Genomic DNA, 144179 nt, shown 5'->3' with positions numbered 1-144179 from the left:
CTATCCAGCAGATAGAGCAGGCTTTTATGACAAACTTGAAAAAAACCCAACCAAACAAAAAACAACAACAACAACAACAAAAACCAACCAAAACCAACCCAAAACAAAACAAAACAAAACAAAAACAAAAAACCCCCAACATATTATGCTGAGGGTGAATCAATAAAAATCTTCCCAGAAGGAATTAAAAAACACTATCAAAATCACTCACTCTTAAAGCCAAAATCAGGGAACTGGACTGTATTTCTGATAAATCCTGTCATGGTCATATTAGGGGAGATATCAATGCTTCATGGGCACTGGAGTTCATCTGGAATGAGGAAGCAAGATATTTGGACTGCAGTTCCCATGACCTATCACAGCTGTGTAGAAGCTGGAAAATGTTGAAATTATTTTGAATTATTTTAGACTTTTAAAAATTTTTCCCATGATGTCCCTCCAGAGAATGAGCCTGAATTTTTGCATGGTGATTGTCTCACACAAATGTGAGTTCTGGCTGCAATTACAAATGCATTTCACAGAAGATATTTTAATGTTGGCCTTGTGCACCTAGTATGCCCTGTTTTGCACATTGATATTTAGCCCAGCTGAAGGCAAATGCAGCCTCACAATGTCCTCTGCCCAGTTTTGGGTCAGAACCTTGCAAAACCAGAATTGCACACAGTTTTTACCCTAGGCGGTTTTTGATCTGATTTTCTTGTACCACCACTCTACTGCATTAGTGATATTCAAGATACTGCACTGAGTGAAATAATGAAGTTAAAATGTTCTTAAGTCCATGGGACAACCTCACAGTGAATAAACATGGTCATAATTCAATAGAGTTACACAGACTTTCATACCACAGTGTAGTAGAGGGCTCCATTTTATGATTTAATAAACTGTGTAAGAGGGAGCTGCAGAATATACACAGAATCCCTGGCATTTGTTTCCCTGTCTCCCTCCTTACCCTTTTGACTAATTTCTTGCAGCATAACTAAACATATTTTTTCTTTGTCTTTCCTTTGCAGATATATCCAGACCTTCCACAGCCAGACAGAACAGATATTACACTTTTAGGCTGGCTCCAGAAGACACAGACTGTGTTTGACTACCATCCTTTTGGATAAATATTTTGGGATTCAGGATGAATAAGACAAGGGCTGTTAATGATGTTTTTCATTTCCTGATCAGCAGGAACTGGAGCTCAAGCCGAAGCTTTCCTATGAACATTTCTAATCAGTGCATGAACATCACTGACCTTACTGTCTTTCTGGCCACCTCATACAGCTTGGAGACTGTTCTGGGCATTGTGGGAAACATCTGTCTGATTGCTGTCATTGCCAGGCAGAAGGAAAAGGCCAATGTCACCAATATCCTAATTTCCAACTTAATAATTTCAGACTTGTTTATGTGTCTTGTCTGCCTGCCTTTCACTGTTGTTTACACCATGATGGACTACTGGATATTTGGAGAAGTCATGTGCAAAATGACCTCTTTCACTCAGTGCACAACTGTGACAGTGTCAATCCTTTCCCTTGTCCTTATTGCTCTGGAAAGACACCAGCTCATCATAAACCCGACTGGCTGGAGGCCAAATACCTCCCAAGCCTACCTAGGAATTGGAGTGATTTGGACTTTAGCATGTCTCATGTCCCTACCCTTTTTGACCACATCCATCTTGTCTAACGAGTTGTATGAGCAGCTCTCACACTTCATGAATTTTTCCACTGATAAGGCAATATGTATCAACTCGTGGCCTTCTGAGCAGCACAAACTTATCTACACCACCACTTTACTGCTCCTGCAATATTGCATCCCTCTGTTCTTCATTATCCTTTGCTACCTGCGTATCTACCTGCGCCTGCAGAAGAGAAAGGACATGTTTGAGAAGAGTGAGTACAGCAACCGAGCAGTCCAGCTGAGAAGGATAAACATTTTGTTAGCATCCATGGTTGCTGCTTTTGCTGTTTGCTGGCTACCACTGCATGTTTTCAACACCATCGTGGACTGGAATTACAAAATCATTTCACCTTGCCACCACAACCTGATCTTCTCATTATGCCACCTGGTTGCTATGGCGTCCACCTGTGTCAACCCTGTTATCTATGGTTTCCTAAACAGCAACTTCAAAAAAGAAGTGAAGTCACTGATTCTGAGCTGCCAGCATAATTCAGTAACTGCCTCGATGGAAGAATATGATCATTTGCCTTTATCCACCATGCAGACTGAAATTTCCAAGGGGTCACTGATGTTGAACTGCAGGCACAATTCTATCTAACGAGCAGAAAACATTTCAGAAGGGTGCACTGACACCACACACCAGTTATTACCTGTGGGTATATAAAGCAACTGGTGATGCCACAGCTGGGATGTGAACAGGAACCCATCACTACCTGATTTTTGGAAGAACAAGCAAAGTAATGTCACAAATGTTCACAGTTGCTGCTGTGGTGTGCAAGTTTTTCATGTCAATGAGGTGGTACGGACACTGAGGAGATTGGGCTGATGTGTAAGCAGCTGTTATAAGATTAGTTTCTAAGCTGTGGCTGCACAGAGGCTGACGTGGGGTTCATCAGTGAAACTCATATCTCTACCATGGCTGCAGTAGAAAACCAGATTTCCAGTTTCAGCACTGCAGGCTGCCAAAAGTTGTGTTGGAGAAGACTCAGTTTTTCAGTATTAGTAAGATTTTTATGCACAGCTGAAATACCAATGGAACAGAGATATGTAAATATCAATTTTTTTTTCTTTACCACCTCTCACAGCCCATTAAGTAACAGTAATCTTTCAGATCTTCACATAAAACAACTGCCGGTTTTTATGAAACTTTACTCTCTGCCATAGGCTTGAAAACAGTCATTGCCTCTGCAAGTAGGGACAAGGAATAATGACCCTGGTACATAATGAGGGATGGCAGCAAGCGAAAATGTTATTTGAAGGATTAAACTCAAAATGCATTGAGGTGATACTGAGAACTATTTTTAAGCATGTGAAAAACAGTTGTAGATCTACGTGGAAATGAGTCAGCTCCCACTGCTGTCAATCACAAAGCTCTGCAATACTGAAACTTCATGCCATGATGGTACCTGATGGCCAGATTACAGGAGTTGTTCCAGGACTTGGTAGCAACATGGCATTCTGCTTCAGCATCTTCTTGGTACTTTAATTGTAAAGTATCTAATTCAGAAGGTCAGAATAAACATGAAAACCTGTTTGTGGAAATAATGTGCTTCCAGAGTGGATACACTTCCAAAGAATTAAGCACATGGAGAATTTCAGTTTTCTTAAAAAATAAAACCCGATGTCAGATATCAGTCCCACTCACTTGCGTCAGCAACACAGGTGAAGCTAAAATTCCAGCAAATCAATAGAAGGTCAATGAAAATACACAGGTGGAATCCAAGTCAGGCTGAAGCCAAGCCACCTGTCACAGGTAGTACTGTCAATTGCTCTAGCAAAATGGAGGTAACTTTTTTCCACAACTGTGTTATTTTTAGCCTTTGTTCATGAAACCTACAAAGTATAAACTCATTTTAACCTCTGAAGCCAGAGAAATTGTTCAGTGACTACTGAGAAACCAAGGCATGCCTAAGGAGGCCATACTGAGGTACAGATTTTTAAAAAAAGCAACAGGTTTTTTGCAAGTGCAAGAGGGAGACCAACAAGTTCAATGCTAATGAAATACTGAAGCATATTCTGTCCTGATTTACTAAGCTAACCTTAGCAGAAGACCGGACTAGGTGGTCAGCTGAGGTAATTTCCAACATGAATTGTGCTATGATAAACAGTGGTTACTTGTTGCAGTCAGTAGGTTTGCATGGACCTGAAGATACCCAGTGTGAGTTATGCACACAGCTAGAAATTCCTTAGCTGATTAGACAAATTGCTATAAAGATAGGTAAGGAAAAGACTTCTTCCCATGCTGTGAACTGACAGGAATACAGATGCTGAGCAGAGTATCTGGGGACAAGAGCCAAACCCTATGTTATAAGGCAGCAAGAACTGTCAGTAAATATGGGATCATATCCCCAGCTGGCAGAAATAAGAGTTAACCCCTTGCCATGAGATGGGTGCACAGATTTCAGTGGTAAAACTTGAAGTTTGGCCTTGAATTCTTGCGTGCAGAATCTTCTGGCAAAAGCTTTTTTGATGCAGCCACCCCTGTAATTTGGGCCAGAACCTGTACATCTTAGTAATAGACTTTGTATGTGATTACCTTTTGCATCTTCCTCAACTATGTGGCAAGACATTTTTTCTTTTTTCAAATGGATTCCAGTTTTCCTTTTTTCCCTTTGTTACTTGCTATGCTATGCTGAGTTGTTTCTCTTGATTAGTTTGCATGCAATGTGATTTCTGACTGGACATTGAATCTACTAGAAAGACAGAACAAGAGGACTATTTTATCTTAGATGCATCTTGAAATGTGCTGCTGTAGCCAAAACCACCATGGGATGCTGAGTAGCTCAAAGTACAGTAGCTCCTCCTAATCAATGTGAGTTTTATTAAAACTGTGCTATATTACTTCAAGGCTTAAATACTGTTTCGGCTTTGTCATTGTTCTGCATTTGGAATCAATTTAAGAAATTCTGCCTGTTTTTTGCACTTGTTACAATTCCAGCATTTAGCTAGCTGTCTGTAAAGCTATTGTAAGAATACTCTGCTAAACCTGAACACAGAAAATTACCTGATACATGGTCTTAAGTATATAATTTTTTAAGCACCAGTGTCTTAAATGGAAACACAATTTCCTTTAGCATTTGCACTTACATGAACCTATATTTTTCGCTAATTCTAACTGAAGACACTTAGTAAAGCACTTACAGTATATCAGAGACCTGCCACTACAGCTATGCACTGGCATTGTGCATCAGATCTGAGTTCTTCCTGCAAAGGGTAGAAATATGAGCGAGATCTGACACTCTGTTTAACAGTAATTCACGTGGCCATTTGTTTCCATGAGCACAAGTGATACATAAATCAAGCAGATCCAACTTTACACTAACACTGACAAACACAAACAGATGTTATCTTCCTCTCATGATTAAGCAGAGTGTCAAGTTTGGAGTCAACTACTGTTTATTGCTAACTGACTTTGGACTGGATAAACTGCAGGAATTAAACACTAAAAGCCACCAAACTGCGCCCATACATCTAACTGCAAGAATGCAGATCTTCAGAACTCCCAATCAGCTGCTTACCATCCTGAGATACATGTTTTTCAACCTCTAAAATTTCCTAAGTAACTAAATAAACTTTGAAGAAAACCCACAAAAAATAAATATATCTAGGTACAAAAGGACTAAACATGCAAGAGGCAAGGTGCCCATACCAATTCTTCATTCTCTGCATATACCAAGGCTTATGCTGCTGTGCACAAATGCAGTAGAGGATACTACCATGTTAATTTTTAGAACTGCTGTAGCAACTGTTCCCTGTTCCCTTTGAAGGCAAAGTCACAAGGCTGGGCGCAATTATTCCTGCACAGTTGAAAGAGCCATTTTATTTGTCACTTTATGCAGCCAATGGAAGCTAGTTTTCTTTGATCCCAGCAGAAGGTAACAGAACAGAAACAGCTTACATACCTCTTATCCCTCTGTAAATAACAGATAGTGTTCATGTGTCAAAAGCATTGAGCATTTTTGTGTACATTGTATGCAGTGATGGTTTTGGGTATACTCTTTTAAAGTTTTGCTACTGAGTCACAAAAGCAACTTTGGAGAAATAGGCAGGAGTTGTGCAAATCATGAGTTCCTACAATTTTAAGACCTTATGCTGCCTTTAAAAAAAAAATCATAATTTTGCCTCTTGTGACATATTATAAAAAGACAGTAACGCTTTCAGAGCAAGAGAACAATTTATTTTGGTGATATAAGTAGCACACTACAGGGAATCTTATAATAACAAATAAAGTAATATTGTCTGTGTCACTTCTCTATGCTTGCTTCTGTAAAATGATGTAATACTCTTCATAGTATAAAAATACATAAGATTTTGCCCTCAACTAGTGTTTATAAAGAAAAAACAGTATATGGTGTGATAGGAGCCACTGATATGTGAAAGATTCATAATTTGACACATTATTTGACACATTATTCCAAAGGACAGTGGTACAGCATGGCCAATAATGGAGGACTGGCAAGTACCAAAAATTCAACATGGAACATTGGAATATTCTGATGCCAGAGCTCAAATCATCTTCACAGATTTTCAGATTGCACAGATGGGTCCTACACGGCACAGTGTCCTGAACCCTGACCAGAACCACAGCCAGAAAGGAACAGACCCTGCTGGGATGAAAACCAATGTGGGACATTTAACAAAATTTTACTGAACTTCATACAATGCTTTGTCTGGGTTAAAAGTATTAGTAAATTTCTTTGGGTTGCCTGGCTTGACAGAAAGTAATCCAAAGAACTAGAAATTACTAGAAATGACTGCAGATTGTGCTATAAACAGGTTTGGTTTATGACACTTGCACACACAAGAAAAGAGTGCAATAGCAATGCCTGGACTGGTGAGGTGTGGCATAAACTGCTACAGGGGTTGGCAAAAATACTGTGCTAGTATCAGTCATGTCTGCAGTGTTGGTTTGCTGTGTGCAAACACAGTGAGAGATTATTGTGAAATAAGATGTCGTACCCTGAGGACCACTTCAGAGATCCTTTTGGTTTGACTCTTCTCACAAGATCACCTGGCATTTCATTTTACAGGCCATTCTCTTCAAGTTTCTTAGCGATCAAACATTGGCCTGATTTTTCATACCAGTATTGATTACAATGTAAATTGCTGATGGTTAGCATGATGTGTAATCTGGGTTTGCATTGTATGAACATCAAAATCCACAGAGCTTTTATGATCTTCCCTCCCTTTCTGAGTTTGCTCTATAAAGTCACTTCTTTTAACTCAGGAAGTCATAAGTAGCATAAGCCTGAGATTTATACTTCTGTACTATGCCTTTCCTGCCAGAAAATGCTCATTAGGCCTTAGTCAGAATGATTTTGTTGTCCTTCCAATAAATGCTTACATGAAGCCCAGTAGCAGCACAGAGATTTTATGATGGAAACCTGTGTTTTAAATTTAATTCCAGAGATGTCTACCTTTTGTTTTTTCTTTATAGAGCTTTAGTTGATGAGACCCACCACCCTTTTTTAAAAACAATACTCATTTAAATAGCGCTATAGTATAAGTCACATGTGATAGAAAGTATTTTGTTCAATAGAAATTGCATCACAGATTACCAGATATAATACTGCAAAGAGGGCCATGATACACAAAAAATGATGGCACAATAAAAATAATATTATTAAGTACTTTTAGTGGACTATCACAAGTTGCAAACTGACAGCAGAAAGATGGATTTCAGTCAAAAAGTATGCTAACAGAGAACATGGAACTTGCACTGTAACTCTTTAAAATAGGACTAGGATTTGTTCCTAAATTACCCAATAAACAATTATGTCCTTTGAATATAGTAACTTCAGTTCATGACTTACTGTGTCCCTTATCCTGTCTATGGAATATGAATCCTCCCTGTTTGGAGCTAGTGGGCAAATACTACTTCATCATTCCTAAATGTTTGTCTTGATTCCATTTCTACAGGGTGATTGCTTGTAAAATACACTCCTCCAATGCTATGCCTTTGGTAAGCTAATGAACATTGATTCATCTGGTTGATAGGCTGACTTAATGACTAAAAATAATAACATACACCATATTAAAGATAGATTGTAGAAAAATTCCTGATGTCCTAAAGACCAGTGCAACTACTTTCTGAAAGACCCTGCATTCACAACAGAGAGCTGAAAAACACAGGAAAGTTACGGTCTTCTCAGCATGTATGTTGAACTCAGAGGAATTTACACAGTCAAGCAGAGACTTTTGTTTAAACTTATAAATACACAGACTGCTCCAGGAGCAAAACGCACACGTACCCCCAGGGCTATGTTTTGGGAAGGCTCCCAGGCTATAAAAATAGCAGAATCTGGCTAGCACTGTGGTAAAGGTTTTTAAAGCTGGTGAAATGAACTCATACCACCAGTTCCATTTAGAATTCAGCATGTGCTGAAATCCATCAGGGACATCCAGCCACACGGCCCCAAATTGCACAATGTCCTTTCATAATAACCCACATTTCCACAAGCCACTGCAGGAGACCCACACAGCACATGACACAACACACAGGCATGCACAGCCTCACCCCAAGCAAGCTCATCTCCTTGAGCAGACAAAAAGGTCTTCTGTTAAACCTAAAAACTGCTAAGACAGTTCCCCTGCCTCAGAAATAGTCTATGCAAGGTGGCTCTTGATAAGATCAATATGTTTTCCATGCACAGCAAGGAAAACATTCATGGTATTGTAGTTGCATTCAGTATCTGGGTGAGTTGCTTGCAGACACTCCTAAATAAGGAGTATCTTTTTGTGTTTGGGAAGAAAGCAAGGAATTACTTGGCTGGAACAAAAGAAAGTGTTCTACCTGTATTCAGAGCAACAGACAAAGTATTTGCAAACAAACCCCTGATCCAGCACATGCTCAACTCTTTGCAGTGCAAAATTAATATATTACATTACAGACTTGCAAAGGGTAAGGTTTAAGTGAGGACAGTTTGAGGTTTTGTGCATCATAACATTTTCACTGATCAGTTGTCCACAAACCACAACTGGTTAGAACTACAATATGCAAAGCATTCCAGGATTGAAACATACATAAGATCTATCATAAACACACAGTTTCTCAGGATCTGGGCCTTGGAACAAATGTAAACAGTGCATTTTAAAAATAAGTCCTTAAAAATATTGGTTTTTTTATTTTGAAAAATTTTCAAACAACAACTAACAAGGAGAAAAATAGTCCCTCATTCTGCAAACAGGTTGAATGCAGTAAAAAATTTGTTTACTTCAAATTATGTGAGGAATGAGTGGTTTGGTGTTGAATTTCCTACTGTGCAGTACTTCCTAGGTCAACACATTAGTTTCACTAGAAAGAAAAAAAAGGAACAATAATGATAAACACTGCAAAGCACCCATGAGTGCACTGTTGTGACTGGTAAATGGTATGGCTTGTGGCAGTTCTGAGCTGGTGATAGCTTCTCTTTAGTTTAATAAGAAGGAGCATGACTTTGTTTCAACCAGCTTAACTCAGTATCAATTTTTACAAATAGAATTCACCTGAAAGAGAGAGTAGGCAGCATCTGAGCACACAGAGAGAGTGTTTGAGGTTAAATGACAGGTTTAAGACATTAACTATAATCCTCTTGTATCTAGGAGATCATGCAAAGTCTTTATTAGGTTGTTTTTTTTTTTTTAGACTTAGAAACAAATCAATTGATGCTGTTGCTATGATTCAGCCATCAGCTTGACTGGCTGCATTCACTTTTGTCTGTATAGTCCGTTATTAAAGGTAGGGAATGAAAATAACCACTCTGGTGCTTATTTTAAGCATACTTATCAGCAGCAATCTCCTATTTTATACTAAGAGTAAACACTGTTTAATATATCCTTTTATAACTAAATACAAATTACTAAGAGGTATGGGGTCAGTAATCAGTACCAGCTTCCAGGAACATCCATTCTTTATCAATTTTTTTTTTTAATAGCATTTATAATATCTATTCAGGAAAACACTGTCAACTGTTTTAATAGAGGTTTACAAATCACTGCTTTGTTAGGAAAGAATGTCTGTGTTGCATCCTCTGTTAATATGCTGCAATTGTAAATAACTGCCAGCAGCATCTCCTACAATAAACTCCAGGCCTCCCAGTGCTATGATGATACACAGAAATTAAGTGTAGGCAGCTACTCTTAATTTCCACCTGCTGGGACATGAGCTTGGACACCATTGGGTGTTTTCCTACATGGCACAAGGACATGCATGGATATTCACACACACTCACAGTGCAGACACAGCTACAGACCTGCTCTTTACCACACAAGACAGTAACTTTTTAGAACAGAATACCCTAACAAATTAACTAGGCATCCACCTTACCTTTCTCTTTTCAATGCCTGAACAGGCAGACAATTTTGCTCACATATTTGTGCTACAAGTACAGGTTTCTGCTGCTGCAGAAGCTGTGCAGGGAAATGAGGAGGGGTCTTAAACGCTCTACAAATACATCAGCTGCTCTGCAGTCCCACGAGAGTGTCAGGGAAGGGCATGGCCCTTCCCAGGCTGCTGAGGCACACCTGGTGGAGCAGGGTTTTGGGAGGTACAGGCTGAGCAGCTCCTGCTCTGCAGGCAGCAGCAGGGACTGGGGAAGGTGAATAGCTCATCAGTGGTGACAAAACCAAGAGTATTCCCACATGGTCAGAGCAGGATTTCAGAGGCACCAGGGAAGGGACATAAAGCAGAGGTCTAAGGTTAGGCAGCAATATAAGTATACCTTTTTGAAGTATAGATGCCCAAGCTCCATCTAAATCTAATATTAAATTCAGCTCCAGGGTGACACACTGAAGTCACACAAGGAGCTTTTATCTGAGCAGCTGTTGAACCCAGTCCTACACCAGCGCACTAATCAATAATCCTTAACCATACCTAAATCTCTGAAAACTGCAGCTCATGTATGTTCAATCCAGAATAGACTCAGGGGTAAGAGCTCTGGAAAGGAGATGGGGATGTACAAGGTGACCTGAATAAGTATGGGCAGTCACACAGCTGGAACAATTAATATTATTCCCCTTCTTGGGGAGTCACTTGATTTTATAATTAACTCAGGATGAGTTTATTTCTTGCAGGCTGTGTAGTACTAATGAACCACCCAGCCCCTGAGGAACACCTACCTGTGCAGAAATTGATAGACATGCTTTCATGCAATTTTAATTCTTATCTGGTTAACCATTAGACCTCCTCAGCTGTACCTAAAGAAAGCAAAGGTTTTGTATGCTCTGTCTCCATAAGAAGAGCACCCAATATGAACAGTGAGATGAAGATAGAGGTCTGATTTTTTCAGTTAATTAACATCAGATAACATATATGTCTGCTTTCTGCAAGACACAGCATAAGTCAGTGTGTAATTACACATGATGGATCTAGGCGTCATGCTGGCCTCTTCTCAGCTTTCCCCCCCACTCACTTGTTAATCATCCTGTGGTCTGTGACAGTACATCCCAGCAGAGCTGGGAATTGCATAGCTGAACTGACGTGCATTTAAAAATTAGATTTAAAAAAAAATATTTAAAACCCCTGATTTGTTATTTTTAATTTTGTCTTATCATTGATTCAATTAATGCAATGACCCTATAAAGAATTTTATCATCACAAAGAGACAGTGAGTTTACACACAGAAAAAAAAAAGCAGAGGGGAAAGCTGGGGACTCAGATTTCTTGGATGAGCTTTACCACCAAAGTCAACATTCTAACTAACCCACAGTGTCTGAATTTGTGCTTTACCTGTACTGAGGGGACTTTGATCAGAAACTTCACAAAAACACAGAGCAGCTGAGGATGGAAGGGCCTTCTTAATGCTATCTTCTCCAACCCCTGAGCTCAAGCAAGGTTGTCACAAGTAAGATACTTAAGACTATTTTTGGATGGGGTTTTAATATCTGCATGGATGGAAATTCCACCACTGCCCTGCCAACTTTGTTCCAGAGCTGCCATTGCACACAGGCAAATTGTATTGCTGCTTCATCTCACTGTCTTAAATTTTTCAGCACACGAAAAGCAGCAGCAATCGCAATGTCTGCAGAAATTGCAGTGGAATATGACTAGTTTACACCTACTGGAAGTCTGTACGCTACTTTGTTTTCTTTCAGTCCAAGTTTCTCACTAGTATTTGATATTGAAAATTCAGCCCTAGTTCAGCTGCTGGCTCATACTACCCATTTAGGATCACACCAGCTTGCTGACAACTGTGGGGTTTTAAACTTTATTACCAAATATAGTGCCTTTGAACTTACTGAAATTTAGATCTAACTTGCATGATTCTGTTTCCTTAAAACAGTAAATTTTGTTTGGTGGAGATATCTCCTTGGACAGTGCTGAATGTATAATCACAATGATACTAACTTTAAAACCTAAGATAGAACAAATAAATTTTTTTTAACTAAAATAAGAATAAAACACCTCAATGACCAACAGCTTTATTAGGGATCTCTGTTTGAGCAACTCTCCTTTCAAAGCCTGTTGCTTGTTGCTTTATTTCATATCCTTGCAAACACCTTCAAGATGAACATAAGGCAGCGTTTTCCATTTTGCCATTTATATCTGGCAGATTTTTTTCCTGTTGGGCACAATATGAAGTTCATGGGTCCACTTGCCAGGATATCCTGGTATAAGGAGATGGCAGCCAACAGCAGGAGTGAAGGTCATGTCTGATACTCTCACAACAAAAGGATTGTGCTTGTCTTGTGCTCCTTTGAGGAGATCATCCCTGAAGTTCCTTGAGAAATGGACTGGATGCATTAGACCAGCAAAACACCAGGTTATCTTTCCTTTTGCTGGGGTCCTATTTTTAAAAAGCAAATTTTTTCCTAAGCTGCTCTGATTAGATAGTACTAATAACATTAAGTTCAATTGGTTCCTTGGGAGATGTCCCAATTAAATGGCTATCCTAATTAAGCCCATCCTGATTAAGCAAAAGATCCTATAATTATAATAATAGCATGTAATAAAAACTGGCCCATAGTTCTGTTCAGACAGAAAGCATTTTGCAAGCCTTATTTACAAGAACTACTTTATCCAGTATTGAAACACAACCAGCTCTTGGGTGAAATACAACATCTGTTTAAAATGTGCAGTAGAAACAGACAGGCTTTCAGAGCAGGAAAACATAAAATTCTCCCCATATTGACAATTCAGACAATGTTATGATAATGCAGAGGGTACTTAGCATGTAATTTGGATGAAGTATTTTGACTGATCTTAGCAGAATTGCTGCACTATTTACAATTGCTTCCCATTATCTCAAGTTAACCAAAGAGGGTGTTTTATAGAAGCTTCTAACAACTATTTAAGTTCCATGCTAAATGGAGGAAAAGTACCCCACATGGAACTTTTGCCTCCTAAGTTCTGGAAAAAAAAAATCTCATTCTTATATTGCCACAATGGAATTTTTATCAAGTTAAAATACCGAGGACAGTGCAGAACAAGAAGCTGAATAGAGTCTGGTAGAAGTACGAGTGTGAAAAGTCAGTTTTCTCCAATGATCTGAACAGCTGAGCTCCTGACCCACTGTAGTTATTGCAAATGTATGGCATGTTTTCTGAGCACTACTGTGCCAGAGGGAATTCCCACTGTGTGTTTTGGATGCTGTTCCTGCTCCAGCTTGCCTAATTATATTCGTCTGGCTTAGTTCCTCTCTTGATCACAGTGGAGTAGGACAACCTCATTCTTTTTAGTTTGTTCTACACAGCTCTGTAGAGATGTTGTTGAGTAATTCTCAGTAAGTAATAAGACTTGAATAAATAAATATAAGCAAATATATTTACTTATAAATATTACCCTTTTTTGGCCTCCTAGGAACAAAAGAGCCAGAACAAGGAGTTAACATGAAGCTCATAGCCCTAAGTGTCAGCTGACAGTAACTGAATGAATATAAATGTAAGCAGTCATCAGCATAAGGTAAATTACCACTGAATAAGAAAATTGGTGAAGTCCACTACAAACCATTATTCCAGAGAGTACACATAAAACAGCTCGCTACATCTTTCTTTATTGTCCTGCCATTGTTATGTCTGAGCATTTGAGGGCTATAGAGATATTATGTAATTAATTATTCAATATTAGTTCAATATTGTGTGGATGTAGAGTTTTTAAGCTATACACCATAACACCGAGGAGCAGAATCTAGTCCTTGCATAAACTCAGGAGTGCATATAGTGCAAGTGCACAAGCTGCAATGAGGTACTGCTCTCCTCAATATCAAGAGAGATGCCCATCTGTGATTCTCCTGAGGTACCATTGTAAAATACAGTAGTGCCCTTTGAAGAAAACAAGGGTTGCTGGTGCTGCTGGAGGATGATGACTATGTTGTCCCCTCAGTACGACAGTGAGCTCCCAACACAGGTCAGTTCTCAGAAGTGCAAATGCAACCTGAGGATGTGTTATAGAGCAACATAATTGCAATTACTGCCAAGAGTGACTCCAGACAAGGACATAAGGCAGAACACAGAGATCCACATTGAGGAAATATCTACAGAAACCAGATCAGGCTGCAAAGTAAGATTATTAGGAAGAGAGAAACAGCCAATCTATATACCAAAAATGATTAAAAGAGCTCCACTGTTCAGGGTGCAATTGACATTTGTAACTGCATTGGGCAAATTAAATTAGAAAGAAAAAACAGTTGAGGTAAAAGGGCAATGTTAAGACAAAAACAAGCTAAATCTGGACTTGAAACAAAAAGACTCTCATTGAGGTACCTTCTAACCATGTTAACCTTTCAGAATAAAAACCTGGTTAGCCAGTAAACAAACTTACCTGGTGCTGTAGCAGATGATAGATGTAGACCAGTTTTTAAAGTCTTGTGCTCTGCTGCTGGGTAGTTGTGATATCTGACTGACTGCTGTAATCTCAATTCCAGCCTTGCTTGAAATCTCTTTCCTCTATCCCAGCCTCCAAACCACTAAATCTATGCCTTAATATATCCTGCAATGACATATTACAGAGAAAAAAATGAACACATTTGCAGAAGCTACCTTCAGGCAAGATTCCCCAAGATATCATCAGCCTAGGCTAAGGCACTAGCATAAGGCCTTTTTAAGGAACTAACGTAAGTGTTCAAGCAGTTCACAAAAGCACAACAGTCACCTCCTGTTCCCTTCAAGTAAAAGCAGGGTTTTTTTTTATTTTTTAAATAGAAATACACCTTGATGTTTCCAGATCACAAGACAAATAATTCTACAAGTAACAAACGTCCCAGTATAGGGTACTAAAAAACCCCCAAAACAACCTAAAAAACCCCAAACAAACAAACAACAAAAATCCAACAAAACAAACCCAAATCTAAAGAACATTAACAACACATTAAAGAACTTCTAGTTAGATCTCCAGCAATAACAACACCATAAGGAAAAGCACTTCAGTAGCAAAGGCTAAACTAGTTTCTATGTAGCAGCTATCCCTGCTTCTTTTCAAACCAATCTTCCCAAAAAACTAACCTGTCAGCCTCATGTCCAGTTCCTTAAATAGGAAAAAAAAAAAAAAAAACCAAGGACAAGTGTTCTGGGACCCTCCCTACCATCCCTAAATCGATTATTACACACAGTTACATTATTCCATGACTTGATGCCTCAGGTGGTGATTTCATAACCAGGTGTCCACAATAAACTGCAATTAATGTTCTTGAAAAGCTACTTTCTGTGAAACACAACATGATATTTTACAAGGAGTAATAAAATCTTGTTTTATTGTTTTCTTTCAGTCCAAGTTTTTCACTAGTATTTGATATTGAAAATTCAGCCCTAGTTCAGTGAATGTAGGGCAAAGTTTATGACGCAGATGAAGTGGAGCTACCCCAGCAGAGGAGGCTTGAAGAGTGTTTCATGTAAAAAAGCCCATTTTCAGGCAGCAAGGACTTGCCCAGCCTAAGAGAGTTAACATCTGGTTAAATTAAAAGCAGATGTTTAGCTGCTCTAAAGCAGCAGAGCACCATCAGAATAAATGAAATAAGGGCAGAGGTTCCCTTATGCAAACTCTGCCAATTCATTATCATGGGGGAAGCTGAGCCAAAGCTCCATCCCCATTCAGGTCTCAGCAGTTTTGAACCATCCTTAAGTATGTTTAGTTAGCAGGTTATTTCATTCTTCATTTCACTCAGGCATTCTGAACTGTGAGCTCAGGCATGAACAAACAGGTTGTTTTTTCTACAAACAGCAAATGCATCTGGGTTACAAATTACCCCAGTTTTGTCAAAATTGTGGTCCTTTTCCACTTACTGTTCTGCTTAGATTTTAATTGCTAGGTGATTTCATGACTGCTGAGAATTTTGTCCTTACCTCAGGATCTCATTTTAAAAGGAAGCTCATAATTTGGAATTAACCTTAAGAATACTGTCCACTAATCAGGTGAATCTGCTGTTTTTTTCTCCAGTGTTTTGTCTCACAGTATAAAGGTTGAAGTTTGTTTGGTCCTGTCAATAGTCCTCTTGTAGGATAGACAAAAGCTAACATTTTCATTGTTACACCAGGAAAGGTAATATCTGTTTTCTTTAAGAGGCTTTCTGTTAAATCATAAGAGCTTCATAATATGAGGCAAATTTTCCTGCCTGCTTCGTATACCTTTGTAAAATCGGGCCCTGTTCCCCCTGCTGCTGTGACAGAAATGTTATTATTACAGTGGTTGTCTTGGAATGGGGCATGAAAGACTGGAAGAAACATTACCTCTGAACTGGGACCAATTGGGCTGTCTAATTTTTTTTTGTGAGCTGGGTTCAGATTTTGGGAAGCCTGGTGCTAAGCTAGGTGGCAGAACTTTGTTTGTGGCTGTGTGCTGCTTATTTTAACTGCCTTCAACCTGTTTCACCTCTTGGGTCACCTCTGTGGATCATCTCTGTTGGGGGGAGTAACAGATCCCATAGATCACAAACATACAGAGTTTGTGATCTAGTCACAGTTTGTATGTCACCAGTATCACCAATCTCACAATTGCAACTCTAAGACACCCTTAATTCATACATCAGTGTTGAAAAACCCTTCTGGTGTCCCCAGATAACAGCAACATCTTTGATCACGTAGCCTATGTCAGAACAGTGTCAGGGCAGGAGAAGCACACTTCATAGTGCATAACCATCCTAAACAATAAAAGAGGCTCAGTTCCCCAAACAAGACAGGCTGAGCTCTCAGAGCATGGTCAAGACTGCAAAGTGGGAAAATACTTCTAGGACTGTGTCCTCATATTCCCATGAAAATCCTTTAGGCTCTTCAAAGTACAGATCTTATGTTGCATATGTTTACAGGGCAGGCAAAACACAGACTATAGGAAAAGATCACCCAGGTAGTGATCTGACAGAGTTTGCGATGAGAGATCCAATTATGTCCCTTCAAAATGCTGTGATTCAGCATCTACTTCTGTCTATTTACTATGACAAGCACTTGATACACATACATCTATTAGAAGTGCTTAGCTTCTACACCTCTTACTAAAGTTTTGTGCAGCTCTCTGCTCCAACCATAGGTTGTGATCTTAAGAACGTGTTAACTGGACCCCAGAAATTGAAGAGAACTTTGACAAAATCCAATGTAAGTGCTCAGTCCTAGCATTGAATCTGTCCAGAAAAATCGACTACCAGGACTGGAGCTCAGACTGTTATGTTAATAAATGCTTCCAAAGTGAATTGTTTCTGGGGAAAGGTTTCTATTCCTTTCACACATGACATCAAGGTCTCACTGATAGCTGCATGCTAAAATTATCAAGAAACAGAAGTGTGTGTTTTTCAACCAGTTTATTCTAGAAGCAAATGGGTAATATTTTAAGAATTGCATTGCAAGTTCAGTCTTGACCCCTGGGATTATTTAGCCTTAAACCTGGATGTAATAACTTCACCCCATCTTCAAAACAGATACATTATGCTTGGTAAGATATTGGTCTCAGCACAAATTTTTAAGACTTCACGGTATAATGTCAACACTGATCATCAGGTGAGGGAAATGTCATAACAAGTGTTATAACAAAGATTAGTGGGTCAGAGTCGGTCATCAAAATGACTCACAAGCAAGTATTTTTTAAAATAATTTCGGCTGCTCTTTAAAAGGCTGCTGGCTCTTGCAAAGTAGGACCTGTGCTGGTGTCAAATGCCAAGTTCCTTGGCTGGTAACTCTCAAAATCTGAAGTCTCTATGCAGATATATAACTATTTAACAGGTAAGTGGAAGGGAGAGCTTGCAGGTTATTTGTTACATTCCCACCTCATCAGGTAGCTTCATATGTTAGGTCCTTACAAGTCACCTTTGCACAGGAGGAAAAAGGTAAGCACAACTAAATTTATGTATACACCACATGCAAATCCCTGAAAAGCATTGGTTACAAACACAGATGGTTTAAAGTTATGTGGGAAAGTCAAAACATCAAAACTCAGTTCCCATGGAGCAATAAGCATCAAGAGTTGGTTCCAGGTAGACTGAAAGGTAAATTGTCTATCCAATGAGGTGGCAGGGTCCTTTAGAGCTCAAACATCATTGCTTGTTTCAGGGAGCATCAAAACCCAAACTAAACTGTACCACATAGTGAATCTTGCCCTGTATATTTTATAAAAAAATATTTACCTTCCAGCAGAGCAGATTTGGTGCTTGTCATAATATCCAGATGTAGGAATGGAGAATTTCAATTCACACAGAATACGGAGAGCAAAAGGACAACTCAAACTTCCATGACATTGCTGCTGCCCTTACTCAGAATGGGACATAGACACACACCCTTTCTTGGTCTCTTTGACATTTATATCACCTCAGGACTGAGTCTGATGAAAGTGGTTTGAGCCTGTAAATATTTACCTGGATCCACAATAGGAGGGAAATACATTTGTCAGACTAACAGCCTTGGACCCAGATAGATGTCATCTTGTTCCTTGCAGTATCACAGTTTAACTGTGTGACAGCAGGCACAGTCGAGTCCTGCTGTAGGGATTAGCAATAGTCTCCAGATTCACTCAGTTCTGTGCTCAAAAACAGAGGTGAAATGTAGCAGGATTTTACACACACAAGGAGTCATTCAAATACCACAATAAAAGTGGTGTGTAAGTACCTCCACGTAAATACCTCCCAAGCAAGGTATGTTTCTTCTGCGTGATTATCATAACATCCAAAACTCACTGCACCAGATTTATGTATCAGCAAGACACAACCATAAATACAAGATGCCTTTCAAGCACTGTGACATTCTCTTCCTGCAGATGGCTGGAAATGTTCTTAGATACAATATTTGCAATTAGCTTGCTGATGAAATTAGTGCTCTGAAATGGTTAGTTTTATAGATGACCCTGTTACTCCCTCTCTGGATATTACTGCTTTAACCTCTTTGAGACCTTGGCTGAGAGCACTTTCTTAGGACTGCAATATTGAGAGAGCAGGTCAGAAAATAAAAAATACAGCCCAGCACAAGCAGTGAGAAGATGTGGAGTTGTCAGGTGGGTGATTTGTCTGGGGCTCTGATGAACTGCATCCTAATCCCTGCTGTCCCACTGCTGACCCTGAACTGGTCCCTTCCCTGTGTTTCTGCTTCAGTAAAATGAGGTACTACTTACTGCCTTCCAGCTCTCTGCCCATGGCAAAGGATATGCTGTGGCAGAGCTCAGAGTCATCACTATTCCCAGTGGCCAGTTCTGGTACCTCCTTTTTTAAGCATGAGTAATCACCATTCCTGACATGTGCTGCCCTGCTGCTCTTGTTTTACCAGCAAGAGTGTTTGGGGCATGTGATCAGAACATTTAGGAAAAATTCCTCCAATGACTGCTCCTGAATTTCCCAGAACTGTCCAGATGCACACACTGCTGAGGACACCTGCCTGCTGACTGGAATCACATCAGTGATGAAAAAGATCCATCAGTAATATGAGGACTTCATAGGTCATATCAGGGGTCGTGGGGGAGCCCATACATCCAGGGCACTGTTGCTTCAACCTAGTTTACCAGTGTTCACTTCTGTGTGCCACTGACATGTGAGAGCAAAGTTTCTTCCATAAGAAGAAAGCAGGAATTTGAGATTTTGATGAAGTTTCTACTCTCTTTGCACCAAAGCTCATCAGTGTCTCAGGCTGGTTTTCACCTTTCATGGACAATAAAGTAATATGCTCATAACAAACAGCTGCTCATCTGAAAGAGGACTGGCATGAATCATAGCGGAGGCATGAATCAAAAAGGACTAGCATGAAAAGCTCATGCTCATTTTTGAACACTGCATTAGGCCCTGGTTAATTGGCAGTGGCTTATGGCTCTATCAATAGGACACGCTCCCTGGAAGAATGACACATCTCTGAGAAACCCTCAACAGACCCAAGCATGTATTATTGATGAGCTAGGAGAAAATCATCTGGGTATTTTTACAAACCCAAGCTGTAAATCAGTTTTGCTGAAAAGCCTGTCAGTCTTTTTGATTATGTTTCCCTCTGAAATAAATTTCCCCTGAGTCCAAATCTTTAGTTCTGGCAGAAGCCTGCACCTTAGGAGACCTGTACTCCCTCCTTGGTTCTGTGGCAGATACGTGGTGCCCATAGCACCATGGAGATCGATTTTCACTGCATGCCCAAGACTGTAAATACTCTTTAAGTAGTCTCACAAAAAAATGAAAAGCATTCAACTGCTGCCAACTACCTTGGCTGTCCAGTAGTGCTTCCTCATCCCTGCAGTATTTGCAGACCTACTTTGGAGAACTTTTCCATCTTCTCCTGTTTCCTGCAGGGGTATTATCTGTGCTTGCGGGGATTCAATTAATGCCATTGATGTGGAATGTTGTTCCATTCATCACTGGACACAGCATCTAATGAATAGGATAATCTAATTCTCCTCAAATAAATATGACACCAAATTAAAAGGGCTCATAAACAGCCTCCAAAACAAGTGAGTTTGTTTCAATTTATTGCCTTTTAAATTTCACTGGATCCCTCAAGTACCAACCTAGCTATAAACAAACCAGTGTCTGAGTTTGAGAGTTTATTATCACTAATGTTTGCCTTTATTTATACTAGATTTGAGTGTTAATATTAGCTGGAGAACAGAAAAGGGAAGGTCAGCCAAATGCCACAGTTTTTAGCCACGATTTTCCTAAACTAGTGAGAGAGCCTTAAGGAACAATGTATTCTAGACAATTATTTTTTTCTGTGTTTACTGTCACTGAAACATTCAACAAAGTAGTTATGACCTATCATTAGAACCATGCAAAAAGTTCACCAGGATACCAGAAAAAAGTTGCAATGCCTAGTGGCTGGTGTAAAAAGACACTCCTCACCCTATATTCCACCAAAACCCAAAGCTACAGCTCTTCTAAGTTTTTGTCTGATATAATTTTATTTGGGAGCCAGTCATTAGAAAATTGATTATGTGTGTAAAGACAGATGATCTTGTCAAGCTCTTCTCTGAAGGTAGCCTGGTTTTCAGTATCCTGCCTTCTCTGAACAGTCTTTCCAGAATGCCTGGCAGGAAAGGAGACAATTAGTGGGGTTGTGGATTTCTTACAGGATGATATAGATGAAGGAGAAAGAGAGAGAATCTATAGACTTAGTGTGGTGCTTAAAAAGTACATCATATTGGCTCACCAACTTAACTGTAGACAATACCTGGTGCTTCAGAAGAGCCCCATCTTGTGCTTTACTGCTTGAAAATCCTTTTTATTTAGCAGCCTCTCTAATGGATTTTAAACCCTTTCCTGAAATTAATCAACTTAGCCTAATTACAGACAGTCTCATGAAGTAAAGATTTATCTCCACATGGCTTTTACAGTTAGTACATTGCTCAGGGTAACACAGCTGTGGCTTAGAAATTCAGAGCTATCATGTCTGCAAAGCAGAAAACTGCCTCATACAGGGGTTTCTTTCAGTCCCAGAAGCAGGACAAGCACTGAGGAACAAGGGAACTTCCCACAGAACCACAGAAAGGTTTGGAAGGGACCTTTAAAGGTCATCCAGTCCAGCCCTCTTGCAAAGAGCAGGGATACCTTCTACCAGATCTGGCTGCTCAGAGCCCCATCCAACCTGAATGTTCCCAGGGATGGGACATCCAACACCTCTCAGGGCAATCTGTGCCACTGTTTAGGTTCTGGCAAGGCTAGAAATGGACATCAGCTGTAGCTGTACTTTTCCTATTTCTTGTTTGAACCTTCAGGGATCCATTTAAACCCAGAAATTAAACCCCCAACACTGATCTCTTCTGTTAGAGAAGATTGCTAGTGACATTTAAAGCAGCAACTCTCTCCTCCCTTTTGCAAAACATCAGCCTTTATTTTGGCTAAAATAACAAAGGACCTTTCAGCTCAGTGGCTAAACTGAGGAACTGAGGGAGAAACTGGTTCTCTGGCTTAAACTAAAATGGAAATATAGGAGATATTTCAGAAAGTAAAATTTATGTTCTCAGGAAAACTGAATGTTGAAATTTTCCCTTCCAAAATGTCATGTTTAAGCTTCAGATTAGGGAAAACTTTCAATAATTGTTTTTCAGCTTGAATCAGCTTTAAAAATAAAGTTGCCATTTAAAAATCAATAGATGTAAATATTGACTTTCATTCCCCCCTATTTTTGTGGCTGACATCAATTTATAAGCTCAGTTAAATTTCATTTATGCCCACCAAATGCCTTTTTTTAACTTCTGAATATAGCACTGCAAATAATATTTTGACCAGTGCTTACTGTGATTCTGTGCTTCCCTAGACCATTGCTACACATGACTCAGTTCCTGTTTGGACTGTAATTCAATTTCAGAGCTCACTGCCATCTATAATTCCAAAGAGCAATTTCAGCTGAAAACCTAAATTGAATTACAGATTCATATTGCATTGCTCGCTATTTATTAATAATATTGTGCCCACAACATATCCTGTTCTTCATTACCACAGAGAGAACAGTACTGGTTCCTCTGTGTGATCCAGAGCTATTTATTTCTCCAAATGTTAGGTTGCTGCATGTACAGAACTTACAGACATCTGTGTTTCTTTTGTAATAAGTACTTTTATCTAGCCAGAAATGCATAAAAGGTTTCTCAGGACTGTACTTGGATGTATCATATGACTTCGCTGTCACAGGAAAATATCATGGTAAGTATTTCTTTGCAACTGTAAGAATGCAAAGTATTATGGGATGAAGTCCCTGTGAACTTTGAGTTTCCATACAGTGACACTCTTAAGTGTTGGGCACACAGCTTTCAGTCAGAAATGCCAACTCTAAGCCTCCAACACGTCCAAGTTACAATACCAACGTGCCATGGCTGACTGAGATTTCTAACAGGAAGGAATGTTGGGGAAACAGAGACACAACCTGAACAAGTAATACTTCCTTCCCAGCAGACAGGAGCCCAGGTCCTCAGGATCGGCTCTTTCTGACTTCTCAGAGGATAGTCTGATGCAAACACTAAACTATTAATTCTTTTCTGCAGCCTAACATGAGGTTTTTACCAAACAACAAAAACTACTCACCATTTCTTGGAACCTCAGAGATGAGTTCTTTGGGTTCAAATGTATGACACCAGAAGACACCAAACAACAATTACTTACAAGGTCAATAGTGTTTGCAGTGAGGGGAGAGATAGGGAATTGGAATGACCTTGTTTGCATGTGGTCTGAGAGCTTGCTGCACTATGTCAAACAAAACATCTCTTGCTGCTGCAGCATCCCAGGCATGGGGATGTTCTGCAGTTAGTGACCCCAGACACTAAAGAATAGTCTTCGGAGTCAGCTCAGGCATTGGGTTCAAGGCAGAAGTTGAAGGAAAGCCTGACAGGTCTTTGGCACACTCCCATCTTAGCATCTTACTGTTTGCTGCTATCTTCTCAGCAAAGGAGATTGCACAAAATGATCCCTGAGGAAGGTGTACATTTTATTATTACACATTTATTACGTTTGTTATTAGATGGCCACCTTGCCAGAAAAACAGGCTGCTTCAAGATAGCCAGCCAATAAGTCATGGCACTGGGAGACTCCATTATCCCATCTGGATGTCAGTGGCAGGCAGTATTTAAACACTGCAGCATCGTACATTAATGCATCAACAGTAATTTACTATTAATTTATGAATTTAAGAATCAAAAATAATCAGCAGTTTCCATTCAGGAAGGCTCCCATTTGCCCAGCAGTGAGGATGCTCTGCCCTTGAGCCTCCCTTCAGCTCACCTCAGAACAAATAGTGGAGCCATCCATGATAGCACAACCCACTTTCCCTTCTCCCGGGCCACACACCGTGCTCTTCTGTGTTTTGGAAAGCCCACCCTCAGCTCTGCAGGGAAGTGCTGTCTGGGCAGCCTCCAATCTGCCCCAGTGTCAGCTGTGCCACCTCAGGCAAGGCTCTGCCCAGCCCCAGCCCAGCCCCTGCTCAACAGCCCACAGCAGCCAGGGCTGCCTCTGCACACTGATGAGGAAACCACAGGGGAAAAGGAAGACTGGACATCTTTCTCAGATTATTTCGTGCCCTTGAAACACTTTTCTTAACGTGAGGAGATGGTAAAGGGATTTCCCACTTCGCCTGACTAAGATATCGACTATTCTCTTCTTCCACTTCCCGACAGGAACAACGTTCTTTTAACCTCAGCTTGAACACTTGAACATTTTTTATCCAGAAATTACTCCAAACTGTTGCAAAATAGAAATACAAGTGAGGCCAAACCAATCCAATCTTCTCTTCTTCTCTCTAGAAGTCACAGTCATGACATACCTCTTAAGAAGCAGGGCCTTTGCTTGCCTGTGGCTGGCCTCCTGTGCTTCAGGTCACATCTGCTCTGGGCTTCTGGGAGAATTAAGCAAGACTAAATGAGGTCAGCTTTCTCTGGAACAGAAACTCTCAGGGGTTAAACACGAAGTATTTGAATAGCATCTTATCTGGAACAGATTTCTGTTAGTTTTCCAGATCTCAGGAGCAGAGCTAAGAGCTGGACACAGCTACCCCAGGTACACCTGCGTGTGAGCTGAGCAGAGAGCTGATGTGCCCACACCCCACAGCCCCTGTTGTGTGTGCTGCACCTGAGGACACAGGGCAGCCACCCTGCAAGGTGGCATTAGTGTTGTCCCTGGAGACTCCCAGCACATGGCTCTTTCAGCAGCGCAGGAGAAAGAAAAAGGCTGGCACAGAGGCAGCAGAAGGCCTACACCAGTCCTGGGCATTTTTTACATTGCCCCTGTTACCTTTTCCTTGTCAAGCTTCTATCTTGATTTTTGTGCAATAAAATCATGTTAATAAAACTGTGAATGAATAGAAAGGCCTTAAGTCAATATTTGCACCTAGAAAAGACTGGTTAGAACAGCTTAGGAATTGATCCTGATTTATTAAAGCACCTGTTCACCCAGGGAACATTTTAGCAGCAATCAATATGTAATTAAATCTTCATTGATGTTTTACAATTGTTTTGTTTCCCAGCAATTACAGTGATAGAATCAGCTTCCCCTGGTTGTTCCTCCTTTCCAGCTTTACTACTGATCTCCTGTGAGCATTCTGGCAGCTCACTTAACATCTCCCAAGCTGTTTTTAATAAATTGGGATCACAATCACAGTGAAACAGCTCTATTCCATACCCACTGTGCTAAGCACAGGCCAACAAGAAAAGCCAACCTCTGACCTGAGTAACCTAATAACAACAATGGGAGTTCTGGGGCAATGGAAACACAAATGTTTTAGTGAAATCATCACACAACTCTGAACTAAAATATGCTTGAAGAGCTGAGCTTTCAATGGCTTTTCTAGGCAGACTTTAGGTCCCTCAAATCTGGGGTTGCTGCCTGCCCAGCTCCAGGAAACAGAGATGTTGTGGGCGCAGCCGTGTAAATCACTCCTGTTCCCTGCTCAGACCGACACAAATTCCCATTTGGCCTTCCCGAAGGGCTGTAGGGTGAGAGCCCGCGAGCTGGCTCCCCAAGGGAACAAGGAACTCACCCCTCCGCGTCAGATCTGCGGAGCTTGGGAGAGAGAACGAAGTGGGGAAGGAGGGAAAATCCCACCCACAGTTCTACTTGGGTCCCGAGGAGGCCGTGTCCGGGGTGCGCAGGATACCCGGGATACCCCGGGATGCTCGGGACGCCCCGGGATGCCCGGGACGCTCGGGATGCCCGGGACGCTCGGGATGCCCGGGATGCCCCGGGATGCCCGGGACGCTCGGGATGCCCGGGATGCCCCGGGATGCGCGGTGCCGCCGCCGGGCTGCGAGCAGCGCTCCCCCAGCAGAGGGGAGTGTAGGCACAGCATTCGCCGCTGCTGCAGCCTCCGCACGGAACTCGCAGGCCCGAACCGACTCAAAAACAACAATAATAACAATAACAATAACAATAACAATAACAATAACAATAACAATAATAATAATAATAATATCAGAATGAAACAGCCAAGCCTGATCAGCCTGGTCATCGGTGTCAATTAGAACAAGCGGCTGTGAAAAGCCAAGTGGGCTGCTTTGAGCAGCAGAAGGGACATGCGAGTCCTTATCCTTTGGTGCCTGTAGCCGGCTCATGTCCCTTAAAAACTGAGAGAAGAAACCCCCACCCTGATGCTCAGCCTAGAGACCGGGCAAGGAACTGGGATAATAGTGAAAGGTCAACCACTTAAAGGGGTAGAGACTGAAACTTCCTCTTTGTGTTCACTTGAGATGTGTTGATACCATGACCCCGGGACCTTTGTCTGTGTCCTGGACTCACTGAGACCTTTTGAACTTGCCACTCTCATGGCCCTGATTCCTGCTAATCTCAGCAGTGCAAGGAAGGGAGCGCCCCTCAACCAAAAAGTTCACCCACTTGATCAGAAAATCTCTTTTACTGAACACACTTACTGAAAGGCTTTTTGCAACTACACATTAAAAGAATAGGTTTAAGTGTGGAGAACCAGTGGTCCAGGCAGACCTGAACTTCTCAAACCTCTCTGTATTACTGAACTTCTCTGTTCTCTCTGTATTACTGTCCACATTTGGGACTTAGCACCCTGGTGATGCAGTCATGGGGTTAGAGGCAATTTTGGAGGGAGTCCACTGACTGCTGAGAAGTTATTGTGACACTTACAGCAGATGTAGGTCTGCTCCCATGGGCAGGGTATCCTGTGTTCACCAGAACAAAATCATCCATGCCAGTTCTGATTCACCCATGGTCTAACATTGATGTGGGGACCTGAACTTGCTGGTCTTCCCCAACAGACAAGGAAGAAGGAAATTAGGCACACAGCCTTCCACTTTCACATGCTTGCAGCTAGCTTGGCTCTCTAGCTAGCTCACAGCTCCTTGGGGAGCTCCCTCTGAAGTTTTGTAGATAAGACTGCTAAATTACAGCCTCTGGCATTAAATTCTCTGTTCTGACCCGTGCCCTAAAGACTCATTAATGTCTGGGACTCCTTCCAGACCCATCCTGCAAGTATCAAATGGCCCCCACTCTACCAGGTTATCCTGGGGAATTAGCACGTTTTCAGGGAAGCCCAAGATTTGTAGGGTTGTTCAGACTTGTGCTATAGAGGGTTTAAAAGAACCTTTAATTCCATGTCAAAGTACCATCCTTCACAATGGGTTAAAATAGAAGGAAAATGTAAAGAACAAAATTCGAACAAGAAATTAACATTCCCCCTTGTGTTTGAAAAACTCTTTGGGAAGTGGATAGCATTCAATGTGTAATGAGCATCCACATCCTTCAGAAAGCTTTGGATAGCTCAGCCATTAAATTGATCCTATTTTCCCCTTCACTTGGATCAATGGAAAGATTTTCTACAAGTACATTTTCAGACCCTTGTTCACTGTTGATCTTCTCTCTGTGTCTTTTTCAACATCTTCCTCCTAGAGTCTGTCAGTCACTGCCACAGAGATTCAACAAGGCTGTCTTGTAATCCCCGCTGGTATCCTCCTGACAAGAGAAAATATTAAAAAATAGGTGAGTATGGAAGTTCCTCTGCACGCTCCAAGTGCTGATGTTGTCAATCTGTGGAATATGCCCACACAGGAAAAGGACTTTGGAAAGAGCAAGCCAGACTTCAGCAGAGTTGCTGCCAGCTGACACACCATCAAAAGCAAATGGAGAAATGAGGCTTGTAGCTCCCACCTGAAATAACATTCACCAAGTCAAATTTTTTCCTTTGGAATGCAGGTGAGCAATTGATCAAGGTTCTGTTCCACAGAGCACCACAAAGCACAAATGACAGCAAGCCAACCTGTTGTGTTCAGATTTTTTTGTCCCTGGGTATTTATGTAGCACCTCTTCCATGCAGGAAGGGAAAAGGCTAACTATAGTTATTAGCCCTGACACACAGCATTTTTTAAAAGCCACAAATGTGGTCATTTTGGTCTAGAAGCACTACAGAAAATATTCATAGGTAAAAAAAATGTGCTCCCTTTGAATGTTTTGTGGTGACAGGTATAAAGCTAGTTCCACTTCTCATAAGGAATGAATATTCTGTACAGACCCTTGAAGACTGATCATTAATCAACACGACAGACAGTGACAGTGTCAATTATAAGAAAGTCCCTTCATTGCAGAACCAGACTTCCCATAGGGACTGCTAAGGACAGGGCTTCTGTGCTGTTTGCACAGGGGCAGAGGAATGTCCCAAAGTCTTTAGGATAAATGGTAAAAAACAGCATTGCAGCACTAACAGAGGAGGCACATTCACTTGGAGCTGAGACTCAAATGCTACAATAAACCTTGACAAGGTTCAGTTTCTGAATCTATCTTATCACAGTGCAGACCAGGCTTTCACCTGGGATAAGGCAGCACAAAACCCTCGAACAACAGGAAAAGAAAAGGGAAAAGGGAAAAGGGAAAGGAACAAAATACCCCAGCACTATCTCGACATATATGGATGGCACTGGCTTGAGGTAGTTAAGGATGGCACAGAGAGAGGAGGAAATGGCACAGTAGTGTGGGATAGGTATAACAGGAATCATTAATTTAATTTAGATTTCATCTAGGATGTCATGCAGTACATGGATACAGAGACTGGTCCATGAAAATCCTAGTGCAGTCTCCTTGGGTTTGCTTTGTCCAAGTCACTTACAGAGAGCACAGAGTCTGACTCACCTTTTATGTCTCTCAAGGACATGACTTATCAGGCCTAGTGAAGGGGAGCCATGATCATAGCAGAAATTACATTGCTACTGCAAACAACCATGGAAGCATCCCACAGTGCTGGAAAGATCAGGAATACATGTAATGGCTGAGAACCACCATATCAAGATTCTGCTTACCAAAATCATACTGGAGAGAGACTTTCCTGCAATACGCTTGAATTCAGGCTTTATAAGATTTAGGTCAACTTCACTTCGAGAAACAAGCACCCTTATCAGAGTCCCATCATCAGTGCCAACCCCCTGGAACAACAGTCTTAATTAATTAATAAATAATATTAATTAATATAATAATGCATCAGTCTGTGATGTTACTGGGAGTTCAAGGGATAAGCTGTGCAAACTAGTCCAGGGCAGGAGGAGTCAGCTTTCAAACACCACTTGGCACCTGTTCTATGGAACACCTGAATCTCCTTCTGGAGGGCCCACCCTCACACCACTCCCAGGGGCCACTGCCAACACCACAAGCCCACCAAGGAAGTGTGCACAAGTTTTGCACACGTCAAATGCAAAAAGCAAACATGCTAAGAGGTGGGAGTTGGCACTGTATACAGACTGTCCTTCTGCAGCATCACCTAGGCAGTGTTTGACTTCAACCAATATTGTTTAATCACTCACAGGAAAATAAAGATCACACTGATAACAAAACAAAAGATTTGGATAGATGACATCTTGTACATACCATTAAGTATCATAGGGGCACAACCTGCAAATACCTTATGTATCCCCATTTGAAACTGGCATTTTATACTGCCATTGAGAGAAATGCTTCCTAAAAAGAAAATAATGTGTTCCAGTCTATTAACATGAAAGGCAAGTTGTCACCATAAACAACCTCATAGAAAAGCCTCTTCCAGAAGTTCTGTCTGTGTTCCAGAAAGTGGGAGCTGGGCTCCTTGCAGGCTCTTAAGTCAGAAAAGCCAGACTCCCTTGCTATCTTGAGCTTAAAGGGTGCTTTTCTACTCAAGGTGTTTGAAAAGTTTCTGCTATTACTTGCAACAATTGCACTAATCCTGCTGAATTTCACCAAAACCTTGCCTATTCTAGTCTGAATTGGTGGAAGCCAGGTTGTAAATTAGGTCAGTATGAAAACCAGTGTGTTGCAATGAAGAATCTTACCTTTAAAGCATTGTACAGCCTCTCTGCAAAGTAGCAATGGATGTTCCTGGTGCATTTCACTAGGCATACAAAAAAGCTCAGTAAGAATCAATGGTAATTCCAGCCCAGGGCAGGAGGTGACTGAGATCCTACATGCTTCCCATTAATTCAGTGTGCTCCTGGAATCTGAGTTTATCTTACCCAAGAGGTACCCCTTACTTCCTACCATATACCTTTATGAAGTAGATCCATCTAATATAAGTCAACTACTGCAGAAGAAAAGGCAGCAGACTCACGCAAAGCAGAAGGAAAGGTTCACCACTTACCAATCGCCAGCATGGCATCCTCAAGTGAACCACGAGTTTCACTCTTGATAGAATCTTCTATGCTCTTTCCAGCCAGTTTCTGGTATTCTTCAAACACTGTTTGAAACACAGGGAACTTTAATTTTTTACCAAGTAATCCTCAAGGCATTTTGTCCCCAATATTTACAGGCATTACTTGTGTGGCAATATGAATACACAGATCCTGCAAAAGCAATGGCCACATTTGCACCAGCTTCATGAGGCTTTAGCCAACATCAGAAATCAGCTGTAAGATGGACACTAGCATTAAAAAAAAAAAAAAAAAAAAAAAAGCCAAACCATTCATAGTTTTCAATTCCCTGACTTCTGGAAATTTCAGTCACCTCAAGTTTATGTGGAAACCTGACCCTTCATTGCTGTCTTTAACCACAGAAATAAAGCAGATAACAAAGTTAGGAGCACCTTTGGTCTTGTGGTTGTTGATGTCATTAGCTTCAGGAGCCAAAATAAAATCATCTTAAGTCTAGAACTGTGTAGCTTACACCCCATGGACTTTAAAATGATGACAACACCATTTGGGGAAACTTATTATTTTAGCCACAATTTAAAATAAAAACAACTGAGTAAAGATGAGCAAAACACAGGTGCAGATTCTAAGATATTTTAGTTCCCACAGTAACAAAAGCTCAGCAACGGGGTCATTGCTTGCCTTAAACACTTTGGATATTCCAAAGCTCAGATACACAGATATCTGTTTTTATTCCTAGCTTTCTAGGACTAACCAAGAAGGAAAACTGCTATGTAATACAATAGACATGTTAAGAAACTTTGCTCAGCATCCAAAATCATCAACACTCAAGACACTCTGAGGAAATGCAATACAGAACATACAGACAGATACAGACTTTGATGCTCAAACCTACTCTTTCTATTAAAAAAAATTAAAAGCTGCAATAATTACACTCATCTTTTAAAGAAAAATAGCTACAGGTGGCTGTAGCACAGAAGAAATTGCTTGGTGCCACAGTAGGTTCCAAAGACTGGTTGCATTATCACAAGACGAGATTAAATTCTTAAAGACAGATATAGACAAATACTATAGAGACTGCCTATTTTTGTTTGTCTTGTTTATTTTTTAAGTGACCTTGGGAGATTGAATTTGAAACACAAGGGGGAGCTGGCTTCCAGGGCATAGAAATAGTCTCAGAGGACATCAGCTTGGAAAAAGCTCAGGCATACCTAATTTATCTCCGGCTAAATTCATCAGTTTAGGTCCTCCTGATTCACACAGTACTTGATATGCCGAGATTCAGCCAACATAACAAAATGTGTTATGCCTCAAAAGCCTTGAGATGACAAGGCTCGGTCTCTGCTGCACCGACAGTGGGGAGCTGAAGCCTCAGCTGGAGCAGGGCTTGTGCCTTCCATCCCAGCAGCCTCTGATGCCCTCAAAAGGACCTGGGGCAGAAATGCAGGCTGCACCTAGTGATTTTCCAGCACTGAATAACCAGCTGTTTTTTTCGGGTTTTTTTGTGATTCATTTTTCCCCAGAAGAACCCACGTCCAAGGGGACGTGTCTGTTCACCACATGCTCATACTTGATTAGGACTAAATCACTCATTTCTTGGATTTATAAAAACATCTATCCAGTTATCACCACTGCACAGGAATTCCAGGATAAGCCACTTCATTTTCAGCAGAACTAAATCTTCATAATCTTTCACAAAATCTGCTGGCAGTTTTTGGTTACTGGGTGACCAGGGATTAGAAAACAGGCTCAGGTACTTATTTCTTATTTCTGACCACCCATGTCTCTCATCTATAGCTCCGCCCCTTTTAGGCTAGGGTGATTTCTGATTTTGGAGGCTTGGCAGTGTAGTGATGGTAGTGTGGGCTCTGCTCTATACCTTTCATTAAGTGTGTGGCACTCCTTTTGCACAAGATGGTGATGAACTGTATCTCATCAGTGCCCCGTATCTTCTCTCCAGCAGCATAGAGAGTCTGTAATTTAACACACAGTTATTAGCAAGCTGCTCTGTGTGTGCAGCTGGTAAAGGAGCAGAGCTTGGCTGAAGGCATGGCTGGCATAAAGGGGTTTGTAGTAACTGAAACCACCATGTGAACCAGAGTCTCCTAGAATGGCTGGTTATGAAAATTTTCTGTCTTCTAGTCAGACGGCAACACCAGCTCTCTCCATCCTTTCTAGCCCTCCTGCAGCAGCTGGAACAGCCAACAATGCCTTTGAGCTTTCCTCCCTTTTCTCTCCTCTTCCACTCCACCATACCCATATATTTCCACATATCAAAAGCAGCTGAGCCAAAGCCCAGGCCTCATCACTCCTCTTGGTGAGAGCTCAGCAGTGCAGACAAACTTGAAAAGCTCCAAGTTACTTAAAGATAACCCCACCCCAAATTATTGTGACTCCAACCCTCTGCTGTCAGTGAAGCACTCTGAAGTTCAAGAAGGGGGGAATGCAGGCATATCAGTGATGACAGATATTTGAGAGTACCTCTGCATCCTGAAGAGCCAGGGCTGTGTCCACATAAAGGGTGGCATTGTCCCTCTCACCCTATGAGCAGAAAAAGAAAGGCAACACTTTTATCTCATGAAGATTCTCCCATAAACAAGGATTAGAGCATTCATTCTGAGCAAAGACCAATTATCCTCTCAGTTATCTATTTCTGCAAAGTACTCAAGCAGTAATATTTCAGACAGCACAAGTGCTAACTCCTTCAATGAAAGGTGCTGAAATCAGTCATCAAGCAGAGTAAAAAATTCCGCTACCAGGCAGAAAAATTCCAAAAATATGGTAGGGTAAAAGCACTCAGCATTGAGGACACAGACCCTGAAAAAGTGGTGAATCCTAGTGGAGGGGCACTGTTTTTTAAGACCCTTGTAGAGTACAGTGGCTTTACACATATGTGAAAGTGAGGAGTGTCTCTGCAGCAGAGCTGGCTGGAAATTCCCAGCTCTCTTCCTGCTGGTAAGGGAGGGAGATTTCCCTGCTTCTGTCAGCTCAAAGCTGAAACAGATCCAGTCCAAGTGACTTGGTTGTCTCTGTATTTTATCTGGTGATCATGACTCTCCTGGCTCTCCTATTGCATATCTTCTCCAAAAAAGAAGAGAAAAATGTAAAGACCTTTATACCATAATTTATTTTCTCTAGCATTACCTGAAGAAGGCAAACCAAAATCTGTTCTAAGTAGCCACTCGTTTCTGATTTTATGTCTTGCTCGAGATCAGAACCGTATTCTACACAAGGAAAAGAGAAGGACAAGGAAGCATTTGTTATTTATTTAGGTGATACAGTCAAGATATTGCCAGTAACCCAAGCACACACAATAGCCTGACACTGGGCAAGAGGGTAATTGAAAAAAACAGGGCTGAAAGCAGCTCACACCCTCTGTGAAACCCAAGTCAGCATTTGCATCTAGCTGAGTCACTAGCTGCCCTGATGTCCAAGAAATAAACCCAGAGCTAATTTTAGAGGTATAGCTCAAGGGATGAAGAAGATAAAATTTTTACAAATACATATTTGATAAATTCCCATCTATTTAATGGGGAGAAAAGCCAAATGCACAGCTATAGTTCTGTTTGTGTTCTGACAATACTCTGTACCCAAACTGAACCAGATCTGTGATTTGCTGACCCTTTCCTGCAGCTGGATGAAGACCTAGAAAGGGATTTTCAAATTCTCTCAGCATAGCCATGCTCTGTTTGCCAGCTGAAAGCAGTTATATTGCTTTTAGAGTTAAATGCTTTTAGAAAAGCCATATTCTTGCTGACAGTGCTAGCTGGTAACACCGTTCCTGGCTCCGACCACAGAAATCCGAGCCCCAGGCACTTACCTTCTTTGTACGCCTTGATTATCTCCTTGATCTGCGCTTTTGTCCGAGACGCCAGGATCTCTATGATAACACTTTCCCTCGTTCCCACACCCTGTAATAGAAAACACAATGGAGAAATAAAGGTGGAGAAAGGCATCTAGTCATGGAGGGTTATTTACTGCTGGAGGTGTGGTGAAGGGAGCAGTTGGATAGCAGCAGTGCCAGGCTGTGCGCTGAGCTGTAAGAAACCTCCCTGATGAAAACTGGAGACACAAAACACGCTTGGGTTGAACACGATTTCATTTACCGAGGTGCCTAATTTGGAAAGGATGATTTTATGTCACCCTAAATTTCTGCAGTGCTTCTCTGGAGTCAGACCTTTGACGATAGACAGCATTGGAGGAATGCAGGGAGAGCAGTGCTTGGCTGGTCAGTCCATTTTTGTACCATTTTAACAGATCACTCTGCATCTCAAACTTGTAAAGATACATTATCATTAGGTAGGATCCCAGCCAACACCAGCCTGGCCCTTACACCACCACTCCTTGATTCCTTAAAGGTTTAATGTCTTAGCTGGGGCATCAGGGCAGTAGGTTTGGGTGTGAATTTAATTTTCCTGTTGCCTTCCCAGGCCTTATGTCATGTATGTACAGAAACTTTTTTATAGTCAGAAATACTTAAGCAGCATTTCCCCCCAGTATATTAATAGTACAATCAAGTGTTTCTCAAAGGCTACTGCTAATAACAAACTTAACCATGCAACAGTCCAGTTATTAACACTTGCACAATCACAGGAAATTAGCACTGTATTTGTGCTACCACTTAAAAATCAGCATGCAATTTGCTTACCTTCATGGCATCGTACAGCTCCTTGGCATCATACTTGAATGGGGAGTACATGAGAGCTACAATGAGCCTCTCAAAGTTGCCACTCAATTCAGACTTCAGGTTTTCAATCAGATCCTGTTAAATGTGCATCATCACATGGTTACATAAACAGCCTCACAGGATCATTTTGCTGCACATACTGCTTCCATCCCCACGGCCCAAGTAATGAAGCTGAATGACAGCATTGCTGATAATTCATTAAAAAAGGTCCAGGGACTGAAAAAGGCACCTAATTACAAAATGGGATATGTCTAGGCACTTACACATTCCCTGTTTTCTTAATATTTGGGCTTTCTCAATCTTCAATCCTGCAGCAAATCTTCCTCCACCCTGCTTAACTCATGAGCAGAACCAGGTAGCTGAAGGCTTGCATTGAGACAGAGCTGATTCCCAAAGCCTGCATATAAACTTGCACCCTGGACATTTGCAGAATCAGGAATGCAGTCTGCTCAATGATACACTTCAAACTTTCACTATAATGCAGGTTTTCCAGGACTCTCTCTGTTTTAGTGGGATGCAAGCACTCTATATTTATTCCTTGTTCCATACCCCCTATCCCCATATTTGCTTCCCTTTCTTAGGCTTTTGCCCTTTTGGAAAGGGCAGTCCTCTTTCCAGCAAGGGTCACTGGAGACTCCACAGTAGGGCTGAGGGTACAGTCTACTGGTGAAAAAATTTCCCAATAAATGCAAGATTTTATCAAGGAAACCAAGAGAGACAAAGGAAAACATAGCTGTCAATAGCCACAGAATTTCCAAACAAATGTGATTAAATAAGTCTTTAAATTGAAGTTTTTTTGACATTTAAAAAGGCCTGAAGCAAACCAATATTTTACTCAACATGTCACTTAGACAGGTATCAATTTTTTTACAGTTTCAAATCAGTAAGAAGCTTTACTTCAAGTTAAAAGTGATTTAAAAATATTTCTGGTCAAAATGCATTTAAAAATTAATTTTTAAGAGAAAAGCATTATTTTTCTGGTCAAAATAAATTTTACACATTCATTGCAGGCCTTATAAATAGATATTACTCTACTTATTTGCAAAAGACCTGCATATAGTTTGCATCATGCTTTCAGGGTGAACTGTACACCCATTTACTACATCCTTCATGCAATAAACCAATGATTGAGTATGACTTTGTTTTGGAAGGACCTTTCCAAACTGTGCTTTGAAGGATTTGGCAATCTCTTGACGCTGCAGATTGCTCCTCTTGGTTAGGACATCAATTATAGCTTGTTCATCAGTCCCTGTGGAAAGCAACAATAAATCATAAATATAGTGCACAGAATAAGATGGGATTGGTCCAAAATCCCAATATGAACATTCAGACCACCTTGTCTGGCTCATTGCCTTTGTGTAGAATTTTAAGTACATACTGAGGAAACTTTAATATTAGTTTTTCACAGTAAAAAAGAAGTGATATCTCTGGATGCAAATTTCCGAAGGAATGGGTTTCAACTTAGCAATTATAAGAAGAACACAGAATTTACACATGTGGTTGGAGTCAACTCACCAAGCCCTTTCATGGCCTTGTACAGAATCTGAGCATCAGGTGCAGCATTAAAATTTAAAGCACCTGCCACGGACCTGCCCTCTGCTTCACTCTGGAAAAAGAAGAAAAATATATGGCTTTCCACCCTGCTTTTCATCAGCTGAAGAAAAAGTATTTGAAAAGTACATTAATACTATTTATTGCCTACACATGGTGAAATCACAGAAAATAGGAGAGACTGGTCTGAAGTTTGTCAGCAAAGCAAAAAGAGAGCACAAGTTTCTCTCCAAAGAGAACACAAGTTCCTGTTCCCACCTGCCTTTGCTGCTGGCAGAAACATGAAGTGCAAAGCATGGCAGACTGTGCTGCAAACACAGGAAAAACACAGACTGCAGTAGACTGGACTTTCCTATTCACCCCTTAATTACAGTCCTTCATAGCATGGATATTATTGTGTCATACTGCATTTCTCAGTAGGTTGGTGCAGGGTAGTTTTTAGATAGCTTTTTTAATTCCTGAAATAGTCTTGCCCTCAGAGATCATTTTTTTCAATAGCCACTGAAAGAACTTCTGCACAGCTGCTGTCAAGAAGGGAGCATCTCCATGGGAAGGATTTGGGCCAAAAGACTACTTTGAAGGAAGAGATCCATCTGGAGGAGTGCAGGTTTGATGTTCTTCTCTGTACCACGAATCAGATTCAACTACACAAGAGGCCTCCTAACAAACCCCTGAAGTGCTGACAGTACCAGTCCCAGGTACTGAGACTTATTTTAGTGACCACAAGTTAGTAGGGCCATCGACCAGAACCCAGGCATAATTTAACAAAGCTGGTAGTCAAGGAACTGGCTTGAATATGTTGTCACATCTATCACAAGTTGGTCCTATACATAGGGGGAGTATGTGGATGGGTAGGCATGAAAAGTCATCATCACTTTATTACAATAATAGACACAATTTTCTCCTCCCTAGAAGCAAGGATATTTAAGTTGGAAGCTGCTATATTGTCATAAATTTACCTTTAGTGGCAGGGCTAATATTAAACTATTGGTATCAGTATGACCTGATACATATTTTAATGGGGATGGCTTCACAGTGAGATAAAAATCAGAGTTTACAGATCAGAAAGAAGCATTAGGGTTGTCCACCTGATTTGCATAGCATGGACCACTAAGCACTACCCACCAGCCTCCTGCTATGATGCAAATTCCTATTCCCATGTGAAAGAGAACCAGTGGATACAGCTGGCAGCTTTGTATGCTGGCCCCTTTGCCAGCCCTGCTCCAGGACCAGTGACAAGCAGCCAAGAGCCAATGAGGAGTATTGAGAGAGGCAGCATGTTCAGCAATCAGCAAGACTTGGAAAAGTTTGCTTTACAGCCAGCACAGAGACACTCCTGCACCACCACACCTTGCTCCCAGCAGAAAGAGCACCTGTGAAGCAAATGGTGTCAACAGGAAACTTCACAAGAGATGCAGCTTTGAATCTAAATGGTCACTGAGCAGCAAGTTTAAGGCTGAGGTGAAGCTGTCACTGCAAAAAAAAACCAGCGACAGAGCAGGTGGCATTGCCACCTCTAACAGTTTGTCATCGGCCTAGAAGAATTTGGCTGAGCTGACAGGACCATTCCAAGTGCTCCTTTTCCAGCCCTCTGCCAAGATGGCCAGCAGCACCTCAGCTTCCCTGGGAAGCAGGTTAGACTCATCCATCTGAGTTTGCTCTGGCAAGGATGGTCAATCCTCTCCAGCTGCATGCAAGGGCCCTGTGAAGAATACCCCAGACATTCTGAACTCATGCCTGGTGACTCAGTGAGGGGGAGTACAAAGCTGAGCTTTCATTTGGAGGCAGTGGAAACAAATTAAACAATGATCTTTTTTGGTACTAATTCCGATAAACAGTTACGGCCCTTCCTGGATCAAGCAGCACATTTGTGACTCACTCATGCACCTCATTCTCTGTGCACATACTTGCTGCAGCACAAGTACAATTGCACCAGCTTTTCAGAGAATCCCTGTTCACTTTGGTCTTGTTTCCCAGCTGAATTGACCCTGCAAACCCTAACTGAAACTACTCAAGGCATCTGTGCTCATGTAAATATAAATAACTGGCATGAAAGCAGCAGAGGCAGTGTACCTTACAGTTGATGCTGTGAAAAGTTGTACCTATAAATGAAGGGAAGAAGGAATAAAAGCTGTACTACCAAAATATTTTCAAACCTAAATAATAGGCTTTTTTAAAAAAATAAAAGCTAGAATCTGGGGACAGTTTGGGTTAATGTTTGGGTTTTTTCAGTCAATATTTTTTGAAAAGTTTAACTTTTTTCATTCCTTTTGCTTTTGAACTGTATTTTTTATGAAGGGTTTAGAAAAGCAAAATCTTTCCCCATCCTTCTCTTGACCTCTCATTTTCTTCTCATACCTCCACTCCCTACAACATCAACTGGTACGAGACCACTGGAGTTTAAGGGCTTTTCTCCTTCTTTTCTCATTCCACGTTTACAAATTATTTCTAGCTTGGGGGTAACAGGGAATAGATCATTCAAAAGGAAAAAAAATAAGCAAGAGCTATGCCAAGCTCAGAAAAAAACATCTATTTTATTATACAAAGCATCCAAAGGAACTAGGGAGGCAGAGAAAACTCAGAAGAAAGATTAAAATTTTGATCTTTCTGGAGAAAAAAATATTTTGAGATCTGGGAGCAAACCTGGCCTCCTACAGAGGCCGATGGGGCAGCTGCCATGGCTGGCACATCACCAGAGATACCTGCTGTCTGGTCTGAACTAGACCCCAGGTGCTGCCTCAGCACACCCCATGAGCTTCTCCCCATCCTGCCACATTCCTCTCAAAGCCACAAGCATTTACAAGAGAACATACACAGCATTTCTGGCTCCTGGCAGAGACAGGCTGTTCAAGACACTTTATTATTGCAATATTAAAAACCCCCAAAGATAGACATTGTGGCTTGACCATATCTTTTTCTGTGACCACAGCATAACAGGGGTCCAAAAATGGGGACAGGCCAGTGCCTGAACTCACTGCCACAGGACAAGGGAGCAGAGAAGGAGCCCACAGCCTCCCCCTGAACACAGAGATAGAAACACCCCCTGCACCTCTCTCAGCTGAGGATCCACATAGGATCTGCTCCTCCCCCTACAGCAAACAATCATATCAACACCCCCCTTCATCAATGTTTGTGAAGTGCTGAATGTTATTTTACAGCTAGAAAAACAGTATAAAGGTCTTGCTGATTTTTAAAGGAAACTCTTCATTCCCACACAGTGCCTGATGCAACTTATAAGTTACTTCATTATAGTGCCAAAAACCTTCAGAGTGTCAGGCTCTATCTATATCCTCTACTTACCCAGGCTTTCCACCATGCCATTGCGGTCTCAGTAGTGATACCTGGGTCTGTTGATGAAGAAAACCACACATATCACACCTCAAAGTTTGGGAAGTTGAGACTTGAAGGGAGGCATAGAGAGGAGAGGAAGAAACAAAAGTTCTTTTCAATAAACTTACCACAGGAAAAATGGAATAACTGTACTCCTCTGGAGGCTTGTTCCCTCTGGAAGCCGCAGAATGTAACTGGACTCTCAGGCACACGCAGGTATAAAGCATCCTTATCTACAGATTCCACAGGGCAACACCCTCAGACATGGCTCAACCTGTTTTTCACATATGATCTCACAGGGACACATCAAGTTGCTTAATAAACGAGGCTTCCCGTGTGAGGAGGCCTAAATTCAACCCTGTTGACTCATTGTAATTTTTCCACTGCTTCTCCCAATACACGCCCTTCCCTGCTAACATTTTGGCCTCTGGCACAGATACAACATGCAAATTACAACCAGGTAATTTCTCAGCATAAAAGAGACTAGATTAATTCTGCTGCAGTTGAATAAACCATTCACTACTTACCACTACTAACTATTTCTATCTCTACTAATCTGGAACACTGCCAAACAGGACTCTAGAAACATAACATACCTTCCTCTACCTCCCTTCAAAAACTTATTAAAAAACCCTCAAAGCCAAACAACCAAAAAATTTCCAAACCAAACAAACCACATATCATATCCAGCCAAACTCCACATCATCCGTGTCCTACACCCTGCAGTGTAGCTCCATATAGCATCAGATTGTGCAGAGACTTAGGAGGTCCCCCCATCCCATACCTAGACTTCCACTGCATGAGTCACAAAGGATCTCTAGGGTAACGTGGGACAAACACATTGAAGGCTGACAAGTTTGAGTAATGACCCAGCTAAGTGTCATAGGGCTTGCAGAAGCTGCTGTGACATGTTAAGGCTTAGGAGTTGAGTGCAAATCTTCTCTTCTTTTTTCAAAAGAAAAAGAACTGAGTTGAACAGCTCCTCACACTTTAATTTGGTGAAATGTTTCTGTGAAATCATCTGAAATACCTCATGGTTGTAGCAATATTTTCCTGTCTAGACTTTTGTCAGAATCTACCCATGCCAGCTTTTATTTATTTATTTGCAATGGAAAGCTGCCCTGATGGAAACATTCCCACCAGCTATATCTTAACACTTGCTATATAGGAGCTTTGTACCCTCCACATTTACAGGCCCATGTGGGATGCTGGGTAAACACCAAACTATGCTGGGCCTCTCTTATTTCCTTCCCACACACAAATATTTCACTTCACTCCTCAAGGCCCCTCATGGCCTGGGAAGTTGCCCTAGCTATTCTCAAGAGAACGAGCTGGGCCAGCTGCCCCTGCCTCCAACTCATCCATCATATGGAGAGGGCAAGTTGGGAAGGAGGAGATGGCATCGCCCTTGGTATGCCAAACACGCTGCTGGGTCTGCACTGGCTTTGTTCCCAGTCCCATATCAGAGGCAGGTTGATCAACAGCACACAGCAAGGAGAGCTCATGAGCGGTCCTTCAGTCCCCCTCCTCCAGGCGTGGCAAAGGCAAGGTCCCTTTGCACGACGGGTGAATCTGCTTTTGCTGGACCCCGGCATTTGCTGCCTACATACACATTTCCCTCTACTGGGATGTAGCTGGTCAGCTTGCCGTGGAAATGAGCTTTCTTGAGGACTCCAAGGACAAAGAAGCCCTTCTAGGCAGAAAATCACAGAGTTACAGCAAACAGCTGTATGTCACAGAGGGCATCAGAGACTGAACCAGATAGCAAATGGGAAAAGGTCTGAGGGGTCATTCTTGCCATCATAAACTAAAAAGGCTGTGAAGGGACAAACCAGGGGATTTAAATGCACAGAAACACTGACCAGGTTTTAATCAATATGGACAGGCTAGGAAAGGTCTGGAGCACCTGAAACGTGCTGCAAGACTCAGAGCAAGGCTGCGCAGACTCAATACAGACCAGAGCAGTTGGCACTCTCAGGCTAGTGGAGCAGAAGGTGGCCCAGTGCTCCTTTTGCTTGTGCAAATATAATTATCCTGAGCAGCTGTAAACAGGAACAGATTTGTCTTCATTGCAGTTCTAGTCCCTCCCTTAGCACTTGTGCTGTGTGAGTGAGCTTATCTGTGGTTCATGGACTTTAATACTGTGTACCAGAGACACACACAGCTGTTATAGCACCAGTAAGCAATGCAAGGCACAACCTCACACATACCTCAGCAATTACCCTCAGGAAAATGCAGTTCTTTAGAAAAGAGGCAGAAGATGATGCATGGACTCTCCCAAGCTCAACTTTCTCACCTTGGCACTACCCCCCAGCCCTGGGGCCATACCTGCATTTCAGGTACTACTCCATTTGGAAAATGAACCCCAAATGCACAAACCAGACTGTCTAGAAACTCTGCTCAACATAATATTAAGGAGGTTAGAATTTGTCTCAGATAGTGATTGTGTGTGCTTGTACTGCAGTGTACTGTGGTACCCCACAAAAGACAGGCAGCTCTGATCTATCTGCAGGAGTACCTGGACAGGGGGTCAGTCATGCCATGGGTGCAGACACCCAGTGTTTTCTGTACAGTGACTCTTTCTCATGCCTCACCCACTGGTCTTCTCCAGACTTTCAGAGAGTCCCTGCACCCGCTGACATCCCAGCACAGCTGTCAGCCAGCAAGAGTGGAGAGCAACCTCCAGCAGAACTACATCTTACACCATAATCAGCTTTGAGTTTGCATTTTCAAGGCATTTAGTTCAAATCAATTTTCAGTTAGACAATGCAGCAGGTACCAGCACACTTAGCTTTTCTTGACTGTGCCCCAGGACTTTCCAATCTTGAATCACTGACACTGGAGTTGCCCGTGATATGTACTCAGCCAGCACAGAGGAAATAGAAATCACAATCAACATTTTTAACAAAAAGGTGCCAATAGCCTTAGAAAGATACATGACTGACATCACTGTAAGAAGCTTTTGCTGCCCATTAATCTCAGGCAGGTTTGTTGTAGGTTGAATGACAGTGGTATAAATGATGTTCTAATTTAGACTGAGGATGACTAAAGTCTTCTAGCGTATAGAGGCAGCCCTCTTTTCCATCTATGAGTTTCTGAAGTCTGGCCCTATGCCTGGAAAGTTTCAGGCCAAGAACTGACTTTGGAACATGAAAGCCTGTGTAAAACAGGCTTCTCAAATGCTCAGCAATTTCCTTTCATGGCTTTCACTTCAAATAAAATATTTTCAATACTAACAAAAGCAGCACAGTCCATTGGGAATTTCATCCTAAAGTATGCATTTGTTTGATTTTTCAGCCAGGAACTTGGAAATCAAGTGGAATCATTGAGGAAACAACAGACCAAACACAGAGATATACTGTTGGGCAAAGCAATAATACTACAACCATATAAAACAAGTACTTAATTTGAAGAAGAGCATACCCTTTAGACCAAACAGGAAAGGGGTATTCTGCTGCAAGGCTACAAAATGGGTACCTTTCTTCAACCCAGTCTGTAAGCAGAACCAGGTAGAACTGGAGCTCTGACAGTTCAGCAAATGTCAGAATTGGCTTTTTTAATGTATAAAAGAAATCACCAAACTGGCAAAGATCAGGTTTTCAGTGCTTTCCAGATCTGAACATTACCCTTCTACAAGTCTTTTAGCTTTACAGCATTACTAAGAGCACCTAGCTCTGCCTTCCAGGGTCACACCCCAGCCCTTGCTGCAGCAGCTGCCATCCTTTGCAGACACTCTTACTGTGAAACCATAGGGGTTTCATCCTGCAGGTTTTGAGCCATTGTGCAAACAATACCAGAGACCAAGCACTACTTTCTGCTGCTCCATTTCCTTACCTCCCCATTTTCTTCCTGTTTATCACTCTTAATCACCTCACCTGAAATCAGATCTCTAAATGGGAGAGCTGTGTAAATTTGCCAGCAAGCCTATCCAAACAAAGTTATTGTCCGTTTATGAATGAGGTGTGAGCTGGGTGGGGAAAAGGGTCAGATGGGGAAGGCAGCAGTTTAGAGCAAGGAGAGCATCTGTAATGCAAAAATAAAGTTGCTAAAGCCCCCCAGAACTGTAATATCTGTCAGCTCACTACTCACCCCGTCCTTTCCTCTGCTGCCTTTGAACCACATTTCACAGTGAAAATGACCCCAAGATAGGTTTGTTTCCATTTGAAAATCATTATCACAATTTAATTTTTGAAGTTGCACTGCAAGCAGCTATGAGCCAAGCATAAGAGAAATTTCATATTGCATGTTGTGGGGCATTACACAACATTCAATTACAGAAGGAACAAAAGGGTAAAAACTCAGGACTTGGTTTCTCCTCAGTACCTCAGTGTAAGTGGTGCCTGTACTGTGGGGTCTGCCCAGAGGTCTGTCGAGGTTAATGAAAGGTGTGGACTTTGCTTTTCCCAGTAGCTTTGCTGCCCAGGGACACTCTACTGCAGGTGGGAGAGTCAGGGCGAGGCACCAACATTTGCCCTGCCTCTGCCCTGGCACTGACTCTGGCTGAGCATTTTTCTGCTCATTCCTTTCTTAGCTAGTGCTGGCTCCAAGGAATTCCTCCCAGTTTCTGTAACAACCATTCCCCACACAAAGCAGAAAATTTCTGTACTTGTTTAACCCCAACGGCCAATATAGAAAGCACCTTCCGAATCAAAACAGTCAGAGGCAGCTCACTGATGAGGACATGACAGATGCCAGGAGCTCACAAGCCAGCTGAGGGTGGTAGGCAGCACTCAGCAAGTCTTTGAATGCTCGGTTGTGAAGCACTTTGTGCATGTACCTATCTGCCACAATGGGAATTGTTTTTCTGTGTGCTCCTTGATGGAAAAAGCACAGGTGTTTATACACAATTAAACACAGTCCTGCTGTTTGAAATGACCCTGTGATGGAGGTAGATTCACACGAATCTACCTAAGAGAAGAAAAAAATGAAAAACATTCTCACATCTGTGGATGTGTCTAAGCCCAGCTGTTTGTAGCAAGGCAGCAACATACCCTCTACTGCTTGCAGTCTCCCAGTTATTTATGTCAGAGCTGAGCAACATCCATGGCCTTTTGGTTGATTTTGGTTCCCTTCCCACTGCTGCAGGATTGCAGTGACTCCACTCAAGCCAGCATGCTCGTGCCAGTCACACAGGTAACCCTGCAATGGATATCCAGATCTCCCTTGGTGGATGTAGAAAAGGCATCTTCGAGTCTTGCCAAGGGAAAACAAAAGCAAAGAGACTTCAAGTACTGCTTCCATGTCCCGGGGCCATGGCTGCTGAGGCCAGCCCTGGCAGAGAGGAATCATGCACTTTACTTGGCTGCAAACACATGACAGGCTAGTTTTACACTTATTTCCTGCTTTTAAGTTAGGGCTGCTCCTGAAATACAAAAAATATTGGAATGCCAAACATGAGTCATGTGCTTGGCCAGGACCAGGAGCTTCTCCAGCCTCTTGCCTCTGCCCCAGGGGTTGCTGCAAAGGTACCTAGAGAGGAAAGCTGGCAGCTGCTGAGAGCAGTCACCACAGCTACAGCTGCTGAAGCTGCCTGGCCAGGAGTGCTGAGCTGTAGAGTTCCAACAACCAGAGCTGGGCTCTGTCCTTGCAGGAAGGGAAACTGAGGCACAAATGGAAGGCAGAGAAACAGCCATAACTTGAGTGGCCTGTACTAACTAGCCTCACAGGAGGGAAGGAAAGGTCACCCCACAAAAACAACCGTGCAGAGTCTGTGAACCCCAAGGTGCTCCATGGGCCCCTCCGGAAAAGGAGAACAGGACTCATGAGGGATGCAAAACCTCACCCTCCAGAACTTCCAGGAGACCAGAGCAGAGACACTTCCTGAGACCACCTGGGAAGCATCCTGCCTTCTCTTCCAGGGGTGGTGCTGGGTCCAGCTGGCCTGGGTTAGAGGCAGAGCTGCTCCTTTGCTCCTGTGTATGGCCAGCAGGGAAATGAGCTATTTCATATTTTCTTTTGCGAGTTACTTCAGCAATACAAATTATTAGTATTGGAAAAAAATAGAGAGAGAGCTGGGAAATTCCAGAGCCTGCACAGTTACAGTTTCTTTCTCCCTGCCCACTTTTTCCCCCAGAGAACAGTAAGCGCTTCAAGGCACAAGTAGTCCCTGGCCATACCTACTAGCTTGGGAAGACACAGACACCCCCAGGGTCTCCCACTGTCCTGGCAGATAGGCTGTCACCCCTGGGGTCTCAGATACAGGCTGTTTGCATTCCTGGAGCTGGAGCTTCCTGGTGAGCTGTAGCAGAGCCAAGTCTACCACTGGGATGATGGCTTTCAAGGGGTTTTAACTACCTTCTGAAGGCACTGTCTGCTGAGGTTATTGAAGCATTTCCCAGCTGGAAACAACAGCCTCACTGATGTGCTGCAATCCTTTTATCACTGAAGATCTCACCACACCTTACACAGGTGCATCAGAAATCCAGAAAAGACAAAGAAACCCAAAAGCTGAACTAGGACCAACCTCTATGCCTAGGCACATTAACTTTTAAATAAGATATTCTTGATGCAAAAGGAAAGAGAGGTACAAAGCAGGGACAGTTGTGTTTTTTAAGAGAATGAGCTGTCACATATGCTTGCCATATTTTTCCTCTGATTTTGATTGGCCAAATATGTCTTTGATGATGAATGGGAATCTCGGGACTCCTGTTTTCACCTCAGAACATCTATGTACTGAAAAAAACCGAGATTAGAAAACATTTCAGAGCACTAAGTATTTTACCAAAACGGTGCATGAAGCATGCAAGAGTAAGTAAGAGCTGCTGTATTTAGTAACCTGTGGCAAACACATAGGTGCTTATTACATGACAGTGGCTTGACAGCTGTGTGCCTGTGTTCACTGGGAAAACTCTTGTTCTCAACCCACATCCCTCTGCCATCAGAGGGAAAAATGCACACTCTAAGTGTGAGGTGTTCTGGGTCACAGGATCTAAGGCGGCTCAAAGGCTCCTATTTCTGCCATGAAGAAGCAGTCTGAGCTCCAGAATCATGGCCCAGAGGCTCAGCAAGGTGCAGGACACCAGCATGGATGAAAGGCAAGGGCACCATGGCAGGGATAAGCTGGTGTGAGGAGAGCTAACTTCAGTGAGTGACCTCTGGGGCTCAGACAGAGATGGGCTTATCTAAGGACCTTCAGTGAAGTATTGACGCATGCAATCATGCATCTCTGAAAGCTTACAAGGAAAACATTCTCAATCTATGTCGCAGGCAAAACCTTTCAGCAGGAAAGCTTTCTTTTAGAGAGTTTTTCATATCATACATAATCTCACAGTTCAAGCTGCAGTCAGAAATCAAATTACCTGCCCAGGAAACTCCAGTGCAGCCTCCCATGCAGTGAAAAGGAAGGTCCTTAGACGTGCAGAAAACAGGGAAATTTGTCACAGAAACAGATAAAACTTGAGATGAGTCCCATCCCAAAGGGCAAAATGCATTCACAGAGTAAAGACCAGACAACTTCCAGCATGGGCAACATGCTCTGCTTGTGGTTTCTTAAGGAATGAGAGGAGAGAGGGAAAGAACATTTTTTCCGTTCCTGGCTCAGGTTGCTGAAGCCAAAAAAATTCTTGTTGCTGACTTCCATGCAGCCAGATAGGGTAGAGGTTGGTGTATGTGAACATATAAATGCCACTCCTGAGACTGTGAAGTACATTTGATGAAAGATTCTAAATAATCACTAGAAGCTATTTCTAGACAATTCCATAACCACAGACCTGGATCTGCACATTCCCAGTCTCTGGGAAAGTTCTGGTCAAATCTGAATTTTGTTGTCTCAGGCATGCATAAACCTAAGCAGCCACAGCTGCAGTCAATGTAGGGTTTCTGTTAATGCAGAATAAAAGTGCCCAGAGCCTTGGCTGCAGGACCACTTTTGTTTATCTGATCTCTTCCAAGCCTGTTTTTTGAGTAAGAAGCAGATGGAAGAACAAAAAAGAGCGAAGGCCACAAAACCATACTGGGTGACTATTGTCTTGCCAGCTTGGGGCGCAGAGTGAAAGAAGCCAGGCTTTTTGTCAGAGCCCCTGCCTGCACGAGGGAACAGCACAGCTCCAGGCTGAGGATTTCAATTCCCATTAGCAGCAGAGAGGGCAGTGCCTGCCTGGCTCAGCCAGCGTGCAGCTCCCACCTGCTTTGCTGCAATGAGTTCACGTGGCTACCAGACCCCCAAAATTTGGTGCCTGCCATTTTTTGTAGATGAGGCTCACTTTTACTCAGGGGATTATGTGTGTGCAAAGACCAGCTTCCTTTCCCCTTGCACGCAGGGCTGTGGCTGCCATGCTGGGCACACCGAGTGCAGAGCACTGCTCGGCAGCTTTGCAGCAACCTTGATTACCCATAATTGCACCCTGCTTGGGTGGGAGATTTTTGTGGTCTTCCCCTGTTGACCTTCTTGCCTGCCTTATGTCCACCAGCCCTCCACCCCAGTCCTCAATGGGCTGGAACAGAAACACAGGAAACATTAGGAGCAGGGAGGGACTGAAAATCTGTAGCTCTGTCTGAAGCCTGGTGACTCCAGTGTTTTCAGAGATGTAGGATTTCCCATGGAATTTCTCTTTGTCTTGAGCTCTGGCATTTTATCTTGCATGGATTTTACTTTATGTCTATATGTTCTATGACTCTTTAAGATAGCAGCAGGCTCTGCCCCATGTGTTAATAAATATCTGAGCCCTGACTCCAGTTGAATTTATTCAGCATTTCTACCTGGTTTCAAAACACAATGGCTAACCTTTGAATTAGACAAAGATCAAAATTCTTGGCCTAGAAACATGAAACTGAGGCACAGAACATACTCTTGTCTGTAATTCAATTAGTAGCAACTCAAGGGTGTTAATTCCACGTTATGCTCCTGACCATCAGGTGGCTGAGCTGATTAGAAAGAAGATACAGAGAAGTTCATCACCTCTTAAAATGACCCTGCAATGAGATTCTTTGTAGTGTTTAACCAGTAAGCACTTTTATTGTTGATTCTGAAGCCATTAAGACTACATTATGTTGGATTACAATATTTTGGCTACATCTCCCACATCTGCATGCAGGCATTACATTTGCAAGGTTTTCTCAGAAAAACGGAGCATGTGACTAAAATGCATAAAGATACACGATTATAATATGGAAGCAGCATGTCAGATACAGAAATTTGTACCACATGTACCAGTAAAAAACCCACACCACCATGTAAAGATTCTTTATCCCTCAAAAAACCTTACTGCTTCCACTGTCCTTCATCTCCATGCCCCAGCTGTGGATCAGCCCACATCCCCACCGTTTCTGAAAACACTAGATCTTTCTAAACAAATGAAAAATTAAAAAAATTGAATACAGTACATTTCCCCCCTAAAAGCTAAAACATTTCCCCTCACTACTCTTCTCCTCATCTCCCATATGAAAACTCTACTGCAATCTACACATTTGTTCAAGCACTGTTACATGTTAGAAATCTCTATTGCATTATTCAAATGTATATCAGTAACAAACCTCTAAAAAAACTAGGATGACCCAAAAATTCCCCTTGCCCCAAAACTACAGAGAACTGAAAATGCTATACTGCATTATCACACTTGAATGCATGTATCCTGAGCCACCTCTATTTATTCACCTTGAGCCCCTTTTAATAAATAACTGTCCAGCAGTAACATCCAGAAGTGTGCTGTCTCCTCCAAATTAAACTCTATATTTACAGAAGTAGGGCTGTTTTCTCAGTGAAATGTTTCTTTATAAAAAAATCCCAAACAAACCACAAAAAACCCAAGTAACAACAACAAAAACAGCAAATGATTAAAGAGAGAAAGCGTATTACTGATCATGTTGTCCAAAGACCAACAGGACTAAAAAAGCATTAGGAGCACCAGGTGCACGTGCATTTGAACTGGTACAGTTCATGAAATAATGTCATTCATTGTTATGCTTGCTCTTTCACATGAGAAGCTGATTATTTTCCTTTCTTTTATTTTTTTTTTCTTTTTCTATTTAGCACCGTCTGCTCTGCAGGCTACTCCCACAGATGGCAACACATGCACTGAGCTTGAAAGATGATGGCCATAAATATGCTTTGATCAATGTGGTACTGCATCAGGTTTAAACACAGAGTTTTCCTCCCTGCTGCTTTGCACCTTGTGTCATTTCACATCTGTACCAAGTGTGAGACCAAGGTGTCCTGAATCCACATTTTCCTCTAGGATTTGGGGAAGCATTAGATATTCTCTTTTTGAAAGTGTCAAATGATGCTATATACTGGAAAATACATGGGGATCATCCCACATGAGAACATTTCTTAGCAGTGTAACTACTGTAATCACAATTGACATACACACGAATGCCAAAACAAACATTGAAACAGCAAGCCAAATAGAGGGATTTTTTTTCCCTTCATTTATTTTCAGATATTTCTCAGCTGATGGATGCCGATATTATTGCCTTGATTTCAGTTGGTCTGTTTTGATTTATTCCAGGTAAGGATCAAGTGCAACAGACAACAAAATAGCAACTAGTTTCTCTTCCTGTGCTGTTACAGTGCCTGAGATCACTGCAAATGGGTGCATTTCTATACAACCAAAAGGCTTTCTCTAGCCAGTGCAGCATATTCACTGCTCCCACTTTTGCAAAGGAAATTCAGTTTAAGGCAAAAAAGTTCATTTTCTCTTCCTGCTTTACCAGCAAACTAAATCTGCAGTGCTCCTGTCACAAAGGCTGCAGCCAAAACTTGAGTTATACACCAAATGCTTAGGTTTTTTTACAGTGAATGCAGGAAACCCCATTAATGCCAAACCTAATTTTCAAATATGGAGAACCATGGTGGTTCCTGCTTTATCATCCATGAATCCATTCACCTGGGATTTGGCAAAGCCTAAGCTGGTTCTGTTCCTATTGCACTTCCAAGTTGTGCACAATTGTTAGCGTGTGTTGTCTTTGCAAGACTGCCTATTCCAGCAAAGAATAGCTTCTCAACTGCAAACAACAGGCATGTTGGATGTGTGACTATGAGAAGCCCTGCCTAAGCCAACACCTCCACTGTGACTGGTAGTGAGTCTAATCTCAACATTAACATGAGGGCAAATCATCAACTCTACTCACTCTGCTCACCCCTCCCAAGATCGGTACAGGTGCAAGACAAGATAAAATCTGGCTGCCAGGCTTTTTCATTAGCTAAAGTTGAGTCTTGACCTACCACATCACTGCTTCAATCTCACTGCTGTCTGCTGATAAGAGACTTGGCATCTACAGAGCAGGGGTCTGTAGCAACCCCACATTAAAGCTCTAATACCCTGTTTTGTCCTGGTATGGGAATCAGTTTTATTGTCCTCTGCCATTTCTAGTTAGCATTTGCTAGCTAATTATTCTTATACAACGAACATAAGAAGCTGTTAGGTTCACTGTACATACACATTACAAATGGTCTTAGACCCAGCAAGGTTATTTCAGGGTTTCCTTATTACCAGCATAATGCCCATCAATGATCTCTGCTTGTGAAGCACCTTCCCCCTGCTCTCTCACTGTAGTCATCCAGTTCCTTTCACTGGGGTTAAAACAGAGTTTCACCAGAACTGCAGTGGAAAATAGGACTTATTTTAGTTTCACCTTTCAACTGAAAGAAACAGAGATAAGTGATGATTCTGTGTCACACTGGCTGAAAAAGGCCTTTCTATACATAGGAGTGCAACTCTCAAGCAATTTCTGTAAAGCAAGAGAAACCAAACAAAACCCTACATAGTTCCCACACACAAGCACAGGCGCACACACACACACACATACAAACTCTTCTTTCCCCTCCAAACAGAAGTCCGTTCTCATAAACCAAATTATGCAGACCCTATTCAAGCATCTAAAAAGAATGAAGATAGGGTTGAATGCATCCCAATTCTCCTTTCTGATCACAATGAAGTCACAGGTCAGCAAAGTACTTGGGCATAAGGAAGTTTCTCTTGACCTGCAGGACATTTTAACACATGCAGAGGTGCTTTGCTGGCTCTGGCCTGAATTTGGAACAACTCCAAGGCCAGCTAGCACTCACAACCATGATTCCACTACCTGCACCAATATACATGAGGTAAGAGCTAAGCTCAAGAGAGCAGAGCAGTGCAAGAGGAGAAAGAGGCTCTGTGGTTCTTCTGAGTTATGTTTTACAGCCTCAGCTGCATACACATGGCATGGCACAGTGATCAGCATAGAGTGATGAGAGCTTAGTGGTGTTCTGCAAGTGGGCCTTCCGCTGGAAACATTGAGCTTGATTTCTGTTTGTACCAGTAAAACTTTTTATGCCTGTAACAATTGCATGAAGAGGTCTTAGATCTGGAGCAACTGCACAATACAGTTAGTGTTTTATCTCAGACTTATGTGCCAATAACTACTATGATGTGTTACACACCCACACACAGATGGAGAAATAGGTATAATGCTGTGTCATAATGCAACATATCATTATTTCTACAGCTATCGTAAAAACACAGCCAGTGCCAAAGAGGACCAGCATAGGTTCCCTCTCCAATACGATATATAGTGCTGGAGAAAAAGCAAGCTCAGGTGTTATTTTGATTCACTAGGGAATGCTCTGGGCACAACCCACTCAGGTATTGCTCAGTGAACACTAACCATGGGCTGAACCACAGTCCCGCGTCATAAATTCCCACCTCTGTGTGGGCACTCACATCACTCTTGATGACACCCAGAACTGAGGTCATGGGAGAGCAGCCAAGCTCTCAGCCACAGGTAAACTGCAGGGTTACATATTAGTGGAATCTGAACCGTCTAAAGAAAGAGCTGTTCAAAGAGGAATTGATGTTTGAATCACAAAAGGATTGAATTCTTCTTGGCAGTAAGGTCAAAAGGAAATTTATCCAGTCAAATAGCAATAGAATCAGTCCCTCAATGCTGCTGATATAAACAACACATTCTGTTTGCTTACTACAGCATCTATGCTCAAATTCTATGTTTGCTTTATTTTGGACTACTCTTTCAGTAAATGAAAACTAAACACCAAGCCAAAATATTTTTTCTCAAAATTCCTCTGAACTTTGGACAAATATGAACCTAAGTCTTGTACAAAGTCTGGATTTCTAGATAGAGTATCTCACCTTCAGTGGTTAGCCTATGTAACCATATCTAAACATATGCAGAGATAGCAGGCTCAAAACTGATTTTTCCAGGGGAAAAGATTATCCCTCTTCTATGATAGATTATTGTGCTAGATCATTGGCACACATTCTCATGTTACCTCATTACTGTTACAGGCTTCTTAAAACTTCCATAGAAATTCCACCTGCAGAACCAAAGGCGGAAAGTTATCTTTGCAATTGTTGATTCATATTAACATCTGGATGCAGTACTGTTGGGGAAAAGAAAGCAAATTCCTCAATGAACTATATTGAACCAACTTGTAGGTGGCAGCGATCAAAGCCACAGATGCACGAGTACTGGCTAAAGTTATTAATGAATGATCTGACATACCAGGTCAGACAACTGTCATGTCTAAATAGATGCTCAAATGTATACACGCAAAAGCTGCTACTGTATCTAGATGATAATTTTGGTTTGTTTCTATACCCCATAGCTCTGAATCTTTCCACTGAATGTTTACTCAGCACGTGTGGTATAAATATATTCATACATTAAAATTGACACCTGGCAATATTTTTTCCTTTTTTTTTTCTTTTTTTCTTCCTTTTTGCTGACCAGCAACAAATTCAATATCTTTAACTGTAAACCAATACTCAATAAATATGCTGTGTTCAGCAAAGAGACGTGTTGTGTCAATCAGGTTTTGCTGCACTCTTAAGCCATGGGCTGTGGCGGTGGGCGTGAAGGAGGAGGTCCAGGAGGGGCTCGGGATGGAGGTGGTCCAGGAGGTGGCTGCCTGGAAGGAGGCTGCAGAGACACAGGAGAGGCAGGATTCCTTGGAGCATTGTTGAGGGGAGCATGGTCACGCACTGGCAGCTTCGGTGGTGGGCTGTAAGGGGCAGAGGTTCCATCTGATTTCACACGGGTGAAGTTTATGCATCTTCCCTAGAGGTGAAGAAAAATTCATTATTATAAAGCAGGTATTTTGACTTAGCAGCTAGTTAGTCAAAGGCACTATAAGCAGAGAGGCCAGGCTACATTTAATCCAATATCAATGACTGGGTCCTAGAATTTATATTCAAACCATGCTGTACTAAAGCTCATACTTCCCTTGATTTTCAGAGCTATTGCCTGTAGAAAATAGACTAGGACTGGCTTAAACCAAAAGGGACCACATTGGCGCTGTGCTCAAATGTACTCTCTGCTCTGCTACTAGAGCAGAACATGCCTAAAGCAACAGCTCCACACAAATTGTGCTTGCCTTGGTGGGATCCCTGACGGCAAAGCTGTGCTTGAAAAAAATTCATACAGGATTATACCAGAGCAACAACATCAGCCACATCAATGCAATCTGTAGCTCTAGTTTTCATAGTGATCCTAGCCTGGCTGATGTCTATGCTTTGAGCATTACACTGGGATAGTACATGTGCCTTCTGTGCTCCAGTGCAGATGTTGCTCCCTTCAGAAACACCTACAAGGTTTGGGACTTGCACAGAGGGCTCTCCAATGAGTGTGCTTTCAGGATGGATTCAGGCAGGCAGCACTGCAGGATGGGAGCACTCTGTGTAGAAATTTTAAAACAGGAGTATCTTGGATTTGATAAAAAAAAACGAGCACAGGGGATGTTCTAGTCAACTAGGGGCTAAATGCAAATATGTGAGGGTTTCCTTTAGCCAAAATAAAGCTTTGCAGAGGTTCCCACTAATCAAGTTGGAGACAGGAAGAGAGAGGGAGAGACAGACCCCAAAGACCACCTAGCCTCTCCTGTGGGAAGCAGCCAGAGGCTCCTAGGTAATGCAAAAGCTACATGGCAACCTCAGGAAGGCACCTCAGATAGATTGGCTGCTGGAATCAATAAAGTAAATTCAGCCTGAGGTTATGACAACATTGTCTGAGTGAATTCAGGAGAAAGATTCCAAATACAGAAAACTTATCTCAAAGCAGCTGTAGATCACTATCCTTCCCAGCTACCAATGGCCGTGGCAGCAGGAATACAAAAACTTGTATCAGCCACAGATTCTCTTGGCTCAGTGCTGCCGGGCATGAGAAAACTCTGAAGGTGTTTAGAGGATGGGCTGACTATCTGTAACAAACTCACAAATCAGTTTCCTCAGAAAACAAGGCAAAAGCCATCACAGCAGAAGCATGACTGTTTTGTTGAGTGACTTCCAATGCCTGCACCTTTGTTCATGGAAACAATTTCTTTAAAAAGAGGGGGATACTTAAGTCTATGGCTTCTGTGAAGAAAGGCAAGCAGCATTTCAAAAGAAGCTTGTGTAAACTCCAGAGGTTGGAAAATGGTTTTACAAATGTACTGAAACCCAAAGGGTACCACCCTACCACTTACTTGGACTGAATAGCTCTGGGCTTCCAGAGCTCAGCTGCAGACAGCAGTTGTTTGAATGGGCATTTTGTTGCCTGCACATGAGACACACTCAGTGGTTCTCTGTCCCAGCTTTCAGCATCACAATTCACCACTACACTTAAACAGCATCAATGAGCAGGATAAAATTCTCTTCCTAAAAATCCAGGCTTGCTACGCCAGACTTTGGTAATGAACCAGGTTCATAGCAATACTATACTGGGGCCAGAGACTCTGCATGGAGGCAAAAGGCAAGGTCTTGGTTACTTCTGCAAAGATAAACCATTGGATCAAAAAAAAAAAATAAAATAAAACCAAGTCAATGCTTTGCTCTACTCCATCACTGAACTCAAGTGCTCACCAGCATTACAGCAAGCAGCCACCCTTTCCAGATACTTGTCTTCTGCTGTGCTCCACTGTATTCAGAGCCTACTTGGAAATTCAGCAGTATTAACTGACATGCAATGAATGTTACAGATACATTTAACAGCTGTTCATCAAATTCATTTAAGAAAGCTCAGCCTTGATTTTTGTAAAGTTATGAATTTAGAGCAGCTAAATAATCACTAAGGGTGAAAGAAAAAAAAAGAAAAAAGGTCAGAGGTGCTCAGATGAGATGCACCATATGGGGAGGGAAAAATTTAGGACAGAACAATCTCCCTCATAGTAAATGCAAAACTGCAAACCCAACAGTAGTCCTTTTGCCTACAAGCCTTCCCTGCCCCTCTGTTGTGTCTCTCTCACAAACATCAATTCTAAATATATTCATAGTCTATAATCAAAGGGGATCCCATAAATCTGTTTGCATTACTTTCACTTCAGTTGAAGTGATAGGCGACGTCAAACTGCTGCCAGTTTCTGCCACACTCACTGATTTGTCAGACAGATGGGTAATTTAAAGGCCATGCGCTGCATTGTGTCATGAAAAATACGGTTGAGTTAGGAGAGTCTGACAGATAGAGGCTTGGATGATCGATGTATGTATTGTGACACTTCCTCACAAAAGATTATCAGTGTTAGCCTACAATCTCATATATCAAAGACTTCTAGTGAATACTGGAGCAAATCCTTCTGAGCTCTTCAAGCAGCCATTGATAAAATGAGGCCGAACTCTAAGCCAGTGTCAGGATTAACAGCTGAAAAGGGAAAGGGAAGAACAAATGATAATAAATCATAAGTGATAGTTTGGACTTACCAAGTTTGTTTTGTCAAAGGATTTCTAGGTTGAAGAGTAAAGCCCTCCACACATCACAGTTTCCTAATAACAGAGTCCCACTGTTATCCTACCTAAAATGCACATCCCTCTGGGGGTTTAGTTTAGTTTATAAAAAAATCCATGATGTTTCTCAAATAAACATGCTAACCACAGGATTTTTAATATTCTCTTTGATAGAATTAAGTCATTTCCTCTCCAAAGGCACGTAAAGGCTTTTAAACCCTGGGAACACAGACAGAGATTAGGTATCCCGCACACTTATCTCTTCTCTTCCTGCACAGCAGATTAACAGGAATTAAGAAACCACCACCACTTCAGTAGTGGTAACGATGTATGTATTTTTCCAGAAGCAGAGTTTCAGGGAAGGTGCAGCAATGCCAGGATGCTCTCAGGCACAGCAGCTGTCGGTGGCTGCTTTGTTGTGCTCTGGAGGCAGATGATGTGCGTGGATGCAGGTCTGTGTGGCTGGGGCCCCGCTCCCCAAGCGGCCGCGCTCAGACGGAGCGACCCGCACGGCGTGCTGTCATTCAGGCACCAACTGAAGGGCAGCACTGGGCCATATGGAGGTACGCCCTTACTTCAGCTCACATCTGCACCCTCTTCCTAATGCACAATTATTTTGCCTCCCCATATGTCCATCCACTTGTTAGGCTCTTGTTATGCTGCTAGCCAAATTGGCTTTTCAAAATGTACAAATCCTGAAGCAGTGGGATCTGCCCTTGTCCCGACTCCAGCTTTTATCCCAGGGTAACAATCACATGTGCAATTCAGGCACTTTGTACGTCTAGGCAAAGTCTCCTCGACCACCTAGGATGTGTTGTTGTGTGTGGTTTCAGGGGGAAGGTGGGAGGGAGGAAGGCAGGAACCTCCTGAAAGCCACTACATCATGTTGCTGGGCTACCTTCATCATAGTGCTCACTACATCATTCCCCAGCACTCACTTCCCCAAAATTTTTAACTACTACTCAGCAAGTTTTCAATTGACAGAAATGATTGTTAAAAGAATCCAGGCAATTCAAAGAGTGCCATGGGCAAGTCTGTTCACCCATGATACTAGCAGCACTTAAGCAAAAAGAATTTTAAAAATCCAGGCTATCTGCCAGTAGCTGTCCCTTTCCTCTCTTCATTTTAATACAAGCACTGGTGTTTAACAAATATCAAATCCAGTTTCATCTCTGTACATGTCAGTATTTGTGTATACAAAAGTATGCCTGTTTCTTATTTTTAGCTGCATTAGTTGACCTAATAAAAGACATCCTTCCTGTTATAAATTTTGCTTGATTTTCCATTCCCTCTTGGTTTGGCTTACAGAGTCCCAGTGCTGCAATTTGGATTTGCAGAGGTAGATATTTGACTGAAAAAGAAATTAGATTCACTTAGTTTACTGAAATTTTCATGTCTTTGACCTTGTAAGAATATGATACTTGCGTTTTAGGATAGATTAAAATAAATCAAGTCTTTTAAAAATTGAGCATAGCTATTCAAAACACTAGACCACCAAATCGAAAATGAAGTTGCTCCCAGTAAGGAAGTATTAAATTATTATTTATTAATTTTAAATGTAAGTATTATTTAGGATGCTGAAATCCAAAATGAGCATGATTTCCTTGGGCTCTCACACCAATTTTGTTTATCTATGTTATTGGGATGAGTCTGCCAGCTTGCTATGGACGTGGCTCATCAGCATTTAGCTTCACTTCCTAAATATCTCTCAATAGTTCAGTATAAAAATGTAGCTCTAAATCTCAAAAGAAGAGATTCAGATTTTAAGCTACTTACAAAATCACAAGAGGGAGCATATACAAAAAAACATTATTACTTTAGCTAAGTGAAGGCTTTGATCCACACACCCAGGAAACAATGAGATGTACACCCTTAAGATCAGTGACTTTTGGAAAAATTGAATCTTGGCAAAATTAGGAATTACCCTGTCTCCTAATAAAGAACAAGAGTGTTCTAGCAGAAATACCTACACAGAATATCCTAAACCAGCCAGTGTGGGAAACTCATCTAGCAAATTTATTTATCAGAGGTAGATTTTGGATACAACACCTGTACAGTGAAAGAGATGAAGCAAGGTGGTACAGAGCTCCCAGTATTTGAGTTCCCTGGGCAAGTGTCAGGATTAGCAGCTGGCTCCTCAGGAGCCAGGATCTATGTGCATCAGCCTTTGCCAAAAGCTTCCTCTCACTGCATTGCCTGATGCTGACTGTGCGCTCAACATGTCATGGCTCATTAAAACCTTCATGGATTTCCTGGGAATTGCACTGATTACCCTGCAGCATACAGGCTAGAAATTAGTGAGCTGCTGAAACAGTTTGTCACATAAAACCCAAGGCTGCCTGGTTTTCAGGCACATACAAGGAACTTTTACTAACTCCTGTTCTTACATTTGGGACTGTGATATCGTTCTTGTGCTGAAAAACAAAAGTATTGGAAGTGCCAAATATTCCCATATCACCAATTTGGTGACTGATCACTTTTTCAGGTTAATAAATATGTAATTTATAATTATTTTCCAATTATATTATTTAATTATTAAATTATAATAATAAAAATTAATTATGTGGTGATTATTTCATTAATCATTAACAATTATTTTATGAAATTGTCATTAATTTTTATATGTAATCATTTAAAGTTATCAGGATTCAAATCAAAACATTAAATATCATCAAGTTAAAATATTTGCTTGCATGATAACCTGACTCTCATACATATAAGTCCCCTCTTGTACACAATTTTCTGGGAAGCTATTTGGCAGCTCAGCATTGGCGCCTATAATGATGGTAATCCAAAACTATGAAGAGATAAGAGAAAATGGGGTTGACTGAAGAGAATAGGGTTTTAAAGTAAAGTCCAGCAAAGTGGCAGTGTCCAGCAATGAGAATGTAACTATTCCCTTTCGCGTTGCTTTAGAAAAGGAAAATAAGTTCAGCCCATTCTTTTCCCAGTATATTATCTGGCCTCTTCCTACATAAACTCCTATCACTTTTGCTTCCTCCTTTCTATGATGGAGTTATTTTGGGGGAAGGAAATCACTGCATTGTGCGTTGTGAATTACTCATTGCAACAGTGAGGACTGTGTAATGCTCTTTGGCACATCAGATAAATTCAAATAGAAGATTACAAAATGATAATGCAAATGCACAAGGATGATCCTAGCAGCAGCAGAAAACTCTGTTTACAGCACAGCATGAGTAAGGTGATGCTACCAAGAGGTGTAGCCTACTGGGCTCACCCAAAGTTCTGCTCATTGCAAAAGGAATTAGACTGAACTTTAAGATGTGGGAGGCAACCCAAGTTTAAACAGGACACATATCCTGACCCAGGAAGAGGCAGTGATATTTAAAAGCAGCAGAGGCACATGTGACTCCTTCACAAAGTCCACAAAAATGCTCTTATAAGTAAATATCTGCTTTTTCTCTTTTCAGCAACCAAATTAAACCACCCACAAACCCTGGCTCACTGGAGCAGCACCATGGAGACACAGCACAGAAGTTAATCCCTGCCTCACAAACTCTGAAGTCCCAAACAATGAGATCCTGCACATGGGCTGGGAGATGAGCACATGGTGACAGTGACACAGAGCAAAGCAATTCCATGGGCTGCTGACACATTCAGGACAAAACCTATTGTCTTGGCCGAGGCATGGCTGACATCGCTGCCCAAAAAGCTCTCATAGAGGCAAAGTGGGACCAGCCTTGTTTGTAAATAAGCTGGGAGAAAAAAATCCTTCAGAAGTCCAATATGCCCTCAGACATCCTGGCTGTGGGGGCCAAACAGTTGAGAAAATAGGATTTATGGGGAGGGGAGAAGATGAGAGAGCACAGGAGCTCTTCTTTTGATATTAAATGTGCGATAATCCCATCCAGGGATCCCCAATGGACCAAGGGAGGTGGGTTGCCAGGGCAAATTCACAAATAGACCCATGGCATGCATTGCATGTAACAACAACAATAAAACTCATCTTTCAGTTCACTTGTTGGCCAAAGGAAAAGTCATCAGCAACCAAAAGTCTTCATTTCTCAGGTAAAACAAGATTGTCAAAATAAGTCTAATTCAGGCTTGAAATATGTATTGTCTATTTCAAATAATCATTCAGTTTCAGGCAAAAAAAACATTTCTAAACAAAAATTGAAAAAATTGAGACTTTTTCAAGGGTATATTTTCAACTTCAGCTAATTCTACTAACATGAAAAAAAAATATACACACATCTAAGGGAACAGTTTTAAATCAAAATAAAGACAGTATTAGGGAAAACAGTGTTCAATTCTACTAGGCAATTAAAACAGGAGCTGTTTTGCGGTAAGATTAATAGCTGCAGTATCCCAGGATACTGTAGTTTCTTTTATCAGAATACTGAGAGTTAAAAACAATCAGGTACTCATAGTTTTCCCGGACACACATCTGCAGACACTATTCCCCAGTCCCAGCTGTGTACAGTGCTGCTTGAAACAAGCCATGGGTCTTCTGGGAGCAGTCTGCTCAGCGAGGGTGAAGACCAGTGCAGGAATACACTGAAGGCAAGGGGGCAACTTCCAATTTAACACTGGAGAAAGTGGCATAATAAGGAATCTGAGGGAGGGATAGCTCAGCCAGGGAAATCAGACTTTTAAGCTAGGAGCAGTACCCTTCAGCAAAATAAACTTCACTGAACACATCCCCACCATCCAGCTCTCTCATGCCTGACACCACTTTTTCAGCTTAGGCACACAAGGAAAGAGAGACATGAAGAACCCACCCCACTACTGAAGGCAGGGCTACTCAAATAATACGCATCACACTCCACTCAGCAGGAAATTGCATGCTGCTTCCAGCCATGCCTCAGCAAGGACATGCAGCAATGGGCTGCAGACATCTCCTGAAGGAATGGCCAGAGTCACAAGATATCTTGCAGGAATGCACAAAACATCACATGTCTTGGACCTTGCTGAGGCTGTGGCTAGAGTAATGCACAGTGCAGATCCATAACACAGCCTGTCGATTCTGAGCCCTAAAAAAGCTGAAGTGACAAAGGGAACAAAAAAGAGTAACACTGGGCATAAGCAAAGTTAAGGTCTATCAGGTCCACTTTACATTCAGTACCAATCTCAAAGTGCCATCGCGCCAGACCAGATCCCACCCAAACCTCAGAAAAAAACCTTAACCTAAACCTGCATTCATGTGTGATTTACCGCCTTCCTCGTTCCTGACAGCTTTTATGGATGAGGGTCCCAGAGTGAAGGAAGAAAGGAGAGCCACCATCAGCTCATGGCATCTACTCAAGGTTATGCAGGAGGGGGTGGGAATGGTATTTACAAGTTGAGGACTTGTGACTCACATCCCTTGTTTTTACCACAGCACCACACATTTCCACATTTGAATGCTGACCAGACTAGAATGTGGTTCAAGAAAAAAAAACAACACCGATTGGTTTGCAAAAGATTTTCCTCTTTCCTTTGGTGTTTTCAGGGAAAAGGACATTGCATTTGTCCATCTCCTAGAATGGGGAGGGCCTTGGAGCACAGCAACAAAAGCAACAAACATTGGCTGGGTGCAACAGTCTCAGCCTTGAGGTATTGGTGGCTGGCTCGGAGCAGCAAATTAGGCCACAAAGGACCATAACTGATCTTGCTCAAACTGCAATTAAGTGTCATCATGCTTTCCTGGGTGAATTATTTGACTGCCTCTCAGGAGCAAGCTGGGATTACTGTGTACACAATGTTATTCACCTGACTAGGGTACAGAACAATGATGGAAACTCAGATTTTTGGTGGAAATGGTTAGTATTTTTCATTGCATCAGCCAAAAATGTAAGATCCTGGCCCACCAGACAGGCTGCCTCTTTGTGTAGAGCCTGGAAACAGATAGAACTATCACTAATGCTTCTCTGGGTAACAGGCCCTTAAATGGCTCTACTGCTACCTAGAGCAAGTAGTTGGTAAATCCACAGTTCTCAGCTTCCCCTGTGCTTATCTCACATGGATTTTCTTCTTCTGGGATGGGACTCACACAGTTCATTATCAGTGCCGGCATGTGGATAAAGCACAGAAAACCTCTTCTCCCTCAAAAGTTCCTATGTTAAATTGAATGGCAGATTGTCTTGGCACACAACCATGCCATTCTAAGAATGAATGCACTAGAAAAGCAACTCAAGTACCAAAGTCCTGACATGGAACTCTCTGTCCCATTTCAGGTATGCTAGAGACACTATGCAAATAGATCCCTGCCATGTTTCCCCTGTGCAGCTATCAAGCACCAGCTGTGCATCTTGAAGTTACTCATTTCCATGAGCACCCCACTGCCAGCTCTGTCCTAGGACCTCTATTATACACCCTGCTCTCACCTCAGCAGAGCCAGTGGCCTGTCCCTCAGCAGTAGAAAAAAAACCCAAATACAGCACCTCTCATTTTAGCAAGGTTTGCTCAACTCAGAGTGCCTGGCCACCAGCATTACAAGAAGGGACACTGCCCTTGTTAGGCCTCACTTCCAAGTTTCTGTGTATCCCATTCCTTAATAAGCCAATGAAGAGTGAGCTGTCTGCTTGGACAATTAAATGCCCTAGAAAAAAACCTGTAAAGGAGAAGGAAAGTAGGGACTTATTTACATGCCAAAAAACTCCCAACCAACCAACTGGAACAGTTTTTAAATGCTGCAGAAACCCCAGTGTTGCTGCAGAAAGCACAAGCCATTTGCAGTCCTGTTGTTCCTATCTCAGACTAAAACTGGCATATAAAGCTGGAGTGTTCAAAGCAAGATTAGGTTGATCTTAAGACCTAACATCTAAGGTCTTCTTGTTGTCTACTGACTTTTTGTTACTTGCATATTGACAGGCTGTGATTTAGGTTTTTTTTCTGGAACAACACGAATCACAATAGTTTCTGCAAGGACAGAGATATCTGGAACAACAGCTCCTCTGAGAAAAGTAATAAGGCAATACATTTTGAATTTTAATTATCATTCTGTACAATGATTTTAGTGTGAATAATAGTATGAATACACCCTCTTACACAGTATTTTTTATTTCTGCAGCTTAAACACATTCAGAAAGTCACAGCATTGCACATTCTGCATAACTACTAGAAGTATGCAATGTAAGCAGAATTAAGGAAGGCTGCGTAGGTTAATTTCTGCAGTGTTACCCAACTCAAAGACAATGAGGGATGCAGAAGCTCCCAACAAATCAACTGAAACAGTCAGGTGATGTTCAGATTGATCCAAGGGTGCTGCTGAGAAACAAGCAAACATACTGGCTGCAATATACCTGTCCACGTGCAAACTGTGGATCTGCACATGCAGTCCTAGCCAGCAAATGCATGTGCATTTGTGCACTTTTCCTCTTGAAAGAGGGTGCCATCAGCACTGTCCTGTGGTAGTACTGCTAAGGCCCAAGTCAGTCTCCAGGCTTCAAGTCAGACCCTTGGACACCCTGTAGGATTGTGGAACATCAGTGAAGTGATGCCTGGAAAACTCTGGTAACAACACAAGAGCCTGTTCCCCCCATGCAGACATGTCAGAGTTCCAGTTAACAAGGGATTAAGACACCAGGCCTTATTCCAAAGCCATGTTCTCTATAAAAACCCCCTGAGAATCAGACCTGATGAAGCTGCTCCTTTATCATAATTATCAGAGAAACAGGAAAGTGGAACATACGCTTTAAGACTAGCAGAAGAGTCCCCGGTCTACCTAACGGAGTCTGTCTACTGAGTGCTCAAAGTACTAGTAGGAACATAGTCTTAACCTCCTACAATTTACTCTTCATCTCACTTATTCACTGTACAATTGCAGTACAATGGAAGTGAAGTAACTTATGTAAGCTACAGCCAGTGCCTCAACCACGAGGCCAATTCTTCATCCTGTTGCGTGCCAAGTAACACCAGCCCTGGGACCTGCACTCATCCTCCTGTCCCTGAGCATGCCTCTGGCTGCCAAGGACATGGACAGACTGCTGGTTTGACCTGGGTGCAGACAGGCAGCATCCATCCCCAAAGTCTGTGAATTCCTCTTCCACAAGAGAAATAACACAATCCTGGCACAAGTGAGAGGTAATGCAGTATGTGGGCTTCTTGTAGGACAGGAAATTCATTAGTCACTGATTACATGTTTCCAGCTGCAGCACTCATGGTATCCTGGGAACTGTGCATTAGGACATTGGTCCCACACCAGAGAGAGGGAGCTTTCCCCCCACCATGCAATGTCTGGTAAAGCAGGAATGAATCTTAGAGATACCTTTAAAAAAAGAAGAGAAGAAAGAAAGTAGCAAAATGGGAGCTCAGTGTGTCACATTTTCATTGAAAGTGACAAAGTGAGATCACCTACTGCAGCGGGCAGCGTCTTCATCTCTTTAATTCAGCAGTTTACCAAGGTGAAAAGCAAAGGTAGAACGGCCCCAGGACCAGGCAGCAGCCACTGATGACTACAGTCTGAAGGAGCTCAGTGCTGCTTTTCCAGCACCCCCTGCAGCCCTGCCAATTGTTACACGGGTGCTTACAACATCTCTAAGCAAGAGGCAGGGAAGCCTATTAAAAGTTATTACTGGGTCTTGAAGAGAAGTAATTAGAATAAGCTCCAAATAGCACCAGTACGTGGGCAGCCACAGTGGCATGACAGGAGGGTGCTGCCACCACCATGGGCTGCAGTCAAGCTGCTGACCACCTGCAAGCAGCAGCTAGAGAGTAATTATTAGTCATTAATAGTCCTTAAGCTTGGTGTCTCATCATTCATCTAAAGAGTCCCAAGTTCCTGGCAGAACACTAAACCTCACAGCTGTAAGGAAGGTAAATACACTGTTCTCATTATTATTTTGTTGTTAGGAGAACTAGGGCACATAGATGTCACGGTCAGCATTACAAGTGATCACTCAAAATCTGAAGGTAATCAGACCTTCTGAGCTTTAACAAACCTATCAGACTAAGAGTGATCATTCTGAAAGGGATGCACAGAATAAGGAACCCACATATTCCTCATTTCAGAGGCTGCTGTTTAAAATTTCAGCTGCTATGCCCTGTTTCAAGTCACACTGTAACTCAAGGGTCAGAATTTGAAAGGATTCAGAAGTTCCAGCTTCATAAATGATCAGCACCTCATAGTTTGTGACATTTTTGTCTGAGCCTTTTAATCTCAGTTTTATGGAACAGAAAAAGGCAAAAAGGTTCTCAGAGTTTTGTACAGCAGCCTGCTTCTAGTCCCCTTCCCCAGGAAAGGGCTTTGCATGTACAAACCACAGGTTTGTACTGCTAAGTTTGTACTGCTAAGGCATTGATTTTTTTCTAAGTCAGGTCCCAGGGGTATACAAGGGGATGGTGACAACAAAATCCAGTCTACATTCCCTGCTGCAGCTACAAATTTTTCAGTGAAAATAATGAGATCAGGTTTTAAGTCTTTAAAGTAAATGACCCATTCTGCCTGTGGGGGGAAAAGAATGTTGGGTTTTTAGTCAAGGACTTTGGTAAACCGAGCCTCTAAGAATTTCCTGCATCAATCAGTACGTGCTGAGAGGCAAAATGGAATGGAATTGCTGAAAGCAGCAGCTAACACCATTGAAAGCACCTCCCCTTCCTCTCTGCATATACAGGGGCATTTTTACCTGCTGCTATTGGTAACAGCCCACTTTTCAACTGTGAGGCCAAGGAAGAGCTTGAAACTTAACCTTTTGCAGAGACTATTGACAACCTGCTCTATCAGCTACTGTGGTTTGTTTGTATGAAATATTTCAAGACAGCTAATATTTCCCAAACTCCAACCTTCACAGCAGCTGCTGCAAGCTCAGAAGGACACCAAAGTGATGGGAAAGTCTCGAAGGAAATCTGAATCTCAAGCAACACAGAGCCCAGTGAGGACATGTGGGCACTCTGACATACTCCTGTGGCTGGATGAGCAGTGTCCCCACCTCAGAGCTGTCAATCCCTTTCTTGGGCCACAAGAGTGACTGCTGGTCCTATGAGACAGATTTCTGAGGAGGGGTGGGAAGAATAACAGCCTAGCTCTAAGGGATCCACCACTGCAGCAGTAGCACAAATGCCTATGAAGGCTTCACCTTCGTACATTCCAGCAAGGCAGAAGGCCCAGCAACCCATCACAGAGCCACAAGTCTTTTTTCATCACTTCACTCCTCTGCTGATGCTGTCTGAGAGCTCAGCAAAACTTCAGGCCACAAATAACAGCCTAGCTGCTAATGATGGGGTAGAGCTAAGCGTGTTTATCCCTTGCTGTCCCATCCTGATGCAACAGAAATTCCTGCTAGAGGTGACCTGAGGAAGTCAAGTGAGCAGGATCCTGTGACCCTTTACTGGGGTACTTGCCAAACTAATAAATTTCAGTGGTGGTGCCATGACATGATCTTGAATGGAGACTGAGAGGAGGAGCTGTCTAGAAGAGCCAAGCAAAACACTGTGGGCACAGAGGAGAAGGAGCACCAGAGCTTGTGCTTGGATGGTTTTCTTTAAATAGGCAGTTCCAAAAAAGCTCCTGTGATTTTCACAAGGATTAATACAGTCTTATTAATACAATCCTGCCTAATACTGATGAATCATCCATCCTGAGATCCATTTCTTGATAAGTTCATGGAAGACATGAGCAAGGGCAGAGGAACTCTCAGAGCTTCAGCCAGTTCTGCAGCAAGGCTATAGCCCAGAACAAGATGTTACCAGGAGCTCAGGTCCTGCAGCATGAGAGGAAGAGGGTAATGAGGCTGGGGACCAACCTATGAAACCACAGAAAGAAATGAAAGACAATGTCTAGGGCAGGAGACCAAGTGGGGCACAGGTAAGGAAAAGAGAATGATGGGGAGTGGCAACAGGACCATGATGAAAGAAGAAAAATGGAGGGACAGCAGACCTGCTCACTCACAGGACAGGACAACAGAACCCCTTGAAGCTGTCAGTCCCATATTACTGCACACATGCAAGGTTCTCACATACACCCTGGAATGGCCTTCCCCACATTAAGACTCAAAAATATACAAGCAGTGCAATATTTAACTTTACTTCATTATAGGAATGGGTAAGAAGTTATGATTTAAAAATCTGGGATAGCAATACTGCTGTTGCTGCATGGTTTGCAGATGCAAAGAGGCCAGTGTTGTGGGGAAACACACTGAACAGTCTCAAAAAGTGTGACAGACCTTTGCTTCTGTGACAAAGTCAGATACATTGGTGAATACACCAAACCAAACAAAACTATCAAAGTTTTTCTACAAGTATTCCTCAGGCTTTTGAGGGGGAGAAAAGCTCCCAATTCATAGTATTCATTTTCAACTGATGAAGAACTTACACTTTTCAAAAGTGTTTCTAAAGATTGCTTTAAATTAAATATATATATATATATATATATATATATATATATATATATATATATATATATATATATAAATCCCTTTTCATCTTCCCCCTGTCCTAAAAGCCTTGTAAAAATATTTCCCTCCCTGTCCTACAAATGTTCTCTTCTGCATAATGAGTATTTTCATTATGCAGAAATAGGTGGTTTCATAATTTCATCCAATGGCTACAAAAAGGAATATATGCCCAGGAACATAAGCAGCAAAAATGGAAAAAGGAAACTTTTTCTTTAAATAGAGGTAAACTGTGAAAGAGAAATTCAGAAAATGTAACTTCAATGAATCTTGTTCCAGTGGGAAACAACCTCTATCTCTGGTAATCCCTGAAAATATAAAGGATATAACTTCTTTGATTCTGGAAATAGGATTTTTCTGTGTTATGAATCCAAATGTCACTCCCAAAACAGGGTTAAATTGTAATCCTTTTACTTCCTAAGCTCTACATCTTCCTGAACAACCAGGACAGCTATGAAATTACCTTAAAATAAATTTTAAAAAAGGTGCACTCGGACTCCACCAAGAACCCCACCTTTCCCCTGCTCCCTCAAAACCACAGAAACCAAAGCAACCTCTTGTTCCAAGATGATCACACAGTCCCTGGGCTCTGTACGGCAGAGTCTGGAAGGACCCCATGCACCAAGGCAGGATGAACATTCATGTGTCCCCAGCCCCAGGCTGAAGGCTCTGACTGCTGCCCTTGTCTGACTCTGTCACTGCCCCAGTGACCTTGTCCTGCCTGGGCTGAGGTGAGCAGAGGTCTGGCTTTGCTCCTGGGGCTGCCAGAGCTCCAAGATGGTCACTGCCAGCACTGGCCTGACCTCCCAGCCCTTCAGCCACAGCGATGGCCTGCACATGTGTGTACACTCACATTTACTTTTATGCACGTACAGGGGGGTTTATTCTCATCCCCCAGCACAAACATAACTTGCAAGGAGTCAATTATCCACTGAGAGACTGCTACTAGAGAAACTACACAAAGAATAAATAATAAACTTGCCCCTTTCTGTTGCTAGTTTTCTCCATGAAATACAGGCCTGTGATATAATTTTACTTTTTTAAACAGCTGAAGGCTGTCTAGTTATTTTTCTTGTTTCACTTTCAATATTCTTCAGCCTTAGTTAATTTCACAGGCCAGGGAACAGAGATGATTCTATGGTTTCACTGGATCTGGCTCAATAGGATTCTTTCCACTCTATTTCTCAGATGTACATTTGATTTTTCTTATGTTATCCCTGATACAATAATCCTTCAGCTTGCTGTTTTACATTGGCTCTTTTCAGCCCCTTGTTCGCCCCACAGCAGAATTGGAAGGCAGGGAACTGAGGATCCCTGTTCTGAGCCAGCCCCCTGCATGTTTCTTGACCATGCTGGCTAACAGAGGTTCTGTTGTGCTCTGCATTGAGAGAAATGTCCCAGCCAAGGGAGTGAAAGGCAGAGGATAGATTCATATTATACAATGTTAGTGCTATCAAAATACAGCTGGACCTAAAGAGCCTATTCAGAAGATCTAGATCGTGCTTAAAAAGCAAATAAGGTGTCTCAAGCACAGCTGCCTTGAAAATGCAATTTTGTGAAAAATTTAAGACCATTTTACAATGTGGTGTAAGAAGCTGGGTTTGTTCTCTTAGTTTCCTTATGTGCCAAAAGAAAAATGGAAGAGATTAAACTTTAAATACTGATGCAGCATGTTTGGTTAATGACTAGACAAATGCCGTAACAATATTTTGCCAAAAGCAAGAGACGTGCAACTTACAGCCCTAGTTGATGCAAATTAGAGCAATTTTAAAGTCTGTCATTAGGTGTGAAAACTACTCAGGCAAACAAGCCTGGGCATTTGCACCAGTCCTATCCCCAAAAAAAGCCCTTTATGGACCCTATTGCTGTAACTCTATAATCCCCTCACCTGAGAGCCAAGGTGATGAAATGTATGGACTCTGCCCACAGGGGAGAGAAAGATGCTGTTGTGTCTGCTTAGCTCTCATGTTACAAAGAACCATTGCAGAAAGAAACACCTTGATGGTAAAACAGCAGCAATCAAGTCTTAGAGTTGTCCCCTCAGAATAACAAAGCAGAGACAATCATAACAGTGCCAGGCTCACATGGGGAAACTGAGAACTCTGAACTCAGCTATTGCCAGTGACCCAGGGACAGTACACAGACATCTTTGTGGCTCTGAAAAGCACAAACTCTCTGCTTCCTCCCAGGAGGAGTCTACTCCTGACCTACTTTTGGCCAATGGACTTCATCAAGGCAGGAGATACTCCTTGCCTATGTATAGGAGATCATGGAGAAATGTGTCTGCACACAATTCAACATCAACTTGTCCTCCATTAACCTTGCTATGATTTGTTTTTCATCTGCTGTACAGTTCATGATTTCTAAGTGATCATTTAACTCCATTATTAAATCCAAGAAACATAAAAAATGTTTAGCTTTTAGCTCTAGGGCAATGTGAAAAAAACAAGTTTAAGGAAAAAAAAGATGGGCCGATTGTGAGGGACGAGCATTGCTGCTGCTAACAGAGGAGTGATACCAGTGCATTTGAGATGCCTTACCTTATCCCCTGGCTGTGGTCTCATAAGAGAGACTTGGTCATAGCCTCGTCGAACCAAAGCCCAGAGCGCATCAAGTTTACCCTGCAATTAAAAAAAAAATTTAAAAAAATTAATAAAAAAAAAGGACGAGATACGACCAAAAAATGTGGTGAAAATAGCATGACATTAAACAAGTGTGTTGGTACAGCTTTTCTGTATTAAGCTGTCTGTGCACACACTGGTCCTGCACCCTGGCCTCCGTACACTTCTTATCTGGACAACCAGAAGAACCCCAATGGGCTAATACCCAGTACACAGTAAGCCAAATACCCACTAGGCAGTGAGGATGCAGTAGATTAATGTGAACAACTCCCTTAAGAGGCACAATTAGATAGGTATTATCTTAAAGTGCTGAGCTTACTTTAGGTGTTACAAAAGGCAGATCAAAAGTACAGTACAGATGGGAAGTGTACCGAAGCATGGATAAACAGCCACGAGACTACCTGCATAGGCAGGCTTTAAAATTCACAGATGATTTCCAGAAACATTCAAGCACTGTTTAACTGATCTGTGAGTAAACAGGGGATGGGGGAACTCATCCCCCAAAGCACTCTTTTGAAACATGGCCATAGATTCCTGGGATGAGCATGGTATGCTGCAGCCTTGACTGTGCTAGCCCTCCAGCTTCCCTCTCTGTAAGCACAGACAACAGCTCTTCCCTGCCTTTAGGGCCATGTGAGGATACATACATTAAAAGACATTATAATGACATGGGAGAACTGAGGAATAAAATACAGAGAGACTGACTGACTTGCCCAAAAATCAAACACTACTGTCTTTTGGTTGAGCTAGGGGGAAACAGAGCTTGATCCCAACCCAAGCCCTTAGCACAATGCAGTCAAAGCAAGGACAGTGCCCTTTATCTGATCTTTTTCTACACTGCTTTGAGGTGGCACAAAACAGCATCTGCCCTCCCCTAAGATTCAAGTGACCTGCTGTTGCAAGAATACCTGAAAAGATAGTGTGAGCCGAGGAAGATCTCTGCTCAAACCCTCTACTCTTCTCAAAAGAGCAAAGAAAGTGGGATATAGTATCTTACATGACATGAGAGACTTGGTAAAATGGAGGGTCGGACACATTACCTTGATTGGAGTGTACCATTTTCGCTGGGAAGGCGGTTTTCTCACATGGGGCTTCTTCGGCTTGGGTTCCCAAGGCTCATACTCCTGTTCTGGCAACTTAATAATAGCATTTTTGGGTTTTTCCAATTTTGCTCCTTCTTCTGTTGACCCCTTGTCTCCCCATCGTACCTGAAGTCAGGAGAGCACACTGTAAGAAGACACTTCAGCAGTCCCCACCAGCAGGTGCTCTCCACAGATATTAATCTAGTTCCCATCAGATGACCAAATGCTACCAGGAATTAAGTCAAATTTATGAAAGCACCAAATTCTCACTGTAATAAGAAATACGCATTTAAGAATAAAATAGTTTCATTCAAAAACTGCCGGAACTACTAGCCTTTGCATATTCCAGTAATCTAAGGTGTTGTGGGAATTCTCAGCATCTGGGGCTGATGAGAATCATTAAGGCTGGTAAGAGCTCTAAGATGATTGAGTTAAGCCAGCAGCACTAAACCAGATCTCAAGTGCCATACCCACAAACCTTTTCAACACTTCCAGGGATGGTGATTCCATCCCTTCTCTGGACAGCCCATTCCAACTCCTAATCACTCTTTCAGTGAAGAAATTTTTCCCAATATCTAATATCTTAATATCTGATTTTTTTCTGACTTAGCTCAAGCAGAAAAGTGCTCTTGATTGTGCATTCAAGAACAATATATGATCCATGGTGTCACAGTCAGCACACATTCTCAGCATCAAGGAAATAATTCTTCCAAAGAAAATGGTTGAGGATATTAAGATGCAATACTTCCTCTGCAGTCCTGCAGGAACTTGCAGAGAAGCCTCCCCTTCCATAGAAACCAGGCACTGCATAGACAGCACCCTCAAACACAAAACCAGTGTAGCTTTGCCTGAATTTCCTCTGACAAGAGAACTGGTTGCAACTGCATCAAAGGGTTTCACCCATGAGATTAAAACTTCTTTTAGTGCTTATCTCATTTTATTTCTCAGGTTCTTAATGCTAGATTCATTTAATTATTCATGCAAATGACAGCAGCTTGATGCCTGTTACTTTGCCATGTAAGTAGACAAGACCTGATTAAACCCCTTTTCAAAAGTCCCATGAAAACATAGTGGTACAATTTTCAGTTAAATGTGCTGGGGTTTACAACACTAAACAATAAACCAAATACCTCCATCCTCTTAATCCCACCAACACCTCGACCTCCATAATAAGAGGCATCCACGGTTGGCCACTTCTTCTTTGGTAATCCATCTTCATCATCTGAGTCCTGTGGGAAAGACAGAGAGACATTAATGCTGTTCTCATATAAAAAGCATAAAGTGTGGAAAATAGCTGAACATCCTATGGCCCAATCCTTGGATATCTGGCTTTGTGTGTTATGCTTATTTTCTGACAAAAAACAAAAAAGTCTCTTGTCTCTGCAGCTGCAATTTTAACTAGGGAAATTAGAGAGGATTTCTGTCCAGGCTGCTTTTATTTAATCAAATATGCATTGAGCTCCTAAATCCCAACCGATTTGTAAGGAAAAGGAAAGTACAGATGAATTGTACATATATTGGCTTGCCATTGTGCTACGCAGAAAATGCAGTGATGAGTTAGACCAAAGAAATTATTTATTAATTGCACTTTTAGAACTTAATGTCACCTAACAGAGGAAAAAAAAAAAGCTACTATTGTTGAGTTTTCCAGCATGTGCATCAAATCCTTTTCTCATGGCAGCTGTAACCAGTTATTCTACACTATTTGATGCTGGAGTCTGTGGAGTCTGTCTCAAGCTGTACAGTTTGGAATAGGGTTCAGACAGGAGCATCTCACAATTGTCAGGGAGATCAGAACCAGAGCAATCATAACGACTGAAGATTATTTTTCTGGAACATGCGAGAGGCTGAATAAAGAATTAACTTCAGGTTCATTTTTCTGTTCTTGTCTAACTTAAAGCTGGCAAATGGTTCTGGTTCGACATGCCCAGGAACACATCTCCAGCTCTATCATGTTGAGCCAAGAGAAGTAACTGGGATTTCTCAGACTCCATTTCATTACACTACATCGAGGCACATGAAAGTCACAGCCTGGCACTCTAAGTACACACACAGCTGAGGAGAGGGCACAACAAACCTCCTACAACATTTCCTTCATTCCTCAAATAACTGTACCTCATACTGATATACAGATGTGCATGCTGCTTTTGGACTGGCCATGCACAATACTCTCTGCTACTGTTCTTCAGTACGTTTCTAGAAACACTACCTGAGCTTACTTTTTAATTAAGCAAACAAGCAAACAATCAACTGAAAGCCAAGTACTATAGAGAGACATAAATTACTGTTACATTACTAGATGGCATTTTCACAAAATTGCCCTACATGTTTCTATTGGAATGGAAAAGGAATTAAGAGCCCAAAAGACAAATAATAACTTATTAAGACCAATTTTTGTTTGTCTGTATTTTCCTCTTCAGTTATGCCTTGGAGGAAAGTATTTGCATCATTTATTCAGTGACATGTGGTCTCTCAGCTACAGTTCAATAGGTCAGTGTCTCCAACAAATTCTTTAGTATGGCCAGGCAAGACTAGAGTTGACATTTGCATTAAGAGGTAAGGGGAGTTTGAGTTTGGTTTTTTTATTGTTGCAGTTTGGCTTTTTGGTGTTTGTGTTACCTTTTTTTTTTTTTTTTGTTCCCATAATTTTGTTTTTATCCTAAACTAGGGAAATAAATATACAATGAAGGTATTGTGGTTTAGTGTTGGCTTTGGTGTTGTTTCAGTAAGCTTCTTTTTGAGAGTACAACAAATACACATTCTATCCCATTTCATGCCACATCTAAACCAGTACCCAGTGAACTGCATCAGCATTTTTAATTAATTTATATTTGATTTCATTGTGAGCATGAGTATTATGTAAGATACTCTGCCTCTTCCATGCAATGTAATACAGATTTCAAGTGTTCATGTCTAACAGCTCTTACTGCTGGCAAGCCTGACTCTAGCAGGACAAATTCAATGGTAACAGCTGATACTTTTCCAGTTGATAAAGGATTTATACCAAATATCCCCTACACTGAACCCACAGCAATCCCAGCACGAATTCTGGTGTGCATTCAGAAGTTAAATGACCACAGTGCTGCTGCTCAGGACAAGTAACAGGATCACATACACACTAGTGGTGGCATCTAACAACCTCAGAACAGTAGCTGTGGTTGCCTCCTTACATTCATGCCAAGTTACAGCAAGTTAACAGTAAACTGTGAGCTTCTCTTGTTGGTTAGCAAGTATTTTTCCACTATTTAACTATCTATGCCTAGGAAAGAAATAAAGGCAAGCATAAGTTTTCTCTGGAGGCACTTTTATTTACTACTATTATTTTCATTAAACTAGTATGGTGAAACTAAACTGAGGTCAGGGTCAGTGAGTTGCTGCCCCCAAAAGAGTGAAATACAATCCTGCCTCAAACAGTTCAAAACCTAAATGGAGATAGGCTAAATGTCCTTCCAAATGTCACTCTGCAGAAGAGCCACAGCAGTCTCCTCTCCTGTAGCAAAGTCACAAGAATGTGGCCTTTGCTGTCCTTTTTTCCAGCTGACAGACTGCTCCTTACTACCAGTCTGGGCTAAACTCCTGCTGAGAACAATAGCAGCATTAATGGAGGAGGGACAGCTGTCAGCACAGCTTGAGAACCAAAGATTTGCTTACACACCTGTTTGATGCACAGCAGAAGGAACAAAATACCACAGGAACTGCTGGCCTGTGCACTTTTGAATTATGCAACTGTTTTTACCCTGGATGGAAGCAGTGTTGCTGCATGTATATAAAGAGGCCAGAAGGCAGAAATAACTACCCTGACCCAGAGGACTTCCTCTCACAGCCCGTAAGGTGTCATTAAGACACCTACAGGGCTGACATTCCTGGGCAGCAGGGCTGACATTCCTGGGTAACACGGTACACACCGCAGTGGCTGCAGACAGTGCCACAGATCAAAAATAGCACTTACAGGCTCTGGAGGCGGTGGTGGAGGTGGCTCCTTGATCACCTGGAATAAACAAATAATGGGAAAATCTGAGACAATGGTAGGGTTCATCCATCTCAATACTACATCCTCCCTGCTTTCTTGCCCATGCCACAAATGAATCACTCTGCTTCATTCCCCCCCACTCAATCCTCCTATTAGCCTCACTGAAGTAAACCCCGAGAGATAAAAAATACTATATAATTACTATATAATATATTATTATAATTAATTAAGTTGGTGCAAAGATATTATTTCAGAATCTGCAGCTCCTCTAAATAAATTAAAGAAATCCCAACCAACAAAATGCAAAAAACCCCTAACTCTTGTCTTTAAAGAGGACTGTAACAGCTTATGCACAATAACTATTATTACTAATATAGTAATATTAATAAATAAATTCCGTATTAGTAAATAAATTCTACTCATTCCACATCAATTCCACAAATTCCATCAATTACACTTCTATGCAGCAAGTTTCAAAGCTGGTCTAAAGGAGGTCTTGATCCCTACAGAAACTTAAGTCGCATCCATGGGTTTATTTAAAATTCTCATCTAATGTAAAAATCACATAGGCCTTGAAACAATAAAAAACCCAGGTGAGAGTAACTTCAACATGCACTTTAAACAAATTGTTGAATCAGGGCTTTACAAATGGGGTGGGTTTTTTAAAGCAAGGTTAACCACCCATTCCAATGTTTTAACTCTGTGCTTTGGCAGAGAACAGATGAAACCAAGTCAACAAAATAAAAAAGCTGTACTTACCACTGTGCAGCAAAGGGGCCAAAACCACCACAGAAGAGCCAGAGCCAGCAGCAGAAAGAGAATCAGAAGAGCAATGAAAAGGATGGTCCCAGTCAGCTGCAAGCAAGATGATTATTTCTGAGTTACCTTTGTATGTCTCAAAGGAGGCAGGAGTCCTGAATTACACATTTAGAGTCAGCTTTCCCTCACTTTGAGGTCTCAGGTAGATTGTGCAGTCATTCACTACTATCACTGGGACCACATCAGTACCTGAAGTCACAGAACACAGGAAGCATCTCCTCTTTGCAGTGTGTGTATGTATAATTTATGTATGAATTTATACACTAGATTCAAGGTTAAACTTGTATACAACCCATTCATTCTGGATGAGTCCCTTACTAGTGTCAGGATGCCACTGAAAACTACATGAGCACAGGTATGCAGAGTAACCTTTCATTCCTAGAGATGAAGAGTATGCAAATGCTGATATTCAAAGAATGGGAATATTGGAGCTCAGACCTTTTGGGTAACTGTTCACATGTCACTATCACAGAGCAAAGCACAACTTGTTCAGTGCATCAGCCCTTAAGCCTGCCTGTGTTGCCTCTTGACTCAAACCATTCACACAACCTTAGCCTAGGTGATTATGCAAACCAGTAATGCTGTTTGGTTTTGGTATGCTTCTTAGGGCTGGTTTGACTATTTTAAATGAGATACTGTAATCTTTATCTTAAGCATTTCTGATTCTTATATCCACTGTTCTCTCTTCAGAGAACAGTGAGACTCTGGGGATGCAGAACTAAGGGTCTATGCCTTCAATATCAAAGTTAAATTTTCTTTAAAATTACTAGAAACAAAAAAAAAAAAAAAAAACAAAAAAAAAAAAACCAAAAAACAAAAAAACCCACAAGTGTTAACACTTGAAACTTGCTTTTCAGAGCAACTGAGAATGAAAGAGAATCACAGGTCTGATTTTTCTGTGTAAATCTTGACGGATCCTTTGCACTTAGAGCATTTAATGTCAATGCATTCAGAAGAGATATTAGGTCTCTGTTGCTCTGGTGACTACAGGAATCAGCTTTTCATATGCTGCTTGCTTCCTGCAGAACATACAGAGCAAGTATTTTGGAAAGTAAGCATTTGTTTCTCATGGGCAGTGTCATGCTGAGACATGCCCTATCCTTAGACTGTACTGAGTTCTGGAATGATATCAACTTTAGCACTGGTGTTTTAGCTAATTTTTAAATATATATTGGGAAAAGAAACATCTTTAATGGTAGATTTTCAAAATTTGAGAAGAGGTTCAATTCATCAGCAACAGAGGTATCAGGGAACAGGAAAAACTTAGCAGGAAACTAGAGGAATGCCTGGAGCTACTAGAATGTGAAAAAGAGCTTGAAGAAAGGTCTCTCACTCAGGCTGAGGAAAGGAGTTGGCTAGAGGGGAAGCTAGAAGAGATTTTCAAAGGATAGGTGGGATAAAGGGAAAGAAGCCAAATTCCAGAATTGATTTCTATATGATAAAGTCCACGAGATTCACCTTATTAAATCTGAAACTACTTGCTGAATTTCCATGACACCAGAAACTGACGCTTACCCCTTCTTACAACAGGGATTCCCTTCACCATTCTAAGCGCATTTGTTTTCCCCTCAGACAATGAAAAGCCTGAGGCTGGAAAATACCAGCTGATAAGAGCTTTGCAAAGTCTGGGTGGGATCCTGAATGACTGACTTAGGTGGTACCTAGTTCTCTCTCAGGCCAATTCCCAGAGCTGTCAGGACTGACATGTTCAATATGGGACTAACACAAGACTGGCTCCTACCCCATGATTTTAGACAGGAAACCCAGTGTCCCACACCTGTGTCACAGCATCACCACCCCTACGCTGCTCTGGGGCTTTTTGTTATAGATGCAACAAACCAACCTGTTTTAGGATGTGCTAAGTGGCTGGATTGCTCAACATGTGCCAGACTCCCTGCTCAAACAAGTCCTGTTAGAGGACACAGTACCCAGCTGCAGCTCAGTGCTAAGCCCCCTCTCTGGCCCTCCCATGGCTCCACATACAACTAATGCATCTGGAAGGCAGATACTTGAAGAGAAATTAATTCCCGGTAAGGTCGGTTTGCTGAGAAAAGGGTAAATAAAAATCAAACATAACTTTAAGAAATATCACTGCCCTCCTTAAAAACAAATCCAAGCACAGTAGCAATGCAGTACCACTGCTACTATTACTCCAAACACACATTACCTCCTTGTTTTGTAGCCTTTGTTCCCAGGCATCACTTTTCCCATGCTAACTGCAGATATAAATTGCTGAGACCTCTGCCAGCAGTAGTGCAGGAGCTGCTGGCAGCAAGAAGCTAGAGTCTTTTTTTAATGATTTTAATGATACAAAGCACCATAGTGAAGCTGGACTTTGAAAAGAAAATAGCAGACTTCATGCAGCTGAAGAGAAATAAGCATGGGGATCACACAGAGGCTTTCGGATTATAGTGAAGATACTTACTGTACAGAAAAGACAGAAGGACCAGCTGGGGAGGAGAGCTGAGCAGGCCAGCTGACTGCCACCCACAGAAAAGGAGACAGGAGAGGAAAGGAAATGGAGGCAGTCTCTAAAACAAGAAGAGTGAAATGCATGAAATTAAGACAAAGTTGAAACTGAACTGCCATCTCCCTGCTTATGGGACATAACAAGAGAGACAGTTTTTTTCTATCAGCTGCAAATCAGGCTTCCTGCCTCCTTCACATTCAATCTGCAAGAGGCTGGTCGAAAACTGTCAGAGATTGACATGACTGGAGATTGGATTCCTCTTTTTATCCTAAGGCTACCAAAAGGAAAAGCTTCCTCCATCCATGCTCAGGCCTTTAGGAACCCTGGTTAGGGTTGAGACTTCAGTCTTCATCAGAAATAGATTACATATGGGTAACTAAATGCACCAGTTAACACTTGTGTTTCACTGCAGACTTGAAAGGTTTTATTGTACCTGAGGTAAAAGTGGAATTAAATGTTAAAATATCAGTCCTCAGTAGGGAAAATCTGGAAGAAAGTTTTAGCAAAATAGAAATAATCCCATACAGAAACATATATATATATATATATATATATATATATGTATATACATATATCTATAACATCTCTGCTATATTGTGCCCCTTCAACCCAGACTGTTCCAGCACTCTCATGTGGTATTTCCCACCTTCATTGCTGCAAACATCAGAAAATGAGATTTACAAGTTCCAGTCACCTCTATCTGCATTCCTGCCCTTCTGTTCTTCAGCTGTCAAAATGGCCAACAATGATTACAAACCAATATGACAGCATTTGACATAGGCTATAAAAGTCCTTTTGACACTAATAACAATGATACAAAGTGCTATTAGGTACTTCAGCCAACTTGGTTTAGACAACAAGCACAAGGTCACATACTTAATTACTGTACTTGCTCACACCAGCTATGGGCACTGCCTTATTTCTACCCCAAGGCAAGGAAGAAAACTCTTATCTATTAACTGGTTTCCTAATTTTGCTTATTTGATTCTAAAATCAGATTTCGATAAAGGATCACTTCTAGCTGTTTATCCATGAGACTCCACCAGGTGTTTTTGACCACATGATGCAGGACAGATATCACTGTCCTTACCTTCTGTGGCCTTTCCAGATACAGGTCCTAACAGTTGTACCTTTACCCCAAATCCCATCAGGGACCCCAAGGATCAGAGTGTTGCTCCCTGATAGATCCATAGATCATTTTCTCAGATCACTTTCTGATAAGATCCTAGTTTTGAGGAGCTCTCTCCTGTGGTAGGAATGGGCAGGGTACCTCTTATTCTGATCTTTTACTCAGAAAATCTATTATGATCTATCCATCATCAATAACAAGTTGATCTTAAGTAGCCCTGGTTATTTTCCCAAGAGCTGCTGGGATCCAGTCCATAGCAGTGACACAAGCTGCAGAGGGGTCACGCTCACTCAAGGAGGCTTTGCCTGAAGAAGAACCATTTCTTCCCAAGGTCTCATGGTTCCTCTGTCAAGCCCCATTGGAATTACTCACACAATGTGTGCTGGTGATGCTGACAGAGCTGGAGATAAACGTTAGCCCGTTGTTCATGCTGACTTGTAGGAAAACCACCCTAGAGCACAAAACAGATATGTTTATTTTCAGTGTTGTCTTTACACCCATTGTTACCTTTACTCTGTCTCTGTTTTAACCATTGGTTTATGAGCATGCATGGAGAGCACATCCTGTTGAGTTGGGGCATTTTTGTGGCCTCAGGCACATTTGTCTCCCTGCTTGCCCAGCAGCCATCCTTTTTATGTTACCTTAGTTGAGCTGGACATACGCTCTTTATTAAAAAAACCCCATCCCACCTGGGGCAAAGGGCATTAGGACACTGAGTCATAACAGAATGCCTCTATAGCAATACAACAGCAATAGCAATACTACTGTAGGTAGTACTTTATTTATTTAAAGAAACCCTTCTGTCAATGAATCAGAATGTGTTCTTTTGTATCCAAGCAAATCCAGAACACCTGCACTGAGATTGAGAAGGGTAAAAAACACTGAAATGCCAGTGGAAGTCAAGAAGAATCTTCCCTTGACATTCTCCAATATCAGAGAAAGGATCCAAGGGAGAAAAAAATAAAGTAATAACAAAAAATGACAAAACACTACAAAACTAATTTTCTTCACCAACAAATACAAAAGGGAAGGGAGGCATTCACCCATAGCCCCAGTAAAGTATTTAAGCATCCATAAGATCACCTATGGAAAAGGTAGGGCATTTCACAATATCTCCCAGAAGTCTACAGGATTAAAAAGGCTGAAAAATATCAATATTAGACACAGCAGAGCAAATTACAGGAAGCAACATACACAACAGCAGCAAAGGAATTCAAACCAAGCCTCTCCTTCCCACCAAATCAAAATGTTTGTCTTGAATTTAATTACCTTTTGGTCTGAAACAATAGGATATAGGAAGAGAGGAGGAATCACCATTCTTTGATTCTATGATATGGGGCCATGTTCCAAGAAGACCTTTGGTTAAATTGTGTTGAAGACTCAACATTAAATAGAGCTATGCTGGCTCATACTAGGAAAAGATTGCAGCCATCTCACAAAGGAGATGGCTGCAATATGACGCACACAGACACATACAAATTTATTAGCTTGACACTTTGGGCAAAATCCTGAGGCTTTGGCTCAGAAATGGCATCTTCATCCACAAGTCCACTCTCTCAGCATATGCTGGAAAGCAATACTCACTGTCCAGCATCTTCTATCACTGGGGCAGGGCAAAGTAAGTACGTATCATGAACAAAAGTCGGCTTTTCATCTGAAAGGAAATTAATATAACTATCAGGGATGAAAAAAATAAGTTGTTTCAAGCAGGCCACCCCCTTGAGAAGTGCTGACACCAATGACAGCCACAGATGTACTCAATATGTTGGCAAGTAACAATATTCCCCGATGGTGTTGATCACAAATCCAAGTACTAGAATAACCATTCTCGATGCTAACATGATGCTATCAGGATAGAGATACCAGAGTTAAGGACTGGAAATTTATCTCTGTTCCTGATAGTAGTGATCAGCCATTTGGAATTCAGCTTAGAGCAGTATTCATCATGACTATCTGAAAATTAAGTGCAACCTCTACTTACACTGACCCCTCATGTTACTCAAGGGCTCAAAATTTTAGGGTTCAATTTTTGTCTACCCATGTTCAAACACAAGAGAATCCAAGGCTGCACTGTCCAAACCCAAGAAAAAGGAAGGAGAGAGATGGGGTGGGGCTGAAATGGAAAAATACTGGGAGGAAAAAAAACAAACCCAAGAGATGGTAGGTCATTTACAGGAAACAGTCAGAGGGGGGCCGTGACTGATGTTATCATGAGGATCTGCTCTGCACTAGCTGCTTCTCCTGGACACAACCTCCCCTCTGTGGCATCATCATCTGTAAACAGCCCATGTTTATAAGGGTTTGGTGCAGATAGAGTTAAAAACAAGGGCACAAATCTTCCCATCTCCTTACACTCCACTGCTCCACAATTCAGCAGTGTTAATCCTGTTGCTTTCGAAAGTCACATCCAGAAAGCCAAGTCCTGTGAACAGACAGGAGGCCCAGCAGTAATCCTGAACTGCCACTCCACCAAAGTGTGGGAGCTGAGGCACAGGAGCCTCAGTGACTATATACTTCACTCCAGTGACTATAGCTCAGCTCTGAATGGCCAGCAAAGCAACTGTGCTGCTAGCTGGAGAAAGAGTGGTCTATAAGAGTCAAACCCAAGGGAATAGAAGGCTGACAAAGGCTGCCATCTTATTTATATTTTTGAGACCCGTTTACTCTTTTTATCTAGGAAAATATTAACTCAAGCAACCACAGATCTCAGAGTTGTTCCTTCATGTTTCACCCACTTCAAGCACACCTGAAGACAGAACTCACTTCCCTTCCTTGGCAGAGGTGAGGGCAGGGAAATCAGTGATACCTTTTAGAGAGGGGAAGAAGAGCCAGCATAGATTATCATCTCATGACAACACCTGTTGCAAACTTAACCCAAGGAAAACACATCATGGAGCTGTAATGGAATCAGAGTAGTTTTCCTCCTGTATTTCCAGGCCCAGGTCAGCAATCACAGTGTGAAGCCCAGTCAAGGTGCTAATGTTTTGGGTCAGGGAAGAAAAAGCAAGAAATCTATCTAACTGATAAACCACAAAAACCAAATCCTGGTTAAAGCATATCTGCAAGTGGAATAAATGCAAGACCACTGGAGCTGACTGACTGCAGCATCAACATAGACAAGCATGATGAAAATGAAGGAGCAATTCATGTGTTCCCTCTTGTAAGTGAATTCCCTGCTTGGGAAGGCACCAGTCTGGCCACAGCAACATATGAAAGCCTCTACTGTGCTCTGGCCACAAGAGCAGCATATGTGAGAAAGGAGCAGAACTCTTCTCTCCACACCATGTTTCATTCTGCCAGACACACATAGCTTCCCAGGAATGAGAGAGGACTGCTGAGAAACTGGATGCTCCATCTTTTTTTGGCCCTTCAGTCCTTTGCCTGGCTGCTGAGACAGCTAAGAAAAGCACAGCACAGCAACGACAGGGAGCTTCCATGTTACACAGTCACTGTGATGGGACCAGCAACTAGTGTCAGAGGAGCAGAGTGTGCCTGGGAGGCCCGGCTTGATGGCAAGTGTCTCCTGAAGTGGTGAATAAGAACTCCGAAAACACCACCAGGGGATCAAGATAACAATATTTCTTTTTATTGGTGATGGATAAAGGAATAGGAAGTTATTTTAAGTTTCCCTCTTAAAACCTGATCCCCAGTCCTCTCTTGCTGCATGCAGCACCCATGTACATCAATCACTACAACAGTGCTGAGGTCACTGTGCAGCAGCATGCCCCATGCAAGCACTCACTACACAATGCCCACAGGTCACTGCATTGAATAAGGATGAATTTCAACCTTATATAAAAGTGCACACCTCTACCCCAGCTCCCTCTCACACCTACTGCAAGGACTCCCCTTAACATGGATGAGAATTGGCCTGTGGCCCACGAGGTGACACGGCCACAAGGGTCACTGCAATCCACCAGCCTGCAAACTTACTGATAGTGAGGCTGTCATTGAGCTTGAAGCTGCAGAGTACCTGGTCGATATTTCTTGCATGATAAAAGCCGTTGCCTCTTACCACAACTTGAAAGGATTCTGTAAGCAAAACCACAGATTTATGATTTATTTATGAGAAATAACTCAAATACAGCACTTCTGTTCAGAGTGACCTGAATTAAAACATGACAGCTGCTGTTGTCTGCCTTATACCTGAAATAAACACCCCCTCTATTCAGCAGCAATGTCCAAGGGTGGTACAGTGGCATTAGTGCTTCAGAGTCTTCTCTTTGTCTCAAGTCAGCTCCCACAAGTATAACACAGAGCTGCAATGCCTTAAAGGTGCCACAGTAAAACTAAATCTGACTTGACTGATGTTATCTCATGGCTCCTCTATGGCTTTTGGGACAGACACCTTTGCTAGCCACCTGTACTAGTCCTTCCCTCTAATCTTCATGGCAGGTGGCACCAGGCTTTCAGCAGAGCTCTGTTCAAGAAGATGCTGAGAGACAGAACTCCCCTCCTAAATCTCCTGTGACTCAGAGAGAAAGCTTTGCCTCTGGTACAAACCCTGGGAAAAAACAGTGCTCCTGCCCATGCCATAACTGAGTCCATGTACAGCCCCACTAAAATCTGCTCTGTCTGGGAATATCTAAGGACCCAGGAACCACCACTTTCTTTGTGTTCTTCCCCCACATTCCTGGCGTAGGAGCTGAAACTACCAGTGGCACAAGGAGAGACCTTTCACAACTTCTGTAGCTTTAGTCCTGATAGGGAAGGCACCTGTGATTTTTGACATTATTGTGATAAGCAACTATAGTTTGTTCATTCAAGAAAGCAGAAGCCACTACAGGTTTGGGTTTTATCACAAACATTCCAATAGCCTTTTTACTGACAAAGCAGTTTTGCATTTGAGTAAAGCCAGTCCAGGAAGGGTTTTATCAGAGTGAGATCCCAACTGCACATGACCTCTACTACTGGCACCGCTGGTTATGTTGCAGTGCACTGAGCCTATGCATGAGCCTAGAAAGTAACTCTGTTTATTGCCAGAGAGATCAGTAACACCTGGCTGAGCATCTACTAGTAGAAATGTGCAGGAGAAGGGAAGGGATAGGGACAAGTAGAGGTAGGATTGCTGAGCTTATGTCTAGCATGAAAGCACCTGGTGTCACCATACCCTGTACAGTTAGAGACAGGAAAGGTCTCTTGAAGAAGAAAAGTATTAAGAACTCTGGGTTTATTTCATTAGCTTCTCCCCAACAAGCTTTTGAAGTTATTCCTTAGTAACCTACATAGTTAGCACTTCTCAGAGCTCTAACAACACATCAGTTTGGTATTCCTCTTTCCCTTTTACTGTGCACAGGTGAAGCTGAGCACAGAGCCACAGTCCCCTTTCTGCTAGGGTGAGCCTGAATTGGCAAACTAGGCACAAGATGCACCAGGAAGGGAAGTGCCAAGGGAAACTTCCCTCTAGGACACAAAACGCCAATGCGGCTGCTACGCTGACCACAGAGAAAACATCTTTAATGCAGGCAGGTAGGGAGACACGTTACAAATTTGTTCTGTCCCCAATACACTTCTGAAACTCCCTTTGATACTGCACACAAGTAGCCAGCTGACAGCTGAGATAGCTGGCACACAGCAGAGGAAAGCACAGAAGCTGCATTTTCCTGCATGAATTTCCTACTTTAACCAAATCCTTCACAGGGCTCTCACACCAGCCTCTGAGCAGTGTTTGAGACCAGCCCAATACATGGATTATAACAGCACAACACAGGACCAATTGGTCTTCAAACTTCACATTGAAAAATATGAATAAATTATATAGTACTCCAATAGTAGCAAGTAAAACCATGAACAAGTCTACATGCATCATCATTTATACTTTGGTGAGCATACTAAAAAGGAGAGCTTTTAAAAATGGTGGTAGAATTGAGGGGAGCAGTGCATGATTTTTAGCAATAAAAGATTTGACTTTTAGCAACATTCCACACAAGGCACTGCCAAGTTATTTGTACACTTTGGAGGAAGGAATCATTGGATAACACTTCACAAGGCCCCCAAGGTAGCTGAAATACATTCAGCCTCATCTGCCTGCACTTCACTATCGAGCCTACTGCAAGGCAAGCTAGCACAAGGATGTGAAATGCTTTACTTTTCTGTACAAACAGCTTGTTTTTGTCAAAAACACTCTCAATCATTGCCATTTTCACTGTATTGAGATCTAAAGCAACTCCAGGTGAATTGGGCTAGGGCATTTACAAATTACAGTCATGCAGTGGAAATCCATACTCTGTTTTTCATCATGGTAACCTGCTCTAGAGCAGGGCTTTGAACTGACAAAAGCCACAAGGTACATGGGAATCAAAGAAGATATTTTGGGAGGAGAAAAAGAAATTATCTACTGGAGTGCATTTTGAAATGCAACATGTGCTTAGGTATCTTGCTGAAGAAAGATGATAAAATTTGAGGTCTCAATGAGCATAGCAAGAGCCAAGTGCACAAATCCAGCACCAGAATTTGGCCTATTTTTAATTGGAAGGGTTATACATCCTGCTTCTCATTGGGGGTAATGAGCATTTCTTTAAACAAATGAAAATGTACTCTAGGGCAGATTCATCTTCTTCTTACTCCAATAAGAACCTTGAGTTACTCTTAGTCAGATCCATGCCTTGAGCCATTCCACATCTGACCCATCTGCTATGCTGACAATTATGAGCATCCCTTTTTTTGCCAGCAGAGCTGAGAGTCATGACCAGCCCTGAGGGCAGCTGGGTCTCTGCCCACCCACCAGAACTACCTGCCTGGGACCACACACTGGCAGACTTGCTTGTAACCAGCCCACTTCACAGCGGCTTGAACACCCAGCCAAGATGATAGTTTTTCCCCATTTCAATTTTATATTTTAAAAGAAGCTGAATAAAGCAAAATTGCACTTAAATCTTTCTTCCCCTTCTCATGAATTAATGGCTTTAAAAGGCAGCAATAGCAATAGCTTAATTGGTGGCTGTTTCAGTGTCTTTAAAAAGATGCCACAAATTAGAAAATTTAGACACAAGACATCGAAGGTAAAAGCTACATGTAGAAGTTTGGCCTTGTCAGGACAATTTACCTCTCCTGCCGTTCTTTTCACTGTGACTGCCACTCTGCACAATCAGTTCTGAACAAGTGATTGGGTAGCAACCTGTCCACCAACACAAGCTGAAAATGCACATTTCAGGGAAATGTAAACAGCTGGAGCTGTGTTTGCTGCTGCTGGTCAGAAGCCTGCCTCCTCATTGCTCTGGAGCATTAACGTGTTCTGGGTGACTCTCTGTTGAAATGGCTAATTCCATTTAATTTTGTGCCCTGGCTCTGGCTGCGTCCTTTTCTTCCTTAGTTACTGTCAGATCATGGATTGCAGCTTTTGACAAGACAGCGAAGGGAAAAAGGTCAGCACTGAAATAACCGGGCGGCGCTGGCAGCGAATGGTAGGTTGAAGCTGGTGTGCGCTGGCCGTGCTGTCGGCTCCGCTTCTCTGACTCTGATGAGAAGCTGACTGCTTGCATCCACACCTGGTAGTTGATGTGGCCAGTAGGATGCCACATCCAACAAAACCTTTCAATCACATCTGTGTACCATAAGCATAATCAAAGCAATGATGCTGTCAAACGGGATATGAGGCACCTCTGGTTCTGCACTGATAGCCTGTTTACAGGCTGCATGTCTTGGTCACTTTAGATCAGAGGGAACAAGAAGGACCCAACTACATTGCTCCCTCCACACTGGGGACAATGAATTTGCAGGGTCAAAAAGCATTAAACATCAGATAGCTGTCACAACATGACCAGATCAATTTGTAACTGGATTTGCCAGACAGCTTTGTCACAGAAAGCCAGAGTTCCCAAACGGAATTGTCAACACAGAAATTGTTCCATTAGCATTTTACTAAACCTCTGGCAAGTCAAAAATGAAGCCAAGATCATCAGCAATCACCACGGCAGTAGTAACTATGAGAACACTTACAAGGAGTAGCTCAGACCCTGCTTTAAGCCCTGATCATAACTTGTTTCCACTGAGCCACACAAAACCCTCGTGATCTCACAGCACATCGTAAAAAATTTTACCAATGTTAAATAAAGGCTAAACCAATTATCACCTCCTCACTCAGATAAGTTTCATACAAAAAGCGTGGACAGACACACATTTCAAAGCTGTAAACAGACAACTATATTTGCTAGAGAATGTGATTATACACTGGACTCACAAAGGTCCATTATTTTTCATAATCATAATTTTGAAATTAAAATTTCCATTATGTATTTAAACAAGCAACACTGCTAACCTAAAAGAGGAGGAATGGTGAAATTCTGGAAAATGTTATGTTCTAATTTTCAGCCAGTGGGTACATCCACCAAGCAAGTGTGTATATATATACATGTTGATGTAGGTTTCAGTGGCTATATATCTTGACAGAATAATACATTAACAGTAAACTATGTCAGTAATTACCTAAATTTAAAATGCATAAAATTCTGACATTAATGCAAAAAATAGTGAAGCCTATGAAGTCCAAACGAAACACATAAAAAAAATTGAACTACATTACATGCAGAAGAACACTATAACTGTCCAGTGAACTGAACTCAAGATCTGGATTCACACTACCATGAAAGAAGTTGTTTAATCCCAGGAGATTCCTTCTAGGAGACAGTGGTGCACACAGCTATAGAGATGAACCTCCAGCTGTGTTGAAAGTGGGATAATAAAGGATAATAAATCTAAGCACAAATGTAAATATTTGTAGCCTCATGCTGTAAAACCTCTTGCAGGAGGTAATTCAGCTGTGGCTTGTGGGATAATAATAAATGCTATTGCATGCCTGATTCTTAGTGCTAAAGACTTTAAATACAATGGTATACAAACAGTGTACATCACATGGAGCTGCAGCTTTGGCTTCCTCCCATTTTTAAGCTCTCTGCTGCTTCTAACAAACTTTTAAGCACGTGGAGGTTGGGCAGCAAAGCTTCATCATGTGCCAGCCCTTGCTTGGTCAACAGGGACAGAGCAAACCTCAGAATTTAAGTCAAAGGAGTGCTAGTATCTTGCTGAATCAGCAGCACCACACAGAAACTGATTCTGCCCAATTTATACTGGTCTTGTTTGAAAGTCACAAAGACAATAAAAAATTCTACAGATTCAAATAAAGTAACAATATTGTTTGTTTTGCTTTTCTTACAATGTATTAATGGAATTTTAATCACATTTGTAATAAACTTTTTACCTAGTGAGCTTAGCAAAAAATGAAGTGGTTTGAACACATTATCCTTTGGAAAAAAAAGAAATTTTACTCTTTTTGCTGAAATACATTAATTTTGTTGAAAGATTTTTTTTTTCTTGAGAATTTATTTTCTCAAATACTCCATAAAAATATTTTCAACATTCCATTCGAAAAGCATTGCTTCAAAATCAACTTTACAATATTCTTAATACTGTCCCAAGCAATTTCAAGAATACTACTGAAATCCCTCCTATTGGAGCATTCACATTTTTATGTAGCTAAAGGCATTTTTGTTGAACAGGATTGCTTGTAATAAGCTTTGCACAAAAAACTGTCAGGTATACAATAACTAAGCAAAAATAGGAAAGTAGAATTATGAAATAAAAAGCTTTAAATGTCAAAACTTTAAAACTATTCTTTTCTAGTCAACTCCACAATATTTTTAAAAGTAAAATCATTGCTTAAAATTTTCTACAGATGAGATTTTACATCTAGTCCACAATAATATACTTAGGAATAATTCAAGAGACACAGTTTTCAAAATTAAATTGAAATATTCAGGGTAAGATCATATTGTCATTCACATGTGGAAATGAAAAATGAATAATTTTTCTTCTGTGATACTAAATTTTTCCCGAGTTTCATATTTTATCTGTTTTCAAGGTCAGCTTTCATGCATCATTGCCATTTTTATGTGCTCCTTTTTGCTTTATACAAGGAAATGAACACAAGACACTTACACTAGAGCTAAATAACCATGCTGAAAAACTGTACCTTCCAGCAAACTTATGGTGTCACTCTTACTCTGCTGCAATAGCCTCTAAATTGGAAAAAAACACAGCAAGAGAATTGCTAACATAAACCAGAACAATCCAAGTTAAATATGCTAGACATGAAAGGCATGAAATTATCAACAACTTCTCTGGGTATCCTCCGTGTTTACCATAAAGAATAATGATTCTTTCAAATAAGTAAAACATTAGCATTTTCGAAAACAGAAGAGTTGTCTTGGGCTACGCAGTAAATTATATTTGGTTCAATTAACCTTAAATTTCTGCAAGTGTTTTGCAAAATCTTGTTTTTACTGCTGACAAGTCCTAGCAGATCCCAGGAATGCAGTCTTTCCAGAAATTTGTGAGATATTGACTTTAGACCCTGAAACACCTCTGTCAATCTGGCTTTACATTACTTTTTTTGTCTCTCTCTCAGATTTTTAAAAAGGTGGTATCCTCAACTTGCTGAGTGTTGCCTCTGTCAGCTCTCCAAACTGGTACTCAGCTACAGCAGCTACATGTTTATTGTCAGAATGTTTTTCTCAAGCTGAGAAGGAGCATGTAAGGCTTTAGCCATGGCCTGAGAGGATGCTCTAACACATCCACAGGCTTCAGCTCCAGTACCACATTGGGTAGTTACTGACATTCCATCAGTGTCATTCATTTAACACACTGTTCTTGTGGAAACTTACCTCCTGCACAAACATTGGATGGTTCAGCCGCTAGGATCTCAATGCAAGACTTCTTCAGAATCTAAAAGATGTAGATAAGGGAATTTTTTGGTAACCATTTTCATCTATGTTTTATTAACGCAGGAAAGGGCACTGTTTACTGTGTTTCAGAATTTCCAACTTACTGAATCAATGGTTCCTCTAAGGGCATAAAAGCCTCCCTTAACTGGAAAAACATGATCGATGCTGTCAGCAATCGTTGACAGCTGCAAAGAAAGACAATCATAAATCATGAGGAAAACAAAATTACAGTGAACAAAAGCAGGCCCTTTCATACTTACTAAAAGACATCGCAGTGACACAAAATGATTTGTGCCTCAAGTAATTAAATAAATGCCTTCATCTGATGCTGTTAATTTTGCAGTAAGTAGTATAACAGAAAAACACAGGAGAAAACAAGCAAGTTACCTGAGTTTCATTGAAATCTTTCACTCCAACACAATAAACAATAGCTCCAAAGCTTCTGGCTCTGTTGGCCTAAAAAACCCAAGAACTGCCATTAAGTGCAAAGCCATATAATCAGTGGAGTCAGCAGTAAATGTGCACAGGTTTAACAAAAAATAGTTTGGATCAAGATAAAAATGACTTACTTCTTGTTCTGCATAATAAAACTGAGCGTCTTGCAACTCTCCATCTGTCAGAGCAATAATCACACTGGCAGCCCGGACTCCTGCATGGAGGACAGTTAACAACAGATTGCACACACATGACACAGGATTCAGCAGTGGAAAAAGTGTCTGGAGTGAGGCAATCCTTTTTACTGACAAATACACAAAAACCCACAAGGCCAGACTCCCAGCCCCATTGGTACGGACTTGGTGATACACCAGCTGAAGGCCAGATGCAAGGTCTGCAAGGAGCCAAAACCTGTGCACCTTCAGGTCACAGGCATCTCTGGAAGGGAAGTGCTGCTCTAACAAGGTCCACACAGCGACTTCTCTGCTCTGAATAAAATACCACAGCTACTGAGATTGCAGAGCTTTCACGTGGAGAACTGACTAAATGGGTTTGCAGAGAAGGACAGCTTCCCTCTCTTCTCTTGACAAGCTTGTCTCTACATAAATATTGTCCAGAGACTGCGGTAAGGTACCTCTGCAAAAGGAGCTTTCCTGCCATCCTACCTTTCCCTCCAGTAGGCTTTGAAGGAGTAACCCCACTGAACACAGCATGAAATGGGCTTCTATGGAGGGGTCAGTCCTACAGTTCTCAAGCAGCAAGAACTTCCACTGAAATTCATAGGAATTCTGAGCCCGTGAAAACCTTAAGATTGGGTTCGTTAGAAAAAAAATCATGTCTTGTGATACAATATCTCATAACCCATCTTAACTTACATGAAAAGTTGCACAGACTGCAGAGATTTATATATGCAGTATAGAATACAATCCTACCTAGAAAAATGCAACCTGTTAACAAAATTAAACCAAATTAACATGCAAACTGTGGTTCAACCAACCATTCTGAGTTCATAGTTCTTAAGGAAAGTAACAAATACACATACACATTTCTATCAGGCAAGTATTTGTTATTTTTTTCAAAATAATCTGTTACAATTTTGAGTGTCTTCCTCCATACTGTCTGAAATTATAGACTGATTAGTTTTGACAGGTTTCTTATGCCACACAGTCCTCCCCATGTCATGTCAGACACAGACATAAATCTTAAAAAAATGACCTGCAACTTGGGGGGAAAAACAGCTTGGATTCCCCCCACCTTTTATTTTTTTTATTGTGCCCAGAACCCTTGAAAAATACAGAAAACACTGAGATCTTATTTTGTTTTCTATTCAATGCTTGTTTCTTCTCTAGTAGTTTAGCTTCTAAATCCAGATCTCTTTTTTTCCTTCCTAATTCAATTTACAGAATACTTGATTAATTCTTAGTTATAAGCTATGAAGTAAAATTGTTTTCACTTCAGGACTCCTGATTTTACTGGCAGAAATTCTGCAACTGTGCAGAGCTGCTGCTCCTACACTCACAGCCTAATATAATACAAAGGCAACAACCTGTTTCTCCGTCTTCCAAAGAAATCATTAGCCCACAAATGAGAGCAACCTCACATCAGGTTATGAACTAGGCAAATCTTGTTAACTAACTAGGTCTTCTTTTGGCACATACAAAAACCACAAATACACTTTCAAAATTTAATTACAATGCACATTTTAGCGACACAGAATCTGAGCAGAAATCATTCACACTGATGGAAAACTCTCATTTGCACCTACACTAATGAGAACATGGATATGGGACCACAAAGCAGAGGGCTGAGTGCATCAGGACAGAAAGGACCAGGAAAATGTGGGTATTCCTGTCTCCTGGTGAAAGACAGGCAGCTCTGGCTGCTATGGTAAGGTCTGCATTCTGCAGTGGTCAGATCTGGGATCATGCTGGTCTTCTCTGATCTCAATAAACCATGAATCACACATTTAGAAGTAGGGTTGTAGTCAAAATGGAATGCAGTATTGCATAACAGGACTCCTTCTCCAATACTTCTTTCAGTGGGTTTACTGTGGATCACAAAAAGAACTAAAATCCCTGTCTTGTCCATGCAGATATACAACATCAATGATACACAGCACATACCTCCATAGGTTTCATGGTAAATTTGCTCATTTGCCTGCAATGAAGTGTAGAACATGGTTAGCTCTTAAGTATACCAGCAGGAAATAAGCAAAGTTTCTATGTGTAAAACAAATAAAGTAGGTACTGTGATGTGTACCCTTTTAAATCCTTCATGCATGAACGTGTCTCCTCCAGGCAATTCTTCCTTAAGAATGTTGAGCCCTCGTCTTATGGCTTCCCTTTGGATTGAAAAACAACAAACACAAATAAACAAAACAAAACAAAAAAAATCCCAGGAGAACATTTTATTAGAAGTTATTTTTTTCTTTTGTTGAGATATTCCTGTACCACAGCTAGATTATGCAGCCTGTCAACCAATTTCACAGACTGCATAGACATCAGCTGGAATACTGGTTGAACCAAGATTTTTTTTCAAATTCCAAAATTTATCAGCCAAACATCCATGGGGCACAAAACCAGACACCAGGTACAGAATTATGGTAACATATTTTAAAGGCAGAATTCCATCCCTGCTCCCTCACCCTCATATATTCTCAGTCAATATAAGATTGAATTAAAGCCAATGCCAGATATTAAACAAACTGCAGAACAAAACAGAGTTTAAAAGCTTATGACCCTGTCACAAAAATAGGACAAATTAAAACTCTGTATTGAATCAGTCATCAGGACAGTCTGGATTAGGATTTTTTCCATTTTAAAGACAGATGCCAAAAGATAAGAGAAAGGATGAGAATGAGGAGAATTTCCCATCCTAGACCAGGGACTCATTAACCTTCTTGGGGTTTACTTCTGGAAACAGAAGCACTTGCATCTCCCGACCCCTGTTGCATAACTTCCTACTCCCCAAATACCTATTAACCAAGAGGATTGTTTAGGGACATTAATAATTTAATTGATCACCAGAAGACCCTGATTCTTGACAAGGGTTTTCATTATATTAATGGAACACAAGGCAAAAGTATTCATCAGATAAGACACAGGCAGTTCAATCATCAGCTCCAGATGCCATGGGGCAGCCTTTCTTTCAGAGAATAGTGAGAACCTTTCTAAACTCCATTTTGTAGCTGGGTATTGTAGGTGACACAACCACAGTCACAGAGAATACAGGAGGCTATATGGGATGAAGGTAAAAATGAAGAGGAATTGAGGAACGTCCTTTGCACAAAAATCACATTCTTACCCTTTGAAGTATAAAATGAGCTGAAAAGACACACAATGATCCACACAGAGAACAGAGTTTTAGGACAGAGAACACTAATACCATGTTCAACATGTTGACAGAGGCATCCTGTCTGCATTCCACTTTGCAAAGAGCAAATTCACCCAGGGGAAAGTAAGCAAATTTTAGTTCTGCCACCAAGATACATGATGAAGACCTGAAATAAAATTCAGGGGAGCCAGAAGAAATGCAAGAGCCCTGCAGGGTAGAGGGCTTAGGATCAGTCTCTGGAGTACAAAGTTGAGGGAGTAGTCATTCTTTCTGCTCCAGAGTCCCCATTATTTATAGGGTGCCCTGTACTATTGAAGCCCTCTCACTCAGACATCAGCAGCAGGAAAAATGAAGGCTTTAAGCTGAAATAATAATAAAAAAAAAATGCTTAGAAACACCCCAGTGACAGGGATTTGTAAGCGTAAGGAAAACTAAATTTAAAAAATGTTTCGGGGGGGGTGGCGATTTCTTTTCTTGTGATTGTTTTCAGTGTTGTTTTTTTTCTTTTTTGTTTGTTTTTTAAGAAACAATTTGGTTGTGCATTTGGCTACCAGAATTTTGCTCCACTTTTTTTTTTTTTTTCTTACAGATTGGCACTTGGCTTTGCAAACCACTCCTGGCACGGGTGCTGTTTGCAGGTAGCCCAGGAGAGGGGTGGACAGCCTGGTGAGGTTCCTGCTCCAGCACTGGGACAACCAGCTGCAGGTGTAAGGGTCAGGGCTTTGAGTCCCTTCCAAGGGCACTGGGGATCTCTCATACACTCCTTTGCTCACCAGTTCAGGGTCTGAGATCTCTTCCACAAAAACTGTCCTTATTGGGGTAGCTGGGGATAGAAAGCATGTACCTGGATCCTCAGCTGGAAATGCAGTTTCTCCCTGAAATACCACCATAAAGAATAGACAGCCCAGTGCTGCCTTCCTCTCACAAAGCTGAAAAGAAAATTGAAATGGGACACTCAAAGGCCTTCTAAGCCCTCCTCCAGCTGGGAATGGAGGAGAGGATTTTGGTTGGTGCCACACCAAGGACCAAGACAGGCCTCCAAACTCTGAGTGTGGGAACACTCACTGTATGAGAGAAGGGATAGAGGGAATTTCTGAAAATGCTGTGGGAGGTACTTGCCTGTTCTCTGTTAGTTTCATGATTGTAGTGCCTCGGGAAGAGAAAACAATGAAAGACATCCGCAGCATTGGACTGAAAGAGAAGAACAAGCCAGGTCCACATCATATTCGTTACTTCAGCAGAAATTCATTTGCTAATAAGCACTGAACAAAAAAATAAACTATGTACAGGAAATTAAAGCGTAATTTTAAAAAGCTTTACCTTATGAACTTCTCAGCTAGGCTTTCCACAAAGGAGTAAATCTCAGTCCAATGGTTTTTGACACTTCCAGATCTGCACGCAAAACATAACTGATTACATTAAGTTTTTTTTGCAGTGAAATTCCTTGTTCCAGTTTGAATTTTAAGCCTGGCCTACTCCAGAGGTGGTTAGGGACACAAATTACATAGATTTGTATTGAAAGCTGCAGTAAGGGCCATGATAACAAAATCCATTGACTGAAAGACAAGCAGTAAGAGGTCTAAAATGGTTTACCATAAAATTTTGAAACAAACTTAGTAACCCTTCCATTTGGTTTTGTTCCTTTTATAGCATAAAATATAAATATTTTCTTCTAGCTTAATTATTTTTATTTGACTTTATTAAATTATTTGCTATCAGATTATTTGCTTTCCTAGAGAAAAGCTCTGCCCTTGCACCACGCAGAAAGTCTTGACTGATCTATTCTTCCAGAATGCGTGGGAGAATGTTTCCATGAATTACTGCTTATTTCAAAAGAGAAAGCTTTTTCAAATAATTCTGAAGGGAAAGGCAGCACTCTTGCCTAATTTGCTGGACTAATGTTCTGGGCAGTCAAGCCCTGACTCCATTATGGATTTCTTGTGAAAACTTGGACAACTTAGTTACATGCAGAAGACACAGATCCCATGCTGCCACTTCCATTATCTAAAACCACATTACTGGCACTCCCTGGCTTTTTTCTGCCAAGTCTTAGCAGGGACCCCCACAGTCTGATGGAATTGAGACCTCAAACAGAGCCTTGCACACAGCAACCCTACAGTAAATTATAGATTTCTACCACATTGATCTATACCATAAACTTTCAAGACATTTAAAAGGTTACAAAGCATGAAAGTCAATGGTATTAAAAGCCCTCCCTGAGACTGTGGTGTTTGTGAAAGAATGACCCATTTGCTTTCCTTGCTTGCTAAACTCATCTATCAGGTGTCTTAGGCAAATAAAAAGAAAGAAAGAAAGATAAATGAAACAATGGCACATGCACAAAATCACAGTGGCTTGGATGCAGAACTAAAAAAAAGTTCTGAAATTCAACTACTAAGAAGCAGTAGGATTCCTCTAACTGCTGCTAGGCATTTTTCTGTGTAAACATGAGAAAACAATTACATATTTCAATTCTCAGCTCTCCTATGGGCTTTCCAAGTGATGTTATGCCAGTCACTCCTGCCCCTGTATGTCAGACACAGAAGCCCATGTGTGCAATGCAGGATGGCACTGCCTGCCCTGCAGCAGTGCTGGTGGAGTGGAGAAGGGCAAAGATAAAGGGACAAGGCCCAAAGGAGTCTCCTGAAATACATAAACTAGAATAAATTGGGTTGTGTAACCCTGTGCTTTCATGCTGCTTCTCTGGAGAACTGGTGATTCATTCACAGAACAAACTGGTTATCTAAGAATGAAGAATTTTCCAGGCAGCAAGGGAAGGCAACAAAACACTGGGGATTTTTCTGACCAAGGCTCTGGATCCTGTGTAATCCCCAGTTTATATGTGCTATGAAACAACATATTTATAATATGAAATGTGCTGGCACTATTAGCAAATTAACCCTATCAACAACTACAGTTCCCCACTGTTTTTATGAAGGTCCCAGGTTAAATCTCTAAACGTAATGAAGTCAAAGATTTTCTTGAATCTATCCAAGATGCATCTACAGCTCCCAAACGTCTTACAAATTCTTCTCCTTCCCCTCCCCCCCCCCCCCCCCCCCCCCCCAAAGCTGACACTTTCAATTTCATTCTGAGTTTGCCATCTGACTTAAATTCAACTCCTGAAATTTTCAGTGAGGTCCATTCCCCTGACAGAATACCTATAGTTTCTTACTTGGAAATGACTGACCTATTTTACACGAGGTATCAAATTTCTACTGCCAGCTGCAGAAGCACTGATGCAATCCATAAAAAAGTAGTGGCGACCTTTCTTTCGAACTGCAACAAACCAACATTTCCAGTGCCTTCTCAGGACTGCCAGAATTACTCCTTTTTTCTCCCTTCTTTTTTTTTTTTTTGTTCTCTTGGAGGGGGTACAGCCGGCAAGAGGACTGACTGTGATAATCAATAGGCGTCCATCCCTGAATAACTAGGGAGGTCTGTGTCATGGATCAGTCCTCACAGGAAACATCCTGCGCTCTCAGAGTGCCCAGCTCTACATCACAGAGCTACAGCCCTGCAGAGCAGATTACTCCAGCACAGCAGTGGGTGTCCGCCACCCCTGAGAGGAATTCTGCACCCACATGTTGCTTACCAGCTGGGAAGTGTCAGAAGTGTCCCAACCCATCAACAGGGAAAAGTCAAGGCCAAACAAAAATACTAGGAAGAAAATGTTAGTTTCAAAATCCCATAGAGGGATTTTGACCAGTGAAGTGGTCAGCATTTAATCACTTTTCCCACACCACACTCCTCCAAGCTCAAGTGTCATCTCCCACTGCAAATGGCACCAAAATGCCATCAAGGCCAGTCGTGTCAAACCCCTCCTGAACACCAGTGGGAGTGGCTTATAGAAAAACCTGATTTCCCCTCCCTCTCTCACAAGCTTTCCTCTAAATATCGCTGTGTGTAAAGTTATTTGTAAAGGACTTTTATTTGCCATTTGATGTGTATATATATATGTATATATTTCACGTATATATATATGTATATATATATATATACACACACACACACACTTTGGAGGCTTTGTGGGTTTGGCCTGATAGTTTTGTGTGTTGCCCCAGAGGCCTGACCTCATACCACCAGCAATGGCAGTTTTAAAGGCAGATTAAACAAAAAATCACTACAACAAAATGTTTGCTAAATTATATACTGAGTTGTCAAATGTCATCAAATATGAATTCCACCACTGACAAACAGATCTGCCCCATATAATTGAAAATCCTGAGCCATTTCACTGCCATTGGAATCTTATCTTGCACGCTGCAGAATCACTGTTACTATCAGCATAAAGTAACTTGTTGCCCTTTGTGGCTGGATCAGACTAGGACAATAAATGAAGGATGTCAAAGACCAGCACTGGGGTGCTACATGCCCTCATCAGCACCTGGGACAAGCCGTGGGGAAGTGACACTGATGGGGAATCTTAATGATCCTGTTGTGAGGGTTTGTACCAGTAGGTCCACCACCACAGCACTGCGGCTATCTGCAAAAAAAGAAAGCCTGTGCTGCAGCCAGATCCATCTTGCAGGCTCACAGCTCCAAGATTCCCTGCTTTCAGCCATCAGCTACCTGGCTCAGCCCCTCACATCCATCAAAGGCTGCCACCACCACCCTGCCCAGCCCTGGCCTTCCTCCCTTCACCTTTCCTGCAGAAGGAGCCCAGCCAGCTTAAGCTCTCTGCAAAGTGAATAGTGAACCAGAGCTGACTAGCAGTTCGGGTACCTTGCGGAGTCAAGCAGGATGGTGAGGCTTCAGCCCTCAGAGGGGACGTAATTCTCATGGTGAAGGAAAGTACACAGCAATAAGCAGCTGCTGTGGGCAGCTGGAATGTTCCAGAAAGCATCTCAGAGCCTCTTTCTGCTGCTGCTTTCCCTGGGGTAAACCAGGAGTGGGACCAGAGAAGTAGCAAAATTTCCCCAGGTTTATACCTATGAAACTGGGACCAGAATTCAGTCCAAAGGAAGTTAAAAAAAAGAACACCACAGAAGCCATTTGCCTTGAGCATGCTCCCTGCTCCATGAGCTGCTCCCATTACGCACAAGACAAAGAGAAAAGTCAGCAAACCACAACACAGGAAAGAATGTCCTCCCAGCCACATCAGGACAGGGCTTGGAGGAGCAGCTGCTGCTGCAGCTCCTGCTGCTGCTGTTTTCCTTAATTTTATATTGCTACTGCTTGGTGGGAGGGGAAAAGTGGAGGTCAGCGAGTATTTCTGGGGGTGGAAGGAAGTGATGTGATTCCAAGGCTTGATTCCACTCCTGCCAACTTTGGAGTGATTCCTTCTGGTTTAGCAGAGCTTTGTGTCAGCATAAAAACCCTGCACATGTTAGAATTGTGCCTACCTAATCTGAAGTGTTTCACTGATGTTTGTGGAGACAAAGAACAAGAAAGGTTGGAAACGTAGTCTTCCTTTCTAATAGGCTCCCAGCAGCAGTGGAAGCTGGAGCCTGGAAAAATGAAGCAGCACAACCCTGGTATAAGTGGTGCCATTCTCAGCCCAGTCACTTCAGCAGGCAGGAGTGCCAGTTGTGTCTGTCCTAGAGCACATGTGTTCCACTGCTGAATTCCCTGTCAGGAGCCCATATGGATCAACCCAGTGCAATATACAGCAGTCACCTAGCTCTGCAGTGAAAGTTAAAACCCCAACACTATCCAAACAGTAAATATTTTCATTACCTATGCAAAGAAGGCAGCAGGACCCAGAGCCTTTCATCCCTGCTGAAAGTGACAGTGAAACCCCTTGAAAGCACAGAGCTGCCCCTTGTCCTGTTCCACACACACACCCCAGGCACATTTGCCTCCATTACACATTAGCTGAAGGCAGCAATTCCAGACATCCTGGAGCAAGTAAAAGATACATTATTACTGATGCTGGGTTTAGGCTGAATATGGTGTCAGGGGAGCACAACACTTCCTAACTTTGTAGGTCCCTGTAAGAATCTATCCTCTTGTGCTAATGGCGGCCCTGTACATTGTCCATTGCTTACAAACATGGCACTGCTGTTATTTCGAGGGCTCTTTGTGGTCACAGCCACATTGTAGACAACAGAATTCTTGCACATGGCTAATAATGGCTCTGCAATAAAAGCAAACCCTGGGGCACTGAGTTTGTTGTGGTTTCAGACACGCATGCCCGAGCGTTCATCCACCCCTCTGCTCCCTTCTGCGTCACCAGAGCATTCAAAGTGACAAGAATCCTCCTCTCCTAAACAATGCATCTTGCAAGCATGGAAGGGACCTTGACTGGGTGATTCATCCAGGCATGGAAGGTCTAGTTTCTATCATCTGCTCCAGAGGCAATTAGAAACACGGGCTGAGACAGCCATTCAGAGACAGTCCTAGCTTCAGAGTACTTGTAACATTAATGGACAAGACAAGGGCTGGAATGGGGAGGGGAAGATGCAGAGAAGTGACTGCAAAATGGGTTTTAATCCTAGGCCAGCATCCAAGTACATGAATCCAAAAGGTTTCATGACCAAACTCATTAATTTCATAGCCAGCTTGTGTCCTACAGATAAAGTCTGCAGGAATATTACAGATTTCTATGAAATCATGCCTCAAACAAAGCACCGCCCTTTGATCCTACAGGCATCCATCTCATCCACAGATCCTATCCACCTGGTGCTGTTCTACAGTTCTTTCTAAGTCCTTCACCAACAACAGGGCACAAAATGAAATTCAGAAGCCATGCTCACACTGCATTCAACCACTTCAGACCTCCCTGTAAAGCTCCAGGGATGCTCTGAGCAGCATCAGGGCAAGCAGACCCACTTTGAGCATCCTGGTACTCTTCAGCACAACACAAGGGTGCAAAGCAGGGCACACAATCCCAGCCGTTCTGCAACACTCTTAACAAAGTGCAAAAGATAGGCAGGAACAGGGACGTACAACTCGAGCTGTTAATAGCTCACAAGAGTCAATTCATTCTGCATTTGAGATTAGAAGATTCAGTCCTACTCCACATCATATAAATTCACAGTTTGTAACACTGAGTTTGGCCTGCAAGCCCAGACAAAAGTAATGAAATTCTCAATCACTGAACACACGAACAAAAATCCTAGGTCAGTGGGAATCTTACGGTTTACTTCCTTGGCTCAAGCCCCAAATAAATCAGATTTAGTTACATGCATAAACAGAATGCAAATGACAAGCTGCCATAGCTTTTTCTTCCTGTTAACTGTACATGTTTTATGTCAAATAATCATTACCCATTAGCTTTGCCTTGTGTTTCATAAAGAAATTTTTTCTTGGACTGAAGGAAGGAGAATTGATTTTCCTGAATATTATTTCTTTCCTGACAGAAGCCAAAGCTGGCAGAAAAATATCAGACAAAATGCAAACAAATAAAACCTGGTCCAAATAACATAGGTATGTCTGAAAAAGAATAAACAATTCCTTTGGAACACTCTAAGCAATTATAACTGGTTGTAAGCAAACCATAGCGCTGTCTGCAATATAACCACAACAAAGAAAGATGCAAAGGCAAAATACCAAAAGATAACATTTTGAAAACAATGAAAAATATTGCTTACAGACAGATGGAGATTATGAGAGGTGTTATGCAGATAATGTGGTCAAGTTATAAGCGGGAAGTCAGACAGCAAAGGAGGAAGACAGACAACCACTTTTAAATACACACACAGAAAACAATGCTATCAAAGGAACAAAGCTGATACTTCTGTTCAGACAGCAACTCCTCTCAGCTGACCTGCATCAGGTTCTACACCTTACAATGAACTGAAGTCTGTCTGCATCAGGTAGATATCCTTACTCAGAGAAACAGAGTTCAGGAGTGGTTTAAAAGTCAGTCAATACCAGCTTTGCAAATATAGTTAAGGTAGGTGATAGAACATATGTTCAGACACCTATTTTTGCCAGCAGTCTGATTTTCCAACCCCAACAATCTTGTTTAGCCACTCATCCCCTCCCCACACACTGGGCAAAACCGGCACACAGAATGGCAGTGGACTGAGATAGCACGGAGAGAGAAGCTGCAGCAGTTCCCACAAGTCTAGCTCCATCCTAATTATCTTAGGCTGGGACTACATGAAGCAGGAAAAGAGGCACAGGGCTGCAGTGAGACCCTAAGGCAAAAAATATTTGCTCTCACTAGTACTTGTAATTCATGAGTTCTAAATTCATTCAATTCATTGGCAAGGAAATCATTGGGGGGGGTGGGGGGGAGGCAAATGTGTTGACCAAATGCTCTTTGTTTGGTTTAAGTATAGCATATTGTGGAAAAAAAACCCAATAATACATGGAGATCAGCAATTCCCTCCAGAAGTCTTAAAATTATAGAAAGTGAACTTAAACAGCAGCTCTTGAAGTACTTTTGTTTTGAAAGCTTTTGGCAAATCAGGAAGGATCAACCTATTTCCCTCCTGACATTTCCCACACACACTGCCTTTTCAATGGCAAGTTGAGAAGAGGTACACAGACCCAAAAAACAAATCAGGAAGGATATTGGACAGCTAATTTCCACCTAATCAGAGGTTGTGCTCTTCCCCACCAGTGACATTCACCTCTGGAGCAAGGCTTACCAAGTTGAAAGAGAGGCAGCTGCGAAATGGATTACAAGTGAGAGACAGGGCACATAGTACTGGTGTCTTTACCAAAGACATTGTTGGTGACATTGATTGTTTTAGAAACACAGGAGACAAAGCAAAATTGATATGAAAGGCAATATTGTTGTGGGCCCAAAGAGACCAAGAAGTTCAAGGGGAAGATGAGGAAGATGAAGAAAATGTAGTTAAGACACCATATCAGTTCTAATCTGAGAAAAACAGCCAAGACTTTATCAATACATTTCGACTGCCGTGATCTGTGCTGTAGAAAAAGGAAACATTTTCCCAAGTCTGTACAGCTAATTTTTCCTCAAAATCCAAACAACTTTTAGCAAACATCCCAAACAGGAAAAATAAGAAGACACTTTTGTCTATCTCACAGTCAAAAATAATAACGAAATTGTTTCATATTTGGTAAATTATAAAATAGATAGCTCTGCAGCTCAGATCTGTCATGTCAAACATTGCCAGGAGCAGATATTTATGCTAAGTATAAGTCCTCACTTTAAAGGGGCTTCTATTTGTTACATTAATAAGCAATCACAGTGATGCTACCAGGCACTGTTATAATCAGGAAACATTAGAGGCCAGCCATTCCTTCTCTTCAAGTGCAGTTCAGTATGATTACAAACAACAGCTGGATGTTAACAGCAAGGCAGGATGAAAGGGAATTATTTACATTCTCAACCACAAGTATGTCACTACAAGACCTGATGGTCAAGCAGTCAAATCTGCAACAGGGCCTGTCCTCCACATTTTGGGATAGGACAGAAACAAGTTCTTTGTGCACTTGGACACCCTAATCAAATGAAGCACCCAAAGCAACTGACAACTACTCAACAATCCATTGTGTCTGGCTTAAAAGCTTTTTATGTTGTTTAAAGGTAAAAATGAGAACTTTGCTATCACAGCTGATTTGATCTTACTACATGCCAGGAGAGAGGCAGGTGTGCCAGCTGCCATGTATACTGCCTTACCTCATCCAGAGAGTCACTTAGTTGCAAACAGAAGAATTTTTGCGCTTCATTATTATACTTTAAAGTTTTCCACTATGCCTCCAAACAAGCTCAGGCCTGCACAACTCATAAAGCACAAGACAGAGATAGAGCAAGATTTCAGACTCTGCAGCCAGCAAACGTCCCGTCCTCTCAGCTCTAAGAGATTTCCTCATTTAAGAATCCCCAGAGACAAGGAAGCCCTAATGTAGCTCTGGCATGGTCAGACAGTCCTAAAGAGGATCATGGCTGGTCTGCCTCTCACACATGCTGCTTTTCCCTTTCATTACGCCACTTTTTGGGCCATCTAAGGTTTAGTGTCACTGCTCTGATCTTGCTTATCCTATGGAATTAACATGAAGGCAATAAACTTCTGGCAGAGAAAAACTGGAAGAAAACAGCAATTTTTTTTATTTTTGTTTTGTTTTGTTTTCTAATCTGCCACACAGATATTATACCAATAACTTCACCAGAAGATGATCTTTTCCATCTGATGGTTGTTGCCTGCAGGATTAAATCCTCACAGTCTTTGCCTGGCATAATGAAAAGGAAAAGTCATGCCCCAATAAAGTCATTGCAGCAACACACACTGCAAAAGGAGAAGGGCTTGTTGTCTTCTTCCTGATTGCCTCCTACTGATGTGTGATTACATCTTTCTACTGGAAAGCAAAGCAAAGCAGACTTAAAGTCATTGTGGTTCAGCCAGGCTGACTTTAGAGACAGGAGCTGTCATTCAGCTCACTACAGGGTCACAGGATTAAAGCCTGGTGTTTTCACACAACCAATATTTCAATCCAAATGTTAGACAGTTAACGAAGACTGAATGCATCTAACTCCAGACTGGCAGGGAACCAACAAAGAGAGGCAATCCCCAAGCCATAGGGGTATACTTTGTGGTACATATGGCTGGGTTTTCCTGGGGTTTCTCCCACTTGAAATTAGAGACAGAACTCTTCACAGATACATGTCAGCATGGATCCAATACTAAAAAAAAAAAAAAAAAAATGTTCACTGCATTTGCAGATTTACCAGATGCTTCTGATTGGCTCCCTGTCTTCTCCCTACCTGAAATACCCTGACTGTCCTCAACACTCATGAACCCTCAGCACTATCTAGTTCCTTCCTGATTAACTGTCCCAAGACCTAGGGTCTATCCACTGAACCAGTCTTCCCTGCCTCCATAAAGCCCCTTGTGTCGTGCCAGATGTCACAGAATATAGCTGGGATAAATACACCCTCAGCCAGCAAGGGACCTATGGAACCCAAGATCCGGCACTCTAATATTACCCATATGGATTGTAATGCAATCTCATTGAGACCAAAAGCAGCTTTGCCACCACGTTGCTTCAGACTTAGTAGGATCAGGGATAGATTCTAAAACCACTCAGGGACACAAGTAACACTTAACACAGCTTTTCACCAAAGGGGACTCTTTGGTACAACTCTGAAAGCTCATAAAGACTCAGTTTGCAATTGAAGCTAAAGATAATTTTCCCACTGGAATCCCAATGCATGACTTTTTGCTTCAACCATGATCATATCCAGTTTCCAGTGAACCAGTGTCATGAATGGACAGCACCTGAAACAAAATGAAAGATCTGTGGCTTGCTATAAGAAAATACAGTATTTCAGGTCCAGAGTACTAGAGAGGAACTTGCTTAGATGATCAACTTCCTACTGTTTGAAGATAATTATCTCTGAGCAAATTGTTCTCTTCTCTGCTTTTATCTCCTTAAATACAGTATAAATGGTAACAGCACAGTCAATAAAGAGCTTTCTGAAATATAAATCAAAAGTAACATAAGGGCACAGTGTGGAGATTGCTAGGGGTACTCATGTCACTGTAACAAGGAATTGTGCTATAGAAGACAGAGAAGCCATACTGCTATCACCAACATTCATTGTTACAGGGAATTCAGTGTGGGAACTGGGCATAACAACTGTTACCAGTCACTTCTTGGAAACCTGGCAGGGATGAATTTGAGAACTAACACTAGCCCCCCACAGAGCCCTTTCTAGACACAAAGGTTACTTCAGGAACAAACTGTAAGCAAAAGAAAAACAAAACAATGACCACATGGTGGATTAGTGTACCTTTTAGAAAGGCAGAATGCCTTTGATCTTCAGCTTCTTTTGCTCTAAAAACAGAATCGTTATTTAAGGATACTTTTTCCCTTCTTGAATACAGAAATAAACATCTTGAATGAGAGCGACTTCTTTGCCTCTTGCAGGCTGTACAAGAGGGCCTTTTGGATCGATCTGTTCTCCCAACTGGGAAACAGAACAATGCAGACTTTTATACCTGGCCTCAGGGCAAGAATCACAAGTCTTCCATCTTTCCTAACAGTGTGCCACACAGGTAACCCAGGACATATTAGATAACACAGCCATCACACTGTGGGACACAAACAATTTACACTTTGAGTTAATCCCTTGGCTTTGACCCTCTGTCAAGCCAGAGCATTACACCAGAAAAAAAGAGAAAGTTGTACCTTCTGAAAAACACCTGTGGGTGTACCAGTTTACTAATTGCTTTGCTAGCACTTGCTAAAACATGCCTACACATGTGAGCTTAATAATATCCCTCCTGCCATACCTGAATTCAGCTGATATTGTATTAAAGAGAAGTATTTTACAACCTATTTTAATAGATGTAACTCAAACACAGGTTTAGACAGCTCCAAAGAAGCTGAGCAAAAATAAGTTTTATACAACCTTGTTCTTATTAAGCAAACTTGTAAAAACACAACCACTCCACACAAGCAGTCTGGTCTTAACTTTAGGTAGGTCTGCATAGTCCTAGCACTGCTAAGTCCCAAGGGTGACATCTCTGCACACAGCCCAAATCACGACACAAAACTCCAGGAACGATGAGGGCACTGATCAACATCCCCTCAAATCCAACACTCACAGCCCACACCCCACACGCTACAACATGAAACCAGCCCAATTTCCCAGGTTTGCATGCACAACTAACTCAGCATAAAGGACACCGTTCCCCTAAATGCTCCACTTGGGAAATGTGCAGGTTTTGGGGAGCAAAACCAAGGAATGAGCCTCACACGTCACGTTTAGCATCGGGAGAAGTCGTATGGGAAGACCGGGAAAGAAAGAACATCCCTGCTGCTGCAAGGAGTCACTGAAGGGTGAATAAACGTTTTTAAATGCGACTGTCACTTACTTATCCAGGACGAAGTAGAGATCAAAGGCACCGTGACAGGAGCGCTGCTCTTCTCGCTCTTCCTCCTCCTCCGGCCGGGCGCAGCAGATTAGGCTCCCCATTGCCAGCAAAAAGCAGCACAAAAATGCCGCTTTCTCCACGCTGCTCCAGCAACTCGCCATCTTTTCCCTCTCCTTAATTCTTCCTCCTCCCCCAGTCTCTCTCTCTCTCTCTCTCTCTCTCTCTGCAAATCTTACAGGCACTTCGGAAGCACCGAGAGCAGAGGGAAAAAAAACAAAACAAAGCACATAAAACAAAAACAAAAAGAAACCACCACCAACAAAAAGAAATCACTAACTTCAGGATCTCAGCTCAACCCTGAGAGCTCAAGGCAGCCCTGGCCGCGGGGCGCCGGACCGCTGGCTCCGGGCAGGGGTCTGAGCCCAGGCGGATGGTCCCCAGAGCCCAGTCCCCATTCCCTGCCGCCTCGGCCGCTGCCCCGAGCGCCTCAGCCCCGTCCCGCAAGGAGAGAAGAGACTCCTCTCGCACGGGCCAAAGGCAGGAAGGGGCAGAGGGAGGGGAGCGGGAGGAGGGAGACAGGATCTTATGGGGGGCAAGCTGAACTGGGACTTTCCTGTTCCGGGATACCGAGATGGCAAAGGCTGCTGCTAGCGAGGGACCGAGGTTAGGGACCATTGCCCGGCGCCGCCGGGGCACAGGGCGGGCGATCCTCCCTCCTCCCGTCTCGGGCTGTCCTCGGGGCAGGACAGCGGGGAGCGGGACTTCGCCGCCGGGGCTGGGGCAGCCCGGCTGCATTCCGGAGCATCGCCTCGCGTCCTGCTGAGCCTCTCTCCCGCACGCTCGGGAGCGGCTGGAGCCCAGAGGTGGTTAGAGCTCAGGGGTGGCAGCGCCCAAGGCAGAAAGGAGTTGCTGTAGGAGATGGGCGTCGTGGTAAAAACCTGTGACAAAGCAGAGGTGGGGGCACAACGCGAAGGGGCACTTCAGAAAAACCTGTTTGTAGCTGAATGCAATTAAAAAGATTATTGCTTGGGGGCGGGGGTAGGGGCAGGTTTTCACGGCCCTCTCGTGCCACAACAAATTGTTTCTCTTCGTGGAAATCTTAGTTTGCTCAAACTAGAGTCTGAACACATCCTGCAGGCGATGAGTAATGATGAAATGAAATATCTTAATGGAGGCTTTGCACACTAGCATAATCGCTCTCCGCCTCATACACACAGGTTACAAAGCGCTGCCCTAAAGAGATTGCCCAGCTCATCTGGATGCTGTCTCCAAAGTTTGAATAATTAGCGGCTTCCAGCCGCTTCCCCTTCCCCACACTCTTTGCAGGCCCTAATTAATGAAAAGAGTCACGTTGCATGACAGAGTTGGGGCTAGACATTTCTCTCTCGGGGCGAGGCTCCCATCGCGAGTCAAGGAGGAGGGAATCCATCCCCTGTGGGGTGCTGGCGCGCTGTCCCACCGAGCACAGACCCCCGAATACCCAGCGCTTCGCTGGGAGCCGCTGCGACGTGCCAGCAGCAAAAAAGTGACACCTCCTTCCCGGGACAGAGATGGTACCCGCGGGGGGCACGGCGCGCCCGGGCAGGCTCGGGCCGCTGCCCTGCGGGAGTGGCACGTGTGCGTTGTTTCCCCCCCGCACAAGGCAGCTCTGCCCTGAGCCCTGCCCGCTCGGCCCTGAGCGGGCCACATTCCGTGGGGGAACGGTGGGATGCTCCGCGCAGCCGGCGCGCCCTTTCCCCGTGCGCCCGACGGGAACACGCGTGGATGCGGAGAGCCTGCCCCTCCGCATAGAGCCCCTTCCCCGGCGGACCCCGCGGCCCCTCCAGCAGCCTTGGCGTGCTTTGTGCTGTGTCTCAAAGTTTGCACTTCGGGGAAAGCATCTCCATTTCTATTGCCTGTTTCTGTGCTGGACCGAGTTCAGACACATCCAACCGCGGCGGCGGTCGGGGATTTATCAAGGAAAGATTAGAGGGTCCACCGGTTTTCAGCCGCTTGCCTGGTTTAACTATGCGCAGCTAAAAGCTGAACGCACTGCTTGAGCTCACCACTTAAAAGATTTTTTGAGCACTGGCCAGTTGAGACACAGCGATTACTTAGATCATGGAGAAATAGAAAAAACCCACATCCTCCCTGGCGACGTTCACAAAAAATGAGCAAGCGGCTGGTGAGCAGCAGGAATCCCCCGCTTCCACCCGCGCCGCCGGGCTCCGGCCTCGCCGCTGCCCACTTGTGTCCGCAGCCCCGTGGTCCCCGGGAGCCCTCGCCACCCCCTGCCCGAGGCAGCCGTCCCTCCCCGCGCACACACTGAGTTTCAAAACGAAATGAAAGTGCTGATAGCGTCAGATTCCCTCGGTGCCTCGTGAATATCAGATTGTGGCGTAAAATAACGCGGCGGGCTTCGAGGGAATCTCCAAAGTATAGCAAAGCTCTGCCGAGAAAAAAAAAAAAAATCACTGTTTTTCGATAAAGTGCGCTGCCCTTCTCTAAGGTCTAACATATCCTCTGCAAAGAGAGACGGCGTGCTCATCTGCCTACTCCAAAGGGCCCGACGAGGGGGCACGTTTTAAGTCTAGGTGGGCGTATGCAAAAGCAAGGGCACGGCTGAGTTCTGCCATGGCCAGTGCTGGGCAGAAACGCCCCGGGGTATGTGGGGCTGCGTCTTTACCAGCGCCCCTTCCCTGCTCCTCCAGCCCCCTCGAGGAGGGCCGGGCGCGGCGCGGGCTTGCGGGCCGCCTCTGCAGAGCCAGAGCTTTCTGTTTTAAACAAAACAGGTTTTCCGATCGGCCTGAGCCCCTCCTGTGGCTGTCACACCCCTGTCAGGTCTCAAGCCCGAGCGAGGTTTGTGTGGGGTCAGGAGGGAGCGGGCAGGCAGGGCGGGCCGGGCCGGAGCGCTCGGAGTCATTTGATCGGGTCTTGCTCGAAGGAAAAACACACCAAGCACCAGGAGAACTGACCGTAAGGTGCGGATCTCACCCTCCATGGGGCACAGGTTACCTCAGCGCACCGTCTCACAGTGGTTCAAGCTCCGTAAGGCAAGTGATCATGTTTAATTGTCCCTTCTTACACCTCTTGTCGCTATTGTCATAAAAGCTGCAAAAAAATATAAACTCTTGCGATATGAAGTGCAGTGGGAATTGTCCGTCCCAGTTTCCTGACACCTGCATCCCAAATCGGCCGATGTTTCCCAAGCAGTATCAGGAGACGCCACCGGCACACCCGTTCCTGGGCGGGCGGTAGGATGCAGAGCTTCCAGGGCGGCTGGGCAGCTACCAAACCCCCGCTGTCCTCAACAATGTTGTTCGTTCGGCCCGAGTTGTATTTTAAAAGAGAACAAGAACTCTTGAGCACATCCTCTATAATCCCTGTATCACAGAACACAGCGAGAGTGGTTCTCTCTCATTATTGGTATAAGATCACTCTTTAATTGCAGCGAAAATCCATCCTTTCAAAAGCATTAAAGGGTTGACGTTTCTTTTCCTGATACAAGCCCATATTCAGATTACATGGACACTAATCAAATAACCCGGGTTATTTCATTTGTCAACATGTTCATAAAAATTTTCTACCAGGCGTTAAAGGCATTTATATGGAACGACATCTTTCAAAAGCAATGTCGCTAGTCCAGATTTAGGGTATATTTGATTATGACAAGACGTTTGATGGTTTTATTTTACATACCAGCTGTGCCACAAACCGTTTCATACCTCAAAGTCCTAATTTTTATCCTGCGAGTATTTTCTATGAAGCAGTAGTTTTCATTTTAAACGGCTCTCGTCAATACCTGCAGCTCCTTAAAGAGCCTCATCTTCAAAAGCGTTGTCAGATGATCTAAAGGACAAGTGGGAAGGCGGCTTTGGAGAGGGTTTTATTTTGTTTATTTCGGCGTGCGTGCGTGTGGTTCCTCCCCCCCGCCCCCCAAACTTTAACAGAAACTCCTCTGTTCATGGTACCGCTGCAAGGGGGAATCCCGTTCACCTTCTGGCTCCCCCGCGCTGCCGTCCGCAGCCGCTGCGGGATGGCTTCTGCCGGGATGAGGGCTGCGGGCCCCGCGGGCGGGGTGCAGCGGTGCCGGGGGGCACGGCTGGCTGTGGCTGGCGGCGGGGGTCGGGGCAGGAGCTGCGGTAGGCGTTTCCCGGGGTCCGCTCTGGGCGGGGAGCCGCGGCGGGGGAGGAGGCTGCCGGCGTGCCGGGGCGGTGCGGCGGCGGGGAGGCTCTCGGGGGCCGGGCGGCCCCGGCGGTGGGGTGAGGTGAGGTGAGCTAAGGTGAGAGCTCCGCGGGCACTTGTCCGGAGCGGGACCCTGGGAGAGGGAAGGGGCGCGGCGGGGGCCCCGGCGCAGCAGATCCCCCGTCCGCGGGGAGCCTGCAGCGGGACCCCAGGTGAGCGGGGCCGGGCGGAGGGGCCGGGCGGCGCCCTCGGGGCCGCTGCAGAGCGCGGCCAAGCGGCAGCGGCGCGGTCCGTGCCTGGTCCCGGCGGCGCTCCCTGAGCCGCGGAGCGCAGCGCGGCTCTGCTCTGCCGGGCCGGGGCTTGCGCGGGGTCCCTGAGGCGCTGCCGCACCTGGGTCCCGGGACCTGCCGGGGCCGGGAGAGGCCGGGGAGCAGTGAGGGCACGGACGTGTCCCTTGCTGACTTGTGCCCGGGTCTGGCCGTGCCACCGCCCGGTCGGTGCGGCGGCGAGGGGCCCCGAGCGGCGGGTGCGGGTGCGGGTGCCGGCCCCGGGATGGGGCTGGGGCTGCCGGGGGGCGATGCCGAGGTGGAGGGGGAGGCGGCAGGAGCCCTTTTCATCCCTCCCGGCTCTCCTCTCGCCGAGAACTCGAGCATCAGTTGCTCTTTTTATTGGTTTCAGCTCTCGTCATCCTTCCAACTTCGACGGGTGGTCAGAGCATCGTGGCTGTTTTTAGGTACTTGTTTAGGGTCTAACTGCTTTTATAAAATCGACGAAGTTTGTTTGGAATAGCTCACGTTGTTATTCTCTGTTTGTATGTTTTCCTTACATCATGAAATTTACTTAAGTTAGGAGCTGCCGTTCCTTACGCTTTAAAATATCGCTTTAAATTTGCAAATCTTTACATTAAAAGGTTTCTGTAGGAGTTCAGTCCACTGAAAATGTTTGAAGCATTTTAATGACTTTTTTCTGAGAACTGACGGCTACTAGTTGAATGAAATGTCAGTAGAAAATTGGTGGAAGGTAAGATTTTTAAATAGCTTTGTACTTTTGGTATAGCTGCTTTCAAATAAAAAGCAGTTGCAGTCCTGCATGAAATTCACAATTAAATGATAAATTATGTCTCAGGAATTTTCCCTTATTTTTGGCTTCTTAAAATGCAAAATGTATCACTTGACAGCTTTTATAACCATATATTAAGTATAATTGCTAGTAGAGAGAGGAATAGAAGAAATTCTTTTGGCAGTAGGGTGATTAAATTTATGTTTTTTAATGCATGAAACTACACCAAAGCATAAGCTGTCCTCTGAAAATGTAATTTTTTTTTTTTGTATTTAACCATTTTCCAGTATTTCAAAGCAAAGTAGAACTGCCTTATGGAACTCTATAAAGATATCATTTTATAGAGAAAATAGTTTTGTAGCCATAGAAATACCAATGTAAAGTCAAAATATTTAGATCCTGTTAGCTGAACGTAATATAATCAGATGAGAAAGTACAAAAAAAAAAAACATGTGTAAAAATTACAGAGTGTACCAAAGATTTTGCAAAATACATTAGCTGGCTAATTCCTAGTATTTACAGGTGGATATTTCCATGTCTGTAATCCTGTGATTCTGTTAATATAATTTTCCTGCAGCACAGTCTTATGTTACCTGCAATTTCTGTTGGTATACACCAGGTCAAAGAACGAAATACTTTGTTGAAAAACAACCTATTTTAGGTAAGAACTACTTAAATTTACAAAATCGTATTCAATTAAAAGGTTCCTTGGCTCCATTGTAGCAAAAAATAACTTATTTATGTTGCTTCCCACAATTTCACCTTGCATAGCGTCCTTCAGTTCTGTCACTTGCTCTTATTGGAGTTGACATCATGTAGTAAGTTTAGCACAAATGGAAATAAGATTAATGGAAGGTAATGCCACTTAGTACTGTTGAAGAAGTCTTCAGCATCCGCCATGTGGAAGTAACTGATCTTTTGTTTAAAAAAAATTCTTTTAAAATATGAATGATGAACATGCAAATAAAAAAAATAAACAGGTGTATGTATGGCTATGTGTACAATTGTGAGTGCATGTATGTGTATATATATGTTTCCATCTTTATGTATGTGTATGTATATATATATATGTTTCCACCTTTATGTATGTGCTTACACTCCACATGTGTATGCTTTTCTGTTGGACAGAAACATTTGAAAAGGTATTACTTTTTCTTAAAGCTGCCAAAAACAATAGCAGGACTCTAAAATAGGAGCATATTTTAATATATTTTCAAATTCAGCCATATAATGTAACTTAAAAAATTTCTGAAAAAGACACATCAATATGAATTGTATGAAGAGGGAAGAAAAATATTTACGACTGCTTTCACAAGTTGCACATTTTGGTTCAGTCTGTGCTTGATTCATGCTGTTTGAGTTTGGGTCATGTTGTTTGGTTGGCTGCTGTTTCTCAGTCATCTGTGCCTACACACAGGGAATGGTGGTTTTGTCTGCATGGATGCCTGGGTGAAGGAACAAGTGCACAGATCCATGTGAGAACAAACGTGTTAGCACAGATTGCTGTGGTCAGTGCTGCTCTTTATGTGAATCAAGGATTTTGCTGAAAGTAGGTACACACATCTGTGTGACAAGTAACTTTCTTACACTGTGTGACAGATAAATAGTTGCCTTCTTTGTTCTTTCTATTCCCCTCTCATGGCATAACATTTGCTTTCTGTTCTTTTTGGATGTCCCTGTAAAATTCAAACTTCCTGTGATGTTTTGGAGCATAATGTCAATTGCTGAATGGTGAACAATGCTAGAGCAGCAGGTGCAAAAACAGACCAAATCTCTGAGGTGACCACCAGCACAGTTCAGGCCTGGCATATGAAATACTGTGAGCTCTGAACTGAAATGTATCCATACAGTGTGTGGCATGTACAGCTGTGTAAGCAGTTGAAATTACGTATTCGTAACATTTGCAGCATGACAACCCTCTGTCCTGGCTGAAGAATTAAAACATGCTCCCTTTATCCTACAGAAACACAGTTTATTCCTTTATCCTACAGAAACCCTATTTTTTAGTTCTTAGGCCTTGAAACCACAGGAGTGAAGTGGTGGATAAATGCACTGCTTCATTAAATAGAGCAGCTGTAAGCCAGTGAGGAGTCAGCCCTTCACACAAAAATAAGGTCTTTGAAAGCCAGTAGACTACAGAGCTGTAGTCATCTCCTCTTTATGCACAGGTGGATTGTCAGATTTATGAGTGACTTGTACAAGCCAGTACCATCCAACAGGGTGCATTAGATCAGACAGAGTGCCAGACAGAAGGATACATTCTGTCATTGGGACCAACCCAACTGGAAAGGAATACTGACATTTTATGCATCATGAAGACAAATTCCTAAACCCAGTCTGTTTCAACCACTCTGATTGAAGAAAATAAATGCACTTCATCCTTTCCAAAGGATGCAGCATGGTATTACTCTTGCTCTTTGTCCAGTTTGAAATATCAAGAGTTCTCCCAGTGCCTGCACTGCATTTCTTGTAGTCGAGCACTGGAAGGGGTGGAGCAGAGACCTCAGTGGCCCTTTTGTTCATGTTCCACCATGTTCAAAACCTCCAGCTAAATCCAAGAAGGTTTCATGTGGAACTGTGCAGGTGGTGTTGAATCACACATCCCAACAAGGGAGTATTAACCAGGCTTTCCAGCTGTGTGGGAGAGCCCATTCTTTTCCTACCTACCACATTTCTGGACATGGAAGAGAGAGGAAGTAGAAATAGGCATTCAATGTGGAAATTCCAAAAACCATAGTTTGGTGCTGGGGTGCCATTTGAGAGCCAGTGGGGTGAAAGTATGTGACTCTGCTGTAACTTGTCCAAATTTCAGTTATTTTCTCATCAAACTAGATGTGATGCTCAATCCCAGTTGTTTTGCTCCTGGACATCAGGTAAAGACTGGGAATTGCATCCTTGTGGTGGTCTTGGAGACACAATGTAGTCTTCATCTGCTTTGGAGAGGGAGATTTGCATGTCTGTGTGGCAGCTACCATGCATCAGGAGAGAGGCCACTCCAACTTCCCTGTTCTCAGAGAAAATAAGAAGAAATCCAAAAGCTTTTCTTTTAGTTTCCACTTCCAAACAGTTCCTGTGTGTCAGAAGACTTGCTGAAAACAAATGTGGAGCTTGAGGTATTTGTTCATTTCCAAGCAGGGATTTTAGCTCTGTCTTCTTCATTATTCCCACTGAAGTTTGAGAGGTTGTTCATAATAAAAAGATTTGGCAGTTTCGTGATTCACTAGGCTGGGTATCCAGCCAAGATATAATGATGGTTCATCAAAAGCTGTCATCTTACATTGCATGTGCTGGGGATTTCAGATGATGGAAGACAAGCTGAAGACCACAGAGCCTTAAAATAGTAAGGAGTGGAGAACTGCTCCCTGAAGGTATCATGATATAATAAAGTAGTGAGCACCCCATAAACTTGAAGGTCTCTAATTCACAATAAAAGGGCCCAGTTTCTGAAAGCTCAAACTAGACACCAAGCTCTACCCCCTGAGCTGTCTTCTGATAATTCCAGAGGAATCTAGGCAGTGAGTTTCCCTATTTCTACTCATTATTTTTAGGTACTTGTCAGGTTAGAGTTGTGCAGCTGCTGTACAGAGGAGTATGATGGAAGAAAGCTGGGGAAGCCTGGAATGCCAAGGGAAGACCAGTTCCATGCATCAGGTTAGTTCAGTCCCAATTTTATTCCACTCTCTTTAGATTTTGTTCATCTCTGCAATCAGTAAATTCCTCCTGGATGCATAATTGTATTTCCTTCTGCTTCTTCCCAGCTGCCTAGCTCAGGTAAGGACATCAGGCAAGCATGACTGAATCATATCAGGAGAACAGGTGATATGTTAGATGAGGAGTGAGGAGCTGAGAAGAGAGGTACTCAAAATATGTCCCAGCTGTAGCCCTGGACAGAAAAAAAAAAAACCCAAAACTAACAAAAAATATAAAAGATTCCAGTCTCTATATGTTTTATTATTGTTCTCTCATTTACCTCATCAGTGTTAATTGGGCTGTTCTTAATACATGGATGTGACATAGCTCACTAGCAGGAAAGGGACCTCTGGAGCAGCCAGCCTCTTGCTTCTCTGCAGGATCGCTGCTGGGATCCCAATTTGTGATCAGTAAAAAAATGGGAAGATGAAAGAGCATAGTCAAAGCTCAGAAATTCAGGGTGTATTGTCTTATGTCCATCTCAAAGATGGACAGGTTGCTAAACCTGAGACTCAGAAATGAATGACATATGAGTAGTTTTTTGGAAAATCCAGAGAAATTATTTCCTTTCCAAGGTAATCTAAGACCTTTGCATACTCTGTTAGGGATATAATATTTGTCTGAGGGATAGCAAACCCCCAGATATTAATCTCAGAAAGGCTGGGAATGGCAACACATAGCTGTATCTCCAAACATTTTTGTGCAATTTCTTTCATGTGTGTGGGATTTTCAGCAGTGAAAGTGCAAAGAAATCATTTAATGCTCATAAAGACCTGACCTGCACCCAAGCTGAAGCACATAAACTCTGACTTGCAAAAGCAGTGAGCTAAAAGAAATTAGTTGTTTAGACTTTTTGTGCTTTTAAAGGACTTCTCAGGATGTGTTTGAATTTAGGAAACAGGATTTAGTTTCAGGATTTATTTTGAGGGTTCAGGGATTATTTTTTAAAACAAGAATTCTCCATTCTTTTATTTAATTTCCTGCCAGTTTCCTTCAGTTTTAGTTTTGATATTTCTCTTTTGCAGTTCACAACTTAAGTAAAGGGAGAAGAAAACCTGGCACAGAAGAAAAGCAATTGTATAAAACCCAATAATAGATTTTCTCACTTTTTTTGTTTCATATTCCCTTGAAATTTCCTTCATGTGTTAAGAATCCTGAGTTCTTTATAACCACAGAAAATAATAAGTGCTGCAGACAGAACCACTCCATCTGCATCAGCTCAATTCCTTTATTATCTGTAGTTTATTGCGCGTGACACTGCGCGTCCGATCGTGGATTCCTCAGACCGACAGACCTGCTGCTGAAATCAAAGGCAGTTTTTGGCAGCAGCAGCCACAGGACTGCACTGGCACAGTCACAGGTTATGTGCTTCAGGGAAAATGCCATCACACTTGAGAGCAGAAAGGAGTAAGCTAAAAGGTGAAGGAAATTATGGTTCCAGTATTTAATATTTCTGTTTATTTTTTTTTCTTTCAGCTTTGTTGACATGGGAAATGCAGAGCTATAGTGTTTACATTAACCTCTGCTCTGGAGAAAATCTGGAGTAATACAGAAATGGTTGGGATTATGCTTTCCAGGATCAAATATTTTGTATTATTTTTAAGAGTAACTTCTGTGCCATTTTTTCCCAACTAGGATAATTGCTTTGAAAGTGATATAACTATATGCAGATTAATCTCCAGTAAAATGGAAGTAAAGGTGAAATAGAAGCAGCTGTTGACAATTTAAAAAATCTAATTAATTTTAGAGACACAGTTTTTATTATCTGCCTCTGGTTTTGATTGTGAAGAGCTGAACTAGCTAAATAAGTTCTGGCTGAAACAGTTCCCCTCTTGCAAATGTGATTAATTTGTTTCCTTCCCACTTGCATACATAATACTAAGCAGGGCTACAAGTGCCTTTATGGCCACCAAGAACTCCAAATGATGCCACAGTTCAGTGTAGTTACTGTGGCAAGGAGAATTGGGTCAAGTTTTCTGCAAATAGAATGGAGGGGAGTCCTTGCTCAAATCAGTCTTTCTACATTTGGGAAATTCGAGACATTTCTTAGAAGAGCTTGCAGTGACATCTGAAGGCCATGCAGCAGAAAACCAGGGATCTGAAAATTCCTTTCCTTTCCTCTCTGATAACATATTTTTCTCATGAGGTACAGGAGCTGTGTGAATATATTTCAGGAAAGCAGAAGCTGTAACCCTAATTAGTTAATGGGATGCTATTCAAGTGCTAGGAAATGGGGAGGGACTAGGAGAAGGCTATCTTTAGAGTTCCAGCTTGGAAGAACACTCAGGAAGCCAAACGTTGACTAGCAATTTGTGTGCTGCTCTGGAGGCAAGCAGGCTGGGAACATTTGCTGTGAGCATCATCTGTTTCTTGTGCTTTTTGATGGAACATCCAGAATTGCATAATCCATAGGGAGTTGCCTGCCCATAGGTCCTTGTTCTTTGACAGATCTGTCACACTTCTCAGAAATCAAGATGCAAAATCCATCACTCAGGGACATGGCATATGTGTATCAGATACTCTCTGGGGGATGAAGAGTCCATTAAACAGCAAGTCCTTAAACTCATCCATATGAAGAATTCACATCTGTGACAGATAGAATATGGAGGGTACCCAGTGTCTAACAGGTGATCTGAGTCTAATGTGCTACTAAAGCACTATCAATATTCATTTTATTTCAGCCTCTCAGAGATGTCTGTGGGTGATCCCAGAGGGGTAGGAACTGCTTATGCAGAACCTGAGTGTGAACAGCAAGATCATGTTGTATGAGAGGGATCATGGGAAGCAGTGGCACTCCCAGCACTGGCACTTTGAGGCAATCATATCATTGCCTGCATGATGGATGTAGAGCTGAAGATCTGTCCTTCAAAATGAAGCTTATGGTAGAGGTCTGTAAACTTTGCTACATAGAAGAGGAAAAGTGAACGAAGTTGTATGCACAACAGCTAGTGAATCTGTAAGAGATGAAGGCACAGCAAATTTATTACTCATTAAAGGAGGTAGCCAAAATGTGGAAATCAATGGCATTAAGACAAGAGTAATCAGTTGGGTGAAATCATGGAGAATTCTTTTATGAGAATTTTCTCTCTTCTTCACTCACTGAGAAGAATGAGTGATTCACCTACTTCAGCCTGTTAAATTAAAATGTCAGGCATTCTAGTATACCTTCTCCATTTCTTGTTATGATTCCATTTGTGGGTTCTTAATGAATTTTCTTTGACTGTGAAGACTATTGGCAAAAGTGTGAGATTTTGCATTGAAAGCAGATTTTATAATTAAACAAGAGCTCAATTACTGGGTTTGTGGTTTGGTGTAGAATTCTCATTCAGGCTCATCTTAAGCTCCTGAAAACTGAATGGAGGTTTTATTTAAAAAACTCTCAAGTATCTTGACTGTGGCTAAAATTTCATCTTTAGATTATAACCAAATGAAAAACATGTAGAGGTTCAAATTTACATCCAAATTGAGGAGTATTTCAGATTTTTCAGATTTATATTCTGGCCTACTTACACATGATCTTTTGTTCCTTAGCTAATTTCTGCTTTCTGTTTTGAGTGTTGTGGGTGCTGCTGCTGTATTTCAGCAGTTCTGAGATCTCTGGTGGTGGTTTCAAGATATGAGGTATGCACTGACTATTGCACAGCCACTTTCTGCGCTGGCAGGTGCCGCCGTGTAGTCACACTCCTGCTGACCCTCTGTGAATCCAGCAGATGCCCTCTGGCAGCAGTTGGACCTGACTTTGCACACAGCCATTCCTTGGCTGTCTCTGGGTTTTCCATGAGTGGAGGCGGGACTGAGAAAAGCAGAGCTGGCTGGGACCCCTGGCAACATCATGCCCACACTGTTGAGATTTACTGCTGTACAGTGTCAGTGAGTATTTGACTGGACTTACTGGGAGAAGAGCACTATGTGGATTTAGGCTTGGAATACTGCTAAACTTTCCTGAGCTTTGCTGAAAAGGTACCTCTGTGCATTCTTCAGACACCACCATCCTCAGATTCATGGGACAAAGGTAAAATCTATGTTAGTGAACTTTTTTGAAAAGTACCACCCAGCTGGGTAACTTTCTTTAACAGCAGCAGCCATTGAAAATTCATTTTTAAAAACAGTTTTAAAAAGTCTGCCATGTAACAACCTAGGTTGTCTGTGGGTGCCCTCTTTCATGCTGCACAATCTAGCCATAATATTACAGTGATGCCTGTGAAGCTTTTGTGGATCTTTATCTCCTCTTCACCTCTTACTCCTGATGTCCATGGTCCTTTGATGTCCCTTCAGCTCATCCGTTTGATTTCCTTTGCTCCACTAGAGAACTGAGAAAGTAAATCAGTTGAATTTTTTCTCTCAAGTCACATCTCAAGCTTCAGTCTTTACTTTTGAGGGAGTCAGTATTTTGGTTCTCTGTGGTAAGGGTGGCAGCTACCAGAGAACCCCCTACCACCCCTCATCTGTGCAGGGACAGGACTTGTTCCAGTACTGCCCTGGATGAATCTGCACTTTGGAATGGAGACCCCTGAACAAGGGCAGGTCAGAAAACCCACAGGATGCAACACATCCCTTTGCAGAGGTAGTAGCTCATTTTTGAAAGCAGCACAGTCATGTTTGCACACTGTTATCCTTCAGCTGATGAAGCAACAGAAGCTGAAATCTTGTGGATGTAGAGGGAGGAGCTTTCTCATTCTATTTGAAGACTGTAGAAAAAAAAATCACCCTTTTTCTTCTAATGATGCTGCAGAGTATCCCCACTCTCCACTCTAACTACCAGCAGCACATCTTCAGCCAACACTGTAAAAAGCCAACACTGTAGATTTAAATTACTCTCCCTGCATGGCATTACCCTGACCAGACCCTATCAAACCCAGTACCCTGAAGCACCTAACCTCCTGTTTGAGCAGAGGGTGGCAGAGAGGGTGCCCCGCTCCTGAGAGAAGGATTGTTGTCTGGCAGGGTGCTCAGCAGCTGCGGTGTAGAACGCACCGACAGCACCAGGGGCTGGGGGATGTCCCGCTCCGCTTTGTCACAGGACACTCTGTTATGCTGAGATGTGACACTAGATGGTGCATTCGCCAAATGATTGGAAAAGATGGATCTTTCCGGTGCCCAAACCTTTTGCCCAAATCTTTTTGTGCCATCTGCTGTGTAGTAACCACAGCACCTCCTTTTCACAGCTTTTTACAAAAGTGACCCTTCCCTGCAAGAGTCAAATTCCACAGCTGCCAGGGTGGCACTTTGAGACTTTGGCACTTACTCATATAGGTTTGGGGGATTTTTTTTTTTGTGTGATCACATTAAATTAACAAGTCAATTAGAAACAAGCAAACTTCAATGTCATCTTGAGTTCAAGGGTTGCTTGAGGTTGGATAGTGGATGTATGTTATCCCACTCTTTGCCTTGGTCATCTGCTTTTGATCTTCATCTTTTTGATGCTTACTACATACTGAATGGCTGACCATGCATTTTAATATTTTTAGGGTAGGGTCTTAGACCTTGCGTATAAGGAATAAATTATACCGAATTAACTACACTGATTTAGAAATTGATATAGTTAAATCAGTGCAGTTCTCCTGAGCACTTTATACCACTTCAGTTTAAGTCATGAGTCAGTGAGTAAAAAATCAATTCTGTTGGCAGAGAACGAGAAAGATTAGACTAGATCTTCAGACTTTCTATCTCAGTATTTATTAGGCTACGGCCTCTTCAGGGCTTGTTGCTGTTCTCTTTAATTTTCTCTGCCTAATGGACCTGATCCAGCTCTTGATGGCATAAATGAGGGATTTTCTATGACCTCCAGCTGGGAGCTGGAGATGGCAATATCTTTATTAGAAACCTAGAGAGGCTTAGAATGACAGATAACTCAAGCCTGTCTCCTTGCTGCATACTGAGTTCTCAAATTGTAGCTTATATTGTAGAAGTTGCATCTGCAAGGACAAATATATTATTCTATATTCAGGGCTGGAAAATTTGTCCTCTAAAGACGGAAATATCTACTAACATTGTGCTAGGAGTATTACTATGCAAAGAATCATAATCTGATTTGATTTTCTCAACCACACCTGATAACATATACTTTGAGGTGGGATGAAAATTATTCTTTTCAGGAATTTCCACAGATTTTGTGCATTCTGGTTGGATAGACTCAGGACTGAGGTAATTCCTGTTTTTTTTTTTTTTTTTTTTTTTTTTGTTTTTTAACCAGAAACTGGACTGATGTTGCACTCAAGTAAAAAAAGCACAACTTTTTCAAAATGTGCTTCAAAAAAGTCTTGCTTTATTTTGTTGCTGTTCTCTTTCTCTACCTTTCTTCACACTTCTACAAACTATTACTAATAAGAAGGATGTCTAAGAATATGCTTAAGAATATACTGAGTTCTACTCACTGAAAATTTTGCTTATTCTTCCCAAACCTTCTTACTCCTGTCTGTAGAAAGCAGCAGTTCAATTCTTGGACAATCTATCTATTCCAGGAAGAGTAACTCACTTGTTTACAAATCTAAGATTTAGTTTAGTGCAAAGTAATCTTTCTCATTCTGAACTAGACGTTAATAGAGCTGTAAACTCTGTAATAACCAACATACAACTCTGGCTTACTCTTACAGTTCACCTTCAGCTCCTGGAAATCTTTGTATTTCAAGTAATGATGCCACCTTCTACTTCCATCTCTATGCCAAATGTGATTTCTTGTGGTTTTTTTACAGGTCTATAATGGAACTTACATCTTTGCCTAAATTCCTTTGGACAAGTGACAACAAACTCCTGCATCACCATTTCCCAGACATACTGGCTACTGTTCATACCACACAAGACATCCCTGAAGAAGTTGTTTTTGGACCATGCATGCTCCAGAACACCCTGCTGGACACTGTAGCTTTCATTGCTCTCAAGTGTTCTGATAGACGGAACATCCACTATGTATTTAAGGTATGAGAAAAATCTGAGTGTTTGGTGTCAGACCTATCAAAAAGAGTTACACCATCCCTGAGAAGGTAACTTTGCAAGGGGTAGGTTTTTTGTTTTGTTCAGCACAAGTAACAGTTCCTTCAAAGAGAAAGGGCCCGTGGATTTGTGATTTATGAGCTGTAGACTGGAAGGACCTAAGGGAAACCATTTCCTTTGCGGGAAGAATACAAAGTCCCACTTCTATGCTGATGATTGATGACCTGCTTCAAATCTGACTTGGAATAGGAGGGAAGAGGGACAAAGAGTTTAGTAACCTGTAGTTTAGGTTTTGTCAGGACAAAGGAGGTTTATCAGGAGGTGTGACAGCCCTATGAGAACAGAGAGAGAAGACTGTAGCATTGCACTGATTCGTGCAGGTGATACATTCACAGCATTTATTTACAGATCTAGGTAACTGCTAAACCCAGGGTATTCAGTTATCCTTAAAAGCGAAACCGCAACGGCAGTCAGGCAACCAGCCCACAAACCCTTTGGGCAGCCACAACTTATTTGCTATTAGTACATGGACCTCCTAAAGTTACCTTAGATCTGTATGTCTGTTTTACAGCTACACTTTTCAATCACTGTAGGGAAGGCAGAAACCCCAGGATTGTAATGGACTATTAACTCTCAAGCTCTAGTTCCCCAATTTTATTTTTGTGATATAGCCACTGCTAGTCATGCTGACCACTTACCCTGGCTTTCTGTGCCTTGGAGTGCCTTTCAGGCACCACTGGTCTAAATGAAGACAGGTGTTTTACAGTGTGAGGAAGGCCAGTTTCCCACATTCTGTGGCATGGATGCATCTGGGACTGATCCAGGTCTGCCTAAGACTTCTGTGCTCTGGAGGAGACAAATCCCAAGGCGTATGAGTAATATGGAAGATACAGTTGGGAGGCAACCTGTTCTATGCTTCTGCTTTAAACAAATTAAGAGAGAGAAGAAGAGGCTTCAGGGTTTATCTGACTGTTTTTAGTGTCTGGCACAAGTTTGCTTTCTTGGACAGTGTTATTTGTACTCCCAGAGACCAACCAACTCTTTGGAGAGAGTTGCCTTGAAATGAGGCTTTATTTTTGGAATATTTCTGTATTTCTCCTGGGAGTTTTGAATTACTGTAGAGAGAGCCTCAAAGGTTTTCTACATTGGAAGAGCCCTCTAGAGGGATGGCTTTAGTGTTTTTCTACACTTGAGCTAAGTAATTGCTATGCAGAAATGAAATTGGATGCCCTAGTTGGCTCAGATCTCTGTCTTTTGGCATTAAATACATTAAATTCTGTGCAAGTAGCTGTTTCAGATGCAATCAGTAGTCCCATATCCTGTTAAGTACTCATAATTAAAAGTAAACCTTCCAGAAATCAGGGACTACCATTAGGCTCCTAACTATGTGTAGTAATTAATTAAAAATTCAGTCATGATGCTATGTTGTCATCATGGCACTGAAGTGCAAAACAAGAAATAGGTTTTGCTCTTTTGGGCATAGTACAAACAGAACACACAGAGGAATGATTTGGCAAGCTGGATTCATTGCAATTGAGATTTCTGTTCATCACAGTTCATCAGCACTCCTGAAAGACTTTAGGGAATATTATTTCTAACAAGGGTTTCATCATCCTGGGCTTTTTCTTTCAGACCAAAGAGGGACTTAATAATTTATTATTTCTTCATTTTCTTGGAGACCATAATTTGAGCTCCTTGGCCCAGTCTGTACACTTGGTCAAAGAAGGTGCCTTGGGCAGACATTGGCACAGGTAGCTCTTTCCAGCTGATTACTCTGCCCCTTACAGCTCCTTGGGGGTTTTGAGGAAGAGCCTTATTTTCTCTCTTCTCTTCCAGCATCTTCCAAGGGAGCCCCATTCCTCCATAGCCCAGCTATGACTGAGATGCTGGGCTGTGAAGGCCTTATCTCATGTATGGGTGCAAAGGATCCATCTGGGGGATTGACATCTCTAGGAGCGGGTGCATTTGCTGGGCTCATGGTGTCTCTAAACACGTGGAAAAACTAAAGCTGGTTCATGCTTCTAGCTGGCAGCACCCAGATCTTATCTTACATCTGGTACTCCTCACCTACCTGAAGCTCTCTTGAGCTCTTTCCCTGGAGTTCTGGTTCCTGGCAGAGCTGTGCTCCCTTTGACTTTGCTTAGGGCACCGGGCGGCTGCTCGGTATTTCTGAAACACAGTAACTAAAATGTGACAGCCTCTGTCACAGCTATTAGTTAACAGCCACTGTGTGTGGGCGGGTGTTCTTGTGCTGCTGTCAGGCACTTGTGTTTCTCAATCATTGTTAATTACCATGGCATTTAGAGAGAACCAGTTTCAGGGCATGCTAATTTATTTTCTCTCTTACACTAAGTAACTCTTATCCTAATGGTCTCTTAATGTTTCATTCTTGTATCCAAGCTACTAATGTGATCAAACTTTTCAGGGTGGGTAGTAGTCAGTGAAATCCAGAGAAATAATTAGACAAAATGTTCCTGGTACCAAACACCAGTGAATGGCTGCCCTGCGATTAGTGGAAAACAGAGAGCTATACATTGCTTGGGGTGAAATTTAGATCATACTTGTCATTAGACATTTTTCATTTGCAAACTTCATCCTTTCTAAACAGTGTTTTAGTGATTCAAAAATTAGTTTTTATGCATATAAGTGTTGTCCTTGATCACCCTGCGTTTTAGCCTTCAAGCTATGAAAATCTTCCCCATCTTTCACATACTGCAGAGGGCACAGATCTGCTGTGGTAAACACCAAGGAAAAAAGTATAAAGAAATAATCTTTCCCTAATCAGTGTAATAAGGTAACTAAGATTGGAGTCACAGACTGAGTGAGGAAGACAATGCCAAATGTTTTGTACTTATATTATTTCATTGTCAACCTGTGACTAAATGGCTCAGGAGTCCTGTGGAGTAAAAATTATATGTGATTTAGGACTATGTTGTAATATACACAAAGAATGGAAATTTAATTTGAGCAATAAACTCAATATTATTTTTAAAAGTTTTTAGTGCCTGACCTTACAACCTGAGAAATATTTTTAAACTGAATTTGTTTGGTATATCTGCATGCACACGAACTAAAAGTAAATCAACCCCTTGCAACTCTCAGAAATTATTTAACAAAAAGTATTGATCTGATGAGGTTTAGCTGTTTAGATACCTTGAAATTAATTTAATTAATCTAGCAAAGGTAAAAACTGAATATATAATTTTATTTACGAAAAAGGAAAGAGATCATATAAGTGCTTCTTCGTTGTATATGTTAAAATATGTCTTTTATGCAATCTAGCCAAACAGGTATGCAGATGTTTACTTGGGGTATTGAACCAAATGCCCCATGATTTTTCTTAGACCCCCTGATCCATATCCTCTTATGTCTGTGAAAAACTCCACATGCAGCTGTCCTGGGTGTATGTTCATTCCCAGTTTCACACTGCACTGATCCAGGGGACTGCAGATCTCTCAGTCCCCAAATGACAGCACTCGCACATCTCCTGACCCATATCCCATTTTCATATTCCAAGGACTGAGACCCCTTCTTAGAGAGGATCACACCTCCTGTACCTCAGTGATCCACACTTGGCCCAGTCCCATGGGATGATCTGCACAGGATACCAGGGCTGGCTTTGCCATGGGAGGTTACACGTGAACACTGGTGTCTCCTCCTCCCTCCACACAGCTGTATTCCCACAGCTCCCAGCTCCCACGTTGGGGAGGCTTTCTCCCTGTTATGCCTTTGGATTTGGTGACACTGGCAGGTGTATTGGGCCCACAGCTTTGTCCTATCTGCTCAGTGTGAGGCAGAAAATAGGCTTTGTTCTTGGATTGGATGAAAATCTTGCTTTGGGCCTCAAGACCTGTAACTCACTTTCTTTGTGTCCTGCCTCACAGGTGGATGTTACGTCTGTGCACAGTCCCACAGGACTGCCTTGGATGAGACTTGTACAAGCAGCTGCCAACAGCAAGGAGCAGAACTTGGAAGCTTACTTAGAAAACAGTCAGTTATACTATCGCTCCACCAGGAAAATCAGTAAAAATGAGGAACTGCTTGTCTGGTATGATGAGGAGCTCTCCAGCCTCTTGGGTTTCAATGAGATAAAGGCTCAGAGTCCCCAGAATGGTAAGCACCAAATTGCTGACTGCAGGGGTCACTGAGGACAGGAGTCTGTATCTTCTTTAGTATGTGGTTGTCTTGTAATAATACAAAACATATCTAAATCTATAGCTGCTCTGCTAAGAGAAAAGACCTTCTGCTTCAAGGTTTGAGCTGAAGGCATAGAGCAAGAACCAATTTGCACTTCTTGATGCCATTCTCATTGGCACTTTCTAGCAGAGGATGGTGCACTAGGGATTCATGCTAAATTTTTGAGCTATGCAATGGAAATCTATGTACTCTCATAACTTGGAATCCTAGAAGTCTAAAGTACCAGTTGGAAATAGGCCTTTTTTAGCACACTGAGAAATCAGGTATAGGGTAGTGTTTTGCTTAAATCTTGTAAATTAGCAGATCTTTAAAAATACATAACAAACCTAACAGTCCAGAATACAGCACCGTCGGCCTATTTAGTGTGGGACACAGTGGAAATGAGGAAAAAGCGCAAGCTTTAATTTCTGAACTGCTGCTGGAAATTCATTGCTCCAAAAGAAATTGACCTGGAAATTATTACAAAACTAAAAATCCAGATTAGAGAAATATCAAGCAAGTCAGTCAGGTCCATTCCAAGTCTGTCTCCAGCTGTAATTTTCTCCAAATTTTACCTAGTTAGAGGAACAAAACCCTTTCTGACCCTTTAGTTGATTTAAATAAAGCTTATATAGATTGGTTAGTAAAGGTATAGGTTGGTAAAGATATGCGTTAGCAAATTCATATGGAAATGTGCTCATCTGTAAATTAGTATTAAATTAATACAGACACATTCATAGAAGGAACTGACTAAATCATTCCAGGTGGTTTCAGTGTATTCTGTTACACACTGCCAGCCCTTTGAGTTTACCAGGGAAGAATGTTACTTGCACAAGAAACACTATATCTAGACACAAGACTTTAATCTCACAGGTATAATGTTCCACTCATTTCATCAGCCTTATTTTCTTATAAAAATTTCAGCTTCTGTAGTTTATAAAGTGATCTAAGCTGTGCTGAGTCCCAAATTAAGAAGTTTTAATTCTACTCAACCAGTTTATGAACTTTCCTATGTATCCCAGACCTCAGGTGCTGTCTGGAATCACTTGCATTTTGAAGCTGCTGTGTTGTGAAATAACGTAACATGGATATAGATTACAAAGGTTATGATGTACCATATTTGTGTTGATTGCTGAATTTTGTATAATTTGTTCATGGGAAATCAGTCATCCCAGTGAACCAGAGGTGCAGTAGGTCTGAACACCACAAGGAAAGAGTGTTCTTTATTCCTCCTGCCCATCACTGGTATTATTTCAATTTGAATGTAATTTTGTGTGCCACAGACATGTGTGCCTGAAGGCATATAACAGCTTTCCAAAGGAGTATGAGTAAGGGCTTCAGGCATTAAGGTCGGATGATTTTTCAACGATATTAAACTTCCAGAGTATCCTAAAAATAGAGGGTCATGTAAAAATCTTTGAATCCTGGTCTAAAACTCATTATTTCTTGGATATAGAATATTTAATGTTCATCCTGAATTAAAGCCAGTGACTTAGTTAAGAAATGTAGACCCAAATCTGGGTTTAGACTTCAAATCATTATAAAGTCTAAAGGGTTTTATCTAGATCATGGTGTACTGGCCATTTTATGTACGTTTATGTAATATAATTACATTTTATGTAATAAAATCTAGGCTTGAGAGTCTAAATGGAGTAATTTCTGCCAGTAGCACAGAAGCATGGAAGCAAATAAGCGTGAACCACTTTGCATAGCAGGAAGGGACCTGGTTCTGCACTGGCATTAGTTTTACCATGTGTAACCTTGTATGACACAAGAGGTGTTCCTGATTTTTTGTGTCAATTACGGGATGAGGGCCTGCATCCACCCACAATTCCATCTTTGCAAAACTCATCACTTGTTGTCTGTTTCTGCAGAGTTGAGATGCCACGAATGTGACCAGGTCTTTAAATGTGAGCATTCCTATGTGTCGCATGTCCGCTTCCTCTGTGTCCCAGAGAAGAGCGCTCTGCTGTGGAGAAACTTCCAGAACCCTAAAACTGAAAAGAACAACCTAGCTGAGCAGACCACAAATTTTCACAGTCTGGCAAGGGACCTGGAAGTCAAAATGGCAGCTTGTAAAGATGATGTACGTGGTCTTATTGGAGAAAGGAGAGCAAAATCTGAAGAGGCTGAGAACAACAGGAGCAGGAAAACAGTGCTGTGGGAGAAAACCAATAATTTGACTGAGGAACATAACTCTGGGGGCAAGGAAGAGGTTGGGGGAGAGCATGCATTGTCTGGTTCTTTCTGGAAGGTTAGTTCAGGGAGGCAGTCAGCTAAGAAAGATGCTTTAGAGCAGAAGCAGAGTGCTTTCACTGAGGTCAGGAGGATGAAAGAGAAGCTGAGAAATGAGAGAATGCAAGAGTCAGAGCAGGAGGATGGCACGGTCCCTCTTGATAAAGAGCAGGTATCAAAGGAAGTGTTGCTGAACTCCTCGGGTAGTGCATTCTCCTTTGTTTGGCCCACCAGAGCTCGAGGAGAGCAGAAGAGTGCTTTCAGCAAACCCAGTAAGTGTGTAACAGAAAGAGCCACAGTAAATTCTTCTCGTCTCATGAGTGAGTCAACAAAGAGCCTGGGAGAGCTATCTGGCTTCATTGCCACCACAGACATCATGTGCTGCAGCACTCTTCTCAATTCCAAGTTCTTTGTCAGTGATTTGTGTAGTGCTCAGATGCTGCAGACAAGCATCACTCGGAGCAATGTTTTCCCATATACCTCAGAACCGTGGCCCAAGCGAGCAGGAGGACAGTTACAAAACACCACCACCACTTCCTCCTCCTCCTCCTCTTCCTCCTCCTTGACTCTTCTTCCCCCCACCTTCACATCCTTTGGAGTGGCTGCCCAGAACTGGTGTGCCAAATGCAACCTGTCCTTTCGCATGACATCTGATTTAGTCTTCCACATGCGGTCACATCACAAGAAAGAATACTCCTCAAGTGAATCCCAGTGCAAGAGGAGACGAGAGGAGAAGCTGACATGTCCCATTTGCCATGAGTACTTTCGAGAACGCCATCATTTATCCCGGCACATGACTTCTCATAATTAGAGCTATGCAGATAGATGTTACCAAGGGACCAGGAAGGTTAGATGAAGAAGGGAATGATAGCTCACTTAAATCCATTTTTTTTTTTTGAGTTTACATTAATTTCTTTCAGGAAATCACTGTTTACAATAATTTATAATAGATGCTTTGCGAAAAAAATATGAAATGTTTACAAGAGTCTGAGTGGGTTTTAAGTTTTGAAAACTCAACCTAGCCCTTGTCAACCTATTTTTGAGGAAATAAACTAGTGAAATGAATCCACATGCAGTGTATTTTGCAGAGTAGGGAACAAAAAAATAGATTTGCAAACAGAGTTGTCTTTGCTTATATTTGATTTGCTGGTGTCTGTGCAGTACAATGTAAATACATAATAACAACCACCTTATTGAATGAGGAACCTTTAAGCATTAGAAAAATCAGAGCTTATATCTTAAAAAAAAGTTGCTATTTCTAGCAGCATCTACTCCTTTATGTTAGCTGAATCAGCTCTCTTACCAAATGTTTGGGTTAAAAACTGACATCTTACCATCTCCTTGGCTTTGAAAAAGACCTGAATTTAAGATTGAAATCTGTGATTGTCAGCAACTGACCTACAGACTGCTGAAGAGGATGGAACTTCTGAAGCAGAATATCCAAGTTCTGTTCTAGGTTCTGCTGCTTTTGAAATATCTTTTAAAAAGTGAAATCAGTGTGGGTCTGTATCAAAATGTGAGCTGTTGTCAACCTTATTGTGTAGACAGGAAGCAAATGTTCAAAGATCTGTGTGACTTTAGTAGGCATACAGATCTGATGGGAGTAGAGTTTAGCCTGTGGCTTTCAGGTTTTGGATATACCGAAGGAAGCAGTTAGGGTGTCCGAGTTACAATTAAATAGATAGAATCTGCACAGTTTAATTGTGGATGAAAAGCTCTGTTGTGATAACTGCTAGAAGAGAAACACAAAATGATACAGGTGTACATGAATTGCACTGCATTAGACCATCTTGTCTATCCTCTGGTTTCTGCATGGCCTACTTCCAAATTTTTTAAAAAGGAAATGGCATATTCTTTCTCTGCCTGTCTATGAGACATTTTTCTCTTGCCTACTTTGTTTTGAGCTTTGCTGAGTCTCAGCAGCAGATAAATTTATACTGCTCAGTTTGGGAGGAAACACTGTCTACTGTTACTGCAGTCCGTCTAATTGGCCTTTTGTTACTTTTAAAATCCATTTAGGGGCTTGATTTTGATGGTTTATGACACTGTGTTCATCAAGCAATCATTTCTTCTGCTCTTGTATAGTATTTTTTCAGGTTGTCTGATGTTTTTCTGGCCTGTCTCTGAACTTCACCTGCCTCATCAAGGGCTATTATTCCTTTTCAGACAGAGAATGATCAGAAACCACTTGTTTCCCAGCTGAGGGTAAAGGACATTTCAATATGCTGTATATGTTCTACCATACTGATGATATAATCCAGTTGTTTTTTGTATCCTGGACAGAATTTTGAGTTACCATGACAATACCTAGCCTGATAATGCAAGTATCAGCAAGTAAACACATCTGAAGTATAAAAGAGAGACCGACAGTCTTAGGCTGTCAGCTGGACCCAATTTAACACACTCACTGTCACCTCTTGGGAAATTTCTGTATGTCAGGAGATTGTATTCTTCCCAATATGTTGCTGTTGAACATTAATACATGGCTGTTTCCTATTAATAGAAACATTTTTGTTATTGCAGGCCAACCACTGGCTGTGCACCCCAGCTTTATTTTTGAAAACGAAAGTGGTAGAACTTGTTACATTATGCCTTTGAGTTCAGGAGACAGTTCTGATTGGATTGTAACACAGCTTTTCAAGGTCAGTGGTGGAAGGCCCTCCACTTGAATCATTAAAAACCAAAATGAACAAAGACTGAAACACGGAGCACAGGGAGTGACCTTGCACTGGGTAAGGGATGGTGTGGTTTCCTTGTAATCTTTCCATCTCTATTTTGTGTCCAATAACATTTACTGTGTAAGGAATATATTTATGGCAAAGTTTAACAGGCCAAATTTCACTCCACCTGGGTGCCAGCCAGTTTACTGTGAAGTCAGTGTCCATAAAGTGTAATGAAGGACTCTGTGGTCTAACTGCATTCATATGTGGTCAGGGTTATATTTCCCATTAGTAGTTTAGGCCAGATTGTGATCTCATTTATTCCAGTGCAAATCTAAAATAATTCCATGTTGCTACTCCTGATTTATATTAATTACTTTAAGATCAGCCTGGCCCAGTATAAATAAGACTAAAGATTTTTGGTACCATTACTGCAAAATGTTCTCTTCTGTACTTACTGAAAGATGCCATGTTTTCTTAACAGTTTTATGATTAGAAACCTAGCTTCAGATTTCTTCTGGAAAAAGACAGGACTAGCTGTATAATGCTCCTCAGTATTATTTTGGCACATCACTTCAACATTACCCTGTTCCAAATGCCTGTTTTTCCAGTGCACTACACCTGGTGTATAATTTAGATCGGAATGAAGCAGTACCAAATCTTCCTGGTTACATGGTTTGACTGGTTTTGTGTTGGACAAAGTGTAGAAAATCAACCAGTGAAACACAGATGCTAAGTCTCAAAACTCTTCAAATGGTATGTGAGACTTATAGCCTGAGAATTCTCAGCAGTAATCAAGTTCTTCACTTTGCTTATGGTATGAGGCTTCAGCAGGCAGCAAGGTTACAGGGAAAGATAGCTTCCCTTTATGTCATGGAGTTGTTTTCTTTGGGAAAAAAGAAAAGCTAAGAACTCCTATCCAATTTCCTTGTGGGCATACCTCAGCCACATCGATTTATATACTGTGATACCAAGTAATGTAGGAATGCTTTCTGTGCACAGAGAGAGCAAGTTAGGAAGAGTGGCAGAGCTGATTCAAAATACAAAAATGAGGAGAGGTTTTAAATAAGCTTTATTTCTGGTATTTTCCTCACCTCCTCCAGCCTGGGGGCAGTGTACTGTGGTCCTGGTCTGTAAAGCTTTAGCATTTCCCTCTTGCACCATGAAAATCACACTGTGGGCAGTGTGTGCAATGCTGTCCTTGTTATTTTGTAGGTGGCCATCAGTGTAAAGATTGTGCTAACAAATTGCTTCTTATTCTGAGGTAAAAGGGTTTGTGAACTAACACTTATTTAGACAGCAAACCATACAGCCACACAATACGACATCTTGTTGCCTGTTGCATCTGTGCTGGTATCAGTGCAAAAACACACAGATCAACAGCACTAGAATTTGATTCCCTATGTGTAAAACCATCTCCTTGTGCAGGCACAGTGAAAGTCTTTTATGTGTCTCAAATTTAACTGAGTGTCTCATCTAAACTGGGTTACATAAAACAGGGGGCTTATCCAAAATTTTTGCAGATTTTATTTCTTTAAATGAAAATACCCATATTAAAGCTGAGTGAACCAAATATTGAACAGGCAGAAGGAAGCCTAATGAGACAAAGAAAAACAAACTTCCTATAATTGAGTCATGCTGGAAGCTTATTTCCCCTTATGTCTAGAAGTCTGAAAATTTAAATTGGTGCAGATGAAATCCTGCTGGAAGGAAAGCATTCCACTAGAACAGGGGGTTGAAATGAAATGAAGGACTGCATCCTGTCCCTGAAACACTGATTTTACAGGAGAGATCTCTGTCTTTTCTGCAAGTAGAAATAGTAGAGAAGGGAGAAAAATAATTTTGTTTATAAAACAAGAGGAGACAATTTGCAGTGAGCTGACTGGTTCTTTTCCTGTCTTTGTTAGCAACTGACTGTTCATTTTGATCAAACTACTGTTTCTCATGACCTGTTTCTGGATCAGTGAAAAAAGACACAACACAGTGCTGTCAAGCTTAGCTGTGCAGGCTGTGTTTCTGCAATGGATAATGAGTTTACCCATAGGAAATGCCAGATTACGATATTTGTTCACTCACTGATCATTGGTCCCTGATTTTTTTCTAATGAAGATGTGTTTTTCCATCAAAATGACACTCAGATATGCTTTTGAGAAATATATATTTACTTGTTTTTTATGAGGTAATTTGTCACTAATCAAGGCAGTTTGTACACTTCCTTGGATCTGCAGGGCACAATTTGGAAATCGCTGGACTAAGGCAGCACAAAAGAAATAAAGATGGCTGTAATTTCTTGGTTAGAGGTCTATGACTGCTGGAAGGAAAAAGATGATACTGCTAGGTAGTCTGATACAGTAACTCCTTTCTTCCCACCTTTCAAAGGAACATGATTAGGACTAAAATTCAGGAAGTTATTCTAGGTGGGATGATAAGAAAATGGTGCTACAAACTGTGGAATTTCCATGTCAGGTCTGGAACCAGATGAGAGAAGGGTGGCAGTTTCATCATGTTTCCTGTAGTGATCTGGAAGGGTACTTCTTGAATTGCTTGTCCTTCCCTAAAAACTTTGTAACTTTCTCATTTCGACCACAAACTATGGACTTTCCATAACTAATTTGCATTTGTGCTTTTGTGAATTTCAGACATTTCAGTGCAGTGTAATTTTCTCCACAATTACTGACTGAAGTTCTGTGAGGTCTAAACTCATTGAGATGAGCATAACTATGACATAGCAGTTTGTGAACACAGGAAAAAATGCTTTTAACACACTGGCCTTTGCTAAGCCTGGCAGTTTTAATATTAATTAGCCAGTACTATGAAATAGTAAATAGTATTTTGTCAAGTAATAAAATTTCTCAAGGTTGGACAATAGTTTTCCACTGAAATCAATCACTTTAGTGAATTAACAGCATTATTGATTTTAAATGGACTCACCAGCAATTGCATCTTCACTGTTTGTTTTTCCAACTGGATTCCAGTTTCTGGACATATTTATTTTACATATGTATTTCCCATATTACTCTGGGAAGAATTTATTTGCTATTTGTGCCCATATAGTATAGCTTTTTATCCTTGATGGCTAAATGGATGGCTAAAGTTTCTAAATATTTGGCTTAACAATTAACATTGTTTGTACATGACAGCACAACTGATTGTTTTTAGGAAAACAAAGCAGTTTATCTGGATCATTGAGATATTAAAAAGGCTTAACAGACATCAGAAGAAATACATTAGTGTTGTTTACTCATTCATTGACTACTCCATTTGTTTCCACATTAAGAATATTTAATATTCTTCATATGTATATCATTTTACATGAAATTCTGTATGGGTTTTAATTCATTAAAGTATTTTCCACAACATTGAGAAGTTTAACAACAAGATAGTGCATAAAAATCAGAACATGAAAATGTCTCAAAAGAGTTCAGGTTAGTGATCACACTGAGTCTAGTTGATAAGACAAGTAATAAAAAAGATGGGAAATCTATTTAGTTCACAAATTTTTCTTCCTGTAAAAACTTGAAGTGTTTAACATAATTTATTTTAAAAAAATGGCAGGAACTTACAAATGAGCAAATGAACACCAATGTGTAACTGCTGTACACTCTAACTGAATTCTGGGGGACCATTTCCCGAATTTAATTACCTTACAGCTGGCCTTTGGTAGACATGAGAAATCCAAGCTCTAGATTAAAGTTACACATATTTCTAAATAATTACAAAGATATATGTTTAGGAATTGTAGGAAAGACAAGGAATGTTGTGCATTAAGCTCATGTCAGTATCTCTGTGAGTTATCCTGGAATACACTATCACTTCTTATTTAGCTTGATAGCAGCGTGCAAAGTATATTTTTTTTTTCTGTCTTTGGGGCAGGACAGCAATCTAATTTTAGCCTTAAGTACAAACATATGATTCTTTTCCTTGAGTCAGTTGATCTGGGCACTGGCTAAAAGAGTCAATGCACTGCCTTTGCTCATCCTCCCCTCTGACAGACACTGAGAGAAGCAGGCATGTTCCTTTCAAATACCAGGTGTCTTGGCAACCCTGACAGACTGGGAATGGTTATTTTTGATATGTCTAGGTGAAATAGAGGATACATAATTTAGCTCTTGCAATTTGGAAAACAGACTCTTCCAACTACTGTTAATTTTTAAAGATGTATAAATAGGAATGTATATAATTTCCAAAGAAGACCCTTTTACGTCTTTAAAGTTGTTCACATGCTTTCAATACTGACAACTGGGATTTTCTATGGGACAAAAGGAAATCTGTGATTTGTAGTTACACTTTAAAAAACTGACACACTGAACATTTACATTTGATTACAGGAGAGGAATCCAGAAAACCCAATGAATTATTGAAGTATTTCAACCATGCACAGAAAGAGCAGGGGAATGGGGAAGAATGCCAGCATGTGGGAAAGGAGTCACTTTGAGCTATGTATGGGGAGCCAATCACAGAGACCACAGAGATTGAATTGCAGCTCCCGCTTCTTTCTAGGGTTTACACTTGGGTGGCTATCTTCCTTTTCATAAGAACTAGGGATGTGTTCCTCCACTGGGCTATCGAGAGCTGTGTAGGTGAGCACTGAGCATCTCCTTTGCTTTGATGAGTGCTGTTTCAGCTGGTGTTTCTATGTGAGGAGTGACTCCTTTCCCTTCCCAAGAGGTGCTGTCTGCAGAGATGACTGATCTGGAGGTGGGGATGATGATGTAGAAGTTGGTTTCATCTACCTGGTATGTCTGTGGGGAATGGCAGCCACCACTGGTCTGCTCCCCAATGATGAGAGCTCTGCCCAGTCTCTTCATTATGTATACAAACTCTTCAGCAGCCCCAGCTGTCACAGCACTGGTAAGGATTACCAGCCCCTTCTGAGTGCCATACCTCTCCCCTGTAAGGTAGGAAAAAACCCATCAGAAATGAATCCATTTTCAGAGAATTATTTGTACAATAGAGCAAAGAAAAGCCAAGATAGAAGCTTTACTCCCTACCTGCTGTTAGCAACCCAAGAAGTTTGGAAATTTACTTTGTGCCTATGATATTATTAAAGTACTTTTAACACTAGCCCAGACTATATGTTGCAAAAAAGGCTGCCTCCCTGTGTGGTGCTCTTGTGCCATCAGTTTCTGGTTTTGAGCCTCATAAGGAGAGAAGCCAGCTCATGATTAGTTCTTCTGTGGCTTCTGTGACTTTTACAGAAGCACCAGACCTCATCAGAGTAGCAGAATAGACAGGTGAGAAAAATGGCAATTTTCACTGTTGCAGCAGGAGTAGTCAAAACTCATCCAGAAGCATCTTTAGTTTTCCACCCTCATCCCTGTTCTAGGAATATGGCTGTCATAGAGCTTGGCCTGCAACTGTGCAGGCATTATTTTATGAAATTATAATTACAGTGGTTTCCCACAGCTTTTTCACAGATTGTAAATGGATGCTATACATGGCCTTTGTCCCAAACCCTTCAACAAATATGCCTTTATTATTAGGATCTAAGTACATAATTTTCTTACATAAAAGCTGACAGGAATAGGAAGGATTATGACCCTTATTTTCAATCTATCTGAACATGCTAGATACTTTTTGAGAGTTTAGTTTCTTTGAAAAGGTGACCAGCAGGTAATAACTAGGACTTAAAAACTAAACGGCTCTAAAAATGTCAATATATAAGTAAGTAATAATATGACATATAATTCTCATGGTGAATTCTAAGAGCAGTATGGTAATAATAGCATGGTAATTAATTTTCACACCATCTTTGGTCTTCTCATTTCACTATAAACATAATAACCATTAGAAGACTCTTTTCACAGTGGTACATATAATACAGGATCAGATCCAGCTCCTTTGAAGTTAATATGAGTCTGCCTGTTCTCTTTGACGGGAACTGGAATGTGTCCATAGAAATCATATCCCTAAGCACAGCCCACCCCTCTGACTGCCTGGGAAGGAAAATAGATGGGCCCTGCAGACTGGGACAAAATTTAACCATTTCAGCCTGATCCAAGCCAACAACTGCAGACACCCTTAACTGTTTTGCTACTGTCTTAGCTTAAGACAGGAAAATAATTAAACCCCTTTTTGAGGCTTCTTAGAACTCTAACTGCAGTTAATGAACACTGAGGAGCTCCATTTCTGCATGTTGCAGCACCCTTTCAACTTCCACAAACTGGGGCAGGGTAGGTGTGTGGGGTGTGTGATGTTGCCAAATGCTTCAAACTCACCCAGATGTACAAAATTTAGTGTTTTTCTTTCTTTTCTCTGGACAAACTGGGGTGTTTTCATGCACTGAAGTAGAGGATTACACAGGTAGGTTAATAGGGAACAATGTATAAAACTATGGGAGTGTTGGAAGAGACCTTACTAGAGGTCTAGGCAACACTGGATTTTTTTTTTTTTTTTATTTTGGCAGCTTTTAGAAGCAAAAAGTTACAGCTGATGTACATAGTATTATATTTGTCTAAACTTCTGGGGACCAATTTACAGACTTCTGTGCATAAAATACCCCATTTCTAGGAGTGATAAACTGTTACTTATAGATGGCATCGAGTGACATGGCTGAAATGCACTTTTTTTTGGTTTCTACATTCTCTATACAGCTTGAGCTGATCATGGCAGGTGCTTTCACCAAATGAGTGGTGAAATTTAATGAGTGGTGAGGGTTTAATGCCTCACTTTAAAATGACAAGGAGGGACATCTGAAATGAAAAGCTACTCTGAAAAGAAATTGTCATTTACCTTTGAGCTGTGGCTGGGTCCATATCTCCTTTACTGAGTCACTGGGTCTGTCATAAACTTTGTCCAAGAGAACTGGGTGTCCTTCATCAAAGAAATATGAGCACAGGATTCCTATGGGTGTAGTGGAGCCTCCAATGTTGTACCTTTTCAAAAATTTAAAATATTAGGAAAACAAGTGAAAATTTGTGTCAGGCAGTAATTCTTCCTTCCAAGTACTGTTCCTTAATATCAGTCCCAAAAAGACTTATGGCTACATTTTGATATATTTACATTCATTCTCCCTTATCAGCATTTGCACATCTATCAGATAAAAAAAAAAGTCCTGTGTAAGAGTGTTGGACTGTTATTACCCACAACTAATTTTAAAAGCAAACATAAAACTTAAAAGTCTATTTTTTTCCTTGATATTGCCTAGGAAAAATCAGAAAGTAACCCAAGACTCTGAATCCACAGAGAAATATCAGATTCTTGTTACTCTTCTCTGAGTAACCCATTCTGTTCGTGATGTAGGCCAGCATGGAATGAATACTTAAACCCTAATATATAAAAGTAAATTCCAATTAAAGCAACATATGTTTGTAGAACTGTTGTGTTCTTATTTTTTTCTACACAAAATGAGAAGACTTAGTGGCTTAAATGAGGTAATTTTTTGTGCTTAAAGGTTGTCTTAGTTGCTTCATTTAGCACAGTTGTAATTGAAAACTTTGGTTGCAGTTTAATTCCATAGCAGTCTCTGAAGATTAATTTTACTGAAGAGCCTGTTATTGGAGAACCCCTGCTATAAATACACACAATTAACTACCAACATATTTTTGCCTGTCACTTTTCACTAATACTAGAGCACACACAGCTCTAGAAATGTTTGTATTTTACTTACTGATAGTGTGGATTCAGTATTTTCCTGTAGTTGATTTTAGGAGTACCTAGCACAGGCATTCCAGCAAAAAACTTGCTGGAAAATGGGTTTATTTAGTACAATCTATAGCTAAGATTCTTCACATCCAGAAAAGGATCTGACAATCCAGGAGGTCTCTGTTCCGAAGAGAGAGGCTTCATTCTTCAGCATTTGAGAGCCGTGTGGTTGACACTAGAAGTTAAATAACCACCTTCAGCATGTCCCTGATAATGCTGTGCTGCTGCTGCTGCTGCACAGCCCATGAGACAGCTCAGCCCAGCAGAGGCCAGGTTCCCACAGGGACCATCACGGCTGAAGGTGGTGGCAGGCAGGGCAATGCTGAAATGCTCTTCCTGGGACTCTTGCAGACAGTGAAACTTCAGGAACTTTAGTCAGTAATAACAACTGAGCTGCTGCCAGAGTTTTAACTTAACTTTTAGATGCTAGTACTCCTTCTTACAGATGACTTATATGACATTTGGGAGGCTTTTTAGTTTATTAGTGTCTCCTATTGATGCTGTGAGAGTTAAAAACATGAAGTTCATGCATGGCACAGCTGTTCTATGAAGGGGAGCTATTAAGGTGAGAGGCATCATGCATTATGGTTAATCCCATGCAAAATTGAAATTATCTAAATGTGAAGTTCATGAGTGATCCAGCTGTTTCAGGGAGGAAAACTTGTAAAATGAGAAACATTATTCATTACAGTTAATCCCATGCAAAATTTAAATCATCAGTCTTAAAATCATAAGATTGGCAAACAGAGAATTTCAGAAGGTTTGTTTGGGGTTGTCTTTTATACGCAGTTAAAGGACTGAAAATACGTTAAATATTAAAAAAAAATAAACCTAAACAAAACAACACATGAAAAGAGCTATAATGATACCATTTAGTACCTGAGATATGATTTAATCTTTGCTGTTTCAGTGTCCCCAACCCTGAAATTTTTAGTTTGGGAGAAAACTGGGACAAGAAAGAGGAAAGTCCCAATCCTATGTCAAGTCTAATGGAAGATGGAGGTGCTTTTGCTGAATTCAAATTCAGTCATGGGTGTTTTATGTTGGTTGCTGCTTTGCCTCTTCTGTGCTCACATAGTGAGATCTTTGTCTCTGCTCTCATCACTGTGCTCAACCTTTCCTCCTTATGCTAAAAATCCCACAAGAATATTAAGAAGATTACCAAATATTAAAAGCCCCATGATGACAATAGATGCAAGTAGTTCTAACATTAAAACCAAGTACTTACACAGTCCTTCTTTTCTTTGGTTTATATTTTTAATGTTCTGGGCTCACACACATTAGCTCTGGACCACAAAAAAGGAATTACTTCTTTAAATATTGTGTAGGAAATAAACATTTTTATATTAATCTGCTTTGATAGCTGGTGGAAAATGGATGACATCTTATGGTTCATAGGATTTGAAGCACTGTTGACACACTGGAGTGTCCAACAGAATTCTAAGCAGAGAGCAGGCATATGATTCTGCAGCTTGGATCAGCAGGGCCCAGGAGTTCTACAGTACCTCTAAGCACCTCTGTGCTCTGTGCACAAGGCTTGTTCTGTACACACCTAATTGCCCAGAATTATTTAGCACTGCAAATTAAATGTTGTAACACAGCCTTAAACATGGTCAGTCTTTGTTGAATCACTTGACCACTACATGAAGTAAAAGATTTATTTACATATATATGTGGCATATGGAGAGTTAGATTAGAAAAAATTAGAGAAATAAAACTCATGTAACATCCAGAATTGCATTCTGCAAACTATTCCCTAAATTTTCCTATTTAGCTCTAAACATCTCAAGTGATGATACAATTTATCTTGAGATATACTTTCAGACTGTTATTATTTTCCTTGGCTGTTTCCCTTTTCTCATTTAATCCTAGCAATGTTAGCCTGTAAACAGGACATCAAGCCATGTAAAGCTAATTCACTGTTACAAATAAAATGCTGTTTTGAAAGAGCTTTGGTTATTTGCCATTCAAAGGTTTACCTCATGTCTATGATTAATGCATCTGTGTGAACAATTTTCTTCCAAACATGCTCTATCATTAGGTCGGACACCTGGGTTAGAAGTTCACTGTCTCCAAACATATCAAATCTCAGATAGCTGATGTTGTTTTCAAATACATTTGTGTGGAATGAAAATTTAATCAAATCTTCAAATACTTCTGGTGGAGGGATCTGAAAGAGTACAGAAAAACAAAACAAATAATTTTCTGGCACTGATATCTTGACACAAAATTACGTGGGTCCTGTTTTAATCTAGGTGGGACACATGTGAGAAATGTGACCAAGTTTGAAAAACATAATACATTTTACAATACTTTTGCACACTAAACATAGGTTAGCATTGTCTGATGCATTTTTGTGCAGTATAAGGTGCATCAATAAAACACCCACACTCTGGATCAGGCACCTATTTCCCAGAGCTCAATTTATTTTTCAAAAATACAAGAATTTGTAGCAAAAAGACTACAAGAACAATCCCAGCCTGCAGCATAAATCCCAGTCCAAGGTTGCCACCCAAGCACACATTTTGCCTTTATGAGTTATTTCTAAACATGGCATCTGGGACTTTCATAATCTCTTGATTGGCCTCATTGGACAAACAGCTGCTGGATGCAGGTGCAAGTGGCCCCAGCCCCTCTTAATGACCCAGTCCCTGGGACAATAACCTGATGTGTTGGGCATGTGCTAGGATAGTCATGAAGTAGATATGTTAAATCTCTTATATCGTGGCCATGTGCCTGGAGCCTCACGTGTTAGGTTGCAATTTATTTAATTTTGCTTAGCTTATGTTATTAAACAGAAGACATTTTTTTTAGTAGCAACGTGTAGCCAGATAATAAAGTTATCCTAGTAACCCCTGTATGCATTGAGGCGTAGCCAGCTCATATTGCCAAACTTCTATTTTGCATGCAGCATCTGAAAATGGAATTTTCAGATATTCCTTCAGCTTGAGATAAGAATTTAGACTACATATGACTTATATGACCTTCAGCCATTTGGTCTTTTCTCCTCGGGATTGCTGTGAAAATGCTGTTATACTTTCTTTTTAATCAGTTGCCCTCTGCCATAGCTCATCCTCAAACAATTCATGCTTTTACACTCAAAAGAACAAGGAGTCAGCAGTGAGCCATGTGCTAGAGGTGCTCTTCCAGTCTACGACATGACACAGAATTGGCCAGGCACTTGGGCTGTCTGCAACTACAGAGAAGTCAAATAATCTTCTGACATCTATATAGTGGAGGAGGAGCTATGCTCCTGCCAAAAGCAGGACTGCCACAGCAGAAAGAGTTCCAAGGTGTGTGAATGCAACTGTGTTTGACACAGCTCGAGGTTACCTAGGGGAAAACTACCCACCATATGACACTTCATCATTCAGTTCTTGATGTATGCCATAATTACCAAAATTGAAATAATTAATTTAAAAGCCCTGTTGGCCCGTAGTTGTTGACCTGATGAAAAGAGTAAACTCCTTTCTGTACCCTTCTTTATCACTATACCTTGTGAAAATAACCATTATATCTGGACTGTGAGCACATTAGTCCAGCACTGCTGAGCTTGTCATTTCCAATCCACTTCCCAGTGACATCAATGCTACTTGATATGCCCACTATAATTTGATTAAAAAAATCACAGTTTTGAAAAATATGTCCAACATGCATTGATTGTTTTGATAGAACATATATCTAGTTCAGAGATATCGGAGATTCCCCCAGGAGGAAAATAGAAACATTGCTCATTAGTAACATCTGCAAATAAAACTGATGTGTTACTCTCAGCCACTTACTAATTATATTTTAACTGAACACACAAATGTCTTGTCTCTGTCTCCAGTGATAACTGCTAAATGCATACCCATAAGCATGTTAAGAATAGGAACTGTCTGATAAATTTGTTCTTGACTTATTCTTTTACTGTGATGCATTGCATTTTTGTTCCCTGAGGACTTCAGTTTTGATAACTCTTGAAAATTTGTTATAAATTTGAAGGTGGGCAGATTGCTCTTAAAGCCCCAGCTCTTATGAAGTGAAATAAATGAGCAAGGATCTAAATGAAAGCTCTTCATGGCTTCAGGAAAAGGTATGAAAATACATCTATTCTAAAAGTTCCAAGATTGGAAATCAGATGAAAAGCACTCAGAATGTAATTCCGGAGTGCCGGGGAAAGTGTCTGAACCTTTCAGCAAAAGGGGTGAGGAGCCTATGACTGAAATTAGAGAGTTACTGCCCTGCAAAACTGCAGGTTCATGACACTGACACGTGGGCCACATGCTGTGGGTACCGAAGGAGGCAAATCAAGCTTCAGGAAGCGACCACCTTCTCTCTTTTGGAAGGCAGGGCTCTGCTGGCCAAGGACAAGATGGGACAGGATGCAGCTGAAAGTAAGATCTGCTGCTCAGTCAGACAATGTTTACATACAAATGACTTCTTGTTAAATATAAACTCTCAGGTGCACACTATAAGCAATCTGGCTACACCAAAGGACCTCCAAGCTAACTCCACTTAAGCCAAGGAAAAATGTTTTTTCATTAACCGTGTAGGGTCTGCAGTCCTGTTCTGCAGACTCCTTCCACAGGTGAGTGGACTAAGTAAAACCATGATGTCACAATAAACAGGACCTTACAATGCTGCCCTGGGACTTGTGCACGGAGTTTGATCCCTGATTCTGTTATTGACACAAACCCCAGCCATGGGCAAACGACTTTTCTAAACCTACCTCTCT

General features: G+C 41.8%; 5 protein-coding genes across 7 annotated transcripts in view; 2 read left to right on the top strand and 3 right to left on the bottom strand.

Annotated features, from left to right (window-relative positions):
* Positions 1-1126: 1126 nt before the first annotated feature.
* LOC134046200 (neuropeptide Y receptor type 4-2-like) lies at positions 1127-2260 on the top strand. The gene has a single exon (XM_062496510.1). The coding sequence runs from the start codon at positions 1127-1129 to the stop codon at positions 2258-2260; it is 1134 nt and encodes a 377-aa protein (XP_062352494.1).
* Positions 2261-27353: 25093 nt separating this feature from the next.
* LOC134046030 (annexin A8-like) lies at positions 27354-39917 on the bottom strand. Of its 3 annotated transcripts, XM_062496242.1 has the most exons (13): positions 39755-39917; positions 39597-39643; positions 36261-36351; positions 35900-35994; positions 34707-34820; positions 33879-33969; positions 33203-33282; positions 32540-32599; positions 31938-32031; positions 30052-30147; positions 29747-29805; positions 28748-28870; positions 27354-27410 (listed from the first exon to the last, which is right to left on the bottom strand). In XM_062496242.1, exons 2-13 carry the CDS (start codon positions 39615-39617, stop codon positions 27354-27356), a joined length of 981 nt encoding a protein of 326 aa, XP_062352226.1. In that variant the 5' UTR covers positions 39618-39643; positions 39755-39917. The 3 variants fall into 3 exon arrangements, with proteins under 3 accessions (XP_062352226.1, XP_062352224.1, XP_062352225.1); XM_062496240.1 differs by lacking the exons at positions 33203-33282; positions 33879-33969; positions 39755-39917 and having other exon boundaries at positions 39597-39617; XM_062496241.1 differs by lacking the exons at positions 35900-35994; positions 36261-36351; positions 39755-39917 and having other exon boundaries at positions 39597-39617.
* A 13470-nt stretch (positions 39918-53387) lies between these two features.
* On the bottom strand, positions 53388-107493 carry ANTXRL (ANTXR like). Its single transcript, XM_062496254.1, has 18 exons — positions 106905-107493; positions 95482-95553; positions 95281-95352; positions 93088-93169; positions 92952-92985; positions 90963-91042; positions 90781-90849; positions 90498-90578; positions 90334-90394; positions 83609-83707; positions 81260-81329; positions 80048-80126; positions 76017-76112; positions 75237-75275; positions 72418-72516; positions 71246-71413; positions 70125-70205; positions 53388-53618 (listed from the first exon to the last, which is right to left on the bottom strand). Exons 1-18 carry the CDS (start codon positions 107063-107065, stop codon positions 53388-53390), a joined length of 1674 nt encoding a protein of 557 aa, XP_062352238.1. The 5' UTR covers positions 107066-107493.
* A 15023-nt stretch (positions 107494-122516) lies between these two features.
* Positions 122517-129969, top strand: ZNF488 (zinc finger protein 488). The gene is made up of 3 exons (XM_062496892.1): positions 122517-122732; positions 126632-126860; positions 128798-129969. The coding sequence occupies exons 1-3, from the start codon at positions 122517-122519 to the stop codon at positions 129967-129969; spliced, it is 1617 nt and encodes a 538-aa protein (XP_062352876.1).
* A 6411-nt stretch (positions 129970-136380) lies between these two features.
* Positions 136381-144179, bottom strand: part of RBP3 (retinol binding protein 3) — a 15018-nt gene continuing 7219 nt past the window's right edge. Inside the window, exons 2-4 of the mRNA XM_062496656.1 lie at positions 141442-141632; positions 138551-138693; positions 136381-136709 (exon numbers count right to left, since the gene is read on the bottom strand). Of these exons, the coding sequence (XP_062352640.1) occupies positions 136381-136709; positions 138551-138693; positions 141442-141632 (663 nt within the window). The remainder of the gene's footprint in view (positions 136710-138550; positions 138694-141441; positions 141633-144179) is intronic.

This window comes from Cinclus cinclus, chromosome 7, assembly GCF_963662255.1.
Source record: "Cinclus cinclus chromosome 7, bCinCin1.1, whole genome shotgun sequence".
NCBI lineage: Eukaryota > Metazoa > Chordata > Aves > Passeriformes > Cinclidae > Cinclus > Cinclus cinclus.
Note: the sequence above shows the minus strand (reverse complement) of the source record. Positions and strands in the feature narration are given on the sequence as shown.

Bases quoted from the DNA above. Each gene is read 5' to 3' on its own strand.
- LOC134046200 (XM_062496510.1), top strand. From the start codon at position 1,127: ATGAATAAGACAAGGGCTGTTAATGATGTTTTTCATTTCCTGATCAGC.
- LOC134046030 (XM_062496242.1), bottom strand. From the start codon at position 39,617: ATGGCATGGTGGAAAGCCTGG. The intron at 33,970-34,706 runs GTAAGCAAATTG...TTTCTATTACAG, and splicing joins AGCTGTACGATGCCATGAAG to GGTGTGGGAACGAGGGAAAG. The intron at 33,283-33,878 runs GTAAGTGCCTGG...TTCCTTGTGTAG, and splicing joins AATCAAGGCGTACAAAGAAG to AATACGGTTCTGATCTCGAG.
- ANTXRL (XM_062496254.1), bottom strand. From the start codon at position 107,065: ATGGCGAGTTGCTGGAGCAGCGTGGAGAAAGCGGCATTTTTGTGCTGC. The intron at 95,554-106,904 runs GTAAGTGACAGT...TTTTGCGTGCAG, and splicing joins CTCTACTTCGTCCTGGATAA to ATCTGGAAGTGTCAAAAACC. The intron at 91,043-92,951 runs GTATGTGCTGTG...TCCTCCATGCAG, and splicing joins TTACCATGAAACCTATGGAG to GAGTCCGGGCTGCCAGTGTG.
- ZNF488 (XM_062496892.1), top strand. From the start codon at position 122,517: ATGGAACTTACATCTTTGCCTAAATTCCTTTGGACAAGTGACAACAAA. The intron at 122,733-126,631 runs GTATGAGAAAAA...CCTGCCTCACAG, and splicing joins ACATCCACTATGTATTTAAG to GTGGATGTTACGTCTGTGCA. The intron at 126,861-128,797 runs GTAAGCACCAAA...CTGTTTCTGCAG, and splicing joins GGCTCAGAGTCCCCAGAATG to AGTTGAGATGCCACGAATGT.